At 38.0% G+C, this 134374-nt stretch overlaps 6 protein-coding genes, 1 long non-coding RNA gene and 4 pseudogenes across 12 annotated transcripts in view; 6 read left to right on the forward strand and 5 right to left on the reverse strand.

Annotated features, from left to right (window-relative positions):
- jupb (junction plakoglobin b) overlaps nucleotides 1-4537 on the reverse strand; it is a 56631-nt gene extending 52094 nt beyond the window's left edge. For both annotated transcript variants that reach the window (XM_043237153.1, XM_043237154.1), the window contains exon 1: nucleotides 4328-4537. The gene's annotated coding sequence lies outside the window, so the exon portion shown is untranslated. The remainder of the gene's footprint in view (nucleotides 1-4327) is intronic.
- Nucleotides 4538-32403: 27866 nt separating this feature from the next.
- On the reverse strand, nucleotides 32404-34588 carry eif1 (eukaryotic translation initiation factor 1). The gene is made up of 4 exons (XM_043237797.1): nucleotides 34415-34588; nucleotides 33384-33547; nucleotides 33192-33293; nucleotides 32404-33107 (listed from the first exon to the last, which is right to left on the reverse strand). The coding sequence occupies exons 1-4, from the start codon at nucleotides 34443-34445 to the stop codon at nucleotides 33063-33065; spliced, it is 342 nt and encodes a 113-aa protein (XP_043093732.1). The 5' UTR covers nucleotides 34446-34588; the 3' UTR covers nucleotides 32404-33062.
- Nucleotides 34589-47695: 13107 nt separating this feature from the next.
- Nucleotides 47696-49807, forward strand: krt91 (keratin 91). The gene is made up of 7 exons (XM_043236671.1): nucleotides 47696-48226; nucleotides 48397-48479; nucleotides 48566-48722; nucleotides 48812-48973; nucleotides 49069-49194; nucleotides 49279-49499; nucleotides 49588-49807. The coding sequence occupies exons 1-7, from the start codon at nucleotides 47759-47761 to the stop codon at nucleotides 49715-49717; spliced, it is 1347 nt and encodes a 448-aa protein (XP_043092606.1). The 5' UTR covers nucleotides 47696-47758; the 3' UTR covers nucleotides 49718-49807.
- A 6249-nt stretch (nucleotides 49808-56056) lies between these two features.
- On the forward strand, nucleotides 56057-58096 carry LOC122342670 (annotated as a pseudogene).
- Nucleotides 58097-61094: 2998 nt separating this feature from the next.
- On the forward strand, nucleotides 61095-63327 carry LOC122342669 (annotated as a pseudogene).
- A 3335-nt stretch (nucleotides 63328-66662) lies between these two features.
- On the forward strand, nucleotides 66663-70321 carry LOC122343209 (annotated as a pseudogene).
- Nucleotides 70322-73453: 3132 nt separating this feature from the next.
- LOC122342444 (keratin, type I cytoskeletal 13-like) lies at nucleotides 73454-76884 on the forward strand. The gene is made up of 8 exons (XM_043236236.1): nucleotides 73454-73907; nucleotides 73989-74071; nucleotides 74820-74976; nucleotides 75742-75903; nucleotides 75979-76104; nucleotides 76180-76254; nucleotides 76352-76494; nucleotides 76598-76884. The coding sequence occupies exons 1-8, from the start codon at nucleotides 73506-73508 to the stop codon at nucleotides 76719-76721; spliced, it is 1272 nt and encodes a 423-aa protein (XP_043092171.1). The 5' UTR covers nucleotides 73454-73505; the 3' UTR covers nucleotides 76722-76884.
- A 3454-nt stretch (nucleotides 76885-80338) lies between these two features.
- Nucleotides 80339-85169, reverse strand: LOC122342469 (zinc finger protein interacting with ribonucleoprotein K-like). Of its 5 annotated transcripts, none has more exons than XM_043236291.1 (3): nucleotides 84508-85169; nucleotides 84320-84412; nucleotides 80339-82406 (listed from the first exon to the last, which is right to left on the reverse strand). In XM_043236291.1, exon 3 carries the CDS (start codon nucleotides 82247-82249, stop codon nucleotides 80750-80752), a length of 1500 nt encoding a protein of 499 aa, XP_043092226.1. In that variant the 5' UTR covers nucleotides 82250-82406; nucleotides 84320-84412; nucleotides 84508-85169; the 3' UTR covers nucleotides 80339-80749. The 5 variants fall into 5 exon arrangements, with proteins under 5 accessions (XP_043092226.1, XP_043092223.1, XP_043092225.1 ...); XM_043236288.1 differs by having other exon boundaries at nucleotides 84031-84412; XM_043236290.1 differs by lacking the exon at nucleotides 84320-84412.
- Nucleotides 85170-87083: 1914 nt separating this feature from the next.
- Nucleotides 87084-97217, reverse strand: LOC122342471 (zinc finger protein 24-like). Its single transcript, XM_043236293.1, has 4 exons — nucleotides 96652-97217; nucleotides 93733-94044; nucleotides 91901-92218; nucleotides 87084-90894 (listed from the first exon to the last, which is right to left on the reverse strand). Exons 1-4 carry the CDS (start codon nucleotides 96971-96973, stop codon nucleotides 90455-90457), a joined length of 1392 nt encoding a protein of 463 aa, XP_043092228.1. The 5' UTR covers nucleotides 96974-97217; the 3' UTR covers nucleotides 87084-90454.
- Nucleotides 94051-96645, reverse strand: LOC122342474. Its single transcript, XR_006250577.1, has 3 exons — nucleotides 94764-96645; nucleotides 94378-94446; nucleotides 94051-94155 (listed from the first exon to the last, which is right to left on the reverse strand). It is a non-coding gene; the product is annotated as an uncharacterized LOC122342474 (long non-coding RNA).
- An 8002-nt stretch (nucleotides 97218-105219) lies between the features above and the next one.
- LOC122342375 lies at nucleotides 105220-109161 on the forward strand (annotated as a pseudogene).
- Nucleotides 109162-134374: the final 25213 nt, after the last annotated feature.

Raw genomic sequence — 134374 nt, forward strand, 5'->3', positions numbered from 1 at the left:
CTCATGCAATAAATACAAGAGGTCAATGGAATAAGAAGAGGAGCTAAGGGCACTAAATAAAGAGGCAGCAATCTCTGAGCACTGACATTATGTCTAATGTAGCGTGCCAACCTTCTCTTTCCTTCCGCTCCTATCAGCTCAAACACAATAAACTACAACTCTCAATGACACTTTCACAGAGGAAGCATACATTTAAACATGTAAACCAAATGATTCGATAGTAGGCCGTCCACCATCGCGCACTGCCCTGCTGACTCACAGTTATGTTTAAAATGAGCCATTATCATTTTTATAAAAAAAATATCACGTCAAAATTTCAGTTAACATTTGTTATTTTATATGGTTTCTATGGTTTTAGTTTTTTTAGTTAACTATAATAACCCTGACCTTATATTAAATGGCATTTTCCAACTTTAAAACGTGTCTTTTCTAACACGACTATGTAACCGTCATTTGAAACTGACATTTGTAATTAATTTTTTTTTTTATAAAAAAAAATATTACATTAATAATCATCATCACTAACGAATTCCGCCAGACTGATAATCTTATTAATATGAATCACACTGTGAATTAAGCATCAAATAAGCCTACTGCTCTTGATCTCGAAGCCCTCATTTTATGCAGGAATTAATAAGAAATTAAAACTTTTTCTCAACATCATCGTGGATCGTAGATCATGGATACAAAAAAAAAGAAAGAGACATTTACTTACAACATAGACGGTTGGAATGAGTCCCACTTTACATAACTTCCCACCGAATACTCTGTTTTTGATTAAGCAACTGAAAAGTTGCGACGTTCGCAACCGTTCCTTGCTGTCTGGAACAACAGACGAGCGGAACAAAGGCTGTGTTTCTTTTAAAAGAGAAAACGGTGCATTCTTTGACAGAAAAAGGACAGTTCAGAGGTTTATTTTCTGTCAGGGAATGATTCTAATTGCTATTTTCTGCCATCTGAGTCTTGGAAAGAAAATGAATGCACACAGAAGCAGAGCGGCAGGGCAGGTTTCCACTGACACCAGTGCCAAAGGGATGCCACGGCACAAGACTCTGTCAAGCTCCGGCTGTAAAGAGCAGCAGGTGTCTCAGTGGAGGGCTGAAGGGGCAGCGCTATATTTCCATCAAGCCAGATGTGAGCTATGACGGAGGGCATAAAGGTGAATTCAGCGGGCCAACATCGTGATAATATAGCTCACTGTCTGCGGCTCTCTGTGCATGCATTCATTAGAGCACAACACAACCCTTTCATCATTAATAAGGATCGGTTCAACACCATTCTGAGGATGGATTTGCTGTGGTTAAATGTCTATGATAAACCAACTAATTGCAGACGCAGTCTACATTCGTTTTCCTGTCGGATTAGAGGGATGCACAGTGATAATGCAAAGGTAAAATACTATGTGTATTCCTATTAAAGGAATAGTTCACTTAAAAACATGTATGTGTTCAGAATGTACATCTTAGATATAGATAAATATTTCGATTCGGAGAAATTTAGCCTTACATCATTTGCTCACCAATGGTTTCTCTGCAGTGAATGGGTGCCGTCAGAATGAGTGTACAAATGGTTGAGAATAACATCACTATAATCCACATGACTCCAGCCAACAAATCCATCAGTAAGGTGTTTAACTGTAAACCATCGCGCCAAGATATAAGTTCATAATCCATAATAATACTTCCTAAATCAATGTTATGGAGAGGGAACTCGTATTTTAGTCGGAAGCAAAAGTGTTACGCTAAAAATGTTTCTTACGAACAGAAAGCTGTTCGCTTCAGATGTTAACTGATGGACCGGAAATTTCTCAAAATCTGTTCTGATGAACAAATCAAATCAAACTATTCTTTTAAAATACCGTTCATCAATCTCAATATGCAAAAACTGCAAGCAAGCAATGGAAAGAGGAATATAGCTGGCCTCATAAACAACTGCTGTGAGAAATCAATGATGGGTCGCCTATGTGGCCCATAGCACTGGAATCATTGACATTATAGAGTGTCCTGTTGTTTTCTAGTTAATGCTGCATGAACATGATTGTATGCAAAGTTTGACTTCTTGCCTCCATTTTCGCTCCATCCATTAATTCATTTGTCATCCTTTCTCATCATTACATACCTAACTATTCAATGAAACAGAACTGATTGAATGATATTTTTTTAGTAAATTTGCATTCACCCCTATAATTGTAAATCTTTGTGTAACAGAAATACAGCCCACTGCATCAATGTTTAAATTTAATCAGCATCTTGACTGGCTGTTTTGGATATTAACCAAATTGTGATTTATAATTGTTGGTTGTTTCTTAATTTCCTGCATTCACTCTGCTGGAAACCTAGAAAAACAAACAGGTTTTTTTTATGCATTAAGCTGATGCCATTTTCATATGAAAAAGCCAGTAAGCAGGATCTAACCTCAAGCTTGGCCAGAGGTATCAATCGACCTGTCTGAATTTCTAAGGGCATCTATGGCAAATGTTTCCCCTAAGAAGTAAAACCGAGCTTGGAAAGCAATACTGGCATCTGGGATGTCTGTGCAGTTGTAGCGAGTAGATACCATTAAACTTTGTGTCAATCAAAATGCCATAAAACCCACCCATCAATTACGCGAACTTGGCTCCAAACGGCGCTGTAAAGGAGGTCGTGTTCAAACGTTGCTGATAATAAACAACCGAACATTACCAAAGCATGCACTGAAAGGTTATAGTCTTGATACAAACCAGACCTCTGAACCCTGCTCACACCATCAGTGACTTGTGGCAACATACTGACCTGAACTCAATGCAATCTGACAAGTAACAACATCTTAAGAGTACTGATGCTCAATCCAGTTCCTAGAGCAACAAAGTGGCAAAGTATTGGAAGTTACTGGCAGCATCTGAACACGTGTTCTCCCCTACTATATACTATATAAAAATAGCACGCGAAAGAGCTGTAGGATTTACGGTATTCATAAAACAATAGGCAAGATAGTCCCGGATGATCTTCGTGAAGACAATGGACACTTTACCGTCCCATGAAAGCACAGGAAAGAATACGCGAATGGCAAAAGTGGTCACGTTACAATAACATGGCGAATTATTAAGAACACACTTTTCAAACAGTCGCAAAGTAATTATTTTTGAAGGTAAAACGACCTGGTTGGATACAGTGGCACACAAAAAGCTTGAAATGAGATGTAATTTAAACAACTTTAATTTCAATGCATACATACAACATGTCTGGCTCTACCTTCTCAATGTAGTTTATGTTAGGTGTGGTAGCTTTATTTATTACTTTATTTATTACTAGCCTAATTCATTAAAAATGCAGCATGTAGGCTGTAATACTACACATAATTGTATGAAGAGGCATTTAATTAAAAAGGAGAACAGAAGAGTGGTTATATTCGCAATTTTCCGTGGAAGCGCCAAATCGCAAGGTAGATTTCCCACAAAACGCTTTTGGGTCACATTCATGGTCAAGTGACACTTACTAAACAAAACAAAATCAAAGTCAAATATTCACCGACCCTGCGTGCAATTTTACAATTATTAGCCTGTATTTAGCAAAATTATAAATAATTCGCCTGCGGGAGTCGAACAGCGCATAACGCGCGAAGAAGTGCCTGAGGTGGGTTCTTGAGGATTTTAATATCTGCCGTCAGATTTGTTAGTTAATCAAAACCCCAAGGAACTCACACACACACACACACACACACACACACACACACACACACACACACACTTCAAAAGACATTACGATTTTTACGCATCGAACGGAGTTGACGGTCGTGCGCGCGAGAAGACCGGTTCCGACGAACACGATGCGTATCGAATAAACTTGGGATTTGGTCATAGATACTAAATGATCTCGCATTATGCCCGACATGTGTATCCTCACTCAACTAACGCGAGTTCAAAGTTTAGATTCCTCAGTCCGAGGCTGAACGTGCAAAAATCGATAACGCCGCTGCCTATCAATATAATATAACGCTACGTTGTAAATAAAAGCGATGGTTTGGGGGATGAAATTTAAAAACACCGCCCGGCGTTTCGCATCCACCGAGTGCGACGAACTCCGGTGGGCTTTAAACCAGCTTCCCCGTGTCTTGTTTGATACAGAAGTGCTCCGCTATAAAGCGCGAGCACAAAAAAGAGCAAATAAAGCAATGCACACTTAAGACATCAAGATAACCGACGCGACGGCACCAAACTCCAGCGATGCTTCATGCGCACACGGCGTTCTGCACGCTTAAGGTTCATCTAACGGGAGAAGGGTGGCTTCCGCGGTCGCCGGGGCAAAGTCATCGTTTAAACGAGCGAGCACGCGTCGGCGCACTTATTTACCTTGCGGAACGATCACAATCCACTGGCGAGAGTCTCCACAAAAATCAGCTCGAGAATCCCTTCTCCGGCCCCAAGTCCCTCCGTCCACTCTTATCCAAGTCTGGCAAACGTTGAGCAATAGAGTCTGACAGCAGCGGAACCCTCCGTGAAGTCTCCGGTTGCGCGAGCGAGCGAGTGGGCGGGACCTCTAGCGGTTCAGTTTCTACACCGGCGGTAATTATTTGAGGATTCTGGCGCATCTATTGCGACTGATGGCCGTTAATGCCCGTTTATAGATCGTGTGAGATTTAAGGTTCACGTGCTTGCCGCCATGCCTCGCCCTGCTGTTACTAGGCCGTGTTGTTGCCTACGATTTTTTAGGGGAGCTCTGGTAACATTGCAACTATATAGCTGTATATATTGTCAGAATACCCCATAACATTATGCGCATATTTGCCTTCAACAAACTGCATTTTTCCTCTTAATGCATTAAAAGTATATAATGGTTTCATAAAAAAAAAAAAAAAAAAAAAACTATTAACAAACAGGCTACAGTAAGAGAACACGTTAAAAATGCATTGCTGTTGTTTTTGTCCGCATTGCATAATGGCCTACATAACAAAAATACATAAAAGTCACAGTCATGTATTTTAAACTGTATTTGTACAAATGTATTTGTTTCTCCAAAGTCTGATTTATGCCATATCTCTTTGCCACCAGTAGCAATATATATATATATATATATATATATATATATACACATATGTGTATATGTACTGTATGTTAATATTTACATATAAAAATATCGTTTTTAGTACTTTTAATGACGTTTATAATGTTTACATGTTAAATGCATTGCTGAAACTCCCTAAAATGTGGTTTAAAACGTTTCCTGTTTTCACAAACATGCAACCAATCCAGTCAGGTCGGGGCTTTTCATATCTATAGCATATAACAAGAAGATGGTTTGGAGCGACACATTATTAGCTGAGTGATAATGTATTCAAGCCAGAGGCTAATGATATCAATTACCGCTATGTGTTCGACATTGTAGGGAGTGATGCATAGAATGTATCGCCATGTAGACAACCCTGTTCTTCCTCTTGTTCTTCGGCTTCTTGTTCAAACACATGGTTGAATTAATCCAATGCCACTCGCCACTGTGTAGCATTCATCATAGTTAAAAAGTTCAAGGCATTTGGCAAACTTCAGGAATGAATCACTTCAGAGGAACTTTAATACGTACATGATCAGCTGTTAAGCTCAAAAGTCATTTTCAATAAACATTGCATGACATAAAATAGTGATGTTATTTGCCTAGATTTCACCTCATCGTTTAAACAGCTGAATGATGTCACTTCTGGTCAATGGTGTCTCACAAGGGTGGACCCAACATTTGTTTGAAGGCCAAAGATGACGGGGTTCGGTGTAGACTGAGGGACAAAACTGATTGTGTGCACATTTTTATTATTTTCATATGCACTAACATCCAGTCGCATTTAAAATATCACTAGCCAAATATTACTTTCAATCACTTATAAAAAAAGATATTCCACGTCTGAGTTCTACTGGAACATCACTGAAGGAGTGAAATATGACCTTGTGGATACTCTTATCTAATATTTAATTTTGTTACGCATGTCTGATCCGTTCTCAAAGGGAGACATCTGATATATATCTCGCCTTTGCCACATAATTAAAATAGTAGGAAAGAAATCATTTAGCAGAAGAAATGACGTCCAATAAATCAAAGCCCGATTTATTTTTACCTCTTCCTCTGAACTGGGGGGCAAACGGATGGATGGATGAGCAGCGCATCCCGTCTCAAGACCCCATGTTTACCAAATCAGACAGACGTTGTCTCTTCACTCGGCTTCACTCTAGTTGAAGCCAATGCAATTACAAGATTGTGCAACGTGCCACATTTTGGAAGAAGCGAAAAAATCCAGCGGCTTCGAGTTGTTGCTGAGGAACATTTTTCTTTACGTCTGGTTTTGAACGCTCAGCAGCTGTGGTTCTCGTCGCTTCAGCATAAATAACAAACGGGTTATTAAAAAGCATATTGAGCATCAAGATTTCAGCTGCTTGATCGGAGAGAATCTGAGATCCAGTCTTCAGAACGCCAGGATATTACAGTAATAAAGCTCATTATATCAAGAGTTTCTGTCGGAGAGCCTGTTAAAGGTTATTCTAATCATCACTGCTTGAAACCCACAGCCACAGTTTTGAGGTGCTTCGTTTTCTCCGTGATTACTGAGAGACAAATGCACATTTTCTCTTATTTAAGTAACTCCCTCAGCTGTCTGGGGCATAATGAAAGCTCTCCACTTTTGTTGCCATGGTGAAACCCATAATTCCTGCCACTTTTGATATCGGAGGCTTTAAAAACCCTTTCCCGCACTTGAAAGTTGCAAAATTTCTGTCCAAAGCCAATCAGCTGGAATTCTTTCAGTAATTGCACTTTTTGCAGCTCAGTTTTCTCCCTCGCACAAGTGGATAAATGTTTCTGCCACAGAATTCTTAGCATTAGTGTTGTTTCTATAACTGTTTTTTTTTTTTTTTTAAATGCAGACAGCAGGTCAATGAAATTATTACAAACAAAGAGGCAAAAGTGGGTTTTTGGAGAAACGATATGGGGGGAAAAAAGTGGTTCCAAAGAGAACCTCCAGCAGACAAGGCTTAAAAGAGCCCTTTTTTCATTATAAAGAAACTCTGTAAATGTTCTATAGATGTTAAAGGTTCTTCACGGAACCATCAAAAATTAAGAATCTTTATTTTTAAAGGGATATTTCACACAAAAATGAACATTTTCTGCCATCGAAGATGTAAAGAACATTAAAGAACCTAACCACTCTGGACTATTTGGCTCTGTATGATGTAATAATATTGTAAACAATTTCATAGACTGAACATTTCTTTTCATAAGAGCTTAATATATCATCCGAGGTCACAGATATTAATTTTGTCACAAAGAATCACAGTTTCATCTGAAAATCTTCTTTACGGTTCTACTGATGAAATAAGTTTAATCCCTGCATTTGAATTAAATTAATCTGAAATAAAAAATTTTTAGTAACTATCCCTTTAAAGGAACACTCAATATTTCTGGAAATAGGCTCATCCTCCCAGATTTAATAAGTTACATTTTACTATTTTTTAATGCATTCAGCCGATCTTGTGATAGTACGTTTAGCATAGCTTAGCATAGATCATTGAATCCAATTAGACCAGTAGCATCGCGTTAAAACTGACCAAAGAGTTTAGATATTTTTCCTATTTAAAAACTTGACTCTTCTGTAGTTATATTGTGTACTAAGTCCGGCGGGAAATGAAAAGTCTCGATTTTCTAGGCTGATATTTCTAAGAACTATACTATCGTAGTTCCTAGGGTATAGTTCCTAATTATAGGGAAGTTGGAGAATGAGCCTATTTCCAAAAAAAAAAGTGGAGTGTTCCTTTGAGAGCGAGAAAGAATTTACAAAAGAGTTCTGAAAGAATTTCATTTATAGTCTGGAAGTTTAGTTGATACAGTATATCCTCTAAAGACACCAAAACAAGCATTTAATGATCCATCATAAACAATATTCTGGACAAAAACTGTTTTGCCTGCTTCCAGTGAGACCCAAATCAATCGACCATCACCAGAACAATCGCTGGCACATACTGACTAAACATAGCCTAGTGTTGCCAAGGAGAAGCTTCCTCCACATGCTGCATGCGCTGCAAACGTCCCTGGTGCTTTCCGTGATTAATACATTTCTCCAATTACCAGTTGCCCTTATTGAGACAATTGTCATCACAATTCACAGAGCTGCTTTCATAACCGATTCATCTCAGCAGGCTTGCAGAGATCATCTGCACTACATGGACATTACATGGACAGTTTATATATATATATGTGTGTGTGTGTGTGTGTGTGTGTGTGTGTGTAATATATATATATATATATGCATAACAGATCTTTTTGTTTTTCTCATTTCTCATGATCTCTACACGAGATCTATTAAAGATACTGTATAGACTTTCGATGAAATGATTGTCAGGGTGTTGCTAGGCAGTTGATTGGTGCTTAAGTGGTAACTCGTGTATTATCTGAAAAAGTCCATACATTATACTGTTCATACTATACTATTTGTGGCTGGTAAGAATTTTTTCCCATCATAAGACTATGATGACCATTGCTGAATCATTTGGTAAAAAAATACAATATTTTCTGAAATATTATTACAATTTAAAATATCTGTTTTCTATTTTAATATATTTTAAAATTTAATTTATTCCTGTGATGTAAAAGTTAATTTTCAGCATCATTAGTCCTTAGTATCACCTTTAGAATCATTTGATATTATTATTATTATTATTATTATTATTATTAATGTTTAAAACGTTGTGCTGGATACTATTGTTTGTGATGTATATTATTTTAATATTATTAGTTTTTTTTCACTAATAATTTTAATAAATTCAAAAATAATGTTTACTGTCACTTCATCATTTTAACATGTTCTTCTCCTAATCAGGATTATTTTAAGTACAAAACAAAAAAAAGAAATATTACTTTTCACATTACAAATTACATAAATAATTAAATGATGTTTAGCTATAAACAAATTTCGGAGGAGGAGCGCGCCCGATAATTAATCCAGCTTATATAAAAATGAAAAACTGATTCAAAATAATAATAATATTTTAAGCATACTAAAATAAATTGTTCTTTATGCTGACTAAAATTATTTTTAATACAAATGTACTGAGCCCAAACATTTCAACATGGTATTATAAATATATATATATATATATATATATATATATTTTTTTTTTTTTTTTTTTTTTTTTTTTTTTTTTATTAAGTATGAGATCTGAAAATTGCAACAACAACACAAACTTTGTGCAATAAATTATATAAACCTACAGATAAAAATGTGAAGATTGTTTTTCTCAAAAATAAATAAATACATTTTTATTAGCCATTTTTCAATATAGATTCCAATATGGTAGTCTGTTCAACAGAGCTTAAATAACACATTATTATTAGTGACTGAAAATATATCAGATTAAGAGTATTTATCTTAATTAACAAGTATAAAATGGGCAGGGTACTTTTTGCCAAGTAAAACTAACAAAAACAAAAATATCAGAGAAAACTTCCCTCATCCGCAAAGTCTTATAGCAGCCCTCCAATTGGAGAAAAACAAACTTTGCTTTGGCTGTCTGTTCACATCTCTTTCAGCTTGCGAGCATGTAATGCTCTTTTATAATTACTAAACGATGTGTTTAGTGCAAAAGATCATTAGCGGCAAACACAAGGTGAGGCAGTGACATTTCATCTCGTGTTATGTCAGCTTGAAAGAAAATTGCGAAGCCTTGTTTCAGGAAATTAGCTTCCAGGGGGATGTGAGAACGTTTGATTGTAGATGAAAGAGAGCGATATGTTGAAATGGAAATGCGTCTGACTGACTGTGGACGTGAATATTGCCCCTCAGGGATAAATAAAGCACATGCATTCAGTTATCTCTGTATTTGAGCATAAAAGCCGGTGCGTGTCTCCATATATGTGCTTTATTTGTTTAGCTCTATATTTCCAGAGGAGACAAAGAAGTAGATTTATTACATCCCCCGCTAATTTATTCAATAATTTGTGGATATTTACATAGCGTGACCCGCTCAGTCACTTTTCGACCATCCACGCTCTACTGTGTGACCCACAGAGACCGGCGTTTGATTTATACTCCAAACAATTTGTAGAAAATGCTGCCAAAACATCACTCAGGCAAAATAACAAATGTGCATTCGCTCCTCAGAGCCTGAGCATTCAGCAAGTACCCTGTTAATCATTACACTGGCATTCAGCCTCTGTTATAGATTGCTCAATCCACTGCCATCAGACAGATGGGTAATATAGTACACATTGCGCGGGTATCTGAGGTACAAGGAGCTTCTTTGTGATCTACGGAAACAGGACGTCCTCGGTAGTGCAGCCTTAGTAAACTAAAAAAAATGTTGGTCTAAATTCACAATTTATGTAAAATTACATGCATGTCAAAGATTTTTTTTTATATACATAAAGGTTGAATCACTGATATCGCACAGACTATTTTAATCATGTCCTTACTGCTTTTCTGGGCTTTAAATGTGATAGTTGTGTTGCTGTCTATGAAGGACTGGAAAGCTCTCGGATTTCATCAAAATGTGTTAATCTGTGTTCCAAATATGAGGGTGAGTAATTCATGGAAAAGTTTTCATTTTCGGGTAAACTATCCCTCTAAAGCGATAGTTTAAAGGGATAGTTCACCTAAAAATGAAAGGTCTGAAATCATTTACAGTTAAGTAATTTATTAAACAGCTGAAAAAAACTCACACAGGTCTTAACAACTTGAGGATGAGTAAATGACTAAATCGCTATTTGCATCAATTCGATTGAAAAAAAAATGCTTTAAAACAGCATAAAACTGTAAAAAAAAAAAAAAAACTTTGCATTGATAAGGAAACAAACTACCTGTGAAAACATATTTAATTAAATTAAGAAAATATGCAATCACCATAAAATAAATTGTGAACATTTATGAAAGAAATAAACCAATTTTCTGGTGCATTTAAAGATGTCACTTAGAATTTGATAAAATAACTTTTCTTTTAAAATGTTATTATTTGAGCAACAAAGCTGTTTAAATCATCACTTCTACCGTTGTTTTATGGTTCGGGGGCTTGTGGTGTCTTGTTGTCATGTCAACGTATTGTAAAAATTATGTCTGTCAGTCACTACAAGTTATGCTGTGACGACAGACTGGGGTCTTGCTTGGAGCCCTGATTAGCTCTGATTAAGAGAAAACGGCAATAAAATTTGGCAAGTTGTTAACTAATCCTGAGCCACTCCCTGTCAGACGGGTATAAATAGGCGACAGATGTAACCACTACTCAGATTTTGCTTTGAAGCCCAGTACTGCATATTGGCTGTAATGGCAATTTCATTTAAAGAGAAATTGTGGTGGTAAGACACAATCAGCGGCATCCCTGTGGTTCAGTGATTCCCCTGGGTGTTTCACAAAAGAGCAGTTTCTGAACACGGTTGTCTTGCGTCTTTTTAAAGACGCAGTTTCAATTGTGGTCTCTTGGTTGCAGTCGTTTCCTTACCTCTGTCAACGGCCACGATCGTAGCCTTCAATATCTGGACATCCAGCACGCTGAGGCGGCATTCGTGGATGGTTTATGCGTTTGTTATAAGCATGTAACCATGGCAGTGCTGCGATCCCGTCTTTCTCTCTTCACGGGGGTGGGAGGGGCTCCTTCTGTCATTACCTACGCTGGCTTTTCTGCTACCAGCTATCTGCCAGGCCAGTCTCTGCAGATCTTTCACTTCTTCTGCAGCAGTTGTTCTGTGTGGTTACCTGATGATTTTACTGCGCTGACTTATGATGTGCCCAACATATCGTTTGATGCACTGATAGAGGATCAGATGTCAAAAGCAGCATCAGGGGATGGGCGATTGTCCTCTAAGGATGAAGTTTTTATGGGGTCACCCCCCCTGGAAGTTATAGCCATCGCCAATTCAATAGTGAGCTGAGGCACTAAAATACACAAGTACCAACCCAAGGTTGATGCAGGAAGTGTGTTCATTAATTGACATCGCCTCAGCCTCTAAATTCATTGTGCCCAAGAAAGGAGGTGGGTTTTGGCCAATCAAAAAATGCAGAAACGCATTACCAAATGTGTTCTTCCTTGACGCAGATCATTTCTTCAGTTTGCGTTTGAGGGTCGAGCTTGGCAGTTACAGGAAGTGGGCATCAGGATCCTCAACTATCTCAACAACTGCCCCAATCAAGACAATTGTCTTGAGACTGGAGACAGGGACCTGGTGTTCCAGCAGCTCAGCCAGTTGAGGTTTCGGATCAACTGGGAAAAGAGGTAGCTCTCCCCCATGCAGAGCCTCTCTTTTCTCTGTGTGGAATTGGATTCGGTGAGTAGGTGTGTCTCTCAGAGGAGTACGCCTAGTCAGTGTTGAACTGCCCAAGTTCCCTCAAGGGCAGGACGGGGGTCCCAGTGAAACACTTTCAGAGGATCCTGGGGCATAAGGTGTCCACAGCCGCTGTCACACAGCTTAGATTCCACCATTTGAGACCACTTCAACACTGGCTTCACTCCCAAGTCCCGAGATGGGTATGGTGCCGTGGCACACTTTGTATGAACATCACACCGAGCTGTCATTGCACATTCAGCCCATGGTCAGACCTTGCTGCTCTATGGGCTGAGGTGCCCCTTGAACAAGTGTCCAGGTATGTTGTTGTCACAACAGATGCCTCTACCTCGGGCTGGGGCGCCACATGCAAAGGGCAGGCAACCTCGGGGCTCTGGACAGGGTCTCGACTGCATTGGCACATCAACTGCCACCAGCCTTGCGGCAGCTCTGGCCACTACTGCAGGACAAGCATGTTTTGATAAACATGGACAACACTGCATCTGTTTTGTATATCAACCACCAAGGGGGTATACGTTCATGTCGCATGTCTCAGCTTGTCCGCCATCTCCTCCTTTGGAGTCAGCTGCGAATCAAGTCACTGCGTGCCATCCAGGGAAGCACAATCATGCAGCCAATGTGCTGTCACAACAGCTCATGCTTCCCGAAGAATGCCGATTCCACCCACAGACGGTTCAGTTGATTTGGAATCGATTCAGGGAAGCCCAGGTAAACCAGTTTCCTTCACCACGAGTGCTCCAACTGCTGGCTGTCCATGACCGGGAGGACAAGGAACAGGTCCTGTGAGTTGCTCCATACTGGCCCACTCAACCAAGTTTTCGGCCCTCTTGGGCCTAGTTTTCGCCCCTCCTGGATGCATACTGCTGAGGAAGGACCTCCTCACTCAGGGATATGGCACCCTCTGGTACCCACGTCCTGATCTGTGGAACCTCCATGAGTGGCTCCTGGACGGGACAAGGCAGATTTGAGTGCTTGGTGATGGTGGACACTATCACTCAGGCTAAGGCCCCTCTACGAAGCCAGGCCTACGCACTGAAGTGGAGTTTGTTCATTGATTCATGTTCCTCTCACAGAGAAGACCCCCAAAGATGCTCGAATGAAGTAGTGCTTTCTTTCCTGCAGGAGAAGTAGGCTGTCATTTTGGAAGTGTATGTTGCTGCTATCGTGGCACATCACGATGCAGTGGGCAGCTGGTCTCATGAAAGCACAATCTCATTGTGAGGTTCCTGAGGGGTGCCAGGAGATTAAATCCCTCAGGTCACCCCTAGTGCCCTCCAGGTATCTTTCTGTTGTCCTGGCTGGCCTTCAGAGGAATTCCTTGAGCCGCATGAGTCAGTTGAGTGATCCCAATTGTTTATTTCCTACGGTAAGATTCCCCTGCGGGTGAAGTTGTGTCTTCCCTTGGCAGATTACCTCCCCTTCCTTGGGCAGGACTTGATGCAGAGACCAATATCACATGCAGTACTGCCGCTGCTGGTTCAGTCCAGTGTTTCCACATGTTACCTCCCTTCGGGCAGGATGTGGCCTCCATAGCATCCTTCTCCGGAAGGTTCGCTCCCCTTAATTCTGTCAAATAGGGAAATTGAAGCTATCTCTTCAAGGTCGAAATCCCTCCCTTTAGAAACTATTTCTATGGCTTGGCTTCTCCAGCAGCATTGTACTCACCGCTGGTCCCTGTGAGCACCAAGGTCAGCAAATTTGCTCTGGGGCATTGGGAAGGTTACGACCTTGCATAGCATTTGCTTGAAACGCTGTAGCCTGGCAGAGTTTGTAGTGCAGCTGGTTGTGATGGGGTTCAGGTTGTGGTGTTGTTCATAAGGACCCCAGTCTGTCTTCACAACATAACTCATACTGACTGACAGACAGGGAACGTCTTGGTTCCGTATGTAACCCTCATTCCCAGATGGAGTAAACGGACACATTATGTCACCTTTAACAACCTCGAACCATCGCTAGGGGGCCAGGGACGGCCTCTGGGTTCCTCAACAAAACCTGACAAATGGTTAAACCTGTCATTTATACCCGTGTGACAGGGAGTGGCTCAGGATTAGTTAACCGCTTGCCAAATTCCATTGGCATTTTCTCTTAATCAGAGCTAATCAGGGCTCCAAGCAAGACCCCAGTCTGCCGTCACAACATAACGTCTCCATTCCCTCCATCAGGGAATGAGGGTTACATACGTAACCAAGACGATATTTTTCATGAACTTTTCACAGCAAAAGCAAGTTAGCAATTTTTCACACTAAAATCACGGTAACTCAATATTGTTTCCATCTTGTGGCAATACTACTGAAACACTAATATTTTAATGCTTACAGTTTGGCTTTATTCACTTATGCCTCACTGACGTGTATTTTCAATCAAAAAGAAAACAATTATTGCTGGTCTTCAACACATTTACCCAAAGAAATAGCAACGATTTTAAAATGGTTGGCAAACTTTTGGATGGCACTGTACACTATGTCATTTTAACAGAAAAAACATGCAATTCTCTGTTATCAAAATATTATTATGCTCCTCTGCACTGAATAAACTAAAAAAGGCTTCTTCTCAAAGCTTTAGTACACCGCCTGACGCTTCATTTACATTAGAAGATGCTTTTATCCAAAGCGACTCACAAATGAGAAATGCAGTAAGTGATTCATTCTAAGGAGACAGAAACATGACAGTAACATTAGAGACAAAATTCCCAGTGCAACTCCGGATAGGACAGAACAGACCTTGTTTGTCCCCCCATCAAAAGGACAGCCACAGTTTTGGATGGATTGTGGGTAAAATCGGATGAGTCAGACAATGTTCCTCACAGAGTTTAAAACAGACTCCAGTGCTGCTAGAATATGTCCCACAGCCCAACACTTATCCGCACGGACACAGAGAGCACAGTGTTAAATGGGGAGACAGACACAGAAGTCAATTATATATGTTACATAAAACAGAGCATTGTTCTTTTAACTTACTGGAACTATAAAACAATACAAGCTTCAAATGCAGCTCTTGATGTAACAGCCGCCAGTCGGTACGAACAAAACACAGTGAACCTGACATATGTATTAAATAAAACCTGTCATATAAATGAGATATGTTTTGTTTTCTTGTTACATTTTTCATTATTGAATTAAACACTAATATAATTTTTCAATGTTTATTTTGTTATGTATGTTGTTATATAATATATAAACTTTTTTATATTTTACTATTTAATATAAAATCTGAAACAAAATGTAACATCTAAAAAAAAAAAAAAAATAAAACATAAAAATATACAGACACCAAAGATAAAACAAATATGTATATTAAAATAAAAATATATTATTTAATATGTAAAGTTTTTATTATTTAATATAAAATTATGAATAAATGTAATGTTTAAAATAATTTTAAAATATTTTTATACATTTTATATTTTATTACATTTTTTTTTAAATGTTATAACTCAAAATGTACCATTAAAAATTATATTGACAACACAGATAAAATAACTATGCTTAAAAATGTATATTACAAAATTACATATTTAATATAAAATGATTTAATATAATTTCTATTAATATAAAATGTAACATTTAAAAAATATAGACTGACCAGCCACTCAGGACATAACATGACGACAATCATACTTGCATAACTGCAAATAAATATACAATTAACCAACTGTGTTGTAATCGTAGGGAACCTTTAAACGCCTTTTTAAGCAGCTTTTAAAAATTGGACTTTAGACTTGGACTTTCCGACTTTTCCATTATGCTCCTGATTTGATTCTCCATGCAATTTTTGTCCTCGCCGGTACGTTTAAAGCATTTAAATATAGCCGAGCGGAGTGTAGCTGAGCTTTGATGAGGTTGAATGTGAGAGTGCTCTTTACAGAGGAGAACACGGCATTATGGGATAAATGCGTCTGTACATTGTGCCTGCTCTCGCTCAAAAGCCATCGCTGACAATGGCTGAGGGAAGGTAACTGGATGTCCGTAAACACAAACACACACACTTTGCAGAGTGGCAGCTGGGCTCATCTGCCCGGCAGGGATAACGAAACAAAGACGACAGACAGAAAAGCAGAAATGAACGGTCATGAAAAAGATTAAATAAACTTGGGTGGTATAGCAGTGCGAATGTGTGTGCATGTACAAAAAAAGGAAAAAAGCATGTTGTATGAAATCAGTCAGGAGTGAGAGAATATGACAGTGAGGGGGTGGGGAGGGAGAACGAGAAGCAAAAAAAAAAAAAAAGCACAAAGGATGGTGTGGCGAGAGAGATTGCTGTAGCCATAGAGCAGCACTGGCTATGGAGTATGCAGGCCTGTTACAGCCTCGGGGCTTCTGGGTAAATAGAGAGAGCACAGCAGGATTGGCCTGGTTTGCTCTATGGCTTACCTAACGCTATTGTGAATGCAGATCCGCACTGTTTTCAGAATCAGGTTCACTTCTATTCAGATTCAATTCAATTCAGCTATGCTTTTTGCTATAAACGGCTAATCTTTGCAACATAATAGACGTCGAGCTCACAGAGGACTGGCATTATGAATAAATCATCAGTGGATGGTATTATGACTATATTTAAGACACAAAAGATTTGGGCTAATTACTGGTGTTTGCCAGGTCAAGCATCGCTACTACTGTTGCACATGCTTAGGGGTTGTTCAAATCCCTTACTTTAAATATTAAGCTTAATTTATGCAACAGACATTAAACTGGTGGAAAAACCCAAAACAGACCTGATATCTAGAGAATATAATCATAATCATAAAGGTGAGCTCTTTTCACTGTAAGCCTGTTAATAATAACTTAAGTAATTTGTTTATTGGCCCTTATAGCAACACCCTGGCAACAAATGTAAAATGTGAAAATGTAAACAGACTTGGGCGAGAAAAAGTACTTAGCAACCACCATACAAAATACCATAGCAACACCCTGGTAGCAGCCCACAACAATATCTAATATCTGCTGTCAAGTTTTGCAATGATGAATGGCACATTTTTGTTCAGAAATACAAACTTGGCTGAGCAAGCAGACCCGTCGTAACCCAAAATACCTTAGCAACCACATAGCAACACCCTGGCAACAGCAATAAGGCTAATTTCATGTTGGGCAAGTTTTGCACTGCAATCACCTCCCACATTTTCTTCAGATAATTTAATCAGACTTGGGCCAGTAGGAAACCACCTAGCAACCACCCAAAACACCTTAGCAACCACATAGCAACACCTTGGCAACAGCCCAGCAACATCAAACATTTTGGCAGTCACGTTTTTCAAGTCTTTTTCCACTGTTTCCAAGTCACTTGTATTTCCCTCAGAAGATGTAAACAGACTTGGATCAGTAGGCAACCACCTAGCAACCATTTCAAATACCTTAGCAACCACATAGCAAAACCCTTGAAAACACAAAACGACTGTAAAATCACGGCTGCCTTATTTTCTCATAGTTTTTGCATTTTCTTCAGTAGTATTTGGAAAAATGGGAAAAGATTTTATAAACATTATATTTCAAAACTATCAACAAGCCTGATTAGACTTGCTGTATGTTTGTGGCTCTAATGCAATGCGACATATCTCAAAAGGTTGGATTCACAGCACCGTGAATTGCCTCTGTAGTTGAAAACATGTAGTCATTATGAAAGTTGCAAGAGTGCTGCTATTGTTCGAAAAGCATTCTGTCATCGTTGCCTCTGTTGCTCACTCTCTGCAAATTGTGGCAATAATGGATGGCGCATTTAGAGAAAACCGTGAACCAGAGAAACAAAAATAAATATGGCACTATCATTAGAGACCCATTCAGAGTAGCTGCAGATAAAGGGTGGGAGCTACAGGGATTTTGCTTTTGTTTGTGTTGTAATTTGCGTGAACATTCAGATTTTTTTAAATCAAGCTTCGTTTCTAATAAAAATCCTCAAAGATAACAGATTAAAGACACTGACATTTTCTGAAGATGTGCACAAAACACGTGGGGCCGGATGATATGACAAAAAATACTATCGTAACATTTCTTTCCATATCATAAAACATTAATATTTCTCACAATACTGATTTACCCTTAATGGGAGAAGAAGTGCTTTCCATATGTTTGTTAGATCTTGAGAATGAATGTAAAAATGATTTATTTGTTCACAATTAAACTACACAGCTACCTTTTAATTTAGGGCCCTATGAAATCAGTTTGCCATTTTATTGTATTAATTTATATTACTAAAACTTTGATGAAAAACCATTTCATCAATCTCTTAAAATGTAATTAAATTAAAACAATTAATTTACAACAAAGAATTTATTTTTATGGCTTATTTTTATCGGAAAGGATGCTGCAGAACAGCACTGTATAAATTTATAATAGTATTCTGTATATTATATATCCATACAGAGTAAAATGTCCAGAGTTTATCATTATCATCAACATATTTTATTGCAATCTCGATATGAAATTGTTCATCGCCAGCCATAGTGGGTGGTTGTGAATATATACCTTATGTCTGCTAAGGTCCTCTGGGTGTTTTTATAAGTGTACTGATACTGATAAACTCCATTTAGAATGGCATCAAAGCAAACGATAACTCATTTCGATAATGCAGAAGTTAACATTTGCATTTGCTAAACATAGCACCATTAGTAAACCTGCAGGGATTCATAGGAAAGGAAGGCAACAGATGATAAAGAAAAAACATATTTTGCTCTTTTCCGCGGCAGCGCTGACGGCTTAGAGAGTTTCTTTCCTTCAAGCGAACACAGCAGAGATGCTCACATCCTCTGGGAGAGAAGAACATTTACAGAACAGCAAACATTTCATGAGTCTCTAATGGCGTTTTCAGTGTTGACGGATTGACAGGAAAGGTAAAGAGAAAGATAATGACCCCAGACATAATGAAAGTACTCATGGCTCTCTTAGCGGTAATGCATTATCCTCCTTAACAGCTGCTTAACTTCTCACATATGAGAAATTGTATTTTATGAATATAGAAAGAAGCCAATTTTAAAGAGGTACAACGACAATGCTAAACGCTAGTTCCTTCATGGTTAATACCTTTAGGTAATACTGTTATATAGAAAGCCGTAATTATGATGGATGGATGGATGGATGGGCAAGATGAACTGATGAATGGATTGACTGATAGACAGGTGGATGGAAGGACGAATGGATAGATAGATAGATAGATAGATAGATAGATAGATAGATAGATAGATAGATAGATAGATAGATAGATAGATAGATAGATAGATCAATAGAAACAAAAAATCTGTCTCCCAGGAAACAAATCATTCTGGAAACATTGTAATTGCATTTAGAGTTTAAAAAAATCTCTATTGCCATTTGTGGCTGAAACAAAAAATAGCAAGTGGTTTATTTTGTTGATCTTTAGATATCAGTTGAAGCACGGATGAGTGATGTTTAAAATAAAAATCAGTGTTACCCCAGGGTAAGCCTACAAATAGTGATTTTTATGTATTTGCTCTATAACAAAATTTTATTCATTTTTACCCCAAAGCATCTAACAAAGCTTCAAAAATGAAATATTTAAAAGTATAATTGTGGCTTTAAGACTGAGGCATGTACTAAAACCCGTATCAGCTTGAGGCTCGGTTCTTTGCTACGCGCTAAGCTTACTTCAAGCCTAATGGGGGAAGAAGCTTAGCTGGATTTTTAATTAAATGATATTACACTTTAACACAGTAGCTCTCATTTTCTCTGTCTCCCAATGGTTTTTTTTTCAGCCTCGGTGCAACACCTAAATATACAACCGTTCTCGTGCCGGCAAGGACAAATGGGCAGATGAGTTTCCAAAAGCCCATAAAAAACTAAAGTGATTTACGTAGACTCGTATTTAGAGATTACTTTGATCTTCCAAATGGCTGAAACCCACATTCATCCGAACTCTGGCTCTCAGTGGAAAAACCGTGCAGATAAACGGAGTCTGGATTTGGATGACATGGGCAGACTAAGCTGATATTATTCCTGCTGAGGCTGTCTTTCACATGTCACTCTGCATGTCATGCTTCCCCGGTAGAGGAGCTCAGAGAAATCGCTGCCACCAATACTGATTGCTCTTTTCAGAGAGCCATGCTACCAATGAAGAACAATGGGCCACGGAGCACAGAAAGGTAAATAAACGTGCTCTTAGGACAAGGCCGAGAGAGCCACAATCACGGATCATAATCCACTTGTAAAGCTTCAAATGCATGCGTTTTTATGTGGGGTGCAGATATACAGCACTCACAAAGCTCTGACGGAGGGTTCGATGTATATTTAAGATGGGTTTTGAGGGTCAAGAAAGACCCAGGACTCTGGAAGGCATCAAACTCAATTTACAAAAGCATAACTGGTCGCACCTGCTAGAGATTTTTAACAAATGTTTGGTTATATGCCAAACCCTTGCGTAAATTAAATATAGAACATCTAGTGGACAAAAGCAGATGCACTTTCAATTATAAGTGTGAATTGAAATAAAACAAATATTGAATCAAAACCTTAAAAACTAAAACTAGAAATAATTAAAATACCTTAAAAGTATGATAATCATTCATAGAATTGTTTTTAATCCAATACAAAATATTTATTTACAATTAAAATAGTTTCTAAACATTAAATTTAAATGAAAAAGAACATTTAAAATTTAAAAGAGAAGTTATTTCTAAATAAATACTAAAGCTACAAAATACTGAAATAATACTGCACATTGCAAATTAACAATAAAACCATTAACCAATTATTGGACAGTTTTAAAATTCTTTGTTTCACCCGAATAAATACATTTTCAAATAAATACTAATAACTACAAACTATTCGCTCTAAATGTCACAAGTGAATTTAGATATCAAACCAATATGAATTTTAATAATGATATTTTCTCTGTAACATTCTAATTTCACCCAAAAACTTGTTTCGAACTTGAGTTTCTGTTAGCCACTGACTTCCATAGTATTTTTCTCCCCATACTATGAAAGTCGATGGCTACTACCATCTGCTGTCTGGTTACCAACACTCTTTAAAATATCTTCTTTTGTGCTCATAAAACAGCATCTGTAGGGTACAAAGACTTATAAGAATTCCTTTCGATATGACCTTTCTGAAAACAATCCACTGACCTTCATACACTAAATACGCCGTCTTTTCTCGATCGTTGACTCGCCTTCTGAAGAAAAGCGTGTCAAATAGGGGACAAACATGAGTAAGCGCTCGAGTAGGTGAGCGTACGTTCTGCCAGCGAAGGAGAACAGATGAAAAACACGTGTCACAAAGGACAGAAAAAGTGGGAGAGCGAAATAACACGGGGAACATAAAACAGAAATAAGAGAAGTTTCTGAAGTCTGTCGGGGGCTTCAACTAGACGTGTGTGGGGATGCAGATAAGTGCAGGAGGCGAAAGCGGGAGATGGCAAGGGAAAAATAATGACAGCTCCCTGCGGAGCTGGATAAGAGAGCTTATATTTGGACGGTTTCTGCAAGACGGTGCCTACGTCGCTATTGCGTAATTGACAAAAAAAATGAGACATAATGGAAGCGGTAGGAGGGGCTGAGAAAAGCAGCAGACGAATGGGGGCAGCTGAATAATTCATTCAAATGTAGTTTGGGTCTTGTTCTCACACATCTATTATTGAACATTAGCATGCTGTCAGAAACCGAGATAGCAGGGCAATTTCACAGATTTAGCCGAAGCCTTGTCTCCCAGTTGGAACATGTGAAGCATTTAGGGGATGAAAAGCTTCCTTTGAAGTCTTTAATGAATGTCAGGAGAAATGATTTGTTGCTATGCCAAAAATACGGCACTATATCCGAGTGCCCTCGTAGAAGCATTTAAATTTATATGACCACAAGTTTTGTCTGAGGCTCTCGGTTTGCTTTGATGAGATTTGCGTTTGATTCGGGCTATCATTTATCATGTCTCTTCCCCAGGATTCAAACACAACGGCCATGTTCTGTCACATTTCGCAGGGAAAAACCGACCAGACAAATCTGTCATTGAGCGTTTTAGCGTCAGCGACAGGCGCTTTCGTGTCCCAGGGGTTGCTTTTTTATTAAAACTAACAGTTTTCACCACCAGGCGTTCATTCGCGAAATGTGAAAATATTCATTACTGCATTTTAAACCTCTGATAAACTAGGAATGAGATAAGCATAAACCAATTTAATATTTATCATGCGCCGAAGTAGAAAAAATTGTGTAGAAGCAATTTTCAATCAGAAATCGCTAGTAAATTTCACAAACAAAACAAAAGCAAAAGGCAATTAAATGTGACATTTCCAAGCAGAAAAACTGGAACTGTATTTCTTCCAAAGCCTACTCCAGTAATATCTGTTCTATTTGTATTCATTTTATTGCTTATAAACCTTATTTATCTAGTTAGCAAATGAATTGCGGTGTTTAAAGCTACAATTCAGGCAAAAATGAATATTTTATCATCATTTACGTGTCCTCACATCGTTGCAAACCTAAGATGAAAATATTGTCATTCTTATATTGCGATTCTTCAAAATACCTGCTTTTGTGTTCCATGCAATGATGTCTTGTGGTTTTCGGGATGATATATGGGTAACAATTTTTTGGTGAACTATTCCTTTCGTTTCAGGGCCAGCAGTTGAAGAAGCACACCGGGTAATATGACAAACACAAACGTTACAGCAAATAAAATATGACACGCACAAATATGTGAACTGGGAACACAGCTGCTGCTGAAGTCAGAAAAGATGAAGAAAACAGCCAAACATCCCGCTAAAGACCCCGCTGATTACTGTAAAACAAATCCTCGAGAGCCTCATATAGACCAGAAGCAATAATGGCAGCATGAAATATGTATAGTCAAACATCATTTCTGGCCTAAAGGACATAAAACCCAACTAACAAGAAAAGGAAGGCCTTTCTGTCGATCAAAGCATAATTTATTAGGAGCCGAACGCAGCTAATGAATGAATTTAGATTCTATTAAATGCGAAGAGAGTGGCCTCTCAGACTGGTGACTGTCTAAAACTGCCCCACGGGCAAAAACATTTCCTAATTAAATATTGATCTCTAAAGAAGGTAATTAACCAACTGTGAAGGTAGTTGGGCATGAAACGATTGGACTGGGAAATGTTGCTTGTATGATCCTGTTCTGGGCAGAGGAGAGACTTATGAGGACAATCTCCAGGTCTGAATAGCATTCTCGACAGATAAAGTCGATTCTGCTCCGACAAAGCACTCACAGTTGCAGCTTATAGAAACAAACACTTGTGATCACCAAAGCATAACGATAATCTGCTCTATCCTGCGTGGTTTGTCTTTTCACAACAAGCTAAACTCGTCAGCGACACTACAAAAAAAAAAAAAAAAGCCTGTGTAAATTCTGCGCATAATTGTCTGTTTGTTTGAGGGCCGAAAAAAACAACACTGGCTGAAACAATGGTGTGCTTTTGGGCGAAGCTCATATTCTGAAACCCTTAAAGTAGGCCTGCGCTTTTTACTTTAAAGGCCCCAAAGTCTGCTTGTTGACAATTTGGACGAGATCCATAAATGTTTACGTAACTTACGCTACGCTGTTTTTCCACAGAAACGTTGGCTTAAGACAGTAACCTTGGTGGAGAAAATTAATTTTTCACAGTTTTGATGAAAAATTCAGTTCAAAGACAGAGATCTGAGAGTAAACGCAAAGAGCACAACAAACTGCTCTACAGAAAAAGCCCCATGTGAACCTTTGTGCTTTGCAGTTGGATTCTGGGATCATCGGTCTGTCTGCAGATAGCGTTCGTGATCAATAGTTTGCTAAACAAATGTGACTTTTCAAGGCAACACAGCTTCACGCTAAAATATTAAGCAGCACTAATGCAAATATTACTATACTGTTTGTCCTGCAATAGATTATAATAGGAAAATCGTTCTCGCTGGCTTTATATTAAATTGTGTTTTAAGTTAAAAATGTCCCACGTTTGCAACCAAAGAAAGAATGTCTAAAATTTGTTTCAAAAATGACCAAATAATCGTGTCTTGAAAATGAGTTAGGTTAAAAAAAAAAAGCAGAGCTTCAAAGAGGCCATTGATTTTTTTTTACTTTCTTGTTTTGACAACATTTTCTTGCAATCCTTACATAAAAGTTAACAAAAGTTGCATAATGTTTTCTCATTATGATAACTTTCTTTTCTCATGATCTCGACAAAACGAGTTGTTTTTCCTTATCGCAATATTCTTTTCCCGTGATGTCGACAACAGTTGTTTTTTCTTGGGATATATAACTGATGGGCTATATATCCTACTTACTGTGTTACTTCATATTGGCCCAGAAAGAACATTAACGACAGTGAAGACTTTACTTGCCAGTCATTTTACCGCGAACAAGTAATAAACTTAGAATTCTAAAATGCTTAAATCAATATGATTACTTTGCCTGAAAGTATATATATATTAAGTTCTTCCATGCATGGCCCATCACAAATAAATTAAGCCACAATAACAAGAAAATAACAATTGTTATTGTGTATAATAATGCATGGCATCTTAAGACCTCCTATATAATATGATGTAGCAATATTGCAATAACTGCTTGGGAAGGTAAAGCGGACAGTCACGACATCGACTCACCTGCAAATGTGATCAAAGCTTCAGAGGGAGTATTAGCACCCAGACCCTTAATTATTCAGCTGACAATGTGCAGTGCAGATATGGATATAAGGACAGGTGAAGTGCTGCACTCACTGAGCCTCGGGCACTGTTCTGGGTGAAGATAGAGCTGCTGACAGAAAGGTTAACACTTTCACCTGGCTGTTTGCACATTACACTAGTTCAGCTAAGAGTTTCCAGTCCACTGACCAATTATAGGAAAACCATTATATGTTTGCCAGGCACCCTCAAGAGTACAAAAAGTAAAAGAGTAAAAAAAAAAAAAAAAAGTATGTATGTTAAGTATGCACACAGTATGTCCAATACTGACGTCAGCTGACATTGATATATTGTTGTTTTTAGGTTGTTTAACCAAAATCCAACATGAACTCTCATTGACGTCAACCCGATTTTCATTTTCAGCCAAATTGCAGATAATCATCGTAATAATGAACGGCATGACCAGCTCTGGCCAGTTAATGGCAAGTTTGTACCAGCTAATAACCAGCTAATGACCAACTTGGAACGCGGTGACTGCTTTCTAACTGATCTCTGGTTGGTCTTTAGATGTGAAGTACTGGTAGCGGTATTAGTTCACAGTAAATCTATTTTATTTTTCAACTCTTCAAGAGAAAACTGAACTTTACGTACTGAAAATGTACATCAAATCCATCCTTCTTAGCAACTTTAATATCCGCCATGCAATTATCTGAATGGACACGGTAAAGGACACAAATCAAAGTACTAAAGGTCTGCCCCTAATGGTACCGTAGCGCTCTATTAATTGTGCTGAACACTCAAACTCTGTCCGCTATAATTGGCTGTTAGCTGTGCTTATTTGTGATTGGCTTACACTGCAATTATAAATGCTTTGAAGCTGGGGAGATTTCTCCTACACTAACAACGCAGTCCCGGTGTGTCATGCTGTGATGTGAATATTATGGAGGCATGTTTGTTCGTTTAAAGTGCTGTTCTGGATTTCATATGACTGCAATGAGTGCGCATGAAGGGCCATTTTACAAAACGTTTGAGATCTTCTTCTTACCCCGCAGGAGGGAAGGTTTATGACAAATGTTGCTGTCAGAAAACAAGTACTTTGGCTCTCTTGCTTTGGGAGAAAATAAAATGTCATATTATATGGATTTCTCGCCTTTACCCTCTAACACATATACGTACGCAGCATGGAAAACTGTGCATCAGCTCCTCGCATTAACGTTCGATGCAATAAATGTGTTCATTAATGTTTGGCAAACACTTTAGAGGAAATTATGAAATAAAACATCAGGTTAGAGTGATTACAAATTATTTACATAAAGGCTTATTCACATATATACGCACATACAGTGCCCTCCATAATTATTGGCACCCCTGGTTAAGATGTGTTAAAAGCCTTAAAATAAATTCAATTTTTATTGCAGAAGCATATTGTCACACTGAAAATTGTAGAAAAATATAACGTGAATATAAAATGAATTTTAAGGGGAAATAAAAATCCCTGACTAACAAATAATTATTTTTCATAAAATAACTTGTTCCACAATTATTGGCACCCCTAACAATTCCTATAAAATAAATGTAATTGAAGTATTTCTGTCATTTCTACAGTAGTTTACAAAGTTGATCTGAATATCTAGGAACATTTAATTAGCAATTTATCACTTCCTGCTTCCCTGGGGTATAAATATGACATGACACAGAGGCCATTTCTCTTATCCACTCTTCAACATGGGAAAGACAAAGGAACACACCATTCAAGTAAGGCAGATGTGTGTCGACCTTCACAAGTTAGGTAATGGGTACAAGAAAATAGCCACCCGCCTGCAGCTGCCCATATCTACTGTGAGAGGAATCATTAAGAAGTTTAAAAAAACTGGAACAGTAGTAAACAAGCCTGGACGAGGACGCAAGTTTATTTTGCCTCCACGCACAGTGAGGAGGATGGTAAGAGAAATAAAAAATTCTCCAAAGCTCACTGTTAAAGAACTGCAACAAATGATAGCATCTTGGGGTCACAAAGTCTCCAAAACAACCATCAGACGCTATATACATGCCAACAAGCTCTTTGGGAGGCGTGCAAGGAAAAAACCTTTTCTCAGTCACAATCATAAACGCAAACGTTTGGAGTTTGCTAAGCGGTACTGGGGCTTCAACTGGGACCGTGTTCTTTGGTCAGATGAGACCAAGATAGAGCTTTTTGGCAACAGACACTCTAAGTGGGTATGGCGGAACACAAAAGATGAGTATGCAGAAAAGCACCTCATGCCCACTGTGAAATATGGGGGAGGATCGGTGATGCTGTGGGGCTGTTTCTCTTCCAGAGGCCCTGGGAACCTTGTTAGGTGCATGGCATCATGAATGCTTTGAAATACCAGGACATTTTAAAGCAAAATCTGGTGGCCTCTGCCCGAAAGCTGAAGATGGGTCGTCACTGGGTCTTTCAGCAAGATAATGACCCAAAACATGTGGCCAAATCTACACAGAAATGGTTCACCACACACAGAATCAAGCTCCTCCCATGGCCATCTCAGTCCCCGACCTCAACCCCATTGAAAACCTGTGGAGTGAGCTGAAGAGGAGAGTGCAGAGGAGAGGAGTCAGGTCACTGGATGATTTAGAGACATTGTGCAAAGAGGAATGGTCGAAGATCTCTCTTTCTGTGTTCTCTAATCTTGTGAAACATTATAGGAGAAGATTAGGTGCTGTTTTGTTGGCAAAAGGGGGTTGTACAAAGTATTAAATATCAGGGGTGCTAATAATTGTGGCACCCATGATTTGATGTAAAAGAATTATTTCTTAATGTGGGATTTTTTTTCCACTGAATAAATGCACTTGAATTAAAGGATGGAATTTCCTCTTTTTTTCCATTGTGGTCCTATGTTATTTAGAACAAAACTGAATTTTTTAGAAGCTAAAGAACACATTTTAACCAGGGGTGCCAATAATTATGGAGGGCACTGTATATACAGTATGTGCGTACATTTATATAACACACAACGCACACATTACATTTAACAATAACTTTTATTTTAGATGTGATTATGACCACGATTAATCATTTAACAGCAATAAACTACAATGAGTGACCTTTCAACATCTAACCGACAATCTACAAGCACTGTTTGTTCGTGTGGTGTGTGTGTGTGTGTGTGTGTGTTTTCTCTATAGCCCGCAAGTTTCCTCGTTTCACATTCCCTCTTTGCACATAAAAATGCCTTAACGCAAAACTTTTCAAAGCCACTTTTTTACTACTCCTACCAACTCCTACCCGTCCGTAAAACGCCTCAATTCAAGACACACTTCAAGAGTTGCCGTTATCTAAGGTTTATTGCCTGTGCATGAAATGTTTTCATATTCGGGACTGGAACGTATAGCTCAAATCAAAATGCTATTGTGAAATACGTATTTGTCGAACTGTCTTTAGGAGGCCCTAACTGTCAAAGATGTGAGTTACTGTTCTTTTGCTGCGCGTGTTTGTGTTTGCAAGGTTGGGAGACAGATATTTTAATAACTACCCAAGGGAATAAATTAGACTGTAAGAAACTCCATCCAAAACTACTGGAATATATATGCTGGAGTAAGTCACTCCTTACTAAAGATGTCAGATAAGATATTGCTGCATAGAGGCATCTGAAAGATTACAATCCTGTGCATCGTTTGTGCACATAATCAACAGCCGCGTGTAAAAAGAATCTACTGAGCTGAATATCTACCTATAGTTGAGTAAATGCACGCATTTTGCAGCTGAAAGCTGTATTCACGATACCTTTTCATTTCAAGCAACATTTATTCCTAAAGGTCACGCCGCTATTTGAGCAAACTTTTGGCATGAGAGCTCAAAAACTACTGAGCAAACCCACATGGTGCAGCAGAAAAAAATAGATTGTACACGACAAACAAAGCCCGCTGCATCTCGAAACCAACTCAAGATCAACAACGTTTTGTCGCCATGGTACTAAGAGGCTTTCCTCTGGTGGTTTTAACATTCAAAATGGATTCGACATCTGGGCTGAGCACCAGCTCTCCGGCTGGGAGGGAGTTTCGGAACAATGACAAAATTATACAGAAGCTTCAGAAGGATGTTGCCGTTAACATGGCATTGCTTGAAAGCAACAAACATTTAACTCAAGATGTTTCCCACACTCGAGCCATTTTGTTTCAGTGACATCCGTTTAATTTCGAGAGACTAGGCAATACGATCGTGAAAGGCCCGTTTCACAACAGAAAGGAATCAGATAGACTTCAAGCGAAGCTTCTCTCTTTGATCCCAGAATTTGAAAATGTTTAATTGCACCATGTTGATAGCAGTCATTATACTGTAATCATGATCCCTGAAAAGAGTACACCAGCATGGCAATTCACACACTAGCAAGAGGCAGCTCTCTATGTAACTGTCATCTCCCATACACGGTATTCATCAATTTACAGATTACAGCAATTCTCTGAGGGAGCAAACTACTTTTTTTGCAAACAGATATAATGCTGTGGTTTTCAAGTGAAAGATCATCACTGTATAGAATTAAAGAATAATATTATAATATCATAAATAATAATACAGAGTCGGTATTTTTGGAAATTAAGCTTTGCCACTATTAAAATACATTTTTAAGCATAAAATCAAGATAAAAAAAAATATTTTAATATAATATTTTCATTTTACATTGTAAAAATAGCCTATTTACTGTTTACCTGTAAGCCCACTGTTTATTTATTTTATTTTTACGTGACCTTCGTGAGCATAATAAATAAATTATAGCCTATTAATGGCTCAAACCTGGCCACAGTCTTTTAGTCGAATCCACTTTGTCATGCAGTTATGAGGAAGAATTTAATAAAAAAAATTATATTACAGCATAAACTACTCACCCCCAAGCCATCCCAGGTGTTTATGACTTTCTTCTTTCAGATGAACACAGTCGGGGATTTTTAAACATTTATCCTGGCTCTTCCGAGCTTGATAATGCTGGTGGATAGCGGCCATTATTTTGAAGCTCCGTAAATGGGATAGATCCGCAAGTACTGCGACATAAAAGTATCCTACACGCCTTCGGGGGGTTATCTCACGTCCTCTGAAGCAGATCGATGGGGTTTTCTAACAAAACTATTCCTATTTAAACATGACGCCACTTAAAGTCACACGTCGTAAGTCGACTCAGATGTCAGCCAAGAAGCCGGAACTCGCGGGCAAATAACCGGAAGTCAGTTATTTACGTTATATTTTTAACTAGAAATATTTTTTTGCTACAAAAACCCATCGATCTGCTACAGAGGACATGATGCCACTAACTCAGTTTTGTGCCGTTTTAACGTTAACTTTTTTAACTTTCCGTTTAATTTTTCGTGAATGGTCAATAGGTTTTATGGGCGATCCGTCACATTAAAAGTCAGACAAATATTTCAATAATATGTGATAAGTGCTTAGACTAAGCTTTTTTAAGTTATATTTAAGAACACCCACATGATTTATGCCTGAGTGGATCAATGGAGTCCAGATAAATTGGAAATCCCTTTTATCCAGTTTCCATTCTTATGAGTTTAATACTGACTAAAATGCATCTGCTTTGCACTTGAACTGGGATAGAGCCTATATTGTTGTGAATAACAAGTAATCTAATTCATTGTTTTCACAGAGCATATCCAAAGCAGTGATATACAAATAGTCCCGTATACTCCCGCTGATTAAGCCGAAGGCGACGATGGCAAGGAAAAACTCCCTGATGTTTACATTGATGGCAAACCTTGGGAACCGAGAATCTGCTGAGGAAGTCCAGCTCCTCAGGCTAGCGCATTTTTAGCACAATGCAAGCATACATAAATGTTTTTGATTACATGCAGACACATAGAATTAATTATAGACCAATTTGCTGTTTAATTAAATAAAATGCTTATAATGATTTGGCGATTCACGGCGGGTTTTTATAGCAGTTCCATTAAAACCCAGGCAATGGACTGAACTAGCTGATTGCTTTTAGTTGCCAGGTCAATATCCTAGTTGATTTTCCATCAATAACCTTGATTGCTAAACCTTCCTTCGCACAGCGCGTTAAAATATTTTGTTAGTAAAATAAATCTTTTTTATTTATATTTATCTGGCCTGTGACTTGAAATAAGGACACCTTATAGTTCACAACTTAATGTAAAAAAAACATTGTGCCACAAAGTTTCTTGAAGTATTACTAATACTAATAAATACTAACCATGCAAATTAAGGGTTTACAATGCCTGTCAAGACCTTAAATTAACCGTTAAATAAATACACTCTTATTAACCTAATATCTTGACTATACATAGCTAACAACTGCATCGGCATTATCAGTTTTTTTTGGAGCTCCACAATACTTAGTTGATTCTATGGGTAACTGTGATATACTGGATGTCCATTCATCCGGGGTGTTTCTCTGCCTTAATTCGGCCTAAAACACTGGGATAGGCTCCAGCATCCCAATGACTCACGGTTTGGAAAACGGATGGATGGATGGATGGATCTGTGGGTACTGAGCGTGATTTACTTTGGTTTTACAGCTGTAACGTGCAGTTAACTCTTAGTCATTAGTCTGAGTGCTCCAGTCGAATCTGCCAAGAACGACATGTGGTATTTAAACACCACCATCAAGGCAGCGTGACTGAGATTCCCTTAGGATCGGTTTATTAGTCATTTACTTATAGAAATAGAACATTACTATCACTTTCACTCATTTTTAGACTTGCACGACTTGTCTGTGACAGCAAGTACAAAAACAACCAGCCACACAAATATGACTGGCGCATTTAGCCTACTTGTTTTAAACCTTCGAAGTCTTGCTGGGCTGCCAATGTATTCATCAAAATGTATATATTTGAAAGGCATCAACGTGTTATACAATTTGAGATTCAAAATACTTGAATGTCAACAGAGTAATAATTGCTACCGGTATGCCCTCTGCTGTGCAGAAGATAGAACAGCCGTTAACATTTTAAGCTTACAAATGGTGGTGATGGCATTTTCCCATTATATCTGTTAGTGGGGAGTGAACAAGACGGTTATCCATTAAGACAAGCCTTGTACATGGATTTAAACTGGTTATCTAAGCTTAGATGATTTAAGATGAGTATTTCTCTCAAGTCAGTTAAAAACTACCCGACTTTGTTCTGAAATAAGAGATTAATGTGTTTTTAAAATATCTATTCTTTTCGGTTTTGTTTGTACGTTGGCTCTGTAGCTTAAACGAAAATAAAAGGCAGGATCACAAAACCAAAAATAGCACAATGCATATTCTCAGATTCTAATATAAACACACTGTTAAATTTAATCTTTTGGCAGGCTTACCGACGTCTCACTTGTTCTTCATGTTATGACTTTTGCAAATCTGACTCTGTTCTTCAAGGTTTTCTTTGCAATACGCACTCATCGGATTTAAACTAAAATTATACTAGACTCAAGTCAGTCTAAAGCATTGATAAAACGACCATCCACAGGCAAGATCAGAACGTTTTCACGCACAACCACACCAACTGCTTCATGTTATTAACTTGATATTACAACCAAAGCAAGCACTGCGTTGAAAATATTTCCCATTTAAGAAATTAAAACATCAAACGTATGGGATATTGTTTATTCCAGACCAAAAAACAAAATATGGTATTACAAGTTTAGAAAATTGAAATTATGCATATTGTGAAAAACAAGGGTAAAAAAGGCAGTTAGAGATGCATAATGAGACAAGATGGGGCTGCCGTGCTTTGTGCACAAACGGCACACCAATGTAACCCTGAAGCAGGCCGGCCCTCATCAGAAATTAAAATGCAGAATCTTTATGGTGATATTTAAATATGAACCAAGAAATCAATACACAAACTGCCCCATCCACAGCCCGCCCATCAACTTAAGGATTGTGCAAAACGTGGCATCTGAAGGTTTTATTGAAACACCTTGTACAAAACAAAGAGAAAAAGTTACATGGAATTTGTGCTCGAGAGCAGCACAAGATGAACTAAAAAAATAAAAAAGGACTAAAGGAGGGGACAAGGAACAAAAAAAATCATTTATCCCGCATAATTTGCCTTGCCGTCTGTCCATGCTTGAACAGGACTGGTCGTTTTGATAAGGGTGCCATACTAAAAAGTCTCAAATCAGAGGTAATCATTTTCAGCTTTTTTCCTTGAGGGAGGGGGGGCTGCTGGGGGGGAACAGCAGCACAACAACAGGGTAAGTCGGGTTAAGAGTCGGGGGGAGGGAAGGGGTCAGTTCACATCAGCTTCTAGAACCCGTGGACTTTGAGCTGCTCCTCTTTGGCCAGTTCAATCTGCGGAATAAAAGGAAACGGGTCAATTAAACCATTTAAAGGCCGTCGGGGTTATCTGCCAAAAGCCATCAAGTCCATACTCACATCAGTGAGAAACTGGCAAATGTTCTTGCGCTGATCACCTTGCAGCTGAATTACTTCACCATACTCAGGGTGCTCGATCACAGTCCCATTGCAGGCGAATTTCTGAAGACGCAAACACAGGGAATGTTAAAAACGCTCCACCCACGTAACTATAAACCAATGAAACGTGCGTTAAGCGACTTAAACGACAACCTTCTTGAAGGCCTTGACTAGCTTCTTTTTATCATAGTCATCGGCTATGCCCTGAACCGTGGTCAGAGTCTTCCGCCCGTTCCGCTGTTGAATTCTTATGTGGATGTAGTCCTCAGTCCCAGCTGGGAGCCGATCATCACCCTTAGTTGCATCAGCAAAGGGGTCTTTGAAAAGATAAACAGCATTAGCGACGTTTGCGGCATCAGATTTCCTGCTTTGCTTGAAACGGAGTTAATCTTTCAACTAGGTCACCTAATGTACTTTATGAATTAAGGACAACTAACCCAATTGATTCTATCACCTCAAACATTTCAGGGTGTAAAATCTGCTTCTGAGGGCGCCTCAAATGAACGTGTTGGAACAAAGCAAACCATCTCCGTTAACGACAGTGTAGAGTTCAGGTCTGATCTGGCTGTTCATTAACCGTTCGTGTACCGGACCCGTTCAATATCTCAAAAGGCGTGAGCTATTTTCACATAAAACAACGGTTTGCGTTTTGCGGGTGAGCTGCCGCCCGCCTCGACATCGATCCGAATGTAGAAGACCCGAGATGTTTCTCGGAGATCGCGCTAACGTTAAGTCTAAAAATAAGCCGTCATCCACTGGCGTCTTCCATTTTGTATTTCGTCCAGAAAAACAAGTTGGCGATCAAAATGGGTTATATCGGACGTCGGGATGGATCAAAACCTCGATTTCTTTCTAGATAGATTCGACGGTAGCCATCTGATGATCTACTTTAAAAGGACGTATACGGTGTTTTAATCGGGTGAATTATCGATACTTGGAGCGAACAAAACGAGAATAAAAACTGAGGCCTAGTTGCCGTTTCTCTGTCAGCAATTTTCGACGACAAAAACGGCCTTTTAAATACGCCACCACTTTTAAATATTCCGTAAACGGGTTTGAGGTAACTAAATCGTGTTTCTAAAGAGGCATCATTATATTTTCTCGGTAAAAAACACTACGGTTTTAGTCGCCCTTCCCCCCCACACAATAAAACACTACCGTTTTTTAGAGATCTCGAGTCTTACCAAAAGTTTGGAGGTTCTGGATAGCGGACATACGATAAGATTCCCTTTCCTTTCGGACGACAACGGGTGGTCTCGCGGTTTTGGTTTCTTGGTAATCTGGCCTGATTATTGAGGGGATTTCTTCTCACTCGGTGCTTCGATAGCGTTTGCCGAGCTTACAAAATGGCGACCCTGGCTCTGGAGCGCTTGAAAACAGCTCCGTTTAGCCCCGCCCCTGCCTCTAACTGAGAGCATGACGTCACCCAAACGCAAGACTTCTCCTGCCGTCTAACGGGAAATATTTCGGCATTGTTAGGTCAAATATGGATATTATTAGAGTGAAGTATGATGTCCTGCTGAAACAATTAGACAGCCGAACAGCAATCACGTAACACAAAAACGGTGCTCATGATTATTCAACTATATATATCTTATAAAATCTGAGGAACTCAAATACATATATATATATATATATATATATATATATATATATATATATATATATATATATATATATATATATATATATATTTACATATATGTGTATGTATATATATATATATATATATATATATATATATATATATATATATATATATAATATATATATATATATATATATACATATACATATACACACATATATGTGTATGTATATATATATATATATATATATATATATATATATATACACACACACATATACATGTTTATATATATATATATATATATATATATATATACACACATATATATACATATATATATATATATATATATATATATATATATATATATATATATATATATATATATATATATATATATATATATATATATATATATATATACATTTATATATATTTATACATATGTATACATATACATATACATACACAAATACACACACATAATTTTTTTGCACAATATTATTAATACTTTCAGTTCCAATTTAAACTGAAAAATATAATTAAATAATATAAGATTATAAGATTCATATATATATATATATATATATATATATATATATATATATATATATATATATATATATATATATATATATATATATATATATATAGACACACACACACACACACACACACACACACATATACAATGCCAGTAGGTGTCAGTAGTGAGCGTTTAAAAAGTGAGTCATTGAATTGTTCATTCAAGCGATTCTAACGGCATATTTATTAGACGTTTATCTAATAATCATCTAATAATATTAGAATATTAGCACGGGCTGACTCATTCTGACTAGTTGATATGAGACACGCTGCGGTCCCTTAATCAAATAATATTGTTTTGGCTTTTTGAACTGTTTGTAGAAGTATTAAACAGTCATAATGGTGAAAACGTTGTGCAATGCTGCCTAACTAATAGTATTTTAAACATAAAAACACTCTTTTTTACCTCAGTATGCCTCACAGAAGACACAGCTGAACGGCGTACATGAAGAAAACGGTGCTGTAGTTACAGTATCTACCGATTGGCGCTAAAATGCAATCAGTTCAATAAATAGAGAAAAAAAAGCACAGCGTGAAAGCAGCAGGGGGAGGTAATGCACTGATTCAAAACGTCCTTGTTCAGCATTTTCAGACGGTAGATGGCAGCCTGCAATAACTGTTCGTGTGTTTGGACAGGCCAACGTACAAATACTTTTGTTCATAAGAAGTGGATGAGCCTTGCCACTCTTCTCTTGCCAAAAAATCGGTTTACTGCAGGCGTACATAAAATAAACCCTATAAAATACACCAGACTGAATTAAAACAATCAGTAGAATTAAACGAGCCGGCAAATACCTGCACTTCCTCTTCATGTGAAAAACAGTCAAAAGAAAAATAGGCATTTTTGGTCAAGGGATAAATGGCTTATTTGCCTTAGCCGCTAGATGGAGTTCTTTGCTCAAGGGACACAGCACGATAAAGTCACAAGACTGTGCTTACATGTTTTCCACGCATGGAGTATTGAATTGTTGAATGACTGCATTCACTTTACTGCATTTCCATCTGCAGATCTATTTATGGTGGTCTTTGATTTGCCAGTGGATAGCCGAAATCAGCCAAATAGTAAACCTTTTTACCCATATTCTTGAATAATGCGTTGTATCGTGTTATTGGGGTTAAACAAATTAATCATGGGAGTGCAACGCTGTTCTAATCATTTGATCGGTGTTTCTCAATTCCGTCAATAATCAGACACACCCAGTTCAGATCACGGAGCGCATAGCTAATGAACTAATGAGGTGAATCAGGACTTAGATAAGAGTGGCATGAAAAAAGAAGCAGGATTGAGAAATACTGGCGTAGACGAAGCAGCGGCACCCACTGGGGCAATAATCAGCAATCAGCTGTATAAAATCAGACACTCCCTCGAAAGGCCTGCCTCTCTGTCTGAACAAGGGCACTTGTAAAAGAGGCCAAGCATTTGTTAGTGAGTTACACACACACAAATATTACACTACATTAGCCTATGTTTGGATTTGTACAAAATCTTTTTCACGGTCAAAAGTGGAGATTAGATTTTGAGGCAACAGTCTTTATGCCACTGAGCCGTTTTCACCAGAAATGGGCAGGAAATCTTGTAAAAATACAGGAGCGGATGCTGGAAAATGTTGCTCAAGTTTTCGACTGCTAAAGAATACGCCCATTAGGAAAATGGCCTTAAAAAAACAAGGCCAGGTTTTCATTGGAACGGCTCCAAGCCCAAAAGGTTAATGCCCCACAATGGCCATGTCAAAGCCCTGATACAGAAGACACTTTCTAGTTAATATAAACAGTTACAGTCTGGTTCGTAGCGAACAAAAATAAAAGTGACATTTGCAAATCAAAAAAAAAAACTGCTTTGGCACTGCATTCACATGTTGAGCTAAATCATTTAAAATCACTCAGACTGCCAAACGTAATAAATGTGAGTATGTTTTAGTTTTTTTGCCAGGAGTGTTTTTTCCTGCCACAGTCAGTTTTGGCTTGTTTACTGAGGTTTTAAAGACATTAAGGCTTGTTAAAGATGCTTTGAACCAACATGGATTGTGAAAAGCACTATGCAAATAAAATGACCTGGTTTGACTTAATGAATTCATTTATCATACTCTTATGTTGGACAATGTTTACACTAACAGGGCTTGGTCTTAAACTAGCACATGCATTAGCTGAAATGATATTTAACGAATATTGTGTAAGCACTCTCTATGACGTCGTCAACTTTCAGCTCTGTAGTGCTTCATGCATCCAGTACAACAGCTTTAAAAAGAGCTGCCTATAAGTAATGCATATAACGTAACACAGCTCACGTAAGCAACTTTGCAGCAGGACTCTTTTTAGTTGTATAAGCGCTTTCTTTGTGCGAGTAGCTGAAGTGATATGCATTTTGAGGATATTTATGAGTGAATGTCCAGTTCCATTGCTGACGCCATTGACTTTCATGGTGTGGACAAAAAGGTGAAACATTAGGAAAGTATCTCTGCAAAGTTTTGAGAAGTTTTATCCCTTTGAGAGAGCATACAATGCATGCTAAAAGCACCGCAATGAAGAAACTTACCCTTATGAAAACAAACCACACAGTTTAATGAGATGAAGCCTGCAAAAATAAAAAAAAATGTTTAAAATGTTTATTTTTTCTTCTCCATGACAATATGATTGCAGGTGTAGTCAGAGGATGGCACATTCTTTCTTTTCTTTTTCGGCGAGTGACAAAAAGTTGGTATGTTTTGTGAGTAAAGTACGCGTTTGACACCTTCTCCGGGAAATGCAAGGAAGGTAAATGAATGGACAGCATGTAACGGGTAGAACTGGTCGGAGCGGATGCGAGCGTGTTTGCTCGCGGGTTTCAATGAGAGTGTGGTTATTTACACAGCGAGACAACATCTGCATGGTAGCCCTCTATTGTGGAGATCTGTGTACGAATCTCTATTAAGATCTACTCAGACTCCCACTTTCTACCATGTACGCACGAGTTCGATGTGGAACATCATTTTAATCCAAATATTTAGTCTTGACCATATCTCTACACCTACATCTACGAGTAAAGCCTAAAATCAAAGGAAATGATAGATGAATGACACTGATGTGCAAGCACCAAACACTAATTGAAATCCTGAACTTAAAACTTATCTTAACTTACAAAAACTTTTAACTGGTTCTTCAATTCTGATTGATTAATCACAATGTTGTTCCAGGGTCAACAAAGAGGTTGAACTTAGTAAAATCAGGTACTGTTTTTAATTTATGCCCTGGTGTTACCGTTTATTCCAAGAGTTATGGAATAAACGGTAACACCGAATATATCGGTAAAACGCGGAATAATCTGTCAACGTTGCAGTTAATCTGCAATGTTGACAGATTAACTGCGCCTATGAATTTTAAATGAATATAAATTACTAAACTGTCAGCAACTTCAGAGTGCTGATTATTTTTTATGATCCTGTCTTCAGAGGGATGGTGACTCAGATTTGGGATAACATCTGAATATATGGGGCTTAGTTGTGTTAACCAAATAGAAAACATCTAGTGTTATGAATTTGGCATGTAAAGGTCGCAACTGGAGTTTTTGCCTCATTAACAAATCAATGACAGTTGTTTAACAAAGATAAGAAAGATCACAGGATCACTCAGTTATCTCCATTCATCAGGCAAAGCGATCATTTCAGAAACACTGAAGACTATTGTATTGGAGTCAGAAGGATCTGACGTTAAAAACATTTTCACTGACTAATGAAAAATTGCTGATTTTCTTTTACTCTTATGCCATCCTAGATGTGGACTAATTTGTATATTTATCCAAACAGATTTGGATTAATTTAGCATCACTTGCTCACCGATGGATTCCCTGCAGTGAATGGGTGCCGTCAGAACGAGAGTCCAAACAGCCGATGAAAATAAAAATATCATTATAAAATCCACAAGTGACTCCAGTCCGTCAAGCTGTTTTATACATCAAGACATTTTTAACTTCAAACCGTTGCTTCAGTCTGAATCAGGAGAGAAATATGTACAAATCAAGCACGGTTTACAAGCAAAACCAATTCAAAACAAACTTGTTGGTGGATTTTGATGTGACCTTTTTACCAAAGAAAATGCGGTGCTTCTCAATATTCATTAACGTTTCGTCGCTCCACCTTCCTACATCTTGTGACCCGGAAGTGTTTTATCAAGTAAACGTGACATACATTCTCCTCTCCCTTCACATCTGTCATAAAAATTTACATTTATATTTCAATTGTTGCATTAGCATTTTAATTCATACATGCCATATATATGAACATGGCATCTTACTTCACTAATATATATTATAAATGCTTTAAATAACACATTTAACAACATATGGGCTGATCCCTTTAGCTCAGCCAATGATGCTTTGAAGTGACGCTATTAGTGGACATTGCCTTTTCCTTGCATCCTTCCGTCGTGTCCTAAGGGGGTGGAGCTAAGATGCGAAGAAAGGAAATGAGGATGCACACATAGACTTGGTATAGTATTTTGGCCAGAAGCAACAGTTTAAAGTTAAGTTAAAATTAAAATGCCTTGATTTATTTATTTCTTACAAACCAAGATTAATTAATGGTTAATTGATGGAATGGATTGGTGGTACTTGTGCTTTATTTGTGATGTTTTTAACGGCAGGGGATCTACTGGTGAGCAGATAACAGAACACTCAATTTCTCAAAAATCTGTTCCGATGAAACTAATCCATTCATATTTTGGAGCAATCTATTCCTTTCAGACAAACTGCTTAGATGGTGCAGTCTTAATTAAACAGATAATCTCTCAGACCACAAATTGATATCTTCATGTTTGTTGTGGCTAGAAATGCTGTTGCACATGTTTCTGGATGGGTGATCTAGCCCGTGGCAACACTCCCAGTTGTACCAGCATTTGTTTTACAAATGAGATGCTAGTTATTTGTAGGATTATCTGAAAGAAACAACACATTGTTTGCTAAAGAAACTGCATGTGTTAATACTGTCACAAACAGCCAACTGAAGGGGAACAGAGCTATAGAGTATTAAATATAATTGGTGAGTGGAGAGATAAAGTCTGGGGAAAAGGCTTGACGTGCACAAATTCTAGTTTTTTTGGAATGGAAAGGTTCCATAGATGTAAAAAGTTCTACATGAAACCCTCAATGCGGAAGCTTAATTTTTAAGTGTAACGGTGATGAAAATAACATCAAAACTGGAAATGGTGTTAAATCCATTCAATTTTGATTCAGCAGGAACGTATCACTGATCTTCTGTAAGAAAGCACAAGCTGAGCTGACTCTCAAGCTGGGGTTACAGCTTCTCAAATGCGAGCCAGCTGGAGAACAGATTTCATTGGCAAAATTGTGCAATAAAGCATCTGCAACATACTTCAAGTCAGTGATGAGGGAATTATTTCAAGATATGCACCAAAGACTAAAATGAGCCCCAACATAACCTCCTTTGTTTGTACTGGAGCTTGCGGGGTCTCATTTAGTTAAGAGAAGCTGTTTTTGCAGGGTTCTGTCTGAACAAGTGTTATATATTATATGCATATATTCCCTTATATTCAAATCACCGTAATGTATTTACTCACACACACAACCTACTCCATTCCACATACTCCATTCATGATGTTGCTTCAGGGTAACAAACCAAGGGTACCTTCTGAGTATTATACAACTTTAAGAAAAATGAAAAAAGCCAATTTTCTTAGATTCTGGCATTATGTTTTAGTTTTTTAAATTCTTACATCAGCAAAGTATTCTATTCATATTTTGTTTATAAAAATGCACATTGTAATTTATTTTAACATAATGTGCATGCATTAGAGGGTAATATGCATGTTATAGAGGGTCAAACATTCCTTTTTGGTTTAATGTCTATTTTACTAAGCCTTTGTTTGCACATTCTTATGGTTCACAGAGCTGTCTGCCTTTGGCTCTTCATGTTAACTGTAAGGGCAGGTTCCTGCAACTCCGAGATAACTACAGCACCTTATAGGGCAATAGTCATGAGGCTTCTTTTAAACCACCCCTGATGGGAATAAAAACCACGAATGTTACAGGGCGCACAAAATATATTTGCATATAGTCATAATGCATATAAATGTTTGGGGTTAGTAAGATTTTTTTTAAACTCAATACTATTAATCAGCAAGGTTGCATTAAATCCATCATAAAGTGGCAGTAAAGACATATACCTTTTATAAATATTTCTATTTCTGTATATTTTTTCAGAAAGGTTTCTGCAATAATACGAAGCAACTCAACTGCATTGATTTTGTATATTGATATTAATAAAAAAATGTTTCTTGAGCACCAAATGAGCATGATTGATTGAGGAATAGATTACATTTTATAATATAAAATGCAATAAAAACGTTTTTTACTGTATTTTTACTATATTGATTAAATGATTGCAGCCTTGGTGAACACAAGAGATTTCTTTAAAAAAAACATTACAAAGTGCTTCTACATTTTCAAATATTCAAACACTTACTGGGGTTATCGTACATACAGCATTCATTTTTTATTGGCAACAGACAATCACAACAACGTTTGTCTGCAAACTCACACGTTATTCACAAAATTCACAGTTACACAATAAAAATAAGTTAATGTTTGGAAAATATAAGCAACAGTTCCTTTCCCTCCCTGGCAACAGCAGTGGAAAAGTCACATCTTATATTCCACAGTTCATTCTAATTAACTGGAAGCCCAACAGCAGTGCGCAGCTGAATGGTTTATGGTGAAAAATATTGGACACATGTGTGAGATATTGGCTTACATTCCTCTGTTGGACTGCACTTGCGGAACGGTTCCAGCAACGGACCGTAAAAGGGCAACTAACTCCTACAGACAAGCTGAGACAAGCTCTAAGAATATTACTCAAGTATATTTTAGGATATCAGACTAATCCGGGGAGCAAGTCACGAACGTGCACCACTTTTGGATGATTTTAGTCTTGTAGTGAGTCACGGCCTAGAGACGTCAGCATGGGAAAACAGTTTTTGCTCTCTTAAAAATACGTTCAAAATGGGGCCTTTTGCATTTCGGTAAAGAACTATTTAATCCGAAGAACCCAAACCGTTTCTGCAGTAAAAAGGTTCCTTGGATGTTTTTCGTGTCAGTAAGAAACAGAAATGGCAAAAATGGTAATTGCAGAAAACAGCCCGTGGCTTCATTCACCACATCTGGAAAGCAGAGTTGTAGATATGAAACCATAAGCTTTAATTCAACCGCAAAAAAACATTTCTCAAGAATATCTGACAGCACAGTGTGTGAATAAACCTGGCGAGTGATTGATGGAAGGGCGGAGGTCACCAATAGCAGTTTTTCTGCTGTCATGCTTGTGTTTACTTGCCAAACCCTGAGGGAGAAAGAACGAAAGAATCTGTCCCCTAGTCTCTGGATATTACCCAACCGGCGCTTTGAATCAGTCGGACACACCCAGTCCTGAGCTTCACAGACCACTTTAACAGCAAGCATAAAACATAAAATGAATTTTCAGTTCTGTCTACTGCATGGTTCGGCAGAAACCTGGAACGTGCAGAGATTCACAAAGATCCCCCCGCATAAAAACAGACACTTTCTTATAATCCTAGTACAGTAAACAAGTGACTCAGTTATGACTCACAATGTTCTGCAGGATAAAAGAATCACTTTATAAATGAATGCCATGGACAGGTTCTCACGGGTGTTTTTATGTTTTTTTTTTTGTATAAGTAACGCTTACGCATTCTGTATTGTATTCTATTTACCACAATTGAACTCTTTAATTATTGTGTAGGCATGCTATTAATATTAGTAGTACTACAGTTATGTTATTGTAATGCCATTATTGCCAGTTCAGGTACATTTAAGATACCAATATAGTACTATTTAACTACTTGTATAATCTTAAACAAACCAAATATTGGCTCTAGGTTATTTTCAAATCCGGTAACGGGTAAACTAATCGTTTAATACCACAATAAATGAGGTAATTTGTGTGTGAATCGCAATTTAACCCTGTTTGCACCAGCACAGGTTCACAACCTTGGACACTATCAGTCTGCATGTTTATAGTAACCAAGTCTATGTAAAATATCAATACCTTTTAAAAGGATACACCCAGTGAGGGTTAACTGTAGATTTAGACCCGTACGCTGCAGTAATGTGAGCTTCAATGGGTGGAGTGGGGTGGGGATTGGGTGATCCAATAAAACGAAGGCAAACTGAAACCTCTGTTCAAAACGCCCCGTACTCTCAATGCCTTAAGACTTACGTAATGGGTTACAGATGAAAAGCTCTTTAAACTCAAGACAAAAATCAAGCAATTCAGTGTTTTTCCTCTAAACTCAGACGTCATGGGGAAAGATAGAAAACATCTCAATAGACCACTTGTTGCCACGTTATTGTAAACTTTACGTGAGCTGGACTTATTGTAGATTACTGTTATTGGAAGGCACACTTTTGTCAATGCAACACACCCAAACCTCCTGTTTGGTTAATGATATGGTGGTTTCTTGCAAGCGCGGGTGTTAATGAAGCTCTTGACAGCATAGCATTTCCTATTCAGCGATGCCATAAATCTCTGAAAACCGCATAAGAACAACTGACTCTTTGAAACTCCTAGTGCGATCAGGTGAAAAGTGAAGACGTTTATTGGTTGAGAGCAAGCAGATGAGTACGTGACGGGCCTGTACTAGCCTTTGTTTGCACATTCCTGAAATCTGTCTTCAGTTAAGACACACTGAAATACTAGACAAATAATACTGAGACAAACATTTCAACAAGGATTTTAGGATAGATTTTAAGATAAATATATAATTCAGTAAAAAATCTTTTACATTTTAAATAACCTTTTGGCCTTTTTGGACATACTAAAAATCATGAAGAAACGAATTTCACTCAGAAATTACTTTTAAATTCTGCAAACTAAGTAGTAATGCACTGAATTACATTTTTAAGCAGAAAGTATTTCCTAGTAAAATATACTCCAATAATCTTGGTGTTATTTATTTTTTTTACAGTCTATATTCCATTTTGCATGCAGATTTAATTGGGGTTATGGGTGTCAAATAATCTACATATATATATACATATATATATATATATATGTATGTATGTATATATATATATATATATATATATATATATATATATATATATATATATATATATATATATATATATATATATATATATATATATATATATATATATATATATATATATATATATATATATAAACTGTATATACTGTATATGTACTATATATATATAAAACTGACATTAATAATAAGCAATTATAACCGCAATTTCAACCAAACATTTGTTTTCATAAAACTAAATTACCCTTCTTCATGTTATTGCAAGCATAAGAAGAACAAAGAAAAATTGCTCAAGATCACTTGTGAAGTTTTGAAAAGAACCAGGAGTGATTGACAGGAGGGTTGAGGACACTGCTAACACAGTTTCCCTCATGCTTGCGTATACTTGTCAAACCCTGAGGGAAACAAATGAAGGAATCTGTCCCCTTGTTAGTCTGTAGATGTTGCCTAACCTGTGCTTTGTACAGATCCGACACACCCACTGTCCTCAAATGCTTACCTGGTTCAGACCCACAAAGGGTCACATTCACTAAAAAGGCTCGGCACAATAGCGCTGCAATGCAAATCTAAAGAGAAGCCAAAGAAAGACACATTGATTGAAACGCATTCAAAATATATGCTTTTGTTCAGAGGAATAAAGAAAAGCAAACGGTGAGACACATGGAGATACTAAACTATAAACTTATTTTGTTGTTGCTTAACTCCGTGCGAGTCATATTATTTAATGAATGCACTACAAGTAGATTCTTAATATTTCATTGCATTAACTAAATCCACAAAGTGCAATATATTACCATCGCTGCAACAATTTGCAAATGCGACACTGAATGAACAGAATTTCACAGGTGGTTCGTCTGCGTATTATGATTATTGTAAGTAACTTATGTTAACATAAATATTTAATTGTACAGAACAACTACAAAGAGACAAGCCCTATTTACCAGCTGCACATAACTGGCTTTGAATAATTCAGAGGAACAACAAATTACTGAAGAGTTATTTTGCACATAATTACTATGTTACTCTTAATAGCGAGTCTATTTATCTCAGTTTAGTCTTTCGACTTTATGTCACACTCCTCTATTTGTCATGCTGCTATTGTGCTGGGCTACCATAAAACCATATATCACCAAATGTTTGACTTTTTCTCTGACACTTCCCTGTACTTTATTTACACTTAAGCGGCTCAAAGGTGTGAAAGAGGACCACCCTTTTTGACATCTTAAAAACTGTTGGTAAACTTCCTGTCGAGTTCAATATAAGTTTATACTTATTCCCAGGCAAGTCTTTTCATACACATTTCACATTTAGTCGTAGAAGTAGAAATGCATTTTTACTATCAATGTTTCAGAACCTTGGTCATAAATACTTAGTAAGTCTTTTTAAAATACAAATACTCCTGCAGGAAAGCATGAATCTGTGGCATTTAAGCAGATATAATGTAAGCAGGATGGGTGGAGCAGACGTTCAGGAGTGGAAAGCCATGCAGACCAACTTAGGCAATGCATTTCAACACCTTTCACCCTCATTACAAAAGAGATTCATAAAACAGCTGAATTAGACAAGACCCAATTGCTTGCACTTTAAATGAAGCAATTTATTATTTAATATCTTGCTTGATGCATAAATAATGAGTTAAAAAGCTTTTGATTGTGTTCACCACATTCTCTCCTCCTACTCAGCTTTATATGGTACTAGGCGTTTCGTATCCAACTTTTATTTGTTCACTATAAAACACTCACTGCTATCAGCTCAAGTTTAATTATTAAAAAGCTTTCTTGTTCTCATATCAGCCAATTAAAATTTACTGTCTTAAAATCTACGCTAACAGCCATTCCCTTTTTTTCTAGGGTACTACTTGTTTGTTTTTGCACTTTGATCTTGTTTCTAAGACAACAACACTAAGGCTTGTCTTTATACTATATACAATCATTGTGTAAAGAATGATTTAATCCAAACAAAATGCATCACTTGAGATGAATAAATAACTAGGATTTTGAATGCTTAGGTTTAAGAGTTAAATAAATGCATGTTACTTTTTTTTAAATAATAAGATATTAAACATCATGTTCTATATTTTTATATGTACATATGATACAGATTATTATATAATAAAAAAGATATGAAATGTTCTATTCTATATTTTTATATATAACAGACACAGTAACAGTGGCTTTGCTGCTGCTTGTTTACAGGGTGTGTCTCAGTATTGGCACCCTGAGGGCAAAAACTCTCACTTTTCTTGTTCATGTATTTGCAGCACTGTTTTACCCTCAGGTTCAATATGTTAATCTTGAAATTAGTGATTTTCAATAAATTCTAAAATTCTATACACTATGCATATTATATATCTATATACCTTTAACTTTAATCTACATTCCGAGTAGTATTGAGAAACTGAGCCTCAAGTCTGTCTTTATCGCTCTCTCTCTCCATATATATATATATATATATATATATATATATATATATATATATATATATATATATATATATATATATATATATATATTTTAATTTGAGGTTCTTATCTGCATTCTCAATTCAACGTTTTTGTATTCCATTCAACTGTGCAGAGAGAGCCTTTTTGTTTTTTCAATAACAACTCCCGACATGTACATAACATTATAAAATCTATCACGTAATGTTAATAAGTTCTCACAGAATAAAAAATATGCAAAAAAACTAACCAAAGTTTTGACAAAAGTTATCAGATAGAACCTTATAATTCCAAGAGGATAGATAGATAGATAGATAGATAGATAGATAGATAGATAGATAGATAGATAGATAGATAGATAGATAGATAGGTACATAGATAGATAGATAGATAGGTACATAGCTAGATAGCTAGATAGATAGATAGATAGATAGATCGATAGGTACATAGCTAGATAGCTAGATAGATAGATAGATAGATAGATAGATAGATAGATAGATAGATAGACAGACTTTTATATCCATAACAATAAAAATTTGGAATTTCAGTGCACAAAAGTTATTTAAAAAAAACTATTAGACCAAGAATCAAACTTCACTATGGCAAAATGCTTACTTATAAAACCAACTACATGATCTTAATCTCAAACATTCAAACCATACAGTTGGCTAAAAGCTGTGTATGTGTGTGTTTGCCTTCAGAGAGTGAGGCAGCGGTTTCTCACTCCACCTCTTTGGATAACCCACTACGCCCATCCATCGTTCCCTCCCTCGTTTATCCAAATAAAAGGATCACGGGTCATTTTTTTCCTCACTTCTCACTCTCTCCAGTCAGAGAACAGAGCAGCAAACCTCCTCTACAATCATGTCTGTTTCATACAGCCAAAGTTACAGGTCCTCTGGAGGATCCATGGGAGGATCCCGCCTATCCATGTCCCGTGGCAGTGGAGGGGGGCATGGCATGTATGCAGGAAGCGTGCATGGGGGAGCTGGAGGACGTGGAACACGTATCTCAAGTGCCTCTGCTTCCCGTTCGTTCTCTGCTGGAGGAGGTGGCGGCTTCGGAGGTGGTGCTGGTGCTGGTTTTGGTGGCGGATTTGGTGGAGGCGCTGGCTTCAATCTGTCTGATGCCGTTGATGTGTCTGCAAACGAGAAAGCCACCATGCAAAACCTCAACGACCGTCTGGCCTCCTACCTGGAGAAGGTGCGCTCCCTCGAGAAGGCCAATGCTGAACTTGAGCTGAAGATCCGGCAGTTCCTGGAGAGCAAGACGGCCCCCTCTGCTCGTGACTACAGCGCCTATTACGCTACTATCAGTGACCTGCAGAACAAAGTATGTGGCAGGAAAAAAAGAGTATTTGTAACTGCTGATGTACATTTGTGTTAACTTGTCTTTATATGAATAATGTGCTGAAAATAAAGCAGCACTATGCATGTTTTACCACTAAACTCAAAACATTTACAAGAGATATCTAAATTAGTCTATATTCTTGTCTTGTTAAGATCCAGGATGCCACACGTGTGAATGGAGGCATCTATCTCAGCATTGATAACGCCAAGCTGGCTGCAGATGACTTCAGGGTCAAGTAAGTCCATGTAACTAAGAGAAAAGCTGACTATAAACATCTCAAATGAGCCTAAAAGTTTAAATAAGGGTTTGATTTCTATGCAGGTATGAGAATGAGCTGGGCATGAGGCAGTCTGTAGAGGCAGACATTGCAGGTCTGAGGAGGGTGCTGGATGAGCTGACAATGTCCAGATCTGATCTGGAGATGCAGATTGAAGGTCTAAAAGAAGAGCTGATCTTCCTCAAGAAGAACCACGAGGAGGTAAGCTGGTGCTTGTTTGATAGTCTTCAATAGACCCATTTTTCTTCCTGATAAAGAACATGCTCAGTGGTTTGTTTTTGCATTTTTAGGAACTCTTGGCAGCACGCGCCCAGATGAGCGGACAAGTCAATGTAGAGGTTGATGCGGCACCACAGGAAGATCTGACCAAGGTCATGGCTGAAATCCGTGACCAATACGAGGCAGTTGCTGCCAAGAATCGCAGAGACCTTGAGACCTGGTTCCAGGCTAAGGTAACATCACATTAGTTAAAGTTTGTCATAAGAAATCAAAACCAAATCAAAAATCAACTGAGCTGACTGCTTCCAATGTTTATTGTTTCTTACAGAGCGAAACCCTCAACAAAGAAGTCGCTGCAAGCACAGAAAACCTTCAAACGTCTAGATCAGAAATCACAGAGCTTAAACGCACACTCCAGGGTCTTGAAATCGAGCTACAATCACAACTCAGTATGGTAAGCAGATGACCAGGTCAATCTTGAAATCTGCTGTTTTGATGCATCAGACAGCCTTTAAAATAATGAATTTCCCCTCAACAGAAAGCATCGCTTGAAGGCACTCTGGCAGACACACAGGCCCGCTACGCCGCCATGTTAAACGGTTACCAAATGCAGGTGACCAGCCTGGAGCAGCAGCTGGTGCAGCTTCGTGCCGATCTGGAGCGTCAAGGGCAAGAGTATCAGATGCTTCTGGACATCAAGACCAGACTGGAAATGGAGATTGCAGAGTACAGAAGACTTCTGGATGGGGAGGCTGCTGGGTGAGTCATTAACCTTTAGGCATTTATGTCCTGATTTGTGAGATTAGAATTATGAGTTGTCTATAACTTTGTTTTCCACCATCTTCAGAACTGTTCAAACCAAGCAACAAACCTCATCCACAACCTCAACTACACGCAGACAAGTGGTCACCATTGTAGAAGAGGTGAAGGATGGCAAAGTGATCTCCTCCACTCAGGCTGTGACCGAGAGCAAGTGAGATTTCAAAGAACAACCAGCACAACTCTCGAGATGAAACAACCCAACTCAAGAGTGATTGAAAAAAAATCAATAAACTGGTTTAAATGTGCTACTGTGTTTGGGTCATATTTTTTTCTCAGATGCTTTAATATGGTTCAAATTAATTATTTGAAATGATCAGAAATGTTATTTACCTCATATTAAACATGAGCTTGGCTAAGAATGTTTGACAACACTGCCTTTTTTAACGTTGAGTTAAAAAGTAGGTTATGAACCTAAAGTTTACTACTTTCTACTACGTTCTATTAAAAATTCCACAAAAATATTATGCAATGTTTTTCAACATTAATAAATATATACAGGGTTTGGACAGTAAAACTAACTCATGGCTAAATTTGAGCAGCCTGGTGGCCTGGTTTTGCTTAAAATATTGCAATGCACGTAACATTATGGGTGACATATCAGAGTTCAATAGAGGACAAATTGTAGGTGCACTCATGCCAATGCCAAACGTCGGTTTTAATGGTGCCAGCAGTGAAAATCTTGGGCTGTGGAAAATGTGAAACATGTATTGTTCTCTAATGAGTCCACCTTCACTGTCTTTCCCACATCCAGAAGAGTTACGGTGTGAGAAGCCCCAAAGCAGCGTACCACCCAGACTGTTGCATGCCCAGAGTGAAGCATGGGGGTGCATCAATGCTGGTTTGGCTGCAATATCATGGCATTAGCTAGGTCCAATATTTGTGCTAGATGGGCGCGTCATTGCCAAGGACTACTGAGCCATTCTGGAGGACCATGTGCACCCAATGGTTCAAAAATTGAATCCCGAAGGTGGTGCTGTGTATCAGGATGATGATGCACCAATACACACAGCAAGACTGGTGACAGAGTGGTTTGATAAATATGAAAGTAAAGTTGAATTTCTCCCATGGCCTGCACAGTCACCAGATCTAAATATTATTGAGCCACTTTGGGGTGTTTTGGAGAAGCGAGTCAGGAAACGTTTTCCTTCACCAGCATCACATAGTGACCTGGCCACTATTCTGCAAAAAGCATGGCTCAAAATCCCTCTGGCCACTGTTCAGGACTTGTATCTGTCATTCCCAAGATGAGTTGATGCTGTATTGGCTGCAAAAGAAGGCCCTACACCGTACTAATGAATTATTTAGGTCTAAAACCAGGCATTTCAGTTTTATTTTATTGTCCAACCCCTATATATATATATCAGAATGATTTCTGAAGGATCATGTGATACGACTGTGGTAGCAACCTAATGTTGTGGGACTGTTTTTCAGCAGCAGGGACTGAGAGACTTGTCGGAGTAGAAGAAAAGTGCATCAGTGCATCAAATTATACAGACAGCCTTATTAAAAACCCAGTCCAGAAACCAGCTCCCCATATACAATCCATAATGGTTATCCTCCTCTGCCAAAGAGTAATCTAGACTTGCTTTCCCCAGTTCTGTTTACTTCACATTCGCCATTTGTTGCACGTGATGTGTTTTCATAAGAGCTAAAAAGATGAAACGTGGCATTTTGAATGATCTCTTAGATCACTAAATATTGAGTAAACTGATTGATATGCTACCATCAGATGTGAACAAAATGAACTAAAACTGAATGATGGTACTACTGTCTTCTGTAGATCTGCTTTAGAGTTTAATCACTCCATGCAGCATTAACAGCATTATCCAAACAAATTGAATAAACATCAAACTCAAGCTGAATAACACCACTGCCAGCTTCTGTAAAACTATTTATAGCTGAAAGGAACTTGTTTTAAAACTGCTACTGTTATTTAACTGACCTGAACCAACACTGACTGGAGCCAAAAAAGGCTACTGCTCCACAGTTTCTCTGTATGTTGACGTGTTTCCTGTGCCATGTTTGTAGTCAGTTTGTAGTTTTTTCCCTTATGTTTAATCCCCAGGTGTGTTTTTGTGAAGCTTAATACCTCCTTTGTACAGTGCCTTGTGAAAGTATTCATACCCCTTCAGTTTTTTTTTTTTTTTTTACATTTTATGTTACTGCCTTATGTTAAACTTATGTCAAAATATATATATATATATATATATATATATATATATATATATATATATATATTTTTTCACATCAATCTACACTCCACACCATAATTGTAAAGCAAAAACGGGTTTTTAACATTTTTGCAAATTGATTAAAAATAAAATGATTCCACTCCATAAGTATTCATACCCTTATCTGGCACAGTTGAAATTTAGCTCATGAGCATTCATATTGCTTGTAGATGTTATAACACTATAGGGTGACGTGAACCTCGGGCAAATTTAAATGAATGGGTATGATTTGGAAAGGCACATGCATCTTAATAAAAGGTCTAATAGCTGATAATGCATATCAGAGCAAAAACCATACATTAGGGTGAATAGAAACAGCCCGAAAACAGGTTTGCACCAAGCCACACATCTGTGAATCCAACACAAGAATCTCTGTTCTGATTACCCTATTATTTACCTAAGCATCATGTTTGAAAGAAACCAGTTCTGTTCATCACCTGCAGAGTACCATCCCAAAAAAAAGTGTGCTGATGTCATGCTGTGGGGCTGTTTTTCAGAGGCAGAGACTCAGGGACTCATTAGAGTAAAAGGAACACTGCAGCAAAATATAGAGATAGCTTTAAAGGAAACCCAGTCCTGAGCATTCAGAAACTCAAACTGTACAGAAGGTTCACCTTCCAACAGTAGAATGACCTTAAACACACAGCAACAGTGACTTATAGACCAAGCAAATATTTCTGGAAAAACCTGAACATGTGCATCTGCACCCATCCAACCTGACAGAGCTTGAGAGGTGAAGAAGAGAGGAGAAGAGTGGCAGATAATTGACAAATTGCTGAAGAGCAAAGCTTGTCGCATCAAACATAAAAGATTTGAAACTGTAAAAATACTTTGCATAAATATTCATACCCTAAACTACATATTTAGCTAATGTACTTTATTTTAGTTGTGTGTAAGGAGTCTAGACTGATGTAGAAAAAAGTAAAGTAGTTTGATTTAAGTATGAATACTTTTGTAAGGCACTGTATATGGAATCCAAAAGGTGAAAAATGCTGCCTTTAGAAGAATGGAATCCAAGGTATGAAGTCATTAAGACACGTCCAAAGTTAACTTTAATTCTCTCCTCAAATGCCTTCATCTGATTGATTTTGAAGGCAACATATCCTTTATTGCCTTTGATATGCCACAATCCTGTGCATGCCATTCTCTGACAGTTAAGCTAAAAAAAAGATGGTGTTGGAAAGTTGTGTGATCGTTATATGCATGTTTTTGCAATTTTTTCCACTTTTGATTTTATTTCTAATCATAATAATTCTATTGTAATATTTGTTAACCACATCTTACTCTATTTTGTTGTAGATCACTAAACAATTACACTGCCTAAGAATCCGGTCTGAAATTAGCTTTGTGAAAAGCCTTCATGCCCAAACACTGCCTGCAAAGTCAATATCTGCTAAGACAGCAAAGAAACTAGTCAGCAGCCTGAGTTTTCGGACATAGACTACATTGCCCCTGTGTTACCTTAGGTCTGTCATTGTTTGTTGTTAGTATCTTGTCCCAGTTCTTCTTGTTCTGTGTTCACTGTTGTTGTTTTCTTTGGACTATTAATAAACCACTCTGCACATACACTATATTGCCAAAAGTATTGGGTTATCCCCTTCCAATGAACAGTTTTAACTACTTTAGCAAGATCCATAAGTACAAGTCCTTATGTTAAAGCACAGAATGATTTTCTAGGGAATTGTGTGCTTCTAATTTTATTGCAACAGTTTACACAGGACCGTTTTCTATTCCAACATGAAAATACCTCTGTGTATAAGGCAAGATGAAAAAAGTCAGTGTGGAATAATTTGCCTGGTCTGCATAAAGCCAACTCCAAATCCCAGCTGAACACCTCTGGTTTGACTTTAAATGAAGTTCTTGAGCCAGAAACTCATCACCAAACACCAATGTCTTGTACATTTGCTATATGAACAAAAGTATTGGAACCCTTTCTGCGGAAAAAGGGCACCTCCAAAACTGTGGCAACAAAGATGGAAACATAATTGTATTTAAAAATGTTGCAACAGTTTTGGAAGTGTCTAAATGTCTGCACCCATATGTACAAGTCATTTGCGTTTAATGAGTTTTTGGCTCAAGGACTGCAATTAAAGTCACACCAGAGGTGTTCAGCTGGGATTAGGAGTTTGCTTTATGCAGACCATTTAAATTATTCCATGCTGACACAATCAGCCATTTAACCTTGCCGTATACACAGAGGTATTGTCGTGTTAGAATAGAAAAGGGTCCTGTCCAAATTGTTGCTATAAAATTTGAAGCACATGATTCCCTAGAATATCATTATATGCTTCAAAATTAAGATTTGTACTCATGGATATTACTAAAGTAGTCAAACCTGTTCATTAAAAGGAGGTGACTCAGTACTTTTGGCAATATAGTGTAGATCCTAATTTTCTTCTGCATTTCTTGTTCCCCACATGACAACCACAAGCAAAAAAAAGTTTCTACATTCTACAAGGACATTAATTAGCATTAATATAAATTGTCCCAAAATTGTCTCAATTAGTGAACATTAAAGGACGGCAGTGTACTTCCAGGGCTGCAAGTGCCACCACTTCAAAGAGTGGGATGCTAACAGGCAGTTTTCTTAAGGTATTCTACACCTTTGTTTAATCTATTTAAGCACACAATGGCAATAATGGTATGAAAACGTGTTTCATTTTCAAGTTTAGTAATAGGTGACTCCTGGTGGCAGAGGAGTGAAAGCTTGCTTTCTTTGTGTACTTACCACCACAGCAACGATGGCAAAGTTTCTTGGAGTGAATGCCTCACAATTAATTACAGCACACTGTTCTCTCCAGCAGCCTAGTTGATCCTGCCTGCGAGACAACACAAAATGCCAGAGATACAACACGTCACTGCTGAATACCTGGAAGAAATAATACAACCTCATGAGCGTTTTTTTTTTCATTGTAGTGACTTGTCTTTCATACCATTTGTTAACATCACACCTGGTCTGCTTTTAAAAATCTGTGTGGCTGCATGGTATTCTTCACGTCTGGCAGCTGTAATGTGTTGCCACATGCATTTTTTTTCCTGTAGTTTTGAGTAAACTTTAATATTACAATAAACGTAAATTTTAACCTTTCAGACCAAGAAAAGTATTAAGAATTTGGATATATAATTAAAAATCATTTTAGAGCACTAAATGAGCTTTGATAAAGCTGACTTAGAGGCTAAACATTTAATTCAGATCTTAAAGTATGCAATACATAGGTTCTTAATGACCAATAACAGTAACAATCACTAATAACTGTTGATGTTTCTTGAACAACCAAACATGAAATTTATGCATAATGTTAATGCTGTAGGAGTTACTTTACCTGCCTGCTCACTTTAAACCTGAAGACCAACCACAACACTTCGTTGTTTGTTTCTGTCATTAAGTTTGTTCGAGTTATTTGCCCAGTGGGTTTATAGGCTGAGGTATAAGCAGTTTAATATCACTTTTCTAATTGGGTAAAAACAGATAAAATCTAAGTCATCAATTAATTATAATGATGAATGAAGAGATAAAATCTAGAGCCCCACTTTTTTAAAGAATCTAATGACCTTCTCATGAAAAGTATTGTACTATATCACAATTATGAATACCACCAGTATGAATGATCTGCTCTGGAGCGGATATCTGTTGATTTCACAATCAAATTAATATTTCTGATAGGGTTTGATGTAATTAAATAAAAAAAACCTGCCAGTTGTACTGATGTAAAACCTGACACATTCATTGTAGATGAAACAGGTTTGTCATGCCTCCGGCGGATTCTGTATAATCTGATAACAATCAGGTTTCCAACAAAAAGTTGAAATGGTTTCATTTCAAGACTTGGACAAGGCAGTTATAGTTTTATGTGTGACAAATGCTGGATCTACATATGTGCAGTTATTCATTTTCTAGTAATTTCTTTTTTTAAATAAAAGCGCTTGTAAAAAAATGTTTGTTTCTTTTTGTTAAAGAATATTAAACCTACAATGCAACCGAGTACTGACATGAATGACTATTAAGCAACAGGTTATGTTTTTATAATATATTTTGCAGAGTCATGGAAGGTGCAAGCACAGAAGTGTGAAAAATCAACAGCTTAAACTAACATAAACCTCAGATTTATTTTTGTTGTGAAACTCTAAATGATAACATACTATTCAAACCTGTCTTTAGCCACGCCTCCTGCCTCAGGGAACAGGGAATAGTTTCACTCTCCATCACCTAAAGCATTCTTTACAGTCCCTCCCCCATTTATCCACATAAAAAGAACAGGGGTCGTCTTCTCCTCACTCAGCCGCTCTCTCATTCTCCAGCCAGAACAGACAACGACAGCAAGCCTTCCATCGAAAAGATGTCTTCTTCTTCCATGCGCAGTTACATGTCCTCAGGAGGATCTTCTCGCTTCTCTGGCTCTGGTGGAGGAGCTGGTCGTGTCGCTTCAATGCGTGCCAGTAGTGTGTACGGAGGAGCAGGAGGATCTGGGGTCCTTATCTCCAAAGCCTCTGCTTCTCGTTCCTTCACTGCTGGAGGCGGCGCTGGCTTCAATCTGTCTGATGCCGTTGACGTGTCTGCAAATGAGAAAGCCACCATGCAAAACCTCAACGACCGTCCTGGCCTCCTACCTGGAGAAGGTGCGCGCCCTCGAGAAGGCAAATGCTGAACTTGAGCTGAAGATCCGCCAGTTCCTGGACAGCAAGGCTACTCCTGCTGCTCGTGACTACAGCGCCTATTACGCTACTATCAGTGACCTCCAGGCCAAGGTACGTGACGTAACTCTTGAAAATATTTGTCAAATCGATCTCCCTTTAGACAAAAGTTAACTAATTGTGAATATATAATAATTTGTATACATAACATATGTAAATAGTGTCAAACACATTGCATTTTTCAAGTATTCATAAAAGAGTGATCTTACATGTTCTTTTGATGCATCTTCATTCCATGTCCCTGTAGATCCAGCATGCCACTGGTGTAAATGGAGGGATCTACTTGAGCATCGACAACGCCAAACTGGCTGCAGATGACTTCAGGGTCAAGTAAGTCTGCTAATTAAAGATAAAAAAAATGATCTATGAAAAAAAAGGATCCAAAGCACTTACAACGGGTTTTTGTGCAGATATGAGAATGAGCTGAGCATGAGGCAGTCTGTAGAGGCAGACATTGCTGGACTCAGGAAAGTGCTGGATGAGCTGACAATGGCAAGATCTGATCTGGAGATGCAGATCGAGGGTCTAAGAGAAGAGCTGATCTTCCTCAAAAAGAACCATGAGGAGGTAAGTTCCTTGGTTTACACTCAATAGTTCCTCTTAAAAGGAATGAGAAACATGCTCAGTGGTTTGTTATTGCATTTTTAGGAACTCTTGGCAGCACGCGCCCAGATGAGCGGACAAGTCAATGTAGAGGTTGATGCGGCACCACAGGAAGATCTGACCAAGATCATGGCTGAAATCCGCGAGCACTACGAGGCAGTGGCTGCCAAGAACCGCAAAGATCTTGAGGCCTGGTTCCAGGCTAAGGTAACATCAGATGTTTTAAAGAAAAGGGCAACATTTGAACGTCAACCATAACGTAAAAACATAAGGTTTGACTGCTTTGCTGTGCCTCTCACAGAGCGAAACCCTCAGCAAGGAAGTTGCTGTGAGCACTGAAACCCTTCAAACGTCCCGATCTGAAATCACAGAGGTTAAACGCACACTTCAGAGTCTTGAAATCGAGCTACAGTCCCAACTCAGCATGGTAAGCAAGCAGACATGAATCTTGTAAAGTTTTGTCATCACACTGCATAGAACACAGGATAACTCATCTTTCTCCAACAGAAAGCGTCCCTGGAAGGCACTTTGGCAGACACCCAGGCCCGATATGCCTCCATTTTGTCCAACTACCAGTTCCAGGTGACCAGCCTGGAAGAGCAGCTGGTGCAGCTCCGTGCCGATCTGGATCGCCAAGGACAAGAGTACAGGATGCTTCTGGACATCAAGACCAGACTGGAGTTGGAGATTGCAGAGTACAGAAGACTTCTGGATGGGGAGGCTACAAGGTGAGACGCAACTACAACAAAATCTCCAGGAACAGCACATACGTTCTGATTTAGTGGCCATTACTTAATAAACTTTGTATTTTACCTCTGCAGTGTCACAACCACAAGCAAAACATCAACTACGCGCAAAGTGGTAATCATTGAGGAAGAGGTGGTGGACGGCAAAGTGGTCAGCTCATCCTCCCAGTCTACAAGCCATACCACGTCTTAATACCACCCTTGAGCAAAATCTATCATTACAAAAACAGTGATGAAAAGTCAATAAAGTGATCTGACTGCATTTCCGTGTATGTCTTGTTTTGGTATCATTTGCACATAAAATTCGCTCCTATTTTGGAAAATACAAAAAGTCAAAAAACAATAATTAGCAAGCATAATAAAACTACTATTTTTGTTCATATTATTGCAAGTATTGATATAAACTGTTAAAATGAGAAAAAATAGGGCGACCAGTTACTCAAATACTCATTTGCATTTGCATTTAATGTTTTTGTTTTTCAAAATTAATGTTTTCAGTAGATCTAAATTGACTTACTGGATTACAGATTTTTAGAATATTTTATTTAATAATTTGAACAAGCTCCCCTCAGCAGATTATTTTATTCAGTTCAGTGTTTATACAAATGGACATCACTTTTCTTTTCTATGATGTTTAGCATATAATAACATGAACAAAAATGTGATGTTATAAGTGCATGATATCAATTTAGCTGATCTTAAGACATAGATTTACAAAACTTACCAAACAGTTGATTTTTAAAAACACTTTTTTTAAAAAGAATTTGATGGCAAATGTCTCAAAGGAAGTGTGTCGTCTCAAATTGTGACTTAATCCTATTTGACTAATTTTAGGTAATGTATTGTAACTACTTTTTAGATAATAAATAAATGTTCCATTACTTGATATCAACATCAACAAGTGCATTAAACATTACATTACCCCAGGTTTTACTAACTGGGGTTAATGTAAGAACAGCAGTGGGGCATGTGAGTTGTTGTTTTTTCAAGCTAATAATTAATTCAGTCATAAACATACTAAACAAAAACATTTTTAGCTGCATATCAATGTGACCAGCTTACACCAGAAAACATGCAAATGTCTTGTTACATTATTAAAATATTAACTTCCCCAAGGATATTTCAAGAAAATATTTTATGCCAAAGGGGTTTCAGAATGTAATGTTTCAGAATCGCTGCATTACATGAACAAACATTAATAAACATGAAAAAATTGGTTTACCAGAATTTAAATAATTTTGTTTAGCCTTTCAGAACTAACACTTATTGAAGGCCTCTGAACATTTTACAGCTATTCATCACCAGTGTATAGTAACTTGCATAATTATTTGTTTCACACATGGGCTAATTGTTTGAGGGACAAATTCAGAAGCTTGGACTGCTAAATTATTTACATGGCATTAACATTCTCTATTGTAAATTTGGTCAAAGCCACATGATCTGATACACTGTAAGATTCTTGGAACGTATTAAGCATAAGAAGTATTAAGGAGAATAAATAAATGTCATTTTAAGAATAGCATGCAATCGTGAAACCCATAAATAATTGAAATCTCATTATGAACATTTTAAGATATAATATAATCCAGTAATAAGCACACACACATTTTGTAATCTGTGTAATCCAGATTACATGTAATCAGTTACCACCCAGCACTGTTCTTTCGTCTACTCACCAAATTAAATGTGGTAATCAGCAGACCAAGGTCAGGATAGAAAAATTATGAATATTATTGAATATTAACATTTGCATTAAGTGTATTTAAAACAATATAAAAGCTATATAAAAGATATGTGAGCAATACTACTAATTTGGCATAGGCTGGTAAAGGTTGCAGGGTCAAATCTTAAAGGGGCATCACCTGTGCCGCCCTAGGCAAAGGGCATAACCTCAGGTAGCTCTAGGCCACCACAAACAATACATATTTTTAAACCTTTCTCTCATTAAATAACTGATTCAACAATGTGCCTCTAGAAACAGGCTTGAGAAACACTGCTCTAGGTGACAGTCCCTGTAGCGAGTGTAGTGCAATAAAATGCATTTTGTTGCATAACCACATACTTACATTCCCGGGAGGGACCCAGCAAAGTTTCTGGACATTGCCTCCTGTTGGCCTAAGGTGTTAAGAAGGGTTCATTCTGTACCTTCAACATAATATGGGTCAGAATTGGTCAGAAATAATTAAAACGGAAGGCAAAATCTTAAATCATCACTCAAGAATAAGCTCAAAGTAACAAAAATGTTAGGAATTAATATAATAAATGCATTTGTTTTTAGAATGAAACAACATTAGATATACGTATTCACTGTGTTTACAGTATTACATTAATTTTAATGCTCAAAATATTCAGAAATTCAAAGTTTGCACAGCAGAACTTTGCTGCACACAAAAATAAATCTTTTTTTATTTGCCTTGGAAAAATAAACATTCCAACCTGCCACGACAAGTCTGATTATCATTAGCAGGTCATCCGAAACCCACTTCAAACATGCTAAACCTGCTTTTAATCACCTGGTATTTTAATATATCTGATTTTGGTGCAACAGTAAGGACATTAGGTAAGAAATGCATTGTTTAAATGTACAATATCAAAAAAAAAAAAAAAAAATAAAAAATGTGCAAACTAGGTAATGTTTTTTTTTTTATCAACGTGGACTTTGGAAGTCCACATTTGTACATGCTTTACGGAAATTGCTTTCAAAGTAGAAATGAGTCTAGAAATGAAACTTTTTTACACCTTACAATCATTAATATTTGCCTATTATTAACCTCTGGAACAAAGAAATGATAGACATCTATGTAGAGTTTTTTTGTGTCCAGTTTAAAAAACAAATCTTAAGAGGTTTTAAGCAAGCATTTAATTTTATTTGTGTTTAACAACTGAAAGGCCAATTATACATATTGTAGGGTCCTGAATATGGTTTACTGAATATATTTAATTAAATATACTATTAAATTTTTAATTAATGAACTGATATATAATACGCATTCCTAATAAAAAAATCAGAAAGTATAAAGAAAATACTTAATTAAAACGGTTGGCTTTTAAAAAAAATAGGCCTCTGTCAATCCATGTCTTCATGCTGAGGGCAAAATTTAAGGAATTGAGGAATTTAAGTGAAACTCCTTAATGCTAACATACCATGCAGACCTTCAGCCACACCTGCTGCCTCAGGGAATGGGGCAAGAGTTTTATGGTCCACCCCTTAGGCAATCCATCAGGTCCCTCCCACATTTATTCACATAAAAGGAACAGGGGTCGTCTTCTCCTCACTCATCCGCTCTCTCATTCTCCAGCCAGAGTTGAGGACGACAACAAGCCTTCAAAATGATGTCTTCTTCTTCTTCCAGCCGCACCTACATGTCTTCAGGAAGTTCTTCCCACTTTGGTGGAGGAGCTGGTCGTGTCACAGCAATGCGTGCCGGTAGTGTGTACGGAGGGGCAGGAGGATCCGGGTCCGTATCTCCAGCTCTTCTGCTTCTCGTTCCTTCTCTGCTGGTGGCGGAGCTGGTTTCGGAGGTGGCTTCAATCTGTCTGATGCCATTGATGTGTCTGCAAATGAGAAAGCCACCATGCAAAACCTCAATGACCGTCTGGCCTCCTACCTGGAGAAGGTGCGCTCCCTCGAGAAGGCCAACGCTGATCTTGAGCTGAAGATCCGTCAGTTCCTTGATAGCAAGACGCCCCCTCTGCTCGTGACTACAGCGCCTATTACGCTACTATCAGTGACCTCCAGGCCAAGGTACGTGACTTACCTATAAAACATGATAGTAAAATCAATCATTAAACAACCTTTAGAAAAAAATTAACCAGTTCTATATATCCCATGGTTACTCATTTGCCAAGCATATATTCAAAGCATTTGGTGAACACTGAATTTCTCAATTACTGCAAAAGTGATTTGACCCTTTTTCATTTATTCAATTTCCCTCAATATCTTATGGTTCATAATTTGCAGAGAAGTGAAAATACTGAATTTCTCAGGAATGCAATTTAACTTTTTTTTTCAATCTGTGCCCCTGAAGATCCAGCATGCCACTGGTGTAAATGGAGGCATCTACTTGAGCATTGACAACGCCAAGCTGGCTGCAGATGACTTCAGGGTCAAGTAAGTGACTAGCAACATAAAAAAACAGCAATTGTTAAAGGTTTAAATTATTTAAATGAGTTTCCTTTTTTTGCAAAGATATGAGAATGAGCTGAGCATGAGGCAGTCTGTAGAGGCAGACATTCTTGGTCTGAGGAGGGTGCTGGATGAGCTGACCATGACAAGATCTGATCTGGAGTTGCAGATCGAGGGTCTAAGAGAAGAGCTGATCTTCCTCAAGAAGAACCACGAGGAGGCAAGTTGGTGGTTGGTTCACACTCAATAGTTCCTTATGAAATGCATGTGATCCAAATGCTCAGTTTTTTCTTTTTATTGCATTTTTAGGAACTGTTGGCAGCACGCGCCCAGATGAGCGGACAAGTCAATGTAGAGGTTGATGCGGCACCACAGGAAGATCTGACCAAGATCATGGCTGAAATCACGAGCACTACGAGGCAGTGGCTGCCAAGAACCGCAAAGATCTTGAGGCCTGGTTCCAGGCTAAGGTAACATCAGATGTTTTAAAGAAAAGGGCAACATTTGAACGTCAACCATAACGTAAAAACATAAGGTTTGACTGCTTTGCTGTGCCTCTCACAGAGCGAAACCCTCAGCAAGGAAGTTGCTGTGAGCACTGAAACCCTTCAAACGTCCCGATCTGAAATCACAGAGGTTAAACGCACACTTCAGAGTCTTGAAATCGAGCTACAGTCCCAACTCAGCATGGTAAGCAAGCAGACATGAATCTTGTAAAGTTTTGTCATCACACTGTATAGAACACAGGATAACTCATCTTTCTCCAACAGAAAGCGTCCCTGGAAGGCACTTTGGCAGACACCCAGGCCCGTTATGCCTCCATGTTGACCGGTTTCCAGTTCCAGGTGACCAGCCTGGAAGAGCAGCTGGTGCAGCTCCGTGCCGATCTGGAGCGCCAAGGACAAGAGTACAGGATGCTTCTGGACATCAAGACCAGACTGGAGTTGGAGATTGCAGAGTACAGAAGACTTCTGGATGGGGAGGCTACAAGGTGAGACGCAACTACAACAAAATCACTTAATATCTACAATTAGATAGCAGTGTCACCCTTTGTGGTGGTTTACTATGATGAACTAAATTAAATTCAGAAGTGGATACCTCTCTGGCACTTCTGTAGTGTAACATTATTTGTTTGTACCTCTGCAGTGTCTCAAGCTCAAGCTCAAGCTCATCCTCGACTACACGCAAAGTGGTAACCATTGTGGAAGAGGTGGTGGATGGCAAAGTGGTCAGCTCCTCCTCCCAGTCTACAAGCCAAACTGTGTCAAAAACATCCTAACTCAGGATGGGATGAAACATCCTACCTCATCCTACCTCATGAGTGATGAAAAACCAATAAACTGCACACAAACTGTGCACAAACTGCATTTCTTATTGTCTCATGTTCTTGTTGTCATATTATTGCACAATGTAAAAATGCATGCAAAAGTTTTTAAATAGACTGCTAGTATTAGCCTAGTTGTGGAAAACTAGCAAGCAAACAACAACATAAAAAAATTAATTACAAAAAGGAAGGACAGCTAACTAAAAGGCCAAATTGCATTGCTGTTCTTAATTACCACAAAAATTAAATTTGGAAAAAGTTGCTGATGCATTAAATGGCATTCATTAAATCAGGCTCAGGTTAATTTATCTACAAAGGAAATGTTTTTCACAAACATAAATAAAATGAAATGGCCTTCTAAATGTAAAAATCTATATTTGGCACGAACGCACATCTTTGTAGGCATTTATGCATTACTGAGTACGGGAATGGGATGGGAAAATCTGAAACATGACAAATGTCACATGAAATCATTTATACTTTGTGCTGTAGAGGACAAAACACTAGCAAAACCTATAAAACCAAAGCAAATATAAGTTACTCAACCTTTCTATTCAAACAAAAAAAAACCACTCCCTTTCAATTTTTCACCTGCCTTACTGATGATTCCTTTACACTCTGAAATATTTTCAAGATGACTTTAAAGGGTAAGGGCTAGTCTACTGAAAGAAGATGACAGGTTAGGATTTGAGACCTAAGTCACTGCACATCAAACAAAAACTAATCCACTGGACTAACAAGTTCTGTTAAAGCTTTAAGAACATGTGAAAAACTAAGATGTTGCAAAGAGTTTTCTCGTCCCTGACATCAAGAGTGCTTGTAAATAAATAAATCAATTAATCAATTAACTAATTAAAATAATAAATACATATAGCCTAAGTACAGGCAAGACACCCGTAGTAAATATCATAGGAAATAACGTTTAACATTCAATTAGGCGTATTGTGAATGTTACAGTAATATACAATTAGCCAAAAAAAACTAATTCGATTTAGCGTTTCTTTAGATTAAACCATGACTCGTGTCTAGACCTCACGGCATTTTAATGGTATTGATATTATAATACTCAAATTACTTTACATTAAAAACAAAGTGATATAACTTGTGGTGAAGCAAATCGTATACAAGTCACATGTCGTGATATATAAGGCTAGCAGTGTCCTACCTCACTTGAAAGTCTCCCTCAGAAAAACGCGCCATTCCTGTAAAGCGCGCGCGCGCTCTTGTGGTCGAGCACGCGATCGACGCTTCCAGACCAAGGACCAGAAATTTTAAGATTTGACCTATATTTCGCGAAATTGCCTTAAAATGGATATATATGGGACTTAGACAAGATCATTTTGAGGTTAGGTTACTCGGGTTTGCAAATCTCTGTTCACAAACTTTTTTTCTTTTTTTTTTTCGTATTAGTTTTTGTAGGCTACTACTTGGCCATCTTTTATACAAGCTTGAATCCGCCCTAAAATTGTAAACTTATTGGTAGTAAGCAATAGTACATTAGCCGTTGGGCACAATAAAGAGTGCGTTATAGCTATTGCATACAACAGTGAAGCATATTTGGGAATTAATTTATTCCCTGACTCATAATTCAGACATGAAACATAAACCTTGTTAAATTTATGACTTGTTGAAGACATAGGGAGCAGTCAGACAATGAACTTGGTGACAGTTTCTATGCCAATTAATGAATATGAAATGGGGTATAAATATTACAAATCATGTTTTAACTTCGTCTAAAGTATTGAATAATCTCAGTCGGACAAGGGTGGCTTGCCCCCTTCAGGTTGGTGGGGAGTTCCTGCCCCAGGTGGAGGAGTTTAAGTATCTTGGGGTCTTGTTCACGAGTGAAGGAAGGATGGAAAGAGAGATCGACAGACGGATCGGTGCAGCTTCTGCAGTAATGCGGTCGCTGTACTGGTCTGTCATGGTGAAGAAGGAGCTGAGCCGCAAGGCGAAGCTCTCGATTTACCGGTCGATCTTCGTTCCTACTCTCACCTATGGTCATGAGCTTTGGGTCATGACCGAAAGGACGAGATCCCGGATACAAGCGGGCAAAATGAGTTTCCTCCGTAGGGTGGCTGGGCGCTCCCTTAGAGATAGGGTGAGGGGGTTCAGTCACTCGGGAGGAGCTCGGAGTAGACCCGCTGCTCCTCCACATCGAGAGAGGCCAGCTGAGGTGACTCGGGCATCTGTTCCAGATGCCTCTCGGACGCCTCCCAAGGGAAATTTCCCAAGAAGAAATTGATTTTTAAAATTTGGGTACACTGACAAATTGATCAAATTCCATTTAAATATATATATATATATATATATATATATATATATATATATATATATATATATATATATATATATATTCTCCAAACTGCCTTCAGGGATCCTGTGGTCTCTTCCAGCACATTGGGCCGCAGGTGGAGCAAACAGCCCAGATGGATGGCCATTCCACACACATTTTTTATCACACTTAGTTATTGCAATTATTAGACTAATTTGAAGAGTTTTTCTTTTAAGTAAGATTGATAGAAAGAAACTGTCACCTTTTAAAATGAGAACTAATAAAATGTTTTATAAATCTCTTGACAATACAACGATTTGCTCTTCAGCTCAACAGCCTAAGGGAGGAATTTAATGTTAAGATGAACTTGGTGAGAAACATTCTGCTGCTCGGTGTAGTGCACACAGGTGCATGCACAAACATGAGACATTTCAAACAAAAATCCACTCTTTACAGTTAAAATTGTTATATAATAGGTTGCTTTGGGGCGAATCTTAAATTGACGATGAGATCAGCGTATCTCCATGTAGGTTCATATCTAGTTGAATTACATATGTTTTGTAGGCAAACTTCTTCTTTCAAAGATCTACATCACTTAAATGGCCTAGCTGGTGTTCAAATTCTGCATTGACCTTTTTGTGCCCCAGATATTAAAGGTAGTATATTGAAATAAATATATATATATATATATATATATATATATATATATATATATATATATATATATATATATATAGTGTCATTTGGGATAGTTATCGGCCTATAAATGTGCTTTTAAAGCACAAGAGGCATATCTAAAAACCAGCCGTGAAAAACAAGCAACGTCCATAAAAGTTTGAACATGTACAGAGCTGCTTTTATCTGAGTTTACGGTGGGAATGCAAGCGTCTTTCTTACTCACTTGAGGGTACGATCAATCAGCATATTTTACTTCTTAGCGTCACCTTTCACTTTAGGTGATTTAAGCTGACAGAATTCTTTACTGTCAGCAAGTTTTTGATGAGAATAAGGTCAGCACGTCCTTTCTTGTATGCTACCAGCATATATAAGGACCCTGAGCTGCTCTGCTGTACTCACTCTCCAGCCAGAGCAGAGTAAGACCACAAACCACCGATCACATGGCTACCACCTTCTCCAGCGGCAGCTTCATTAGCAGCAGGGCCTCAATGGGCTCCTCACGCTTCTCTTCTTCAGGTGGAGGAGGTAGCCGTATCAGCGCTATGAGGGCTGGCAGCGTGTACGGAGGCGCAGGAGGTTCAGGGGTCCGTATCTCCAGTGCCTCTCGCTCCATGGCCTCAGCAGGATCAGGAAGCGGCTTCGGCTTTGGAGGAGGTGCTGGTGGTGGATTCGGCGCTGGTGGTGGATTCGGTTCTGGTGGTGGATTTGGTGGTGCTGCAGCCGGAGGAGGATTCGGCGTCGGTGGAGGAGCGGATGACAGCGTCATTGGCAACGAGAAGTTCACCATGCAGAATCTCAACGACCGTCTGGCTTCTTACCTGGAGAAGGTCCGCTCCCTCGAAAAGGCCAATGCTGACCTCGAGCTGAAGATACGCCAATTCCTTGAAAACAAAGTCTCTCCCACTGGCACTGCTCGTAACTACTCTGCCTTTGAAGCTACTATTGGTGACCTTCAGGCTAAAGTAGGTGTAGCTTGATACTTTGTGGTTACTGCTATGAGAAAATTGCAGAAAATAAATAACATTAAACAATACTCACATTTTCTTGCAGATCCTGAGTGCTTTGCAGGAAAAGAACACAGTCCACCTCAGCATTGACAATGCCAGCTTGGCTGCAGATGACTTCAGAATGAAGTAATATTATTTTCATTTTTCATTACGTTTGTTTAGAATATATGCTTTGGATATGTACAGAAATTATAGAAGAACAACAACAAATAGCTGCTTGACTAATTTGCATATCAGCTTTTTGGGTGATGTGATTTTGAAGTTATGACTAAAGATTAATGTAATGCCAGTGATTCATTACACATACCAATTGACTTTTTAAAGGGACAGTTCAACCCAAAATTAAAATTGTTTCATCATTTCCTGACCTTCTACTTGCTCCAAATCTGTATGATTTTCTTTATTCTACTGAAAACAAAATAACACAATTTGAACAATGGCGGTAGCAAAAAAGTTGATGGTAGTTTTTTCCAGACTTTGGAGGTCAATGGCTAACGTGTTTAGACTTTAAAGTATCTTTTTAACTAGTTATGAACTTTTGTAACTAGTATAATGGCGAACAATAAGGCAGTTCTTTTGTATAATGTTCCTTTCTATTTGGGCAGATATGAGAACGAGCTGGCAATGCGTCAGTCTGTGGAGGCAGACATCGGTGGATTAAAGACTGTGCTTAGCGAGCTCAACATGTCTCATAAAGACCTCAACCTGCAGATCGAAGGGCTCACTGAGGAGCTGGTCTACATGAAGAAGAATCACGAGGAGGTAGTAAATCATTGCAATACCGTTAAGCAAGTCTGAAATTTTAGACAGGTCACACATGCATTTTATAGCTTTAAGCTCTAGATGTCACTGTTTTGTAATATATTTAGATTCTAGGACATTTAAAGGCAAGAATGAACAGGTGATGGTGAGAATTTTAAAATAGACATTTGAAAATCCTATATGATGTATCTCCAGGACCTCTTGACCTCACGCGATCAGATGAGTGGACAGGTCAATGTGGAGGTTGATGCAGCACCACAGGAAGACCTCACCAGAATTCTAGCTGAGATGCGTGAGCATTCTGAGACTGTCGCAGCCAAGAGCCGAGAGACCTTGAAGGCTGGTTCCAGCAGAAGGTTGGTTAGATCCAGAACATGACTCTGTATAAGACACTTACATGCAGTCTAGTAGCCCAGCTCAAACATTCTGGAAAAAAAAAGATGCTCCGTTTACAACCCCATTTCCAAAAAAGTAAAATGAGTTTTAGATTTTGATTTTGATGGCTGCCATATACTACAAAAAAAGTATAGAGGTTTGGAAAGAAGCAGTGTGCCATTCACGCTTTTGGATTTATACATTTACACATGCATTAAATTAAACAATGCTGTTGTAAAATATTTCTTTTGCAGTCTGAGACCTTGAAACAAGAGGTTGTAACAGAGGTTGAGACCTTGCAGACTTCAAAAACTGAGGTCAACACAGTGAAGAGCACAGTTCAGTCACTGGAGATTGAGCTTCAGTCTCTCCTTGCCATGGTGAGTATGTGTAGGCAAAATGTACAGCCCAAAAACTGTTTGGAGACGTAAGTGACAATGCATGGTTTGGTATGCATTAGATTAAAAAACAACAACATTCAAACACAGTTTTCAAGCCAGTTAATTCATAGGCATTTGTTCCATTTAAATTATAAACCCATTCAAAAGTAAGAGAAAATGAATTTGGACTCTTTTTTTTAAGGTCATTGCTAACATGTTTTTCTCTCATAACCCTTGCCTCACAGAAATCATCCATGGAAGGCACCCTGAGCGAGACTCAGAATCGCTATTCCCTGCAGCTGTCCGGCTACCAGGCACAGGTGAGAGCTCCTGAGCATGAGGAGAAGAATCTCATAAATCTCACAGACAGATCTCTTGCTGAAGCAACCTCACTAACAAGCTTTTAAAATGAACTGTACTGGGGTTAAAAGTTCCGTCTTCTCCCCTCGGGCTTGTAGGTGAGTGGAATGGAGGGTCAACTGGTGCAGCTTCGTGCCGACCTGGAGCGTCAGAGTCAGGAGTACCAGATGCTTCTGGATATCAAGACCAGACTTGAGCTGGAGATTGCGGAGTACAGGAGACTGCTGGATGCTGAAGCCAGCGGCAGGTAAATCACAGACTACGTTTGTGCAGTTTACATACTTTGCTCCATAAAATGGAATATTCTTGCAAACATGCAGACTGAGAAAATATATATATATATATATATATATATATATATATATATATATATATATATATATATATATATATATATATATATATATATATTTTTTTTTTTTTTTTTTTTTTTTTAAATAAGAATGAATTATTCCTATTGTAAAATTTTCAAACAACACATGCAATAAATATCAGAAGGCTGCATACCTATAATACATATTTATTGCACTATTAATAGATCTTTGAGGATTTTATAGGAGTTCAAAAAGCAGCATTTATTTGAAATTGTTTGCAATCTCTATTTAATTACTTTTTTTCAGTTTAATGCATCCTTGCTGAATAGCTTTCTTTTAAGTTAACTTTTCTTTTAAATTTCTTTTAAGAACAATAGTGGACAGTAGTTTATAAAAATAAAGGTTCTTTACAGAACATCTCACATCTATGAAAACTTTCCATTCCAGAAAGGGTTTTTAATAGTGGACAGATGCTCTTTAGGTTATTAAAATGTTCTTCACACTTATGGTTCTTTTAATAGCTGTTCATTTTTCACAGTTTCTAGGGTATTAAAACTGTGTTTTCAATGGTAAATGCTGTGTAAACACCCTTGGGAACATTTATTTTTAAATGAGTAGATAGTTAGTTAGTTCTGTGGAAGTTTGTGGTTTAAAGCTTGAAAGACTACACATGTAGAGCAAATTGAGTTCTACAGGTTTAACTGGTTGGGTATTTTTGTTTACAAACAGCCTCACAATCTCTAGCTCTGGCTCTGGCTTTGGCTCCAGCTCCAGCTCCAGTTCAGTCACCACCAGCAAAGCAGCGGTGATCACTGTGGTGGAAGAGGTGGTTAATAATGGGACGGTGGTTTCTTCAACTTCATCTTCAACTTCCCTCGTCAAGTAAAACCCATCAGACTCGTGCTGGCTGGAGAAAAGACCTGCAGGTCTGCTCAGAGTGTGGTGGTAGTCTTTGAGCATTCGCAATAATAAAATCTGATGTCAAAGACAAAATGCGAGTGGTTATCTTTTGTATATGGATGCAATTTAGAGATAATTAAGCTAGAGTGACCAGAGATCCAAAAAGGGATAATAAATGGCATAATGAAATAATTAATTCTCTAAAGAATTATGAGTAAAAAAAATTACTCAATCTCAGACTATCCAAGATAAAGAGGTAGTTTGTTTGAGAAATTTTGCACTTTTATTTGTTCACCAATGTATCCTCAGCACTGAATGGGTGCCGTCAGAATGAGAGTAATCCACACAATATTTCACAAATAATTACCTCCTGTCCATCAATTAACATCAGTCCAAAACAGTTTTATCTGTGGATTTCTATGTGAGAGGACAGACAGGATTTTTTCACTGGAGATAAAAAATGCCTTCAAGATGGAATTCTTTATTACAAACACAAAGTTATTGTGCGTTATGATGTTTTTATCAGTTGTTTGAACTCTCAATGTGACGGCACCCATTCACTGCGGAAATTCCACTAGTGAGCCAATTATATAATGTTAAATTTCTCAAAATCTATTCCAAAGAAGAGACAGACACAATCCAAATCCCACCGCATCCACAATTAAGTCCAGATGAGAAACACTGACATCACATTAGGTGTATGATGTTTTCAGATGACTGTGTTTACTTTGTCAAATAGTTTAAACCACATACGGCACACAAACAACATTATGAACTAGGTTAGCTAAGCCACAGATATGTTTCAGCACATGAACTACACAAACAAGTTACAAAAGATTTATGTCCCACCAGTTTAACAACAAACTTGCACGGATGACAGAATCTGCTGAATGAATCTGATATGAGCACAAGGGTGGTGAGAGTCAACATTCATTTCACGCAGGAATGACAAAACTCACATATTTGTGTTTTGACGATCCCAAGGAGGCCTGTACGAAACCTCGAAAAATCCATCCATCAGCATTTTCAGTTCTGTATATCAGAAATAATAGTAATAATAATAGTAATAATAGTAGTAGTAGAAGTAATAGCCGTAGCAGAAATAAGTCCATTAGCTACTTCTGAATGTCCATCTATAAAGAAATATGCCTTTTGTCCACAGAAAGCACTACATGCAAAGATGACCGTGCTAACCAGCTAAACTTTAACTCCTTGTGTCAACTAGTCAATCCAGCTTAAAACCAGCAACAGCCAGTATGGTTTATAGGTGTATTTCTAGATGCATTCATGCATGCCTAAACCTTTTTGCAGCTGCCTTTCATGTAACTTGTTTTAATCTAATTTAAAATCACTTACTGCTTTTTAAATGTTCTTTTTTAAAAGTCTTCCAGTTAAATCACACAAAAACAAGCATTTAACAGTTATTGCATAGATAGTGTATTACATGCATCTCTTTTAATATAAGTGCATTATGTGCATTTCTTTTAATATAAGTGTATTTTGTGCATTTCTTTTAATATTAATATAAAACAGAAAAATAAGATTAAGAATAAAATACAAAAAATAAGAATCATCAATACATAAAACACATCCAAGGCACAATCTATGAAAACAAGTCTTAACATCTAACATTTTCTGCTATTCAAGCACAATTATTTGGTTTGAAAGGATTATTTTGTTTTTTTGACATTTAGAATTGCCAAGTGTTTGACATTTAGGGTTAATCACAGTGTTCACACCGACTCTACGAAGAAATAATAATAATAATAATAATAATAATAACCGATTCTACTGAAGTATTAGCGTTAAGTCACACCCATCACAATTACTCACGTTAAGTCAGAGTATTGACTAAAAAGATCAAACTCACTATACTAAGTAACAGTGTTAATGAAACTGACTACATTAAGTTAAAATAATTGGTCCAAAGATAAGATAAGATATTGTATAACTTAGCATCGGGTCAGCACAGGGTCATTGTGGACAATGAAAAAGCAGTTAGCATTGCACAATCTTCACAGATTACTTTCTGCTATGTTGCAAAAGTACCTAAAAGGTCAAACTGGAACGAACGATATTTCACTTACTACTAAAATAACACTGACAGATCTAGTTATTGTTCCAATGAGCATGCTTTGGATAAACCTCACCCTTTCATCGTAATGCTGCTGTACATACGGAAACCTCAAATGTCAAACGCATCAACAGCAAAAGTGTTCAGCCCAGCCCTGCCAAGCCCGTCAAAGAAACGCTGTCTGGTCAGTAAGCAGATTAATTTTTGTGATAACATGCCTGTGGAGGCGGCAATGAAGAGTCCTATTGAAAACAATTGTTGCTAACGCAATCCAATTTTTAAGGTCATGTTTATGTTTCTAGGGTTAGAACTGATGTGCTGCAGGGTTCTGTACAATTTTTTTTCATCCTGAATTTCAACAACCTTTGCAAGAAAGAGAAAGACAAAGACGAAAAAAGGGAAAAGTAAAGAAAACGCCATAATGCTTAATAACTGATCCAAATAAAATGTGGAAAATGTGTCTGTGTCTGGTGAAATATTTTTTTTAGATTGCAAAACCATGATGTTTTACTATTAATATTCTTTCAATGCAATAATAATAATAAATATTTAAAATAATAAAACAAATAAATAGGGTTTTCCAGTAAATTTATCTAACACCTTAAAAAGAAGAAGCATTTACTTTTGGAAAAAAAAAGACTCCATTTTTTGATGATCAAAATGCAGTCAAAACAGTAATATTATTATCAGATATATTATTAATATTTAAAATAGCAGCTTTTTCTTTTTATATTTTCAAATGCAAAGAATATTGGGAATGTTCTGCATCACTACTCCGGTCTTCAGTGTCACATGATGCTTTAGAAATTGATATATTATCGCATATAAGTGAACTTTTATTTCCCCCGACTGTTTGTAAGGCCATTAATACATGCGAAAGTCAAACAGAAGCTGGAACATTGGCGTCTTTTATCCTACTTTTCACCTTAGGTGTGACTTTAGCTGGAACCGTTCCAGCGAAAGCAGGGAGATGACATGCGTGGAATTCCAGCCTTTGTGTCTCACATTCAGATCCACTCTATAAAAGAAGCCGGCGCTCTCCATCCTTTATTTACTGACCTGCCAGAGCAGACGCAGACAGACGTTCTCGGTCAACATGGCTTCCTCCTACTCCGCCCGCAGCAGCAGCTACATGTCCTCCAGCGGCTCCATGCGCATGTCCTCGTCCAGCGCGAGAAGCAGCCGCATGAGCACCGCCAGGGCCAGCAGCGTGCACGCCGGCTCCGGAGGCTCAGGGGTCCGCATCTCCAAGGCCGCGTACTCCGTCGGAGGTTTCGGCGCGTCGGGATTTGCAGACAGCAGCATCGTTGGCAACGAGAAGCTCACCATGCAGACCCTCAACGACCGCCTGGCTGCTTACCTGGTCAAGGTGCGCTCGCTGGAGAAGGCCAACGCTGATCTGGAGCTGAAGATCCGCCAGTTCCTGGATGGCAAAGCCTCCCCCGTGGCTCGGGACTACAGCGCCTACTATGTCACCATAAAGGATCTTCAGACTAAGGTAGCTTACGTTTTTTGAAAGATGAGAAATATAGAGTTTAAAAATGAGATATAAAACAAATGCATTGGTGCGTGTGTCCAGATCATGGCAGCCATTCACCTGAAGGGAGGAATCCATCTCAGCATTGACAACACCAGCCTGGCCATTAACGATTTCAAACTAAAGTGAGTCTTTCCTGCAGACTTAATGCTTTCTGCATGTTACTGAGAGCAACACAATGCATGCAAGGAAATCTAGGATTACGGTATTTATTTATTTCAACAGAAGATAGTATAAAACTTCTTTACATTTGTTAAAAATGCAATACATTTTGTTTACATTTTGTTAAAAAAATAATATAATTTGTAACAGAACAATGCGGCAAAGACAGTACCATTTATTATTGGTTGTTAACGTAAAATAAAAAATAAGAGTTGCTTAAAAATGAAATGAATTTTAACTGAAGCCTCATTTTTATTTAGTTTAGCTTGATGTACTAAAATAATCGTTATATAAAATTAATAGAGACTGTACAGTTAAACAAAAAACTAACTAATAAAAATGACAAATTAACCAAATTATTAGCATTTTTATTGAAAACGCATTCAAAATATTATTAATAACTGTAATATTAACTAATTATTGCTAAAATAACAAAAATACTAAAAGATTAATTTTATTCCATGACATTTTCATAGATATTATGATATCTGTGACCACCATATCGTTTACAAAATAGTTTGAACTGGTAATGGTTTTCTAAAGAAATTATTAAAATCATGGAAAGCTTTGTATGACATCCACACTAGAGAAGGCACACAATAAAAGCGGTGTCGCACTGAATCGGTTTTACCTGAGTTTAGAGGAGGACGCTTTACAGTAAACGTTCTTGTGCCCGGTGTTAAGAGTTTCTAAAGAGCTCGTTTGTGACAGATATGAAAGCGAGCTGATCATGCGTCAGTCAGTGGAGTCAGACATCGCTGGCCTGAAAAGGGTGCTTGATGAGCTCAACATCACCAGAAAAGACCTCACCATGCAGATCGAAGGGCTGAAGGAGGAGCTGGTCTATCTGAAGAAGAATCACGAGGAGGTACACAACGCTTGCGTGAAAATGTATATAGTAGTAGAATAACACACACACACACACATTGTAAAGCACTAATATATATATATATATATATATAAATTTCTGCTTTCAAACGATCCAAAATACATTATTATAGTTTATGTAACATATATATGTGTACTGCGTATATTTATTATGTATATATGAATGCACACACATACGCCATATATTTTGAAAATATTTACATGTATATACATTTCAATATATTCTTAATTGTCTATATTAAATACATAATTTTTACAATTTAAATATACATGTGTTTGTATCGATATATACATAATAAATATATACCATAAACACACATATTTTGAAATGACAAAAACTATTTATTTATTTTGGATAATTGTTTTTAAATATATATATATATATATATATATATATATATATATATATATATATATATATATATATATATATATATATATATATATATATATATATATATATATATATATATATATATATATATATATATATATACATACATATATACATACATATATATACATATATATACATACACATATATATATATATTTGGAACTTACAACTTTGCTGCTTGAGTTTAAAATTAAATATTGAGACATATTGTCATAAATGTTTACCGGTGGAAAAAAGGGAGATTAAACTATTTCGTATGATTTGTTACAATTGAAGTTTTCTTAGTGTTCAGTGTGACAATGTTTACCCATCGGGTTTCTTGTGACTTGATTACAAACATATTCTTAGGATCTGCTGGCCGCACGCGCTCAAATGAGCGGACAGGTTCACGTGGAGGTCGATGCCGCTCCACAGCAAGATCTCACCAAGGTCCTGGCAGAAATCCGTGAGCACTACGAAGCCGTCACAGCGAAAAACCAAAGAGATCTGGAGCACTGGTTCAAGACGAAGGTGAGAGTCATCCCAACACGCAAGTCTTTCAATGTGCTTTGCGAGACAAAAACGTCTCTCTACTCTTTATTTCAGACAGAAACTCTGAAACAAGAAGTCGTCACCAGCACCATGGACCTGAATACGTCTCGCACGGAAATCACTACGGTCAAATCCACACTACAGTCTTTGGAAATCGAACTCCAGTCCCTCTTAGCCATGGTCAGTGGCGCGGGCTTCGGCCGTTTCTGTTGTAGCTTGACCTTATTCTGACTCGGCATGTTCTTATTACTGTAGAAAGCGTCTTTGGAGGCCACACTGAATGAAACCAAGAATCGTTATTCCATGAAGCTGTCCAGCTACCAGCATCAGGTGAGCAACAAAAGCGACCCTCGTGTCACTCCGAACCTGAACTTTTTTTTTTTGCACGGGTAGACGTTGTTTTCGGACTTGTTTTTGGTGCTCCCAGGTCACCGTCCTGGAGGAGCAGCTAGTCCAGCTCCGCGCCGACCTGGAGCGCCAGCGTCAAGAGTACCAGATACTCCTGGACATCAAGACCAGGCTGGAGATGGAGATCGCCGAGTACAGGAGACTGCTGGACGGAGAAACCACGTGAGTAAATCACTCAGAAAGCAGTTAAACATGCGCAAGCGACACGCCGCTACTATTTTAATGAGATTTAGCCTCATAACTCTTGTTTTTTTTTCCTCTGCAGCGTCAAATCAACCTCCACTTCCACCTCAAGGACAAAAGTCATCACGGTCGTGGAAGAGGTCGTGGATGGAAAAGTGGTCTCCACCTCCACGTCCTCGTCCATGTCCGACAGCCGCAGACTCTGATTGGCCGCAATGCCCGTTTACGTTTGCAGTACGCCCAAAACTGGAAGCTGAATGAAATAAAACGGCATTTAAACTCCTGGAGCTCTTATCGCTTCATTTATTTGATTAAGTTATGCATATTCACTTGAACTGATTGATATTAAAAGTGGGAATACGTTTGGAATATTGTTATCATCATTAATACTTTTACTTAAAAAATATTACAATACACTAAAAACAACTGTTTTATTATTAATAATAGTAATTAAAATATTAATTAGTTCATTTAATTCGTTTCTGTATCTATATCTAGCACTATAAAGCCAATTTCACATTTTTGAATCCTCATTATACAGCTAGCTTATTAAAAAACATATATTTTGAAGATGACCTAAATAATAGTCCTATATTGTGAAACGTCCATGGTTGCTGATTCTTACACTTTTTTTTTGTCAGGTCTTCATTACATCCCACACTTTACTAGACAAGGCTCATATTCAGTATTTATTTATCATGAAATAAAAAGGCCTATATAGCGCAAACAGCAGGCGGCGCTGCTGAATGTCAAATAAAGTTTGGCTTTCTTTTTTTGATAATATCCCTTAAAAATTAACCATGACTTTACTGTATAAGCGAATAATTTTTTGCCATCCTGATTAACATTTGCATAACCAGTTTTACTGCAAATATGATCAAACTATTGTGAGTGTAACAACACAATGGATAACACGTGGTTATCGTGATTTAACCAAAGTAATCATGGTTTTTGGCTTTATTTGTGTAAAAAAAAAAATCTTTATCCAGTTAAATTTATAAAGCCAAAAAACACCAGTACTTCTAAAACCACGTACGTTTACTGTGAAAATGTATTTTTAGTAACTGTATGCATTTTTGCGATTTTGAGGCCCATTTGAGTTAAATGAGTAGAATAACTGTCGTAAAAAGAAGTCGTAATTGCAATAGAGCAGTAAACATGCCTTTGTTGCTGCCGTAAATCAATCTGCCGTTTTCGTACGTACTCTTCAACCTTCCTGTCAGAAATGGCGTTTGGAAAGATCCAACTTAGTCTTATTAGGTAATATATTTCAAGGTAAAACGTACGTACAGTCGATGACAAACCTCTAATGATGAGGTGACAGCGACCTCTGGTGGCTGACCTCACATTTCTGGATATGAAAATTATATGGAGACGGTCTGAGTTTTAAGTCTACATAAGTTATTAACAGTTTTTGGCCCTTTTGGAAATCAAACATCACTTTTGGGTCGATATTAAACAGTTAAATGTGCGCTCGTAAAACACCTTGCAGTTCACTTCAATAAACTATATATATATATTTATTTATTTATATAAATATATGTGTAAATATTATATATATATATATAAATATATATACAAAAATATAAATATTATGTATATATATATATATATATATATATATATATATATATATATATATATATATATATATATATATATATATATATATATATATATATATATGGCATTGTGCTTGTATATCAAATATCAGCCAGCGGTGAATACAGATCTGACTCAGAACACCATGCTAGGTAAAACACAGCTTGAAGTCATTCCAGTTTGTACGCAACAACTCCTCAAAGCTGGATAATTACCCTGGAACAGCTGGGAGATCAGTGGGAATTAAGCTTTTGTGTTTTTGTATTACGAGTCCACATCCTTCAACATAAAGCTACTGTCAACTCATTCAGCTGTTCCATACTCGTCTGAATAATTTAGCATTAATTCAGGTGAAGCACTTGCACAAGCCATGCACAGACAATAAAAACCGCCTATTAGATAAAAAAATACCCATAAGCTGATTTTTACTCGTCTTAAGGATGTCAACAATCTGCCGCAATCTGTAATTTTAACCCACACACAGTTTATGTTATGCTAAGTTTACTTTAGCCTACTTTAGACTGGCTCCCTTGCGAAAGAGGAGACTATTGGGACACCAATTAGGTGATAAACATCCATAATAACTATTTGGAGTCAAACAAAACAAGTTCAGCGATTCTCACAGGACCTGCAAATATCATCAGTGCCGGAGATAACACGTGCAGGCCCATAGAATTACATTAAAATAAACACACATCAATGCTGCAAATTAATAGGTGCGAGGAGAGACAGATTACATTTCTAACTGTGAAATTCTTGGACCAATACGCTTTGTTTATATTTATACTCGAACATCCAAATCGCCAATGTCTTAACTCTAAAGAATTTCTTTTACAGCTATTAAACTTTACTTTGTCTTGCTGATGAACTGCTTTTAAATCCCAGTTTGATTGAAAACACATGCGCATTCCCCGTTTCTCTGTAACAAACACCTCTGTTTAAGAAATTCCACAGAGATGATTGAGCTACAGTCAACAAATTGCTCTAAACATTTTGTGACTCATAAGAACGACACGTGAATATAGAAATCGCAGCATCTGAGACCTAATGAGAAACGAGAAAGAAGCTACGTCCTTCTGCCGCCTGCATTCATCTACGTCCATGCAGTCCAGTTTTTACTGGATCGGAGGCAGACCAAATCCTACAGGTGCAGAAGCCGTTTCATCGATGCCGTTTGAACAACCGCCGCAAGAGTGAAAAAAGTAGACACTCAGTAAATCCCCACATAGCCACACTTAAACAATCATGGTATGTATAGGACTAAACAAGCAACGCATACCAGCCTTAAAGGGATAGTTCCCCCCAAAATGAAAATTCTCATTTTCGACTCATTCTTCAATTTAATATATTCTTGGATGAATTTCAAGAGCTCTCTGACCCTCAACAGACAGCCTAACATGATCAAAGTCCAGAAATGTAGTAGGGACATAGTTAAAATAATCCATGTGACGTCAGTGGTTTAACCGTTATTTAACAGAGCTACGAGAATATTTTTTTCTGCGCAAAGAAAAACTAAAATGTACGCAACATAATTGACTTTATTGAACAATTAGTCTCCTCCGCATCACCCTGGTGCCATTTTTGGGAGTATTAGATACATAAAAAACTTGGTAATAAACTTGGTACATAAAAAATTACGTACGTTTCTGGACTTGATCGAGTTAGGATCCTTGCTGTCTACGGTGAGGTCAGAGAGCTCTCGGGAATTCATTAAAAAATATCTTAATTTGCCGAAGAAGATGAATGGAGGTCTTTGGTGGACAGGTTTGGAACGACATGAGGGTGAATAATTACTGACAGAACTTAAATTTAAACTCTGTCAGCCGCTCAACCTCCAGTTTTTCTGAGTTTCTTTTTTCTGCTGAATGCCAAATAAGATCATTTGACTTTGTCTGTTATCAACTGTTTGGTTACCAACAATTCTTCAAACTACATTCTATTCTTTGTTCAACAGAAGAAACTTATACAGGTTTGGAACAACTTGATGGTGAGTAGATTATAAAAATAACCTTCGTTTTAAGGTTAACTTTCCCTTTATAAGTATCCCGTCTATTTTTAACAGATGCACAAGTCAAAACCGAACCGGCCGTTTTTTGCATTTATCAAACCACTGCTGTAAATAAAGGCATGGGTGAGAAACATCTTCAAACGCACAAAAGAAATACAGGAACTCGCTGAATTCTAAAAAAAAAAAAATAAAATAACAGCAGATTTGTTGTTGTTGTTGTTTTTTTTTACATTAGTTTCTTTAATAATTCATTCCAGTACATGGTTTAAGAATTACATATTATCAATAAACGTGTACACTGAGTATTTTACTGGAGGAAAGAAACTAGAATGGCACTCACTACGACACAGATCAGACAAGAGACTCTCTGTAAGCTCACTGATCCCAAACATAGACACTTTCATAAGAGAAAATCAGTCACGACTGTACCCAAAAGAAGATATTAAGAAAACAAGAGGAGACGTAAGGTATGAAAACATAATGAAACATATATATTTTATAATATATTTATATATACTGTAGCTTTTATAAAAAAAGAAAAGAAAAGGAAAAGAAACAAAAACAAACAAAACAACAACGACAAAATAAAAAGAGTAATACTTTTGAGACGTAATGAGGTTTCTTTTAGCTACTATCGTTACTGCGACTGCTGCCACTGCTAAGATCGGGCCGTTCTCTTTTGTGAATCTGCTCGTGTGCTTTGAGATGACCTGATTGGCTGAAATTCTTCCCGCACTGCTGGCAAGTGTACGGCCGTTCGCCCGTGTGAATTTGCTGGTGTGCTTTTAGATGTCCCAAGCGACCGAAACTTTTGCCGCACTGGGTGCAGCCGAACGGTCTTTCCCCGGAATGAATCTTCTCGTGCGTTTTGAGGACCCCTGAATTGCTGAAAGATTTGCCACACTGGGTGCAGCTGTAGGGCTTCTCACCCGTGTGGATTTGCTGGTGATTGCGGTAACTCGTCTCTTTAGTGAAGCTCTTGCCGCACAGCGAACAGCAGAAGGGCCGCTCTCCCGTGTGGCTCAACTGGTGGGCTTTGAGTTCCTTCGTTTGGCCGAAGCTCTTGCCGCACTCGGCGCAACTGAACGGCTTCTCGCCCGTGTGCAGCCGTTGGTGCGAGCGGAGGTCGTCCGCTTTGGTGAAACCCTTTGGGCAGTGCGCGCAAGTGTAAGGTTTTTGCCCCGTGTGGATGAGCTGGTGCCTTTTTAAGTTACCGGCCTGGCCGAAGCTCTTCCCGCACTGGGAGCAGGTGTAAGGCCTCTCGCCGGTATGGATGCGTTGGTGGGTCTTCAGGTTACCCAGGGTGCTGAAGTTCTTCCCGCACTGAGTGCAAGAGAACGGCTTCTCTCCCGTGAGGTTGCGAGGTTTGCGTGGCGTCGGCGCATGGCCTTTTGTGCTGGTTTGGTTGTGCGCGGCAGTCGCTTTGCTCGCCTGGACGGACGTCAGTTCGTAAAGGTTTCCCGATTGGAAATCCGAGTCCATTTTCCCCATGCTGTCGATGGCGGTTTCGGGCCGGAGCTTGTTGAGCTCGGTGCGCAGCTCCGCCATGTGAATGGACTCCAAGCCGTTCATCTCGGTCTTGATGTGGCTGGACATGAGGTTAGGCTCGTACTCGGTCTTGATGGCGCCGAGTTCGCTGGCGTAGTAGCTGTGGAGGTCCGAATGTTGCTCCGACTTGATGTACTCCAAGCTGTCCGAAACGTGAGTGATGTAATCGAACACCAGACTGGGTTCATAGTGTGACTTGTAGGAGTCCAGCTCCGTGCTGTGGAAGGAATGGAGGTCGCTGTGGTGCTCCGATTTGATGTAGTCCAGGCCGCTGATCTCCATCTTGATCTGTTCGGAGCCCAGCTCGGCCGTGCTCAGGGGCTGGATCACGGACAGGTCCACCGTGCGGATGGGGTCGAGGTCTGGCTCGCTTTTGATGCACGGCAGCATAGCCATGGGTTCCACGATCTCGGAGGCCAGCGAGCTGAGCGTCGGCGTGCTACATTCGGACGACAGCATGGTCAGGGTTGGCGTGGTGCACTCTGCTTGTAAAGGGTCAAGCGGTGGTGGCGTGCCGCACTCCGACACCAAATTGTTTAGTCCTAAAGTGATGCATTCGGTCTCCAACTCTGCCATCCTGGTGGAAACTACTCCACCGGCCGACCGAAGGGCCTGTTATGAGTATTATACCTTACTTTCACACAGGTAGAAGGGGGATTCCTGAGTGGGGATTGTCACCGCTGCCGCGATAACCACTGTCCTGGGTTAGGAACAACGGTGATTCCCCTGGATCCTAGATGGGGAAATACAAGACAAAAACTATTAAGTGCACTGCATTTTAACTTTAAATAGCTGTTCATTTTGAGCAATACAGGCTAGTACAATTAGGCTTATGGCAGCATAACATTTTTGATACTAAAATTGTTGTATTTCTCATTTGGGTATAGAATTATTTTTATTTTTCATTTGTAATATTTAATATTTGTAATATTAAAATTTGTAATTGTTGCATCCTTGGTGTGTTTTCTGTTTTTCTTTAACAATGAATGAGCCTGACGAAGTGACCAAAAATGTTTCAAAATGTAATTATAATTCCAGATTTTTACTGTATTAAAAACTAATAGGTTGCACTTGTGCCAAGTACATTATAGATAGAATTATACATGAAAATTATTATACGGTCAATTGATTATGGTCCAAAAATGGTGCTTTTTCTGTGGAGGGTGAAGATTAAAATGATAATTTTTTCCTTCTGTAAAGTGCTTTGGTCAACCTTTGCGGCTTTAAAAGTGCTTTATAAATACAGATCGAGTTGACTGTAGACTGGGCAATTTCATATTTCTCTCTCTCATTCTTTCCAAACAAACAAGGGTTTTTTTCTTTAGCACCAATGCAACATTGGGTTTGTATTTGATGCTTTTGTGTATTTTACCATATGCTTGGAAATACAGTTTGGTCACACATGTCTCAATCCAGCTAAAAAGTATTTTCCAACTAACTTTATTGCTGTTTTTCAAAAACGGATGCACGCAAACTATACTGTACTATTAACACGCACAGCTATAGTTATTGAATAGCTTCAGAATTTTCCATTAATAATTAGGAACCTATGATCCCATTCATATGCACTGATCTCACAATTGCGGTTATTCCGATACGACGTGAATGGAGCTTGTGCGGGACTTAAACTGTCAAAATGTAATCTGCATTAAAGGAAAAAGTTTGCATTTCATGTAATGCTCAATTAACCACTGATTCACATCATTTGTTATGTGGCATGTATTTCAAAAGTCATTTCAAAATGGCTGTTGGCTGCATGGCTTGAATGCATGTGACAAACATGATTATGCACAACACGAAATTACACAAACCCTTGGTATAATTTTGCTGTGCAGAACACCAATACATGCTTACAGCATGTACATATGAACAAGAACAATAACTTGACAGAAGCATCTACCCATCAAGATGTCAAAGTCAATCTGACACATTGCAGAAGCATTGCAACCAGATGTTCCCTTCATAATGTACTATTAAAGAGTCGCGCGAAGCAAAAAATAATTTTTTTTTTAAAAAATACCGTGCTCTTTTCCTGAGGAAACGAAACAGTTTAAGCGTATAAGTGTATAATTACAACGTCGTGGCATTTGTGTAACTGCCTGCGCTGAATGATTGAAAGTACACATTTTAGGCCGGCGAAAAACAGAAAGACAACAAAAATAAAAAGATAAAGAAACTTGGCGTAAATGCGCATTGTACAATCGCTCAAACCTCGTTTTTTTTTACTAGAAATAACTAAAGCAACTAGTCAGTGTAGCTTCGCTAGTTCGCCACGCATCATGCACTTTTCTGCTGCCTTTCTTGAATCTGGCGGCGTTTTTGCACACAATAAATCTTTAGCATTTTTTTTTCCTTACGAGAGAACGTTTTAATCCACGACGCCCGGGAACGGAGAACGAGCGATACAGACGCGGAACGGGTTGCGAACGGCGCGTATATCGGCATGCGGGGCGCGTTTCGGCGTTTCCAGCGGTGGTGATGAAGAACATACAAAGGCAGGAGGGTAAAAATGCCACAGCTTCAGCGTGCGCGAGCCAGTGGCCATCTTGTTTGTAGCTGAACGTCGCTGCATCAGCCAACTGAACGATCCGCTGAGGGAAAGTTGAGCCAGCTGCAACTTTTGAACGCAAACATCGACTCGTTCACCTTTGCATAACAATGCAAAACGCTCGCCGCGATAGAAGAGCGTACGTGGTGAGTTGCATGACTTGCGCGGTTCATGCACGCTCTCATCACCACCTATCAAGAGAGACAGGAGGAGGGGAAAAAAAGAGATGAAAATAGCAGAACGCGGACAAAACCGCTCGGGTGAACGCCTCGGCGATTTTTTTTACCTGTTCATTGCTTTTTTTTTGCGGCCGTCAACGCGCCGTAAGCGGAACCCACATCAAACCCCTGCCGGACCCGCCACGTCCACCTCGGCCCCAGCGTCCAGCAGCCTCCCTGTCGCACACACTCCTTCTCTCTCGCTCTCTCCTCCCTCTCATTGACTAATTCCGCTTCGTTTTCACTCCCGTTGTCGCTTTCCTCCGGGTTTCAGCCGTTGCACTTCCGTCGTAAAAATGTAAATGCGCGCGCAGCGGTACCGTCCGCCGAGCTGCTACTTTGTTTACTTCCTACAAATGCTCGTTTTCGTGCGCGTTATTCGAGCGCGAGGCCGAGGTGCACACGATAAACATCTGCACGGGCTCAGAAAATGTGTTTTGTGCAACCAGATGTGCTCGGGCTAATTCGGCGCTATCACCGTACATCATCTGAAAAACAGACACATCAGCAGTCGCTCGTAACAAAAGCTCAGGAGTAGTGAAGAGAATCGCACGCTCCGGCGCTCCACAGTTGTTATGGAGCGGATGGGCAGCGCGTGATTGTCATTAATCGATGATATGCAAATGATGAGACCTGCATTCCGTTGTAGAGAACAAAGGGGTCATGCAAAAATAATTAATGGTTTTTATGCTTAAAAGTGCATATATGAAATGTAACCACTGATAAGAGAAAATATGAATTGAACTGAATTAAAAAGGCGTAGGAAGTACTATATATATATATATATATATATATATATATATATATATATATATATATATATATATATATATATATATATATATATATGCAATGAATGCAAATAAAAAAGATCACACTCTATAAAATAAATACATGTTTTTATAATATTTACTATTTATTTAGCTTATTGCAACCAGATGTGATTTTAATTTGTTTCAAAAGTGGAGTTCTAGAAAGGAGTTATGAAGACAAATGCAAAATATGTTACCTTTATGCATACAATTCCTATCGGTTTATGCGGATAATGGAAAAAATAATAATAATAATGCTGAATTATATATAAATGTTACCATGCAAACAGTGAATTCGAAACAAGTACAAAACCTAAGAGGCATCGGTATGCGTTGTTCTGTGCACTTTTACAAGGACGAAACCAAAATAAATAAAATGTATTGTCGAGCGAGTTCCTGCCGCCCTCAAGATGAAAAACACTCGCCTGGGTTACACCGTTTGGATACAGCAGCTTATAATTATAACTGATAATGCACTGATATATAGTTAATATAATATGAATTATAATAAGATTTATTTATATGTTTGATATAATTGTATTGCATCCTTCCCAACAGGATCCCTTCCAGTAATGTGTTTGTCTCTGTTACACTTTCTGACACACTGTGGGTAATGTGCCGGCAGGGCCACAAGGAAACCAACTGAAAAGTTTAAGAGGCAGTGAGACCTGAGACGAGAGATACAATCAATCACCATTAAACGGGAAGAGACTTCAGTAGTTATTACTTTACAGTGCCCTTAAAATTGTTCAAAGTTTGCTCGCTTTCGTGCTTTGTTTGTTCACAACGTTGAGCCAGAGGGGATTTAAACTACCTTTTAATTGGCTAGAGAAAAAAAAGTTAAAGCTGTTGGGAAAGGTTCGTCTAAAAATGTAGCGTTTGCTGAAAATGTACTCACCCTCGGCCCATCCAAGATGCAGATGAGTCGGTTTCTTCATCTGAACGGATTTGGAGAAATGCAGCGTTACGTCAGTTGCTCTGCAGTGAATGGGTGCCGTCGGAACGAGAGTCCAGACAGCTGATGAATCCATCAGAGTACACAGCAAAAAGCACCATGTTTGTAAGAAACCCATCCATCAAGACCTTTTTTAACTTTACTTTGCTAAAGTACTCGTGAGAGGACAACAGGATGTTTTTTTTTTACTGGACACAGTGTTATTTTTCACTTGCATTCTGGCCAAAAGCAATGGCTTAAAGTTCAATTGAATTGATGGATTTGTTGATTGCACACAAGGAGCGTTTTGTTTCAGTGTTAACTGATGGACTGGAGTCGTGTGGATTAGACTCATTCTGACGGTACCCATTCACCCCAGAGGACTCATTGTTGAAAAAGTGATGTGAATTTCCCCAAATCTGTTCTGAAGAAGAAACTCACCTGCATCTAAATAAGGAGCACATATACACTCTCTATATATTCATCCTGCAAGTTATTTCGTTTGCTGTGAAGGTGCATCTCGAGACTGCAGTATGCAAAAACTTCCACAACTGAAAAAAAATAATAATAATAAAAATCAAACTGCAAGCATCACACAGCTGTTACTGCTCAGAACGTCACAAATGCATCAAACAGGCTTTTTCCAAGTTGCATCTAGCTGGAGGACTTTACTGTAGAATTTATAAAATAAAAAAAACAAACAAACCCCAGGGCCATTTGCACATATGTGCATCAATGTTTAAGAAAAACGTTAATTTCTAGAGATCCCAGCTACACAGAGCTCAGAAACTAAGCTGAGATAAACATCCCTCTTTACCGTTGCGCTGGTAGAAATAAAAGGAAGCAGATTTTATGGATACAGTTCAAAACTTAGACTGAAAAATGACAAAACATGTAATTGATGCAATATTTCACCTTTTTAATATATTGCCATAATTCAAAATGTACAACTACTTCCAGTCACATTAAAAAGACATTTCAGTGATAGGTAAAACTTTTTGGAAAAGAAGTAGAAATTAAATGCTGGTTACAACAACAGGAATTCCTAAAAGATGACTTCTCAATCATGATAATATAATAATAATAATAATGATTTTCGAGCGTAGACCAAATTTTGTGCAAATTTAGTATAGATGTTCTCTATATGTGGTTCATAACGGGCTTTTATTGTAAAATAACAACATTGATTTAAATAGAATGTTTTCATTAAACTACCCTGCGACTTGTTTATTTCTCCCAATTTAGAGATAGTCCACCAAAAAAAAAAAACATTAATAAAAGGTAAAAGCTCTCGTGTTTATCTACTTTTGCCATAAATACGCTTAATGTGAATGAGTCCTGAGGTAATGAACCGAGCAATGCTTTCAGACTACCAACAAAACTGAGGTATGGATGTGTGGAGTAACAGAAAAACAGTGCAAAATTCATACTGGAGTAAAAAGAAAATGGTACAAAAGTAATACTTTGCATTTATTGGTCAAATGCTGAACTCTATAATCCATTTACTATGTATATGGTAAATATACATAGCTACTATGCCATAAAACAGTAAACCGCTTACCATGATCCATGGAAAAGATTCGATCCAATTGGTCTGTTACAACAACAAGTGTTCTTTTTCAATACATGACAATACAGGTTCTTGAAAATGAACAAAACCACTAAAAAGGAGTTATCATGCATAACATAAAACAAAACAAAACACCAAAATGCTCAAGTAGTTCATTAGAAGAATGCAGTATTCTGGGCGAATGCTGGACTGCATCGCAAAGCTCACGTGTCAGACAGTTTGGCAGAAAGACGCTATTCATTTTGGTTAAAAAAAAAAAAAAAAAAAAGAGTTACTGAAAATAAATAAAATAACAGGCGTAGGGTATTGATGCCGGTCAATGGAGTCACCATGAAGCACTTCCAGGGAAGTCACTGCAAACAAACATACCCCACAGAGTCGGTTTTTTTACAAGAGACTGCATCATATATTCGCCAGTACTGAATAAATATCTGCGGCCCAAAGCGATTTTACATGCTAAGATTCTTTAATTCGTGGTCCTAAATGGATGGGCGTATATGGCGCCATTTCATTGCATTAAGTCGGATGCAAAATTCAAGTCCTTCAATATTCATTTAAATTGCTTTTTGTAACCCAGAACAAATGGAAACATACCATAACATTGTCACTCTTACTCATATCAGTTCCTCTTTAGTCTTTTGGATCCACAAGCTGCAATTAGCTTGAGTCTTCACCCAAAAATGACAATTCTGTCCTCATTTATTCACCCTCATGTTCTGTTGAAGCAAAGAATAGCTCTCCACGCTATGGAGGTTAATAACTACCAGCGACTGTTTGGTTACCGATATTTATCAAAGCACATGGTTACAGTTGTATTTTTGGATGAACTATAAAGAGTCTTTATTTATTAGTTCAACCTCAAACCTGCATGACTAAACCTGAAAGATATTTTTGGGTGAACTAACTCTTTCCGTGAACCAGTCTGAATCGATTAAACATACCGATTTATTTTAACATTAAAGTCAGATCTGACTGGAAGTAACAATTAAAGAACTAGTACAATATCTAGAGCTGACTGTTAAGGAGAAAGCACGAAGCACAAGAAAATAGTAGTTCTGGTTTGTTTGTTTTTTTCCCTTTTTTTTTTAACAGGCAGGGTGCTAAACAATGAATTTACCTCTCAATTATCACCAAAACCTACAATATCAGCTTATTAAACGCTTAAATCTAGGCACTAAACAGATAAAGTACTTCATTATATTCTATAAATGAAGTTACGATACTTAATACATCTGAAAGAAGCTTAGGGTTCATAATGTAAAATGTAATGGCCCATATTGTAAAAGAAAAAAAAAAAAAAAAGGCAATACAATCCAAATGAATATGTATGGTCGAAAGTGTTTTCCCTTCATTGTAATCTTTGGGTCGCAAGTTCTTGGTACCTTCCTACAGGGACGTATTAAGTAGCGGAAAGCAAAATAAGCCACATTTTTAATGCACAATCAAATAATAAGCAGGCCAACTGGCCGGTCCCGTTTCATTTGTAAACGTTTTTTGTTTATTTTTTTGAGCAGGACCTTAACTCCTGATATTGCAGAAGTCCCGAAAGATATGGTCCCATCGATGAGGTATTGATCCGAGCAGTAACAGTAACACCTTGTACTTCCCCCTCTCCCATCATGCTCATTACCGACAGAGATATTGTAAAACTTCAGGGCTGAGAGTGGGAATGTGCGTAACAGGTGGGACCTACATCTCCTCGATATAGGGCAAAAATTGTAAGTGCAGAATCCGTCTGCCTCTCTGGAAATGGTAGATAACGGCTTCCCTAAGGAAGACTCTGTATACACATACATGCCACCGTTGCTGGAAAAAACAAATCTTCCAGTTCAAGAATCGAGCCACAGCCGAACAGTACAGGAAGACGCTACTCTAGTTGAGGATACTAGTAAAGTCAGATCCTCTTTTAAAGTCACTGAAATGAGAATATGAAGATTTAGGAGCTTCAAGTTTCTTTTCGGGAACCATTTCAATGCAATTTTCTTCTCATCTCATCCTCCTTGAAGAGATCCTTGGTTGTGCACGTCATGCAGTCGATGACAGATGTGCAAGTTCAAGTCGAAAACTGACATCCTCAATCCATGGCGAAAGGTTGAAGAAAACGTCTAGAATCTGACGTGAAAGTCGAGACTTTAATCATATAAAAATCCAGTATGACATCTAAACACAAGAGGTATTTCATGTTGAGTACTAAGTCAGTAAGGACATATGAAAAACCGGTCCATTTGATCGCAGGAGACGTGTTACACTCTCTGGTTCGTTTGATCACATTCAAAAAGGTTGTAAAAAGAAACAAGACCAGCATGCTGCATGGGACCTATTAACTAGTGACTTCCTGTAACACGTCTCAAATATTTACAAAGTCTTAGGATGTTTTAAAACTTGTGTTATGAAAAAACACCCAATGGAAAAATGAAATTCTTCGATCCTTATTTTCATGGTCTGTACATATCCTACTTTGATATCTACACACGCTTCCAATAATCCTTAAAATTAGGAAAACGTAATGGAGGTAAAGACATCTCAAATTGTGTCTGATGACTAATCCGTTTACCTCACTGTACCTTCAAAAAGAAAAAAAAGGCTACACGTTTCTTGCATTTCCTTCACCAGTACTTGAAATGGATTTGAAAGTCTGACTCGCTTCGAGAAGCAATTATTACTGGAAAGCCTCTTGAGTTTCTTTCATCTACACACTCTTATATTGTTTTGTCTGTGTGTGTCCGTAAGTGAGCCTGGAGCCTTGAAGGCTGGGAGAAACTCTTTCCACATTGTGGGCATCTGTTGGGCGTCTCCTCGTGTGTTTGTCGGTGGGCTCTGAGAAGATGTGCTCGACTGAACTTCCTGCCGCACTCTTTGCAAGCATGGGATTTTCTCCTACCTTTGTGTTTCAAGGACTCCGTCCTGTCCGCCGACTCGTCGTCATCTTCGTCATCCTCCTCTTCGTCATCCTCCTCTTCCTTTTTCTTATTCATCTGCTCACTCTTTGAGCCCTTACCGGGCTGCGAATCACCCGGTTCTGTGGACACTTCCACGCTGGGAACGGCATCCATGGACTCATCGTCATCCTCGAGAAGCTGCGAAGGAAGTGTCAGGAGTCTTTGCAACATAGAAGGGGATCTGATTTGAGAGTCGTCACCTGTATATACACAAAGAAAGGGACTTGAAAAGCTGGCATGATTTCAAATTATAATATATAATTATATAATATAATATATTATAATCCCTACTCAGTGCTTGGCAGATGCAGAACTTGGTATGTTAAGAGTTTGTTACCAATTGCATAATGAAAACAACCTCGTTACTATATTGTTTTCATTATGCAATTGATAAACTTCAATTTAAAAGTAACAATGTTAGTAAAAAAAGTCTAGGTTACTCACTTTAAAAATAATTCAAACATAGTCAGAATTAATCTAATCTAATATGCACACACACACACACATTACTACATACACAACATTAAACATATAGACACACACACACATTACATATATATATATACACACATACATATATATATATATATATATATATATATATATATATATATATATATATATATATATATATATATATATATATATATATATATACTACTGCAGGTTTTGTTTAATAAATGCAGAAGAATATAAAACTAAAATAATTTAAACACTAATAACAGAAACATTTTATTTGTTTACTTGCATGTCAATGTGACCATCAACTGTTATCAGAGAACTGTAAACTGTTTAAACATTAACAAAATTTTTCATCTGCCAAAAACACTTGGGAATCTCACTAGGGTGACTGAATATGACGACGACATTGTGTTTCACAGCTACACATCAGCAGCATTTACTAACATGCACAATTATTTGTTTGCATAATTACATGGTCTGATTATAGCCCGATTGCTAAATGGTTTGACACACGGTAGGACTTTTAGAAAAGGAAACATTACAGAAAAAAGTAGAACTAGGGAGAATCAATAAATTGTGACAGTGTTTATATGTAATCAAAAGTAAACGTTAAATATTCTTAACATACCCGAATATTCATATTTTAAAATGTAATATATTCTAACTGCAAATGCTAATGCAAACCAGATTACATGTTACAACCCAGCACAGACCGTACTAGATCATCATCACGGCTCGGCCTACCTGAGGAGCTGATAACAGGAACGCTTTGAGCCTCAGAGGTGAGAGAAACCACCTCCATATCGTCGAGTGGCAACCAGGGCGGCTGGCCCACCTCGAGCTCCAGCTTCCTCTGAGTGGCCAGGCAAGACGGCATGAGCGTCTCTCGAATTAAGCTGTCCATGTCGGTCACCGAGCCCGAGCTCAGCCCGGTGCGCTCCTCTTTACTGCTGGTGACCTCTTTGATCTGCCAGAGGTCACTGCACCACTTCTGCCCAAAGACTTTGTCCAGGATGGGCACCCAGTCCTGAGCCACTGCAATGACAGTCTGCTTATCTGGTTCTGTTTGGGAGAAGAAAAAAAAACAGACGGAAAAGATAAACAATGACTTATTTTTCAGGTTTACTTAACTCCAATTAAAGTCAGGTTACATGCTTAAGGAAACGGGACACCAAATGACCTTTCTATAAGATCTATACAGAATTCTGCTGTAAACAACATAGAATTCACTTTTAAAGCGATTTTTGCATTTGAAAGCAATAACCGTAATTAGGCGAATAAAATTCAATAACTGAGAAGCACAAACATATTTCAGTACAAACTCCGGGTCTTATTCAATAATTACCTGCAATGCAGGCACCGTCAGTCGGAAACAAGACATTTATTGTGAGCAGAACCGTTGGCCTGGTGTGCTTTGTTTTTACATAACAGCTTAAAAATAGAATTCTGAATGAAACCCAAAGAACAGATGGCAAAACAATAAAGTACTTTTGTTTCTGGTCTGTCTGTCGTTGAACAATAAACTGAGGAGTGCCAATATAATGCTTTAATAAAAGGGGAAATTAAATTTTGCCTTCGAACATTGGGTATAAAGAATCCTCAACATTTTCAGCTTTTTAGCATTAATTCCACACCAGCCATATTTAAATTAAACTCGCTGTCATTTTTTTATGACAGACATGCCTTCTATGAAAAATTAAGATTGCATCTTAACTCTCAAAAGCTTGATGCAGTTGAAAATTGAGCACTAAACAGAATTTTATTTAAAAGTAATGTTTGTGTACATGTTTTATTGATCGTAGGAGCCAATCAAACAATGGACAACAGTTACAGTTCCAACCTGAAAACAACAATAAATAGATGAACATTGAGAAGTTCTTTCAGAACGTTTCAGGTTCCTGGTAGAAGAATGACGTGTACAGAACAGTAAGCCATATCATGGCAGACTGAATCCTGCACTCGGTGCTCAGAACCAGCCTGAAAGTGAGGGAACTGCATCAAACTAATTTTTATTTTATTTTTTTACAGTTAACAGATTTTTCTTTCATTTGTTTTAGTGATTGGTCAACTAAACAGTGCTAACGATGCATACAAATGAACAAATGTTATCAGTGCGCAATTAATTCGAGTAAAATCATTCCACAAAAAGAAGTGATTCTATACAACTTTACACTGCCAGGTTCAGTAAGATTAATTTTTACTGAAATTAATACTTTTATTGAGGAAGGATGCACTCAACTGATCGAAGCTGACACTTAAGTTTTAAATGTAACAAAATAGCATTGATAATATTATTTACATACAAGCAACACTGAAGCCTGGAGTAGTAATGATGAAAAATAATTTTGCAACACAGGAATACATTTCAAATTACTGTACTGTCCTTATAAAAGGCAAAAATTATACGTTTACATTTAATAATATTTAGCAATATTACCGTTTATAGGCTACTGTATTTTCGATTGAATAATTGTAGCCAGGGTGAACCCTTTTAAAGATTCAACAGCAAGTTACAGACCCCAACCTTTGTCCATACATTCTAATTACAAACTACTAGTCAATAAAACAGTTTGTACCATTTGTGGTTTCATTTTTTTCCTTTTCCCTCTCTTTTTTGTGCGTTTGGTCCTGCACGCCTTTCGACTCTTGCTTCTCCGCTTTGGAGCTGCTAGGAGAGACAGACTCACAGTGGCGCTCTTCCGTTTCCACAGCAAGCACACTACCGTCCTCCGCCGCGCTCTTGTCCTGCAACTGCTCTTTTAATATCTGGTTTTCCCGCTCCTTCTTGGTGAACTCCGAGAGCAGGTCGTCAAAGCTGTCTTCCACGATTTTAGACAGCTCACAGACGGCGAACTCCAGCACGTGCTCCATAACGGATTTTAACTGACCTGAAAACGGAGACAGCGTTGTGATATATTCACTCAATTCACAAAGTTCTCGTGACAAAAACAGGTAGTTATTGCCTGTAGGTTCTCTAATCTCTGCGTCATCCACACACACTGCAGAGAAAGGCACAAAATAAAGCTGCTGGCTGACATTTACGAGAATCACACCAATTTGCCTCGCTCCCTACTTTCTGCAAGAAAAGTTCAGATCTAAAGCCTCAATTACGCTATGTCAAGATCTGAACACAATCTAAATGAAAATCCCACTACGAACGCGTTTCTGTTGATGCAGAAATGGAACTGATGGACTGCATAAAACTGTATTTTAAGCCTCACCTATAACAGCATTTGCAGACTACCGTATCGTATGCACGCGTGTATGATGGCCGCATTGGGAAGTTCACACTGCAAAACCAAGTAAATGCATTCACAAAAATTAATGTACACATATAATAATGCTCTTTACCATGTTCACAAACCGAGCAAATGTTTCCCTTTTTTAAATGTAAACCCAACGCAAATTATCGAGATTTGCAAAAGTATGAAAATTTCAGTTTTAAAAGGTTTAGGGGTCTCCAAAAAGTGCATTTTAGGACAAAAGAGGAGTCATTAATATTCTCTGCATAATTACCCCAGCACTTCTTACGGTGACAGGGTATCAGCGGCTTGAATGTAAATCAGAAGGAAGTGCTGCGGGTCTGAATTTTGATTTGGACGCTTACCTTGTCATGTGCATGAAACGCACCTCCCTGCAGAAACGCAGCCTTTAAAATGCACCGCATGCAGTCCTCTGCATTCCTCCCTGACTGTACGGTGCCCATTTTGATCAGACGACTGAAAGTCCCTAAACGCCTCACTTAAAATATGAACAAACCAAGCCACGTTGGAAAATCATTCTTCGTTCTTAAACGGTGTAATTTGCGAGCCGGCTCACACTAATGTCGGAAATGTGCAGCGCTTTCTAAGCAACGCGAAATGCCATTTACTACCAATTTCACTTCTGTAATATGATGCATTGCAGTAGGAAACAGAATATACGTTTAAGGCATGATGACTTTAGCAATTGATTGGATCTTTATGACAAAGAGAGGCTGGAAAGTAAAAGCGCTCTGTGAAATTGATCAAAAAGAACTAATTTTAGAGGCATTTTTTTAAAATAATGTAGGCCAATCATGCAGAAATGTTGATTTTTTTAACTAGAAAAATACGACAACAGAAGGTTACGAGTTACAATGTATTATTTATAGCAAATATAAAAATTTCTTCTTGCAGTGCGTTTATATATTTTACCAGATGTATAGGGCTTTCTTTAGTTTTTCCTTTTCATAAGTATTTTATTACTACATGTCTATATATAGCTATAATAATCACTTACTTTAAGAAAACTGCGATTAAACATAATAAAGGTTTACCTATTCAAATACAATTTTAAAAAGACATGTAACTGGCATGATAACTTTAATGAGCAAGACATCAGATATCCCCATTGAATTCTAGTGGTGCATCTGTTGCAAGCAAATTAAATGGTGCATTTTTGAGAAAACATGTTGACACGCCATGCTATGACATCAAAGCTGGGCTCCTTTGTGATTTCGCTGCAGTCTCTGCTTGGGATGATGACTCTCGTAACACTCCCCCTGAAACCCCAACCATGGATACCCTCCGCAGGGTCTGGTAGGTGTGGCCTCTTCTAACCACCTCTATTGGCCAAAATGCAAGGCAAAGGCCCCCTCCCCGTGGCTACCGTCACCACAATATGAAAAGCAGCGCTAAGGAGCAGCTCAACGACAGGAGCGTCATCACCAAAACCAGCCATTGGCAGCAGCCACAACAAGTCAGCCATACTCCAAACATTAAAAAGGTCTATGCATACGTGCCCGCACAGGCCTGAAGACTGCTGACTAAGATTCATTTCAACGGCCAGACATCCAAAACTTCCTTCAATCATGCAATTCCACTCAACGGAGACTAAACATTCGGGCTAAAACAATGCATTGTTTGTTATGCAGACTTGCACACTTCCTCCAACGGATCAAATGATTGGTTTGATTAAAAACACTTGAGCGTTGAAGACCAGTTTATCTTAATTAACATCTGAATTAAAAATCGTAAGTTAGACTTCTAAATCAAATTCGGCGTAGTTGTGTTTTGCGTGGTCCAAGAAGGCCATAACTTTCTAACTAGTGCACCATCTTGGAGCAGCAAGACAACAGTTGATCAAGGTGGTTTTGGTAACTAGTCAACCAGCTAGTTACCAACTTACATCACCTAGAAACCATGTCGTAAAACAGAGCTGCCAGCTAAAGCTGGATTTTCCATCATGGTGCAGGGTCATTCCTGCCACGTTTGTAAAAACACAGGGGCACGTAAACACAATCAGAGAATTGAAACCCACGGCCTCGAAAGCAGACCAAGTTAATTACGACTTCCTCCTTCCGTTCAAAATGGTGTATACCCTTATTTTCATAAACCTCGCCACTGCGCACCAAGCCATTCGCGTCGTAAACACGAGCGTTTTAATAACGCGGACCGCCGAGCGAGATGCCCAGCGCGTTTCGTTCGTTTCCGTTCAATAAAAAAAACACACGGTTTGCGCTCGAATAGCCTTACCGACTGCTCGAGCTTTCTGCTCGCGCCTGAGCGTTTCGGACCGAGCGCCACATTCAGGGTTTTGACTGGGGGTGTGTTGCTTTGTTTCATTGTTCGCGTCCGTTTTCCCCTTAGACGCATTGCTTTTCCCGTTGCCTCCACGAGACTGAAGGGTCGCCCTTAAGCGCTGGTTTTCCTGCTCTTTGGTGGCCGTTTCCAACAGCATTGAATTCAGAGTGGCCCCGACTGTCTTGGTGATTTCCTGAACGGCGAGCTGCACTACCTGCTCCAGCGCGGACTCCAGCTGACCTTGGAAAAACGAAATGTACAGGGCACCGTTCATGTTTACGACCGATCCGTTGGGAGACCTCTTTCATTCTTCCTCTTCCCACCTCCCAAAAATAGCGTTAAATACACAGAAGTACCCCCAGCACAACTGACTAGAAACGAAGTTGCCCCTTTCTCGCGAAGCGCATCGTGGATGTGTACGCCCCTCGGTGTGCGGTACCGTACTGTACCTCGTGAAGACGCACTGGGAAATCAAAATAGTCCACGAGCGCATTCGCGATCTTCCCTCGGACGACCACTACGCCATTTTGCCCTAAATATATAAACGTCTCGTGCACGTAACCAGCGTGAGGAAACGCGGCATTAAAACGCCGCTTTAGCGTTCAATGCAATTAATCGAGCCGTTTGTGGGTTTCGTCTTCAGGCGAGAATAAGTGAAGCCCATTCGTTTAAACTCTTTACTAGATCACAGCCACTCGGTTATTACAGGTTGCGTGCTGATTTTGTCTAGCATATTATTTTGTTGCATAAGGACCGCCACTTGTAACGCGTTTATCGTGCGCTCCTCTGGTTTATTTACGGTAAAAGCGCCGCTGCATTATCTAAGAGGAGGGCGGGGCGAGATCCGCCAGATTACAGATGTAAAGGCATGTTGTGTGGCGCGTAAAAATTGGGCTGTCGGGGTGTGAATATATCTATATGTGTGTGTGTGTGGCAGATTTAATTATGTATTTTTTGATGTTTAGTGCATGTGAAGCAATCATTACGCCTTATGCTGACCACACCCACAAATAGTATATAAACACACGTTTTCAGTCATAGGTGCCCGGTGAAAGATGTCTGCCCTTATGAGGCGGCCCCCTCTTAGTTTTACCAAAAGGGTTAGTTCAACTAACAAGTGCCTCTTTGTTGATCACAGAAGAACATATTTTGAATGTTTGGTTTAACTAAACAGTTGAGGGTGACCATTGATGTGATGAAAAGCCAATGGCTGCCTCAGCTGTTTGGTTGCTAGCATTATTTAAAAAGTCCTCCTTAGTGTTCAACAGAAAGTGTGAAACGAGCGGAGTGCATGCTCGTTTTTGGTTTAACTTTCTCTTTACACAACAACACCAACAAAAAGACGTATTCGACTTCTAATCTGGCTGCAGTCTTCGTCTGCTGTGACTGTGCGTAATTTAAAACACTGTCAGAAAAGCTTTTGCTAATAATGGTGCCTGTTGAGTTTCTGAGGCTGTAAAACAGCAGGAAAAGAAGTTCTCCATCGTGTGCGTGATCTGTGGCCATGAATATACCGCAGCACCGGTTCCTGTTCCTATCAACAAAGGAAGAAGACTGGGGCCTCACACACTGTTGTTCAACTGCGTATTGGGGCAAAGAGACGCATACGGTTCTAAGTATTTTAGAAAAAAATCGCTTGTACACAAGACCGTAGTTGACTGTTTTAAGGTTAAAGATCGTAACTACTTATACTAACTACGTAAATACTCCATTAAATGATTTTTGCAATACTATATATACAAATATTCTTCGTGGATATTACTGAAGCATAGATGTTAGAACTGCAGCTATTAATTGTACAATAATGATCTTATGTGCATGCTCTCCGATGTTGCCAGTGACACTAAGCTTGTGAGTAAAATATACTGCTCGTTACTATTTTACTAGGACTGGGTGAAGTGTTAGTGGATAAGCAGAGAGATAAGCGGACGTGTGTTCACCGTGACAATAATATATATGCACATTCTGTTCGAAAGGCTGTCTTAATTATGTATCTTGTAAGGCATTCAGCTAATTACAAAGCTCTAATCACAGCACGGTTTTTAAACACCAGGGGTGCAGTATGATAACTGTATCAAATAAAAGGCGCTTAATAGAGTCATCCTTTTTTTGGGCATAATGGCAAAACTAATTGCATTTAACTTTTCAGTGCATAACAATGCAATGAAACAATACCTCGATTAATAAAAACAAATTAGCGTATATCACATAAACAAGGATGTTTAGATCAGAAAAGACCAGTTTGAAGATAACTTAAGTATCAATTTTATCTCGACGCTCCAAATAGGACAGTGTCATTCAGTTTTACAGCCTGAAATGACAATTCACTTTAATTCAGGCCGCTCAGCATGAATCAAACATGCAGAATAAGTCATTTTTCACTAGTGCTGACACCTTGCTTTTTAAGTTTGCAGATCCTTAAATGAAATAAAACTTAAACGTATATCTGTGCTTGTCAGAATTGCAAACAATGCAGCTAGACTTAGAATATCTTACAAAAATGAATAGGCTAATTTTAGTAAAACGTGTGGCATTGTTAATATCAGTTGTATTGGGTGACACAACCCAAAAATAATTTAACACAGCAATAGAAATATATAAGGACTGCAAACAAACTTGGGGCGTGGTCCGCTGTACCGGAAGTGAGGAAAGGTAGCCTCTGTTTATCACGCACAGTTATTATTGTAAATTTGTCATGAAGCGGTGTATTGCCGTGACAGGCGATCAGACATCGAGCAGTCCTGCAGAGATTAATTAATGACAACAAACACCAGCCATTCATCCGCGCGCATATATTAATATTACCGTGGCCATATCGCTGCGTAACATTACGCAGGTATTCACGCCACCTATTTAATAAACATAAGCCAAATCCTTCCCCGTAGTACAATTCGTAAATTCATCAGCAGTGTAGCCAATCGTTTATTAATATTCATGAATCTCAGCTCTGCGTGAGGCTGAGGGAGCGTGTCACATCATATTGTCGTGATATAACAACGGTGCTGTTTTTAGCGCATGCTAGCTTGCTTATGTTAGCTTTTTCAACGCATTGACGTCCCTGAGATTGTGATTTGTTACAAACCAGGGCTTGACGTTTGAACTTTTTTTTTTTTTTTTTGCTCAGCCACTGTGGCTATTTTCCAAATAACGCATGCAATAAGCTTTCGGAAATCCATACATTTTACTAATAATGACACTTAATATAATAAGTAAATATAGGGCCGTTGCCATCGCGATCGATCTTTCCACTGCAGAAGAAACAGAAGGGACTGCATTTGTAACAGATCAGTTTAGCTGAAATATTATACATTTATTTATATATATATATATATATATATATATATATATATATATATATATATATGTATATGTGTGTGTGTGTGTGTGTGTGTGTGTGTGTATTTTATATTATGTATATTATACTAATCTTATATATTATAAATAAGAAAAAAGATAGGATAGTCTGATACTAAATCGCCACTAGACGGCAGCATGTTCAGTGACTCATCTTTCAAACGATTCTTTCAGACGACTGATTCATTCAAGTATGAAGCAAGTGCCTGTCCTTATGAATGGACCCTTTACCTCTTGACCCAAATCATTCAAAACCCGACTCATTCGTTAACAAAACACCGCTGCTCTGTGTGTTGTATATATGCGTAACCGTTCTGCTGTGATCTTTGGAACTATTTCGACTGACCAAATAGAACAAAGACTGTCAACATTCTATATTTTCAATAAATTCAAATACTGAACTAAAATGTATATATATTTACTACTAATTTTAGCTATATAAAGTCAAATTTGCAGTCATGGCTTTCAGAAAACGTCCCTCTCTTGGTCGAGTCATGTTGTTTAACTATGCCGTAAGATATTTAAAAAAAAAATAAAATTCTGTGTGCAGTTGCTTTCATTACCTTTGTTTGTTTTGATTTCACCACAAGGTTTTTTTTTGTTTCAGTTACCTTGTTGTTGTTACTAATCGCCGTTTACATGCACTAAATGCAATAAAATCAGAACCGTTCTCACAGAAATTTTGGTGCAGTTAGATGTTTTAATCAGATTAGTTCGTATGCTCGGGCAAGTAAAATTCTCTTCTTTCACCTGCCCCTTTAAAAAAAAAAGTGTGAGAATTTGCAAATGGTTATATTTATTCCATTAAGAAATAACTAAATTGTGAAATGTAACACTCTGAATTCATTACGAGATTCACACAAGACTTATAAACTGAATCGTAAGATGTGAATGCAGAAACGTTTGATGAGTATATGTTATTTTGTTTTATTATTATAAGATACAATAAAAGATGAAATTCAGCAAAAATCAATAAAAAACCCATGTATGTATTGATAGCATCCTTTAATCTCATGCGTGCGTTTTAGCCCCTGGGGTCCTGTGTGGCCTGATCCTGATACAGGGATTGCTGTAGCATTGAGAAGCCGCTTGGCAGGCGTTTAAGATAGACTGCAAGTTTCTCCCTTCGCTGCCGCTGCACTCAGTGACCTGTACGTGGGTCATAAATTGCAGCACAGAATGCAAAATAACAAGCCCTCCTGCAGCAGTGCGCTCAACGCAGCCTAGCTATCAATTCAGCTCTGCGTTAAAGAAATAGTTCAGCCAAAAGAGAAATATCTGTCATCGTTTGCTCACCCTCATGTCATCCCGTATGATTTTATGCCATCATGTGGAAAACAAACCAATATACCAACTTGGCAAAGACGCAGCATAAAAGTACAAAGCAAGTCCTTCGCGTGGCGAGCAGATGATACAGGTTCGAACAAATACAAGGATAAAACGTTGTTGCTTTCGGACGAACCTTTACCGCATCTCGCATTGGTCACAGTACAGTTTGTTTTCAGACCACAGGCCTGTCAGAACGAAGGACTTTACAACTGATGTAACATCTGGGTCGGACTCGGCTACGCTGTTGGTGTAAATGGGTTAGCCCATATTCCACAGCAAGTGGTCATGGCCTAGATCACAATCAGGACTAAACCAAAATCTGATGCTGTGTGGCGCTAGTAAACAAGGTTAGAAGTCGTATATATTTTTTACGCATTTTGCTATTCGTGTCGTTAAGAACGTTTGGCACAAGCGCGAAGGGTGAAATAAAACTGAGTATTAATTCAAAGTGGGTTTCTGGTGTGGCTTTTTGAAAGCTGCTTGGATGAACACACACTTAAAAGCCTGTCACATGTTTAGCCACTGGCTTATTTGTTTTCATTGATTGAAGTTGCTTTATTAGTAGTCATTTGTTACTTTAGAACACACACACACACACGATTAAGGTTATTTAACAGCTTATTGAACACAGAAGTGAACATGCACATGTACTTACCTTCGTAACATTAGCCCTAGAGTCTCTGGGGGGTGTTCCAGAAAGCAAGGTTAATCTACCATCGGCTAAACTCTGAGCTCTTGGTTGATTAACCCAAACCTTGCTTACTCGAGGTATGCCGGTTCCAAAAACACGCATGTCCCTGGTTAACACGCAAGACATTCTCAACAGAGCAACGAATCGACAAGTCTCTAAGGAGAGCGGCGCTAAGAAAAAGCGCGCATGCGGTTTCTTTCTTCTTCTGTTCAGAGGTCATTTACATGCTTCATGCACATTGCCACCTAACGTTCAATTTGATCTCAAACCCATGAAAATAAAAATGATATTGTTCGTTTGATGCAAAATTAGATATGTATTTTTTATGATCAAATTATAGAAATTGCAGATCCTTAAGTGAGTTGATAATCAAATATAAACATAATATCTTGCTATAAAGTGTTTTATCATTTATGCAGAAAGCGTAAATATAAATATAATAAACATATAAGAATTCTATTGCAATCACATATAATGAAATGCACAATCTGTCACATCCACTGCGGTCTCGTCAGTAAAGCTAACCCTGAAACATAACCTACTCCGGAGAGGAAGCTGCTATGACTACTTGAATACCCTGAAAGTTACCTCCGTTTTTGGACCTGAAGGCTGAGGGTACTCTTAAACACATCCGAGTATGTATATATATCTGCTCCTGTGGATTTAAATGTAATTTCTGACTCCGTTTTGCCCACAACTGCCCTGCTTGTTCTTGGCCGCCACCACAACCTGTGACTAGAAGCTAAATAGAAAGTGAGCTTCAGAATAAATGAATCTAATCATATAAAGAGTTTTCGCTGCTATGATCAATGGCTGTGTGAAACCTCGTTGTTCTTGAGTGCACGAGGGGGGAAAATGTAACTGTAACAATTTTCTTGAAGGTTTCACAGACTATTGATTCATTATTTTTAATCATTTAATTTTTTTTTAGCTTTGTTTAATACTAGTTGGTGTCCTAGGTGAGCTCAAGAGTCTTGGGGCCGAGGTTTGAGAGCACCCTGAGAACCTTCAAATAAATTAGTGCTGTAAATGTATTAATTACTGGTATGATAAGATACATGAACACTGCAATGAAATAAATGTGGTTTGATAAATGTGAGATGGTTGAAAGTGAAGAGTCAAAGCCTAATCGTTTTCAAATGCTTGATGGTATGATAAGAGAACCAGCGGTTTACACCATTTTTGCAGACTCTGCAGACAAGAAGTGTGAAAAACTTCTGTCTCACTCAAAAGTTGTTTAGTCAGATATTTTGTGAATGCTGTTGCGTTGAATGCTTGCATTAACTGAAGTTGATTAAGAATACACAAATATCTTGGTATAATAAAATCCTAAAAGGAATAGCTGACCCAAAAATGAATATTTCTTCACCCTCTGGCCATCTAAGATGTGGATTGAGTTTCTTTCTTAATCGTATTTGGAATAATTTAGCGTCACTTGCTCACTAGCGGATCCAATTTAGTGAATGGGTGCCATCAGAATAAAAGATGATAAAAATAATCACAATAATCCAGAAGTAACCCACACCACTCCAGTTCATCAGTTTACACCTTGTTTAGTGAAAAGCTGCATGTTTTAACTCCTGCTTCTGCCAACAATATAATTCTCAATTGTGCTATTAACCCGTTTGGACTCTAATTCCGACGGCACCCATTCAATGCTATTTTTCCAAATCTGTTCCATGCTCATCTACATCTTGAATGGCCAGTGTTACACGTTTTAGCAAATGTTTTCCCTTTTCGAGTGTACTGTTTCTTTAAACGTGAGATAAATGCGGAAAAAAGCCCAAGAGATAAGTGTCCACAGCAATAATCGTACTGCTCCCATTCAAAGAGATTCAATAATGTTTACTACTGAACTTGCACAGCTATTATCAGGTTCAAAACAAAGAAAAGCAAAGAATAAGTGGTTGGTTCATTCCTCAAAAATCCCTAAGAGCAGAGTACAGAGACTGACCCTTTCCAATTGACTTGGTAGGAATTTTCAGTAAGTAAGTGAGATAAGAACCAATCAAGCACGGATACAGAGATGCCAATCGCAGTCAGTGCAGAGGTCAACAGTCTGCAATTTAATGCATTAAACACGGCAGACAGAGGACTGAATCAAGACTGATACCAAATCTTGATTAGCATGACCCTGCAGTGTGAGTCTTACTAGCAGAAGACTATATGTCATGATTCATTAGCGGTAAGTGCACCTCATTGCCGTTGAGAAATGCAGGCCGCAGTACAAACCCTAGCTTTCAAACAGGGTTCTCTCATACTTACGGTGGGACATTCTTTGAAAGCTAAAGAAAATTCTAATCAAATGAGACGATATTTTATTCACAATAGAACATAGATAACATAATAAATGTTTTAATGCACAAAATGAGCTCACTTCAAATTTGAAGGCTGCTACAGGTCTCAAAATAGTTGGGACAGGGCATGTTTACCACAGGGTTGCCTTCCCTCTTCTTTTCGAAACAGTTAGAAGATGTCATGGCATTGAGGTTAGGAGTTGTTGTTGGATTTTGGTCCAATTCTTGTCTAATATAGGTTTCCAGCTGCTAAAGAATTTGCGGTCGTCTTTACGTTTAATGATAATAGCTGATCATGCTACAGATGTCGACTAACCTAATTGCTAGATGTTCTTCCAGCTGAATCTTTTCAAAATGTCTTGCCTTTTCAGCGCTTTGTATGCGTTGTGCCAACGTATTGAGAACTGTAGCAGCAGGCGTCAAATTTAAAATGAGCTTATTTAGTGAATAAAAGTGTCAAATTTAATTTGATTTATGCTCTATTTTGAATAAAATATTGGCTCATGTGATTTAAAAGACCTAACATTTCCAGGTTGTGTTATTGCATCTCATACCGAACCGGTTTCTGCTATTTTGATGTTGCAGAACCTCTTAAAAAAACACAGTTGTAATAACGAAGTAAAACTAAACAAGTATTATTGATTTTATTGACTGCATGTTAATAGATGGCCTACAAAGAGTATAAATAAGTCTACTGCTCACAGGCCATGCAGGGTGACTAAAAAGAGATATACCATAGAAAAATATAAAGAAATAAAAGAAAAAAATGTATGTGTCTGTCTTGATACTGTGGGTGGGTAGTGTGAAGGTAACATATAACTGGTGTTTCTGAATCTGCTCTTTTTGTTCCCCTTTTTTTTTTCTTAACACTGGTGTTATTTAACAGTTTTTCACCATTTTCCTACCAAGGCTGTTAAGAAACATCTCAACTAGGTATGTTTGGCTTATTATTGTTTAGCATGCTTGGCTTATTATTTCATTTATTAAACATTTTGTGAATTGTACGAAAGCACCTCTCTACCGTTAAGCATTTTAATATCCCTCTCTTTAGCCTTTAACTGAGTAATTTCATTTAATTTAAAAATATAGCAAAGTGAATGCGTTTTTGGGTGTCTGTTTATTTACAACGCATTTTTTGCGACGGATCACTATGCCTTTTTACTTGCATCACAGCTTAGAGACACTTTAACTTAATATATGCTTACGATGAATTTTCGACAACTTTTATCTCCAACTTATACATTTAAAAATGTCATTTAGTGAAGGTTTTAGATACGAAGATACGATTCTGTAGCCTGTGTCTTTCTAGAGTTGATTTCATGATTTTTACTCCTTTGGATGTCATGGAAAAAGTGAGAGTTTTTAAATTTAGCAACTGTCTCTGCAAGCAGAACCGGAGTGTTCGACATGTTTATTGTTTAATTATCTGTGAAGCCTCTGAAAAGCAGACTGTTTTTCGGTGTAGCGCAGTGATGGAAACTGCAATAATGTAGAGGTAATATATTTGCTGCACTCAAAATATCTAGTGGCTTTAATGTGGCATCATTGTGTACCTGAAAAAGCTGCAGTGATCCATCAACCGGCAAAGCATTAGTGCCTTATATGAGCTTCATACTGCATGTGTAATGTATATATGTTTGCATTTTCTTCTTTTTCAGACATTTTAGTTCTTGCTTATTCATAAAGTCTGCTTATTTCATTAAAGTCTTATAATTAAAATTCCTCTATTTACCAATTCTCTCTCTTTCAGCCTGCAGTTCCTAATGGCTCCCCTGCTGTTGCTCCTTTGTCTTCCCATCGCCCTCTGTTGCGAAAGCGCCCCCAGCACACCGAGTGCAGCTTCCTTCGTGCCCGGGCATAATTTGGTGGGAGAAGGCTTTGACATTGTGCAAATGAAGACCACTGGAGCTTTCGTGGTGGACGTGCGGACCTACATGACCGGAGGAGATCATGGCAACTGCACTCTGTGTATGAACACGCTGCTCAACGAGAAGCAGAAGTTGCCATCTTCTGTGGTTGACTGGAGAATGAAGGTCCAGTGCAAGCGCAGCCTCAGCTCCAAGCTGTATGAATCGGCCAGCTCGGTTATCAAGGACACCACCAGTTCAGCCAGTGCCAGCTGGAAGATCGGGCTGAGCGTGCCCATGGTGGCAGGAGTGGCTGTCGGTGGCACTCATTCACGCTTCGGCCAAGTTCGTCAAAAAGCCTCACAGCTGAAGACAAGTACTCCTTCACGAGCCACTCCTTCTCCTGTCGCTACTACTCGTAAGTTCTGGTGTATGCGCGATTTTGAAGCCTCTAGCAATTGTTTATTATTAACTAAAATAGAGATTCTTTATTGATTCTTTATGCTTCTATGAAGATGCTTCAACGCCTGTGGAAGCTTTAAATTGTACTAAAGGTTTTTACACTCTCCAAAATGAAGCATACAAAGGGTTTATGTTACAGCAGTGCCACAGAAGAACCATTTTGTGCGTGCAACCGTTTGTGAACAGTTTGTCGTTTTTTCGTAGTGTGAAAGACATTTTAATACTCTACAGAATCTTCCTCCACGGCAAAGAACCTTTAGCGCAAAGGAAAGCTTCCATAGATCTTAAAGATTCTTCATGGAACCATAAAGCGCCTTTATGTGTTCAAATAAATAAATAAATGTTTTGTTCCAAAACTGGCAGAATTTTTTATTTAATATTACAAATACAGACAAAAAGTATTATACTGCAGATTTATTGACCTCATAAATATGCAAATCATTACATTAGGTTTTACAAATGTGCACTTTGAAATTTTAAAACTAGGCTATATTTAAATAAAAAAGTTGAAATAATTGGATATATAAAGCTACAATTTCACAATTTTAGAGATAAAGCTGCATATTTCAACATATAGTCCTTAGAAAGGGTAGCAAAATATAAATTCTTTGTCGGTAATGAAAACCAGGCTGATTGAAGTACAGTGTGTAATGGATCGCTGAAAGAAATTATTAATCGAATTTGCAAACTTTTTTAAGGTCAGTGATTGCAATCAATTTATTTTAGATACATTTAAATAAATTTAGTCGACTAACTTTCAACAAGAAATAGAATTGTTTGCAACCACTTTGATTAGACAACCACTGAAGATTAGATTTTGTTTCAGTGAACGTGGGAGAAAATTTTTTTTTGAAGCGACAATGAAAATGATAAGATCAACCGTCAGAAAAGTACAAAAGCTGTCACTGAGGTAGTACCTTTTCAAAAAGTATACTTTTGTACCTCGTACCAGTATGAGTTTTTTCCTGAGAGTGCAGAACTCTATACTGTAAACATGTCTGCCAGACAAACAGTAATCTATGTCTTTTAATCCGACTAGAAATCTCTATAATGTCACAATTATTTTTCTCTATATAAAGCAGGCATCCAACAACATAAAATGCTTTACAAGATTTCCCAGGATTATATTTGTCCGCTAAGGCAGGAAAACCCAATTAAAAAAAAGTTTCTTTCACAGGTTTCGTCTCCAGGAAGATCCTCCGCTAACCGCTGAATTTTTAAAGTCCGTCACATCACTTCCTGCTAAATACGACAGCCAGTCAGAAAGCAGGTACGACCATTTCATCTCGATCTATGGGACGCACTTCTTGCGGCGAGTCGACCTGGGCGGCAAAGTACATTCAACCACCGCTGTGAAGACCTGCCAGGTTTCCATGAAGGGTCTGTCGGTGCATGCCGTGAGCGACTGCTTAACTGCCGAAGCGTCGGCTGTCATTAAGGCCGTGAAGGTGGAGGCGGAGACAAAGTACTGCCGGGAAAAAAAAAAGCAACTGGAGAGGGGCAACAGCTTCAGTGGCTCCTTCTCCAACCGAGTCACTGAAATACTGGGCGGCAACGGTGAGCAGCAAGACATCCTCTTCAATCCAAGCAACAGTAGCGGTTATGGCGTGTGGCTCAAGTCACTGAAGAAAATCCCTGGCGTGGTCTCCTACACTTTGAGCTCTTTGCATATGCTGGTGAAAAACGACCCAGCTAAACAAGCCAGTCTACAGGCGGCCATTAGCAAGTACATCACCAAAAGCTCCTTATCTGTCGCTTGCCCCTCCAGCTGCAAAGTGGGCCATCGTACCAATACCTGCGCCTGCAAATGCAACGGTCATCAAAGCGTCGATAGCAACTGCTGCCCGAATAAGCCAGGAGTGGCCACGATGATCGTGACCGTGTTGAGCGGTAAGGGATTATGGGGAGACTACTTCTCTAAAACCGATGGTTATGTGAAAGTGTTCTACGGAACCCGTTCGCACGAGAGCCCTGTGATCTGGAACAACAACTTTCCACAGTGGAACTTCAAGATCGATTTTCAAACTGTGGATCTGGTGAAAAACGTAAGCGGTTATGTTTGCAAAATGTCGCTTGAGTTCCAGTTTGAAAATGGGTGATAAAAATAACTGTTATACTTCATACGATTTTTATGCTTATACAGGCCGGTGCAGTTTGAGGTGTGGGATCGTGACAACCGTGGGATGACGATCTATTGGGAAAAGCTTCTTTGATCCCAAAGCAAGAAGCCGAAAGGAAGGAGTCATTTAATCTGAAGCATGGCTCTTTTATGGTCTCCTACTCTGTAAAGTGTGGCCCGAGTCTTACAGGGGCTTATTGTGAGAAATACACTCCTACGCCAGGTGGTGATGGTGCTCTAAAATATTACCAGGCCGTTGGCGAAGAACAGTCCGTTTCCTTTAAAAATCGGAAGATTTGGGAAGAAAAGTGTCTTTTCTGTAATAATTCAACAACTGCAGAATGTAAAGATAATTTGCTATAAATCAAACATCATTGATGTATTTCTAGACAAATGTACAAAATGTTATCAGGTTTTTAATTTTTTTTTATAATTTTACCTGCTTCTCAAAAAAGTATTCTTCATTTGTTAATTGCATACAGTATTTTAGTTTATAATTGTATACATGTATACAACAGCTGCCTTATTACGATTTTTAAAAAGGGAATGCTTTCAGATGCAATAAAAAACTTTGTTGAAAAAAAGATTTATATTGTTGCGTCTAGCGTTTTTTTTTATTGTCTAGTGCTCACTTCAGTCAGACTTTAGCTTGGCGCATGCTTATTTCACTCAAAGGGGTTGAAATGAGGTCTGAGCAATAACAATAATTAAACCGACGTTACAAGAATAGCAGGGAAGGGATCAAATGGGTTATGAGAATGTTTTTTCGAAAAAAATTAAAAAGCAAAAGAAAGTGTAAGCATACTAAATGTAACAGTTCTTTATATCTATAGATTTATGATATAGGTTCGATACAGATTAAATAGAATTTTTTTTTTTTCTGAGCCAAGCAGCGCCCCCTGCAGAACAGCACCAGCATTACATGGGCTGCATTTCCTGAAGACCTCCTGCTGTGTTCAGTTCAATAATTTAGGCCCAATCCTCCCAAAAGCTGGTTTGTGATAATTACTGCTGTTAGAGACCTTATTTAAAAAAAAAAAAAAAGAGAGAGTCTGAACTGATAACTACTATGCACATGTGTATCAATGTTTAGCGTGATTTATACATTAAAAGCCTCGTGGTTAATAATGAGTTGAACCACTGAAAGAGCACAGATGACTGATGAACATATTTAAAGCCAATTATATTTTGTATGTTCCATGAATCTCTTTTACAGAAGCATCTGTGTGAAAAAAAAAAAAAAGTAAAATGTAATTTAATTGCAATACTGTAGGCTGTGATATCTGTGCCTGATTTGGAGACATTTGATAATGGGATTAGAAAAAGGTGTTTTGTTATTAAGCATATATCCTTTAAACCGGCTCCTGCTGTTTACATTTCTGAGCTCTGCGGGGTCAGGACAGGGAACTGGGGCACAAAGATGCATCGAAGATCCCTCCCACCCAGATCATTTGCTCCAGAAGATTCCCTCTGGGACACGATTCAAGTACTTCAAACCAAGACCGACGGATAACCACCCTACTCCTGCTCAACCAGGACTCCAACAGTTAAACTAGTCCAACTACATACATTTTTGCATGCTTTAAAGTCAAAACATAAAATCAAAACTTTTATAATGCATGTTCCTTGTCTTGTTTTTTGATATCGAAATTGTTACATTGATATTAGTACTGATGCAATCTAAAGAAAATTCATCTTTACATATGAAATCATAGAAGAAAAAATGTTTTAAATTTTAATTGCTCGAAGATGCATATAATCTTAGTAAAAATTAAAGACATAATGTGATCAAACTAATTGCTATAGATATCAGAGACCCGATAATTTACAGTTTGGCTCATATTAAAACCCAATAAACTAAAAAAAACTCAAACATAAAATGAAATGTCTATATTTGAAATCACTAAATGTATTGGTACTGATAAACAGTATTTTTTCCTTTGTAGCTGCTTGTACCAATAAACACATTTAAGTCCCACTTTACATTATTTCTCATGAAACAGAAAGTTTTGTTCGGAAATACATTATCGTGGTAAAACAGGTTGTAATTTATGTTACCCTCAAACAGCTGGATATTCACTTGTATCCGCTACACGCCTATTTATATTGCAGAATGATGCATTGACTGTTTTAATATAGCTAGATGTCTCTTTCTACTCATCATAATTGGCATCTGAGGTAAATTCGGATACACTAAGATTTTAAAGCGTATAACTACTTGAAATCCTGTTTAGCGACCCACCTCGTATTAGAACTAAATCGATCCGCATCGATAATTTCGTCGGGCCTAAAAGAGCCTACCGCTCTAAAACTACAGTTCCCTAGTTATCATGGGGAGCGCGAGGCTGTTACGCGCTGCGGAGACGCGCAGTACAGCAAGCGAGTGGAATGGGGGAGGGGCGGCAGGTAAAGTGAGACGGGGCGCATGCGCAGACGCGCTCCAGCCCTCTGCATCGCCCTCCCCACCTCTTTTTTTTTTTGCAGCATCAGTACCGCGTTCGGCATCGCATTCGTGTGCTGGAGTCAGAGCGCGCTGCGGGGCATCACTGCACCGCCACGGAGGACACACCATCACAGAAGCAGGAACAGGGAAAAGGCAAAAAGGCGTGAAATAGCGCAGAGGGGGAAGAACAGGGCGCCCTTTTTCTCTCCCGAAACCACCTGAATCTGTCGGAAATTAAACAGAAGCCAGACATTCGCTGATAATAAACCCACAAACGCAGCGGACATCTCAAGCGACATTTTTGGCCAGCACGGCGGGGAAAAATGAAGGATCGCACGCAGGAACTACGAAGTGTAAGTCTGTATTTCTGACGCTTTATCCTTCATCTCCTCCCATATCCCCCGTCTCCTCACCGCAACCGGGCGTCAGCAGCTGACATCTCACTGCTGCTCGCTCACGGCTGGGCATTTATGGGCACGGTACGGTTTTCGTACATCTTGCGATGTTTTTTTTTTTTCCCCAGTCGCGCAATCGCTAATGTAACCGTCTCCCAGATCGCGCATATAATTAACGTTTTTAATAGCGGCTCGCGCGCGCGCGCCGTTCCATGTGCGGTGGATCGATTTATCGATAAAATCGGCTTATATGGCGTAATTCGCGAAATGAGCCCCCCCTACATTAGCATGCATGCAAACAGACCATCTTTGATACATGTCGCCCAGGAGTGTGATCTAGGGTACAGACGGCTGCGGATAGTTAGCCAGCATCCTTACACTGATACGCACCATCCCGATATCTAATTCTATGATCACCGCGTCATTAATTATTAACACCCATTTTTTTTTGTTAAACGAAAATAGCATTCGCCTGTGCCTTGTTCCGTACCTTATTAACTCTATTAGGTTTTGCGCCTGGCAATTTTGGAGCATCTCCGCTAAAGCCCTGTTCTGGATGCATGCACGTCTTCATCGGACGCGTTTGGATCGTTTGGGTGGGATATGTGCGATTATCGCAGCACGCTTTGTTCCGTTTTTACCCGCGATGTTAAATACGAAAGGGTGTAATATTGTTGCACGAATCGCCCGATTGAGCTAAACGGATGCAACATGGCCGCCGAAGTATTTCTATTTGTAGTCGCGACGGTATAGCGACTTAATTGTTTATTTTTTTCCCCCTATAATATCGAAGGTGGGCCTTGAGGCTTTGATGCGTCGCCCAGCCTCCGCGAATTTTCCGTCGCCGGACATCAATGAAATATCGTAAAGGAAACGCCTGAACCCAGTGCACTGCACTCATCAGTGTGCGCGCGTGTGGTGCGCTTGCTAGGGAGCGAAAAAAAAGGGGGCTTTTGTGGAGGGGATGGGGATGTAAGAGAGATATGTACATTAACATGTTTGTTAAAATATATAATACACACACACACACACACACACACACACACACACACACAGGTTATTTCAGCAACTTCACAACCCAACCCAAAGAGGCGCGTCTTCTTCATTCGCTTCATCCGTAAAAGTCATTCGGACCAGAATCAGCCCAAGACTTCCCTTTTTCCCCCCCGGAGACCCGGAGCATCCGACATCAGCCTTTTCTTATCAGACGCAACATAGAAATGTAATCTACAGATAATTGGATTTGGAGAATTCGCAATTATACGTGACGCGCGCGTTCGCCGCACGCTGCTGCCACAGTGCTTTTAAACATATACACCATTAGTCCTGCTTCTAAAGGTGCTAATGGCTCGACGCGAATCTGATGCGACATGATTGGGCAATAATCACATTTTATGTAATCGTCAACATCACTGTGACGTATCGGTCGCGCGGTGAGGGAAGTGTACGGGTTACTTGGACTGTGGGCGCGCGCAGGGCGAGCGTGTCTGTGCATAGCGGAGACGAGCAAGGATAAATCAGACGGAATTCATTGACCTTGCCCCTTTCGATATTAGGTTTCATTTGTATAGGGGAGAGGTCTGACATTAAATGAATGAGTGTGATTGAATGGGATAATTGCAGCCTGAAGTATTTCTCACGAAAGCCGGGTGGGGGATGCATTATATTCCAACAGCGGCCACATTTCCAACATTTCGCATTAGAAAGCCTCTGGATTTATGACTCGGGTGAAGAAGTCCACGCAGCAGCCTCGTTCTGATAATCAGCGTACTTCATTTCTCACGTTTGCATGTTTCTGAAGGAAGCTTCAGAAAATGGAACTGAATATCAATGGCAGATCATCCTGATAATAGGCCTGTGGAGACCGGGGCTAGTTGTCACACAGGAGAAGAGCTTTAAATCAATAACTATGAAATACCGAGTCAACAGATCAATTAAACAAAATTGTGCTTTGGCTTTAAACGCATAGACAAAAAGTATGATGTTTCATTCGTTGTTTTGCATTTCGTAACACGCATACTCTTTAAATACTGCCCAAAACTATAACAGGCTATAGTGTCTTGTTATATTGTGACAACATACCCCTTATAGTGCGACAAGACGCCTGCTCCACCACAAAAGGTCACCGTGTCTTCATTGAATTCTTTTCTTGGCGAGGGAAATGTTCGATAGCTATTTTGAAGCCAAGACTTTAAAGCATCAGCAGCCCATACTGAAACCGCCTCAAGAAAATAAATCTACCCTAAGAAATATTCACCAAAGCAAAACGACTAGCCTCGGTCTCACCTGATATATGTTTGAGATGCAATAATAGTGTGACTAAATCTGTATCTACGACAGAGAAGTCATTTCACGAGCGAAGTGAAGACTGTGCGCTTTGAAAAGCAGATACGGTTCGCGACAGAGCAAGCACGCATGTAACGCATGTTATTAAAGTGTATGGGGTGACAAAATGATTTCAAATCCAGATACTAAACGTGCACAATGTATTGCTGTGCTTCACTGTGCCCTGTGATGTCCTTGAGAGAGGCAAGGTTGAACGTCTGTGTCTCTAGGTCTCTCTCTCTTTCTTTCTTTGCCTCTCAGTTAACAGGCTTCAAGCAGAAAGTCATGTTTAAGACTCCTAACGTAAACGATATAGGCAGTGAGTTGTGCATTATGGAGTGCGAAACAACTTGTTGTGCCTTCAGGATTAGGTATGTTAAAGGGATTATGATTCGCTCATTCTAAACCTACATGACTCTCTTTCTTCTGTTGAACACAAAAGATGATATTTTGAAGAACTGACTAAACAGTTTTGGTGGTCACGTTCGCAGACTCTGGTCAAGTACTGAAATGTTTGAGAATACGGAGCATACTCCGTGTGACTGCAGCGATCAATTTGTCTCAAGTCATTTGAATGCAGGACATAGTTTTCCACATGATGTGTATATTTCAGTTAGCTGGCTGAATGAATGAGAAAAAAAACACCACATGTTTGTTTGATGTTGAATGCATGAAAATGAATAAACAAACGAACAAGCAAGCGTGACAACATGAAAAAACGTATGCAAATGATTAAGTACCAATAAATTAGGACCCGTTTAATGTGTGTTGGAACCACTGACGGTTGTCTTGTGTTAAATTTCATAGCATTTCTAAAGATGGTAAAAGGAACGAATGTTTTGCATCTAACATGTTGTCCAGATAATAACTTGTGATAGTAATAAACCACAGGTGCGGTCTTACTGGAAAGTTGGCAACCTAATTTACCCACAAGCGCCAGGAAAGCTAAGATTATGTGGCATCACATACTGCATCTTGCCCAGTTTTGTCCAGAAAAGGAGAGGTCAGACACGTTGTGCTAATTGATACTAAACGAGTGCTAATAGAGCCCACAGAATATAATTCAGCTGCAAGTATGACCATAGACAGGTTATGAACCCGTTATGAACCACATTTTGATCTGTAACTTCATTCGCAGTTCTAGGAGAATATATAATTGCTCCTTAAAAAATTAAACAAAACGACCTAGCAAAAAGACAAAAATGCATATGAGTAAATTAATTGGTTGCAGTTATTATTTAGTGAATGGTGAAGAGAATATGTCACTTACCAGTTCGCCATAGACTAGAGAAAGCGTAATAATATAATAAACTAATGAAAGTTTTTAGAGTGACGGAGGCATACAGTGAGTAAGAAACACGTTTGATTGCCAGAAATATGTTCTTGATCACTCCGGCCTATTATACTGTATCAAAACGGCTGATTTGTGACTTATTCCAGTTGATCAGTTGCAAACCTGTTAGATACTCAAAATAGGTTTTTTTCGAGCGTGTGGGGGATTAATTCTCAGGACAGATGGGATAGAAGCAGGGAACCCCGGTAGCCGACGCGACACACAGAGAAAGTATCAGAATGATAAGCAGCGAGCAACGCTACAGCTGACTGCAGCAGCAAGAGCTGAGCTCATGGGGAAAGTGAACTCAGTAGGTGTCTTGTCAGCCGACGGGCCGGAACAGGTAGATAATAATTGGCAGAGGGGGAAGAGGGAAATATACGGCTATGTATGTGAAGTTGGCCGCTGCCCAACAACAGATGCAACAGATAGGTCACGATAGGTCGCGGATGGAAGGGAGGCGGTGGCTGGGTCCAAACTGGAAGAACGGCGCTGCAGGTATACAGTGGCAGCCAATGAAACTGCAGTAGGGTTAGAGAGGGAAGTGGAATTTTCCCAAATCTCTGGTTGGGGGAATTGGAAGAGGACATAAAGAGTATACAGAGAAAGGAATGAGCAGCGGTGGCCACAGGTACTGTAGCAGATGGAGGATAAATGAGATGCATCATAAAGACAGTGTGTTAGGAGATAAATGAAAGCTTAATGATTCAGTTGCAGGGTTATTGCACTAAATGAACGCCGGGCAGATTTGCTGACGTGCAGGAATTGGGTAAAACTGCTTTCTAATAGTATAAAATGAATTTTGAGCACTGACACTTGGGCTGGGAGCCTGAACTGATTTGGTTGGCTCTTTTTGCTTTTTCAAAGCTCAGCAGAAGATGGAGTAGTGAGTATTTTCAGAGGTTCAACTGAAGGCGGAAGGTTTCGCTTAAGATGCACAGTTTTTATGAATTTGTTAGTGATTTGGAAACCGAAGATGAATGATTCTGGCATAAAGTGACTGAAAGTCTAGGACGACTGAATATCTTTACGGATTCTTTACGAACTAATACTGGATTTAGCAGAAATGGCTGCAAACTATAACTATAGGAGCTTTTCATATTGAAGTGAATCAGAGTTTATAATCTGTTGTTAATACTTCTTTTAGCACATACATATAGCTTTTCCTCAGTGGCACTGTATTCCTGCATGAACAACATGCTTGAATAAGTCCACAGTTCCACAAGATATGACAATATCTGCTAGCATGTTTGCTTGTAGTACTACTACATCGTGTTAGCTATCTGGCTAATACATCACAGCACCTCTAAAACTTTATTAAGGCACGCTTTTTTAAATGATAATTCAAGTATACCTATAAGTTTAGCATTACTTTAAAGTGCATTGATTTATTAACCACACACCTAGATGTCGCAATTGTAGCAATTTTAGCAGATTTCAATTTGTCATTGACTACTGATATTTTTACATTTAAGCATTAACACTTACGTCTTCAAATATATCTAAAACATCCTCAGAAGGGCATTTATGAATTACACAGTGACCCTGTAGGTCATCACATGCACAAACCATTGGCGATGGAATAGTAAGAACCATATTGAATCAGCTTTAATGCAATTGTTGTTTTTCTTTAATAATTTCATGAACAGTTCTATTAGTACTTGATTAATTTTTTAACCTAACTATACTAAATTTAAACATAAAAATTTATATTTTAATTTGGAGAAATATGGACTGTGCATTTTTTATTACAAATAGTTCAACTGATTCGTTGGGTGACTCATTAGGCTGATTCAAAATGATGAGTTTCAGATTAAATTTTTTTTTTAAAAGGAGGAGGGCACAGTGCACTGTATATTTGCAAGAACAATGAAATAGAAAGCTCTTTCTCTCGCTTATCACAATAAATTCAGACTGAAATTTAATTTAATTTAACAATTACTTTTTGCCATGTAGTGCAGAAAACACAGTCAGGGTACTTCAGATTTACACAGAAATTTGAGATGTATAGGATGCTCCTCTTTAGTTTCTCAAAATAAGTGACATACTTACTAAAAAAATCGAAGAAATTATTTATCCAAAAATCCGTTTGCTGTTTACTCTTTGCCATGCAGTTATAATTATTGAGACCTAATGCTTTCAAACTTAAAAAAGCATACAAAAGCCTCACAAATGTAAACTTACCTAACGTAACTTGCATAAATACCTACATTTTAGTCTGTTCTTTACAATAAGCTACTGCATGGATTCAGACAAATACATCCTTCACTTCATAATTTATATTGTGATTGAAACCACATTACGATGAGAAAATGACTTTGATGTTTAATTTCTGGATGGACTGTTCCTTTAATCTGTTTTAACATATGGGTGGGCGACCACTGGAGTAATTAGATGGTTTTTGTTGTTGCATTTGGTTGCTTCTCCATTAACCGTCTTGGTAATCACAAGAATTTAAAGGGGAGGTTCTGTCAATAACATCATTAGTATTGATCTGCTCTTTTATTGATCCATTTCCTTCACTTTTTGGGCTTTAAAGAACTACACGCAAATTCAAAAGGCATGTTTGAATCATTTACTGAAACATCATAACATACGCAAAGACCATCACTAGCAATCGACCCCCTGATGAATTATATTTTCATTCTCAGTTTGCTTAGACATTGTTAAATTTGCCCCACGATACATGTGCAAGGATAATATAAATATGATAATATATGCAACATCTGTGGTCCATTATTCACACCCCGTTAATGGAAATTCATAACGTAACAGGGCTGTTTGGGCAAAAGTCAAGCATCAACATCAAGCTTGAGTGAGACCGAGGTCAGGTTGGCTTTAGATTTCATTAAGACTGAATCACACTTTTCCCTTTCTGACCAGCGCTGATTTATTAACTTTTAGTCATGCCCACAAAATACTGCCCTGATGGGTAATTTCAATAGATCGGCATGATTTAAGAGTTACAGGGTGGATTTATGTTTTAAATTGACTGCGGGCTGTGAATGAGTCAGCAAGTTTTGTTGCTCATTCTCCAGTGGCTTGCTGTCATTTGAACCAGATAGTTTTTTTTTCATACCTGAGTCATTATTGACTAATGTGAAAAGACAGTAGCTATTCCAGTGGGATACAGGAAGTGGTTTTATCAGTGCTAGCAAGGGGTCGAGGTGTCAGTCCCTATCGCCCGCCAAATTGTGGCGTGTTTTTGCGTGTTTCAAAGGAGTGCTGGAGTTTCTTCAGGGCTGCTGGCAGAATTCACGATCCTATTAACACTGGCACGAATGTCATACATTGTTCATGATTTTGTTTCCTTATTAAAGCTTTAAATGGACAAGGAAATTAATAGTTGACATGTGTTTAAGATTCTCCTGCCTTTGACACAGCTTTTGTGGCATGCAGGCTTTTATTTTCAGTAAGGAATTAAAATATGTATGTATATATACAATGTATTAGATATTGCATGGCATTTGATAAAACTATCAATTTAACACAACTGAACTTAAAACAAGCCATATTTTTGGAAGAACCATCACTTCACAAAAATCAAAACCTTGTCATGTCATAATATTTTTTTTAGCATATTTTTACATTAGAAGCAGTGTTCTTTAAAAACAATACCAATCATCTTCTGATGTTCTAATTTTAAAACATTTTGCATTAATTTGTAATTTGTTAATTTGTATTAATTTGTAATATCCTCGGTAAAGGCTTCTATTTTACTCATTCAAACTGTAGAAATATTTTTACACTTTAGGTTATTTGTCTTTTTTATTGAGGACTTGTGTTGGCATTAAATAAATTTATATATATTTTTTTATTTAGAGCTTTTTTAGCTTCTGCCTCAGTTGATTACTAAGGTATAGAGGTCCATTGAATTAACATATATATGCTTTTAGTTGTTAGACAAAGGACTCATCATCTGTCTATTTAGTTTCTTGTTATTAGCCTCGGTTTATAGCACAATTGAACTGGGGATAACCCTGTCCCTTGGGTGGAAAGGAGTGAACGTCATGCACCACTAAAAGACAACACTAAAAACACACACACACACACACACACACACACACACACTATACTGCACCTTCTTCATCTATTATACACAGTTATTGCCTGTTTTTGTTTTTTTCCTGCATGGCAATGGAGAACTGCACATCATTTGCTATTAAAAGACATGATGCAAGGTAGAATTTAATAAAATATCAATCTAATGAGATTAAATATTAAACAAACTAAAAACTATAACTTTGCTAGAAATAATTCTTTATAATACCTTTCCCTTTTTTTGAGTTTCACGATGAATCGCACATCATTTGGTGCTGCTAGACGTGATGCAAGACTGAATACAGTGCCTCATATATTTTCAGATGCCAGAATGTGCCATTGTATATCGAAAGAATCCACGGGTTAGAACGGGAATGCGATTTACTTCCACTTTGGAAATATAATCACATTTTCCACCACTTCTCCTCATGTTTGTCAACAGAAACTAATGCAGTATTATGAGGCTAAAGGAGGTTACTGTCTAATGCTGTAAGGACTTCTGATGCCTGTGGCCAGTGGCCATCCTCAGCGCAGATGGGCCAACGGCAGGAAGCAAGATTATGACATTTCTGCATTACCCCCGCACCTGATTTTACACCGCATTAAAAACCCGTCCGACACAGATTCGGATGTGCGTTTCAAGCCCTGACTGTCGTATCTATTGGCGAAGGTCCTGGTCACCTGCTTGGAAGAGGATACTTTTTTAAACGTCCTTTTCCGGTGACAACTTATTCCGCATCATTCCGGCCTCCCTCCCCCAGCGCTCCCTCTTTCCCTGTGGAGGTCTGTCTCTTTCCCCATCCCCTCTGATTGCACTTTCCTGACCCTCCCCTACAGCTGCACACTTATTCCTCTTGATTCTCCCTGCCACACACTCGTACATGCTCGCTTTCGCATCCTAAGCATACTCACTATTGCTCCATCCCTGCCAAGGGCTTTTTTCCAATCGCAGTGTGGGTAAATAAATCAAAATATGAAAAAACTGAAACCGACACACATTCATTCCAAGGAAAGCACCACTTGAGCGATTCAGTGCGTTCTTGAAACTTATGAATGTGGGAAATGTATCTGTCAGAACTGTAAAAAAAGTAAATAAATGCAAAAATGATTACAAGATACATATTTCATGCACATTTAAATATGGTAATATTTATTATTATTATCATCATCATTATCATTACAACCTATAACCACAATTGGTACCATATTTTAAGAACATGACATGATGCAAAATGTAGTCCGGTAATTATTTTTAGCCATATATAAACTAGAATTTCATAAAATGATCACTTTAATGTGATAATATCATTATATCAAATATAAAACAAACAAGAATGATCAGTTTGCTTGGGATAATATTGGTTGCATTGCACATGATTCAGTAGCAACAATTGAATCTCTTGATAATATCTGTCCACCTAAGCAGTTCAGTAAGATATTGAATCTTTTGAATGTGGAAAATTTTATTGTCAGAATGTTTACATTAAGTAAAAACTAAACTAAAATAAATCGTGAAGCACATTTCATGCACATTTCAAAAAGTTTTATATTTTATTTGTTTTATTATTTTTTAGTAATATTTTGTATTATTATTGTATTATTTTAGCCATATTTAGGGTAGAATTTAATAAGTTGATCAGTTTAATGTGATTAAATATGTGTTGCAAGAATTATCACTACAATTGTATTGGTTGCATGGCACGTGATTCAGTAGCAATCTAGTCATCCGTTTATAATATTTGCCCACTTGAGCAATAGAGTGAGTTCTTGAAGATTGGCAATTTGTGTCAGATTTTTTACAAATTGAATAAAAAAATAAGAAATAATGCATTTAGTTGAATTTTCAGCATCATTGCTCCAAAAAAACTTCCAAGAGAAATATTTCATGCACACTTAAAAAGTATTTTTTAATAGCAGTGTTTGATAACCAATTTAAGAAGAATCTCGCAGCATTTTTAGAAGTTTGAAGGAATGATATCATTGCTGGAGCTTTTATATTATTTATTAAACAGCAGCATCAGCAGTAGAGTGATTTTAAGATACTTGGTGATGTATTAAAGCAATGCGTGCATGTGCATCTAAATACATAAATGGCTAAATCGTGTTTGTATGTGTGTGTTTGTATTCCAATCACTGCGTGGGTACGACTACGCCTGCAGTGTATTGTGAGGACAGTTTTATTGCAGGGACAATGTCACGTCCTCTCTGCTGCACACCACCCACCAGTCCTTAACACCGCCAATAAAACGGCTAAAACAAAATGGCTTCCTGTCTAGTTATGGTACAGCTGGTTGGCAAAACATACCATTAAGGCCAAGTCAGATAACATGAATATTTCACTATATTGATTTCATTTTTGTTAATCGTACACCAGGTGGGATATAAATTGAGGGTCACTAAATCTGATGTGATACGCTCAGTCTTGCAGAATCAGCTCAGTTAGACGGTAACCAGCGGTGACAACAAAGTCAACAAATTTTATTTTATCTTGACAGCATAAAAGGGAGGCCCTGAATAATTTAAAGGTAATATCAGGATCTGGATTTATATACTCCATGCTACTGTAGCTCAAACGGTCAAGTCGTAGGTTTGTTTTTGCAAGAAAGCAATGAACCCTGAATGCAATGTAAGTCACTTTGAATAAAAGCATCTGCCAAATGCATAAATGTGTTGTTCATCCCAGACTTTATGTAGGTGAGTCAATTACCTGATCTAACTACCTCTGAGGTTCCTGGTGAAATAGGGCAACAGGGTGCCGCTGGGATTTCTCACAATCTGATTCAGAAATCATAGTAAAAGCCTTACAAAATACACAGACAAGGTTAATAAAAATGCATTTCTACAACCTTGCTAGTCATCGGCATATGTTGTGTTTTGGATGCTCATTTACTAGTTTTTCTCATTGCACGCTTGTTTTACTTGAATCTAGTTGACAGTTGAGTTTCTTGTCGGTGAAAGTTGAGAAGCTCGGTGAGAATGTTGTTCATTTCATATTATAATAAATAAGAAATGAAATGAAATCTCTATGAAGTTAAAATGAAAACTTAAAAGGACAGTTCATCCGAAAATGAAAACTTTGTCATCATTTACTCACCCTCATGTATGAGTTTCTTACTTCTACTGAACACAAAAAGACATTTTGAAGAATGTGGAAAACCAAATTGTTACTAGTAGCCATTGATTTCCCTGTTTTATTTTTCCTGTTTTGGAAGACATTGGCTACCAATAACTCTTCAAAATATCTTCAAGAGGTCTTATTGGTTTTAAAACAACATGAGGGTAAATAAATGATGATAGAAATGTAATTTTTGGCTGTTGAAGTAAATGTCTATAGGCTTTAAAGTAATCTATATGCTAGTGTAGTTACATTTTTCTTTTAGAAGATATATTAATTTAACAAGAAGTTCATGGGACTAGCAGCCTTCAGATCGAGGATTCAATTCCCAGTGAATTCATTAAGTGATAAAATGTATCTTGTCTGTAATGTGACTTGATTTGTATAAAAGCATCTGCAACTGCATACGTATAAAAAGAAAGAGAAAGCAGTCAAAGCATTAGCACAATGGGTTCATGTCCAACTAGGTCAAATGAACCGGTTAGCAGTTTGGGCTTGACTCAACCAACGTCTTCAGACATGGCCGTACTATTCAAAATGACTTGGCGCGCAGCAATATCCGCATATATGTCTTCATGTGCTGAAACATGATCACGTAATTAGCCACTTTCCAATGATGGATGTTGGAGCATGTTTTTATATGTTGGCTGGTGCACATGCTGATCATCATTCTTAGCTTGCATCCCAAGCCACAGCAGATTCCTATTTTCAACAAATGCATATTAAAGTGTATTCTGAAGGTTGGGGTATTTCTTAGTATATTTTGCTGTACATTTTGTCCCTCTTTAGCTTGTATACCGCATTGAAGAGGTTTCTAACCGTGGGCTGTCTGACAGGTTTGGTGACAGCAGAGGAAAAACATGTTAAACTCTATAATTATGCATAGTTAGGATAAAAATAGGCTGATTAACTTTCAAAGGAGAAGAACCTTCCAATATCCTATCTTGTTTATATGAAAGGCTATTGAAATTAGCGAAAACTATGGCATTTAAATTAAAATATGATCAAATAAAATATGATCCAGAATACATTTTATACGCCTTGCTATGGTTTATGCATTTACAACCTGCTTATTATTTAGTCTTTGCCATGTAATAATGCACAGATCATGGTAATCTACATACTAGTAGCATTACAAATTATGAATATGTGTTTCAGGTCACTCACAATCCTAATTATTGTGTTTTCTACAAGGTCTAGCATTGCAAGTATGTAGTTTCCCGCAGAGCTGCGCTTTGTGTTTTTTGTCTCTCTGTGGCCGAAGCGCAAGTACAGGATTAATTAAAATAATTTAACCTCAAATAAACATTTCAAGCCTGTGTATTTATTTCTTTGTTAAGTAGCCGTGTAACTAGCGGGGGTAATGTACATTCAGACGGTCATTATCGTAGAACAAACCCTCTCAGGGTGGTACAAGCCCAGATCGTGATCACCCCATCGGGGTTTATTTTGCGATAATGACCCTCTGATTGTATAATATCCCTTACTTAAAACCAATCTCAGACGTTTGCTGTGCACCCAAATAGACTATAATGACCTTGGGTTGCTTATGTTGTAGTTTTACAGAGAATCTGTCATAAGGCTGGCATTGAGTAGATGTGACATATCCCCGAGCATACAGTGGTGCTTCTTTTAAAAAGACAAGAAGCCAATGTATGATGTGAAACGGATGACTATCAAGGTTCTTCACAAAACTGTATTTAATAGTACATCATATCTATATTTGGATTGCAGAGAAGGAAATACGTCCTACACCTACCTTGACTTGAACCATAAAGGACATTTGTTTCATGCATTTTGAGGAAGGTATCTCCCTTCATGGACTGACTTGATCTGCCATTCATTTTCACGTGTTCCCATCTTGCATTCCTGCGAAGCAAGATAAAGTGAATACTCTGAGTGCAATGGATAAAATGGAGAAATGTTGAAATAACCAGCAATGAAAGGCTGGTAATGGGTTCACATGTCCTGATATGGATCTCTTCCTGTGTGCAAAAATAGCTAGCAGAATGCATTTCATAGAAAGATATGTTTTTAAAAACTGAACTATTTTAAGGTGACACACCAGCTTGTGAAACGCCCCAAAACAGCATGAGATGCATCACAATGGCCAAATGCAACAGCATGCTGTCAGCTCACTAACAATAGCAGAGCTGCTGAAAATATAAGAATATAAACTTTGGTGATTAAAAATAAAAGTTGGGTAATTAGTAAGATTTAAAAAAATTCAGAATAATAATAGCATTAGTTATAATAACAAATAAGCAGTAAATCAGCTGAAATCATTTCTGAAGACTTTGGGTAATGATGCAAAAATTCAGTTTTGTATCACAGGAATAAATTACAAAAATAAATACATTTTACAATTTAAAATAAAATTGAATTATATATAAAATTATATATATATATATATATATATATATATATATATATATATATATATATATATATATATATATATATATATATATATATATCTGAAACCTTTATTTATCCTGCATGACGAAACAAGCTTATAAATCATATAGAATTAAGTTTTTTTTAAGGTTTTCTGTAAGGGGTAGGTTGGTGTAGGGAAATAGAAAATACGCTTTCTACAGTATAAAAACCATTATGTCTATAGCGAGTCCCAGCAAAACGCGTGTGTATATTTGTGTGTTATATATAAAATCTGAAAAACCTCAAAAACTGAGCAGTCATTTGTTGGATGACTAATAATGGCATCCATAATCTTCACAGCAAATGAATCCTGAGCTACTTAATTAAAAGGCAATATAAATCTCCATTCGGTATTAGTCATATTTTAACCCAACAACGGTTCTTTAAAATGTCTCCCCATGTTCGAGCAGAGAATCCCTTCTTGTCACTCAACAGCAAAAGAGATGAAAGCAGATATGAATTGTTTATTGCTGTCCCACTGTGACCCTTTGTCTAACATCGTAGGAGATTTATTGTCTCCAAACTCTTCCCCAGACCTTATCTGTGCTTCCAGCTTTGTCGACACAGAACGTGTCGTCCGAAAAAGAGAAAGGCACCAGCATTTACAGGATCCTCCATCATCACCCACACACCAGCCACACTGGTAGGAGGCTCGGTGCTACAACTCGGCACTTTCAATCAGAAATCCACTCAGGCCTCTCTCTGGTCCTTCCTGAAATCTGTTGCTAGAGAACTTTTTTTTGTGAAGGTCATTAGCGACTGATACTGCGGAGATACCATAGACATAGAGCACAGGGGACCAGCAGCAAAGCCACTCCCCGTGAAACCAGATGCTGAGGGGGCAGGGAGGGCAGGGCTGGGGAAGGGAGCGGCCTGATAAGGAGAGAAGCAGGAGAGTAAACATTAGCATGGCTGATGAGACAAACACAGCGGCCGCTTTCTGCTACTATTTCATTGTGCTTTGACATGCAATCCTCTTGTCATGGGGAAATGCATAGAATCGAGGGGGTCACGGCAGAAACGGGCTGCTAAAATGTTGAATCAATAAGCAATTGTCAGTAAGCTAAAAGCACGGGACATTTCACCTTTGCTCGTGGGGGAAGGGACTTTATTGCCATTATCTGATGACGGGAGAGAGAAAATAGCCTCTGCATGAATTAAATGACGTTAGCTGCAAATAGGCAGGCTGAAGCATCCATCACTCGGCTGGCAGACACTTGTGCCTAGCATAGCACCGCTTAGCGTAGAAATATCTCATATTAAAACATTCAGCTCAAGAAATAAATCGTTATCAATCACCTAAATGTATTCTTTTTAAATTGATGTCACCGAATGGCAGAGAGTACGAAATAAACCTTCTTGACTGCCCACCTCTTTTTATTTTTTTCACAGTTAAATAGTCATGTAAATTAAAACATTTTATATGTGACCCTGGGCTACAAAACCAGTCATAAGGGTAAATTTTTTAAAATAGAGATTTATATATCATATATGGTTATATATATCATATACAGTTGCATAAAAAGCTATAAGCTTTCAATTGATGTATGATTTATTAGGACTGAAACAATATTTGGCCAAGATACAACTATTTGAAAATCTGGAAAAAATGTAAATATTAAAATATAATTCTAGCAATGCATGTTACAAATCGAAACTTAAGTTTTCTATATTTATGTTAGAAAATTTTTATGTTTTAAAATTTTAATATTTTTCTAATATATAATATCCTAATAATTTTTGGCATAATTTTTGACTCATATACAGTGTATTGTTGCGACATTACAAATACACCCTTTGAAATGTAAGCGTCCAGGGTCATATATTACAATTTTTACATATTTGTCAACAGTTTAAAAACAGTTTATGTTGACACTATAGCAGTAATATTTTATTAACATTGATATAGGCTACTATTGTAGTTTCACCTGAAGAGCTTTGCATTTATGTCATGCACACCCCATTTTAAAGCATATTTAAAGCCAATTAAATTTAAGCCACCTTAAGAAGTCTTCTACATATGACTGTCACAACATGGACTTCCAGGGACAGTTATAATGAACTTGTTTGTGAAAACGCTATGTTTATGTTCGTTTCCCAGCACACATATTTACCCACTATTGAACATAGCTGCTGCATCCGAAATCAAATACTTCCATACTTTATAGTATGCAAGAAAACAGTATGGCAAGAGTATCAGAAGGCAGTAAGTAATCAAGATTCTGAAGTGTGGATTCGGTGGACACTTTACAATCCCATGAGGCCACAGGAGAGGTTTTCTGAATGGCAGTGAAGCATCGGGTACTGTTGCATGGCAGTAATAACATTGCAGATGTAGTACAGCTGAATTTCAAGCATGCTACCCATATGCATATCTTACAGTCGCCCAGTAAATGTAGTACCTACTCAGTACATCGGCTATTATACCTATTGTTTTTGAAGGAGTATGTAACGTCTAAGACTACATAGCTAAACAGAATAAAAATATAATTGTTTACTTCTTTATTCATGTTTGTCCTCTTTACAGAAATATCAGACAAATATCATTGGCATTTTTACATTACACTTGTAGTTTTTATTGTACTGAGCCTGAATCTGAAGTTTGAAAACATATCGGTAGAGAACTCCCACAACTCTCGTGAAACTGCATGATTTTCTGTCTATAGTCTTGCATTTGCATGAAAAGCATTATTGCCATTATTGTTGTCTTTCAATAACTCCAATTACTTAATCACACTCAACTGTATTATATTTTAGATGCCTTGTCTTTTCATGTGCTCTCTGGTTTATTCATAACGGTTTATTCCAATTTACAGACATAGCAAGTGCTTAGGATGACAAATATCGTAGCTGTTTTTACTTTGCACTTAAAAGTTTTGATTGTGATACACATCGGGTTGATTTTTCACTGCTGAAATAGCAAAAACAATATCTACATATAAATGGCATATAAAACATTTCATATAAGTACTTTTTGCATCCATGCTTTGAATTGTTCTGTTATTCGTAATAATTTTCATGAAAAATCTTTGACAATGCCCCAATCATTTCTGACCAGGCACAACAGCATCGAAAAAGAAAATACATTAGAGTTATTGATTGCATCGAGGGCAGGATGTTTTACATCCATTCCAATTGATAAATCAACAAATAAATCTGATAAGGCGCCACCAATTTAGGAACCGCAGTTGTTGTCTTGATTAATAAAATCCTTAGTCCTCTTAGTCAGACTAAGATAAGACAAATGCAGTGGAGACAAGACCAAGACCTTCAAAAAATCTCCTTGAGTCCTGAGTACTACAGCATTACTGCTGAATATTAATCAAGCTTCCAGTAAACAAGATTCCAGCTCGGTCTAATGGCTGTCACTATAAAAATATGTTTTCTCTCTGAAATAGCCATTTCATTGGATGGGAAGCAGTTTGTTTGAAATGAAGAGCTATTAGTTACCAGAAAGGTTAGAGAGGTTGAGAGACGGGATGGTCTTTATGGCTACACACACAGGAGAACGTCCCTATTCTGCTCAGCATGGATTGGCCAGTACAGCTAATCTGAGATGGCCCTCCAGCTATCCCCACTCTCATACCAATATGTGAACACAATCAAACCATCTTTTAAATGTGACACTGTGTGCTCATCTGAAAACATGTGATTTGCATTAGTTTATTAGGCTGCCCTACTTTATCCTATATGAGAAAAGGAGAAGCTGTCTGGAGGTGTAAAAAAAAAAAGGTTGCTTTTTAAATATAGGAGCAGCATGTTGTATTGATATCAAGTGTTTTTGACATCACGGTGTTCTTTGTTGAGATATTGGAGTGATGCCACCAAAACAGCAACAAAGAATCAATTATACTGATGTTTTTTCTGAGCAATTTTATATGTCTCATATTACCATCTATTTAAGATGAATCACTTACGTCGTTGTACTCCTCATTTGCCAGTAAAGCCTGGATAGAAGCATCAACTAAATGAAAAAATGCAAATGTTAATTATTTTATGATAATATATGCATAAGCATAATTTTCCTTTTACTGTATAGGTATAGGCGTGCAGGATTTGTGGTTTTATTATCTCTCTGTGGTGCTCATCCAACATTATAAAAACACATTTGAAGATTTTTTTGTTTTTGCATTGAGATTATCAAGACATTTAAGTGGTGTGTTTGTTTTGTCACAGGCTAAGGACAGTGACGATGATGAGGAAGTCGTTCATGCTCGGATCGAGACCACTTTATGGATGAAATTTTTTTGAACAGGTAAACATGATCTTGACTAAAATATCATCATATTCAATTACTATTTATGCAGATGCAGATCATTTGATTTGCTCATCAGGTTTTGTTCATCATCAACTTGACTTTAACTTAAAAAAGCGGAACACAATAAATGCCTTTTGAAATCAAAACAGATCTGAAAACACTAGAATCATACACTTGTCAACGTGATAAATGGTTACACAGTCATTTAGTATATGATGCCCAGTCCGACTAAAACTGTGCTCATAACGCAGCTGTCTGAAGCTAAAAATCAAAGTCTGTGCCCATCAGACACTGTGCGATTTTTTCTGCAGAAATCTGTCAACTCTGAATGCAGACTGGCTCTGACTGTTTAGCAACTAGCGTTGGCTCGCCTCTAGACTGCAAATTGGGGCAAAAATCTGTACAAAGACGTGCATTCCAGCCTTTACATTCCCAAACTGTAATATAATTTGTATTCAAACATTTGAAGTAAATCCAAGTGCATTCAAAATATTCAAAGTTAAGAAATAAAAGAAAGTTCTTCTATAATACATGATCAAGGCATTGTTTAACAACAGCCTGATACTTGTATTAATTATACTGTAATGCAGTTTAGTGTGTCTGCATGCTTGCTTACTAAATATTAACATTAATATCAAATCAATTTATGCAGCTAACTTTTAATGCAACGAGACTTATTTATCTGTAACACAGCATACAGAAAATACTAATACGTGAAATTGATCCAGATTTTTAAGCTGCTTAAATTATTTTCTTATCAATGAGCAAGACAATACGCAAGTAAATAATAATTAAAAATTTGTCCTATTTGCAAATGTCACCGTATTGATATTCGGATGATTTAATACCGACAGGTGGAGGAGATCCGTGGCTGTATTGAAAAGCTGTCAGAGGATGTAGAACAGGTCAAGAAGCAGCACAGTGCCATCTCTAGCAGCACCCAACCCTGATGAAAGTGAGTTCCACCCCATCAGTGCACTTTTATCTAAAATAATGTTTCAGTGTATACACAAGCATCTATGAGGAGGCATTCAGTGTGGTTTAAAAATGAGCTGCCTTCTGCCTAGTGCGTAGTTTCTTTTAAAGACGCTAATGTACTGTATCGCGACAGCTCATGAGTGAGACGATCAGGCATGCACAAAAAAAAAAAGTGTCAATTTGACATGTTTTACCTCTCCCGATATCTATCCATTCAAGACTCTCAGAAATACACCATGTGGACACATGTTTAGTAATGCATATCTATATCTCAGGGCAAGATGACAAATTTTTACATTAGCAATCACTCCACCCACGTCTTCAACATTAACAGGGATGCACTGGATATATTTGCAATTGTCTACTATACTGCTGGCCCTTAAAGGGATAGTTTACTCAAAGATGAATAATTTATCACTTTCTTTACATAAATGTAACATAAAAATACTTGTGTGCTGTATAATACAAATAAATAAACCTAGGTTATGAATACAGAAAATTTTGCATTTGTGCATGCGTTTTTTTAGAATCCAAACAAAGCTTGGTAAAACCATTACAATACTCCAACCGTGACCCACAACATTTCCAAACTGCACCCACACCAACAGTTAATGTCTTGTGAAAGGAAAAGCTGCCATGTGTGTGTTTGTAAGAAACCAACTTTAATGAATTCTAACTTTGAACGGTTGCTCCTGGCCAAGAATCTCTTCTTCAGCCCATAATCTATAGCAAAAGCTCTCTCCAGTTAAGAATCTATTTCTCTTGACTTGCACATCAAAAATCCACCAACAAAACTGAACTATTTTTGTTTGTGAGACGTGGTGCCATATGATCTATGCATATTTCTCCCCTGATTTACTGGAGAGCATGTTACCATGGATAAAGGGACTCCGGGTTGTTGACACAAGCTTTGTTGTAGTGTCTTTGTAGGAATTAATTGTTTTCTGAATTTTTTAAAGTCACAGGCGCAAATATATCTGTGGCAGTTCCGCTATGTATACAGTGACTTTTGTATCGATTTCCCTGTGCCTGACCTCAGCTAAATGAGAAAGGAACCTGGAAGAAAAAGTAATCCTTAAATCGAAGAAGGTGGAGTTTCAAAGAACACACCCACGATTGCACAACTGTCTCGGGCCAATAGTATCTCCAAAGGTGTTCAGGATCGACAGGTGAGACAAAATGTAATTTTGGCCTGATTTTGATAGTAGAAATGACATCACTTCGATTAATTTTTCTATTTAGTTTGTAGTATATCGGGGCCTTTATTGTGATGTTTTATCAGCCTCTTTGACTCCATTGGTGAGCAAATGATGCACTGCACAAATTTCTCCCAAAATGATGTGATGAATAAGCATCTTCATCTTTGATGAAGTGAGATTAAGTACATTTCAGCAAATGTTCATTTTTTGGATCAGCTATTTACAACTCTTCTGAAACGTCATAAGTAATGCGTGCATACTGCATTAATGCAGGAAAGTTGCAAGAAATGGCAAATCTGTTCTATTCCCATTTATCTCGCCTTTGGAAAGTACTCCAGCTTAGCGACTTCACTCGCAGCTGTGTAAGGAAGATATATGAGCTCATTGGTGAGCTCTATTTGCTTTCTCTGATACCTCGTATTTCAGCACCACCCACTTGAATAAAAGAGTGTACTGCCACTACACTTCGCTTTAAGTGTTTGGTGCCAGTTACCCAGCTCATTACACCTCATAGTGTGTGATCTGCTGTAGCCCCACACTCCATCTATAGAGGCTGTTTCCTTTTCCAGTCCTCAGAATGTTGTTAAAAAATCCTGCTTTACCCTATCTTTCCCCAGCAACAGTGTGTCCAGTTACGGAGAAAATGTCTAAGAGTGTCCAGTCATTATCTGTATTGTCTGTAGACTAATGTGTGAGGTCATTCTGACAAAGCAGTTCTTTTTAGTAAATGTGCATGTAGCAGGAAGTCACAATAGGTATTTAACAAAAAGACATGCTGCTATCCAGTCTATTACTTATATAGGTACTCCGAGATATTAGTTTCTAAATTCAATAAATAAATAGAAGAGCAAACATGTATATATTGTCGATGTTAAAATACATTTATCTCTGAATTCCTAAGAAGAAGAGACAACTTCATAAGGTTATTCATAGGCTGTTTCTGCTGTAAATGTGGCTAAAATTAAATGCAAAGTCATTATTTCCAGTAGTTCCTTTTGTGTCATAATGATATGTTGCTACTGTGAAATGCTGTTCAAGAACTAAGTTGCCCTCTCTCCTGAGCTGGCTCAGTTCAAGATACATCCGCGAAACACGAACCGACTCTGGTATTGGTAGATGAATCTTTAATAAATGACGCCTCATTGTGTCTGATAGGTCTAATTAGTTTCATACACTTGACCGCATGTGGATTCACTTTGCATGCTTGTTTCTGGTTATCGCAGTGCTAAAGGTTGTTGTTATATAATAATTATTTTCTGCTTTCTTTTATTTCTTTTGCTTTCCTCCCCGTCTGTTTTCTCACCATGCTGCATGAAGATGAAGGGAAGTTGTGTTGAGGTGTCTGATCTATATCTGCAAAGCCAATGGAACTAGGAAACCGAGGAGAGATGAGAATATACTATAAATACAGTCAGTCTTAGCAACAGTGCACCCAAAATGTCCTTATTTTTCCTTTTATTATTTATGAGAAACTGTGTATTGGCTGTATTTGATAGTGTGTGTGTGTGTGTGTGTGTGTGTATATATATATATATATATATATATATATATATATATATATATATATATATACAAAAATTAAATATATACTTATATATATATAAAATAAAACATAAATACAACTTATAAATCTGTAATTAATTGCAATGACATACACACAACCATTTTTATTTAACTAAATTATGTTGTATTGTCAAACAATTAATCATAGCATTAGTTGTTCTCCTGTGCTCTCTCTTATCTCCAGTGTGTATGTGTTGTGTGTGTGTTTTTATTATTTATTGTGCTTTCTGTAATGTTATACATACAGAATGTCATGCTGCATGAACATGTATTGGGAAGTATTATTGCTAGACCACACCTTTTCTTCTCTTTTTTACTGCAGAAGGCTTTGAATTCAGTCACAGGATCACATATAAAATGCAAAGCTGCATAAGAAGCATCACTGTCATTTTTGGTTTAGCTTAACGTTTTATCTGAAACTGTTCACTTTGATACAATGACAGGAATATAATCTCAGTCGCTGGAAAGTTCCACGGTCAGCCCTCCTATTGCCGTATCGGGTTAACTTATGCAGGTTTGTAGCTAGATTCCAATCAAGACTGCACCACGATCCCCGCTCTGCTGATCCAGTGTTATTGTGGATCTCAGTAATATTTCTTGGGTCAGTGACTTCTCCTCAATGCTAATCCACAACATCCTATGTTAGCAGCCCACTTTCCATTACGATAATAAATTCAAAGCATTTTATATTTTCTACTGAGGTCGCCTTCTGTTTTTATTTTTTTTTACGTTTGTTCATGCTACTGTACAAAGCATGAAGCTAAACATTCTGCAACGTCTGTGGACCAGCTGTTGCTGCAAGAGGAGCGCTAACTCATTTAAATGACTTTGAGAAACTCCTAAGCTCTTTTTTATTCTCTGATGGTGACTAATGGTTACTCTTTGTCTTAGTTCAATGCATTTTTACCCAATCAGCTTTAATTGATCAAATTAGCCATCGAATTATAGCCTTAAACTTGCTCCTGCAGGTGAGTGACGTTATCAGGTAAAAACTAGATGCGTGAGTACTACTTAGCCTGAGGTGTGATAAATTTGACTGTTAGCATCTCTATACTCGTAATATGGCTGAGGAATTTTCTGTGCCTCTGATGGTTTGGTAGGGTCAGACGTCGGATGGAAGCAAGTATAAAAGTATTTATTTGTTAGAATGTATTGTGCTAAATGCATTTTATGTAGGCGTGTGGTCAAAAATAACAACCCTTACAGAAAATTATGATGCCAATCTTAGTAGACACTTCAACAAACACTCATACATGTGACAGAAACTTCAGGTTCATGGAGTTAATTTACCCATAATAAACCCTCAGGCATGTCTACATTGTAAATGAACACTAGCTGGTAAAATATTGTGAAGCTATAGGCAGTAGTAGGTCTAGACGGTAGTTTTTTAGCCGTATTATTGTTGAAACCAGAAAAAAAGTAGTTTTTCTGTAATCTTGCAGAAATATTTAATTCAAGTGGTTTCTGCAGTAACAGGTCTGTTTCAG

This window comes from Puntigrus tetrazona, chromosome 4 (genome assembly GCF_018831695.1).
Source record: "Puntigrus tetrazona isolate hp1 chromosome 4, ASM1883169v1, whole genome shotgun sequence".
Classification (NCBI taxonomy): Eukaryota; Metazoa; Chordata; class Actinopteri; order Cypriniformes; family Cyprinidae; genus Puntigrus; species Puntigrus tetrazona.

What these genes read in the sequence shown, in the direction of transcription:
- krt91 (XM_043236671.1), top strand. Translation starts at nt 47,759, where the DNA reads ATGTCTGTTTCATACAGCCAAAGTTACAGGTCCTCTGGAGGATCCATG. An exon ending in GCAGATGACTTCAGGGTCAA is followed by an intron (nt 48,480 to 48,565) that starts GTAAGTCCATGT and finishes ATTTCTATGCAG; the next exon opens with GTATGAGAATGAGCTGGGCA. An exon ending in AGACCTGGTTCCAGGCTAAG is followed by an intron (nt 48,974 to 49,068) that starts GTAACATCACAT and finishes TGTTTCTTACAG; the next exon opens with AGCGAAACCCTCAACAAAGA.
- eif1 (XM_043237797.1), bottom strand. Translation starts at nt 34,445, where the DNA reads ATGTCCGCTATCCAGAACCTCCAAACTTTTG. An exon ending in CCAGAACCTCCAAACTTTTG is followed by an intron (nt 33,548 to 34,414) that starts GTAAGACTCGAG and finishes ATCTTTTCAAAG; the next exon opens with ACCCCTTTGCTGATGCAACT. An exon ending in TAGTCAAGGCCTTCAAGAAG is followed by an intron (nt 33,294 to 33,383) that starts GTTGTCGTTTAA and finishes TTGCGTCTTCAG; the next exon opens with AAATTCGCCTGCAATGGGAC.
- LOC122342471 (XM_043236293.1), bottom strand. Translation starts at nt 96,973, where the DNA reads ATGAACGGTGCCCTGTACATTTCGTTTTTCCAAGGTCAGCTGGAGTCC. An exon ending in GCAGAAAGCTCGAGCAGTCG is followed by an intron (nt 94,045 to 96,651) that starts GTAAGGCTATTC and finishes CTCCGTTTTCAG; the next exon opens with GTCAGTTAAAATCCGTTATG. An exon ending in TCCTGTTATCAGCTCCTCAG is followed by an intron (nt 90,895 to 91,900) that starts GTAGGCCGAGCC and finishes GTGTATATACAG; the next exon opens with GTGACGACTCTCAAATCAGA.
- LOC122342469 (XM_043236290.1), bottom strand. Translation starts at nt 82,249, where the DNA reads ATGGCAGAGTTGGAGACCGAATGCATCACTTTAGGACTAAACAATTTG.
- LOC122342444 (XM_043236236.1), top strand. Translation starts at nt 73,506, where the DNA reads ATGGCTTCCTCCTACTCCGCCCGCAGCAGCAGCTACATGTCCTCCAGC. An exon ending in AGCACTGGTTCAAGACGAAG is followed by an intron (nt 75,904 to 75,978) that starts GTGAGAGTCATC and finishes TCTTTATTTCAG; the next exon opens with ACAGAAACTCTGAAACAAGA. An exon ending in TCCAGTCCCTCTTAGCCATG is followed by an intron (nt 76,105 to 76,179) that starts GTCAGTGGCGCG and finishes TTATTACTGTAG; the next exon opens with AAAGCGTCTTTGGAGGCCAC.